Here is a 125,837-nt window from a genome sequence, read left to right as displayed (position 1 = left end):
TCTGGTTACAGAAGAAGTGTAGAGTTAAAACATGCAGTAAGATTTACGAAGATTACCAAAAAAAATGGCAAACTCTAATTCGGAAAAAAGAACAATTAATTTGCACAAAATGTTTAAAATCAGAACTGTGTTTGTTAAAAAGGATTAAAGGAGAAAAGATCTTTCTTCGGGACACATCAACGCTGGCCGGATCTCTTAAGAAGCTTCTCCAAGAACGTATCCAACAGCGGCTTCCGTTCGTGTTCCAGTCGGGAATTAAAATGTACATTTTTGTGCGCAGGCACTAAAGATCCCCCCCCCGGTTTTAAAGGGTAAACTCCAAAAATTTCCTCCGCCGGACAGGATTTGGGTCGCGTCCTGCCTGACATCCTCTGCGGGTTTGGGGAGTGTTGATGGTCACTTGAGATTGAACTCGTTGAGCGGAGTGGGAGCCGCGTCTCTGCCCAACATGCTGAAGCTGATCCGGCCGTCGCGGTGGAAAGAAACCAAGAGTTCGGTGGAATACGGTGGGTGGCGAAGGAATGAAAAGTTTGGGAATTCCGGAATGTCAAAGAATTCAGGGAGGTCAGAAGAGACAATCGGAGGGTCCAGAGATACATAAATAAATAAAGGTTCGATGTCAGTGTTAAGTGGGAATTCCTTTTTTTTTTTTAATTGGGTTTTTTAATATTTAAAACAAAACAACTTAATAGATTTGAAGTAAATATTGGCAAAAATATCTAAGTTAACAAAAAAGTCGAGAACCGTCCCAAATGGCAGCTTCTATGTACGCACAGAAAATATTTAAGTAATAACAAATGTTGCAATTTTGGGGAAGTTTGTACTTAAAATGTAACAATTCTCAAGCCACACCCACAGTTAGTCATTTTTTATTTTAGAAATAACAGATAATTTTCAATAATTAGGATTTTTATATTTTTTTTTATTTATTTTTTTGCACGTGGATCTATACATTTCTGAATCTATACATTTTCATCAGGGCCAGGAAAGTCAGGCAGCTGCCCAGACCGCAGGGGGGGGGGTTACTTTACTGAGAGGGTGGTAGATAAGTAGAACAGTCTCCCAGCAGAAGTGGCAGCGTTTTATACAGCGCGGTTTTCCCAGTTAAAGCAAAAATTATTTTTGCCCTAAATTCAGAGGAATAGATCTCTGTCTGTCGGGGGAAGGGTTAATGAAAGGGTGATTCGTAACCAAGGCAGCAGCGGCCGCTTCCATCCATGAGATATTTATTTAGCTGGCGCTGCTCTCTCTCCCACAGGAAGTGACACAGGAAGTACATACTGCCGTTTCCATGACCGGGTCGGGCCTTATCGGTTGCCTTGGCAACAGCGAATATTGGCATATGTGAGAGCGGGTTAGGAACTGACACTCGTTTAGTTACAGTATCAATAAACGGAACGTTTGGTAACATTCAGCAGGCTCCATGCCCCCCGGGGACGACACCTATAGGAATATATACTGTCCGGCCGAATCAATTGGTCGTTCGTTATTTAGATGGAACCAATAAATCTCTATATAAACACAATTAGAATCCTGGCGAGCCAATGAGAGATGAGCCGGGCAGAGATTGCGTCTCCCATTGGCCGCGCTTTCCAACATGTTTTTTTAAAGCTACAACTGATCATACAGCGAGAACGCTAATTAACATGATATACCTAGAACCCTACCTGGGGACTCTCAGGGTTTTGCCCCAATCTCAGGATGAAGGGGCAGATTCTCCAGGTCGCACAGTCTGACTCCTTCCAATTCCCCCTGCTGGGATCATATATAAGACTCCCATTTGGCACTTTTGACTCCCAGTATGTTATGGTTGATATCCCTGCTTGAATGCAGGTGACTCAATTAAGTGTATATTTAAATAATGACAAGTCAGGGTTTCCATGACGACTGGTATTAGAGCCATTTGGGTAACACATTTGGCGAGTCACTGCAAAGAATCTTCACAATGGGCTATTAAAGGGTTAATATTTAAAGAGCCTCGGGGTCGGCTCGTTATACCTCGTATATCCTTTTCTAGAACCCACATTTTTAATGACTTTGTTACATTTTTAATTACTATTTGGAGTCGCTCCAGAATATAGATAAAAAAAATATTGATTTCAACAAAATAAGATTTCCCAAAACTCTCGTCCGAATCCTCCGATGCTGGGAGTTGGGTGAGATCTGCTTCATTAACGCAGGAGGCAATTAATCAGTCATTAAACGTGCGCCGCCTCGCGCCCCGCCATATCGATCTTTATTAACGGGGCTCGGACCCAATGGCCGCGTCTTATTGAGTTACTTCACGTTACCTCTGGTTAAGGCCAGCTGAGCGGCCTGATAATATATTTAATATTTTGTGCTCTCTAGATGGAGCACAGACTGGATCCAGTATCAAGCAACATTATGCTATCGGTTAGGGTGCCCCCTGTGGTCATTTGTAGTACTGCAAGCAAAATGTTTGGGGTATTAGTAGATTAGGAGCATTAAAGGCTGATTCCTTTTTATGTTTTATTGCTATGGTTCCAGCTCTCCGCTCCGTCGGGTACAACAGCTGGAACCTCCTGACTCTCGGTATAGAATATGGAAGTCCTTGGTCCAAATCAATCAAAGAGTATCAGCCAGGGTCCATGGAAGAACCTGAGCAGGTGGACTGGGTAGAAGATGGACCTTCCAACGGCAACGATCACCAGACTTTATACCATGATGTTCGCCAGCTGTGGGACGAGAAGCTAATTGAGATGGAGCCCATAAAGGAGGACTCGTGCAGATTAGTTTCCTTCCACAAGAAGTGCCGATCGCCTCCAGGAGACAACTGTGAGGACAGGTAAACCCCACGCTCGATGGGTGATAGGATGAGGAACCTGGGAAAAGGATGTGGGGTATCAAGACCACCCCGTTCCCTCATCTCATAATAACATGGAGTCTGGATAGTTGTAGGGAAGCCTCTCAACTCCCCCGGATTCTAAGAGCCATGTCGAGTCATTAAGACCAAGCTGTCACTTTGTGGACAGGAGGAGATGGGTGGTGTCTGCTGTAAAATCCCTGGTTCACTTGTTGTATAACTGAGGGACATTATGAGAAAATGTTTCTTACAGAAAGGGTAGTAGATACGTGGACTAGACTTCCAGTACAGACAAACACAGACAAATTCAAGAAAGCCCATAATGTGCACAAAACTCACCTAAGGAATTAATTAAACAAAAAGTTAAACAGAACCTGCTTGCAGATTGGCCCCCGGCGGCCCCCGTCTATTCGCCTGTTTCTCCTGCTGTAACGACTCAAACCTTAATCAGTCGTTGGTCTCGTCTTAGATTCAGGAGCCGTATGTCTATCCCATGCATGTTTAATCCCCTCACTGTATTACCCTCTACCACTTCTGCTGGGAGGCTGTTACAAATACCTACCAGCCTCTCAGTAAAGGAAAACTTCCTTCCATTCCATCCCAGACACACAATAGCTGTTGACACATTTATAAAACAAGCTCGTGACTGGAGGGTTGGCAGAAGATGTAATGAGCACAAGAAGAGTCTATTTCACTCCCATCTTGCACTCAGAGGGTTAAGTCTTCTGCGGATTGAGGTCCCCGGAGAGTATTTTGGAGTCAGTTCTTTAGATCAGCGAAGGAGGAGAGAAGAGATTTTACAAACAATAAGAAAATAACAAGCCTGTAATATTATGGGCATTAAACCTTTTTCCTGCTGTAAAGACTCAAACCTTAATCAGTCGTTGGTCTCGTCTTAGATTCAGGAGCCGTATGTCTATCCCATGCATGTATAATACCCTCACTGTATTACCTTCTACCACTTCTGCTGGGAGGCTGTTCCACTGTTCTACCTCCTGCTTAGTAAAGAAAAATAAATATCCCCTCTCTCTTACATTTGCACTTTATAAATCGCTAAGCCATGTCGAAGATGGGTTATTAAATCACCCCGGCGTCTTACTTACAAGTTATGAAACGATTAGCTGATTTTGGAACTGGAAATTGTGAATTATTTGTGGCATGCGCCATGGTTATCTTGGTGGACAATTGGTGGACAATGTTGTGGCCAAAGTAGAGTCAGGGCATGAGGGTGATGGCGTCAGAATGTTGTGGGCCAGAAACCACGTGCATCAGGCCCATCAGGCCCATCTAGCGGCTGCAGTCGTCCATTAAATCTGCCAGGTGTCAAAAGGCAAAATGCTAACCGAATGGTTTGAAGAGTAGAGGTCACTAAATGTGGTTTTCTGTGGTCTTTTCCCACCACAGTGAATGGTTAACTCTGGATTCCTGTTTAAAAGCCCCTCCGCCTCTCGGGGGCCCTGCTCCCCAGGAAATTCTGCCCCAGTTTCTCTACCGTGCCTTGAAGGCTCTGCAGCTGCTGCTGATGCTGTTCTGAACTTCATAAATCAAGGAAAATGGCCACGTCAGCAACAAACTCCCCAGGGTCCTCGTGGCATCACGTTCTGTAGAGAGGGAGCGTCGTTCATTTTAGTTTTTATTTTGTGTCCTCCGTTTTTCCTCTTTGCTACGAGACTCTAAAGCCACCGATCTCCAGAGCAGCAGATGCAGATACCCCGTTCCGCTTACCCAGAATTAGTTCTCAGAACAGTAACTTGGTTGTTTATCCAAAAGCACCTAGAGGAGGCTGAAAACAATTCATTTTAATACATCCGAGTCATTCTTGTGCTAGATTTGTATTGCCCCAAACTCTTTCTTCCATGCCTTTACTGGTGATAAGGAGGGCAACTGGAAGGAAGTATACATGTTCGGTGGTCAGTGGTACCGGGGTCTCTTCTTCTGCTTAGGTTTGTGGCTCTTCTAGTGCAGTGATTGATGGCACTGGGATATGACATCATACAAAGAACTTTTACTTTACTGAAAGGGTAGTAGAATAAGTGGAACAGCCTCCCAGTAGAAGTGGTAGAGGGTAATACAGTGAGGGTATTAAACATGCATGGGATAGACATACGGCTCCTGAATCTAAGACGGGACCAACGACTGATTAAGGTTTGAGTCTTTAAAGCAGGAGAAACGGGCGACTAGACGGGGGCCGAATGGATCTGTTTGGCTAATGGGACCCCCAGGAAGCAATTTTATAAAAAAAGAGTTAAAGAAGCACCTAAGAGGTCACTGAATCAGATCCATTCAGGCTGCGTCAGGATAACTCCCAGATGCTGTTTCCTTATCTCCTATCTATGAAATCTGTAATGAACGTTTTTTATCTCAAAAGAATACTTAAAATTCCTGTTTTAGCAGTGAAATATTTTGGCTTGATTTGGCACCTTTAATAAAATGTATCCCAACAATGAGGTCAGAATAGGCTATATATTGTTTAAATTTAATAGGGATCATAAAACAATGTGATTTACACATATAAAAGATTTTACACATAGACATAAGAGTTGTCCGACCCCTACATGTTGGGGTAATTGCTTTAAATCTTGCTCTCCACCTCCACTCCGCTGGGTTCATTATAAACATTGGCCACCATCACAGTGGAAAGGGTTAACAGCGTCACCAGCTCAGAGTGGCGGTATCCGAGGGCCGGTATGGGTAACTCGTATTAATTGGCTCATCTGTGACCATTAACCGGTAAATATAGGATTATGATCCTGTAGGCCTGTGATGGGAAATGGCATTTAGATTGTAAATTCCTGTGAGCAAGGCTCTCCTTACTTCTTGTATCTATAAATCCAAATTATGTTATGTCACACGCATACTGTGTAACAGTGTTACCTATTGCACAGCTCTACAGATTATGATAAATACAATAACAATAATTTTATATTGTTATCTATTAGGTATTTTTATCCATTGGCACTATTAAGAGAGACTTTCCAAATATTAGTAGAATTATTTTGTTAAATATTTGAATTTTAATGTTAATCTTAATTTGAACCCAAACCTTATTCCAAGAGGGGCTCCATATAAGGCATCAGACCCCTAGCAAGGGTTTTAGGGGTAAATATGCACTAAGGTGGGAGAAGTCTCTCCTGGTCTAGAAATGTCTCAGTGTAGCGAATGGACTGAAAATAACATTCTAATGGCAGAGATTTCCCAAATTTAGGGTATTAGCCCTGAATTGGATACTCTGCCTTCAAATAATATAAGGGCCCCAAGAATTGTGCTGTTCTGATTTTAACCCATAAACCCCCAGGGCAGGGCTGTTTTCATTTGTGGAGGAAGGGCAAGTTGAATTTTTAACTCTGTAAGTGCCATGAGAGCTGCATTATGGGTTGCACATGAAATCACAGGAGACTTTTATAGCTCAGATTTGGATTCTTGATGATGTGTAAATAAAAGCACCCGAATCCCTTTATCTGCACCCTCTGTGAGCGATTTTACACTCTATTCTTAACCCCTTGTTGCCTATGGACCAGAGATTACAGGCTGACATCTTAACAGTATAACATATACAGTATACATATAAAGTATATTATATGCTTTTAATATTCATTATATGCTTTTTGGCTTTTTCATTGTGCACTCATGTAGCAGCCAAATTCACACCCAGCCATCTCCTCACCCCTTAATTCTGATTTGTCACAACAGATCCGCAAACTATTAAGTGCAGCCTATGAGATCCTGTGTTAATTGCCCATTCCGCCTGGTTTAGAGCTTATTACCCACCCCAGGAGCTGTCCTAGGAGATGACACTGAGGGGTGAGGAGCACTTAGTGTTTCAGGAGCATTGAGCAGCTGGACAGCTCCCAGAGGGTCCTGGCCCCGCCCCCCGCCTGGGGTTCTACAAGCAGATACAATGTATCCACCGCTGGAGCCTCCGCTGGTGGCACTCGGGTCCTAATGCTCACCAAGGACAAGGGGTACATGGGGGTCCCTTATTGGCCACCAACATTTTCAGTGAATTAGCTTCCTCCATGACCAGGCAGAGCTAATGACTGAGATTTCTGTGTCTACAGGCAAAAAAAGGAGGGGGGGGAGGTGCAGATATTAACCCTTTGCACAACCTGTTCCTCTGCAGTAATTCACCAGCAGGACCACTTGACATCCTGCTGGCAGTGAGTTGGGGAGGTTTGTTGCTCTGTAAGAGGTATCTGAATTCCCCCTTGATTTTGGCAGAGAGGAGGAGGAGGAGGGGGTGGGGAGGGTTGCAGTGGATGCCTAGGGAAGAAATCTTTTGCTTATTCTAAGGGTTGTTGGGCAAGGTGGAGTCCTTAGCTCATTGGCTGCTGGGTGTCACATGCCTTGATTCTTATAGGGGGCTGAGGTTCTGAAACTGGTTACTGTCTTCATACGGTAACTAAGTGTCTATAAAGGTACCAGCTACTGGAGCTTGGAGAACATCCCAATCAGATCCAGGAACATCAGGCAGGAGGCTGGAGTATATATCCTCTACATGCTGCTGCTTCTCTCTTACTCCTACCACTGTCTCCTCCTTATTTCACACACATTTCTGCTGTCTTATTAAGCTCTTCCCTATTGTAAGGCTCAGAGGGAGAAGATCCACCTTTTGATCCAGGATTTCAAGTTGACAATTCTGCATGTTCTTGTGGAGCCTGCGCTGCACAGCAGATCTTCCTGGTGGTGGAGACTCTACATGAAAGGCATCACATTGTGAGGACTGCTGTGCATGGGGATGTGTGTGCACCCCCCAACCTTGCATCCTGGCATTTTGGATATTAACCCTTGGTTCTGTCAATTTGTAGAATGGCACGCTTTGGAGATGATTTGCCCACCCGTTATGGAACTGGAGTGCCTGGGGGTACTGGAAGGGGCAGCAGTAGACAAGGTGGTCCTCAGTCTGGCCAAAGGATGTACAAGCAATCTATGGCTCAAAGGGCCAGGACTATGGCTCTGTATAACCCCATCCCAGTCAAACAGAACTGCTTCACAGTCAACAGATCTCTGTTCATCTTCAGTGAAGACAATGTCATCAGAAAATATGCCAAAAGGATCACAGAGTGGCCATATCCTTCTGTTCAGTCTGTTGGAGTGGTTGTATGATGATATGGGCAAGTATGGCTGATGTGGTTGTAGGGCTACCTGTCTATGACACCCCCATCCCTGCGCATGTGGTCCCTTTAATTCACAGAATGTTTCCTGTTACTTAATGTTCTATGTGTGTGTGTAGGGGGGGGGGCTACCCATCCCCATTTAATGGAATATTGTTGAATGGTTAACCCTTCCATATTCGAGGAGTGGGGGAGGGGATCTAGTGGATATCACTACAGCCCTTTCTGGTTAATGGTTAGACATAGTGCATTCAGGTCTCTTTTTTTCTTATCATGTATAACCAACCTTGGTGAACAGCAGGACACCATAACCACCCCTGTGCCTCTCAGTATTATCACAGGTGCAAATGTTCTGCAAACCATATCTTGGATCATTTTAATTCAGATGCAGTCTTATTTTTTTTTTTGCCAGCCATGTAGAGGGGTTCATTGGGGCATCATAGTATGCATCAGAGCCCCACCGTAGATTGTGGAAGGTCAGGAACCTAGATGCCCCCATAGCCCCCCATGTCTTTGGGTGTGTGTTGGATGCCTGTGTGCCAGTGATGCTGCTGTGGGTAGCTATGAGGAGCTGTATGTTTTTCTCTTATGAAATCACACACCTATTGATTCTTTAGTGAGAGCCCTGAGGCCTTCCTCGCAGAAGCCTAGCAACCCCTGTTTCCATTAACATGATCAGGAAGGAGCTGATTATTACACCCCCTCCAATGGATTTCATCCAACAGAGGGGTATCTTCCGCCTAGTCCTACTTATTCCCTGTGGCCTTTTTGGAAATGCCAAAAAAATATAGTATCCCCCCCTTTCCCCCGGTGTACGCCTAATGGGTTTTGGTTCAGTTTGGTTTTTCCAAATATATCCACACAAAAAAAGGCAACCCAATATTAACCATTTGAGTTCCAGAGGGGTGATTAAAGCATCGCTCCATTTAAAAAAATAAATTTTGGTGGGAAAAAAAACAGAAAAATGGAAGAAAAATTATAATAAAAAAGAGATTATGCGATTAGTGATAAGAGTTATGAGAAGAAGGAGGTTCACCTACCAGGGCAAGGTCAGCAGGGAATTAAAAAAAAAAAAAAAAAAAAGTGGGGTGTTATCTATTAATAACACTGGAAATCGGGGCCTATAACGGGATTTTTCATGCATATCAGGCATTGATATAATAAGCTATGTATAATATAGTATCTTCTCCCTTAACGTGGCTACATTGTATCACACAGCAGGGTATATGTAGAGCGTGTATCAGTATGGGGGTGGGGTCCTTGCTGGCTTAGGGTGTGTAAAGATCCATGTATATGGATCCTCGTATTGACTCTCTCCATGGTGCCGAATCGTGGGCCATGTGTCATGAGTATAACGAGAAGCCCCAACTAACTGGGACCCGTGGGTGATAACTCACTTTTCCTTGGGATAGGTCGTGCACCCCATTTAGAATTTTACAGAAGACCGAATGATCACCGAAGGATTCCAAAACACATTTAAAAAAGTGTTGTTAAATTTAGTATTAAATAAAGACATTAAAATGGACAAATTTGACGTTCTAACTCATCGCTTAGAAATCCCAGCCCCCGAACGCTCCCTGTTTTAAAAGGCTAAATGGGTATTTTATTAATATTTCATTGCCGTTAAATAACATGGACTCCTGCTAATTCCCCTGGAGTTGTGAACAGCATCTCACGTTGTGAACGTTGTGAACGAGAGTTTCATTTCATGAACTTGAAAACCCCACATCCGCTAATTGTTTTAATGGTTTTATGTCATTTAACCCACTGCAAAGTATCTCTGTCAACCAGAGCATAGGGGGTTAACCACAAGGAACAATTTGGCCCCTGGCAAGGTGTCATGAAGCAAGCGTTACACTGTCATGCATGGTCACTGATGCCCCCAAACATTGTGAATGATGTCCATAGGGTGCGGACTGTATAGGTGCCCTTACTTGGTTCCGTATCTAAGACCCGATGGCATCTTAATTTAGGCCAAGCTAATGCCCACCATATTGGGTGGGACCGGCAAAGAACCTGTTACCAACATCAATATTCTAAGCTTTGCATCTCCTAGGCATTAGCAGAAGTCTTTATGCGAAAAGATTGCTTGGTGTAAAAATGTATCTGGTTATAATGATGTCCGTTGATTTCCTTGACTGTTCGCACTCCGTTTGAATATATGATTTTAGCCACCATCATTGCCAACTGCATCGTTCTTGCCCTGGAACAGCATCTGCCCGAACATGACAAGACGGATATGTCCGAGCGATTGGTGAGTACCCTGTGGCAGGTCACTGAGGTCCCCCGGTGACATAGATCATGATTTTACTTTCCAGGGCATCCCACCGACACAGCCAACCACATTTAAAACCCATTTCTTCTGAGACCACAAAATATAGTTTATTTGTTTATAAGACGTTTGTTTATTTTCTTTTACAATATTCTAGAATTCCATGGTGATTTTTCTCATATTATTCAATTTCACAGATTTGAAAAAAGACAATTTTGTAAGCAATATGTCTTTCCTTCTCCGTAGAACCCTATAGGATCACCGTGCCCAAATTTCCAGGAGAGGGCATGCGTCCCCCTTCTTACGCCCATCAACCCCCTTATCATATATTGACTTTTTTAATTCCGATACGTGGAGTCCAGTTCACCATCCTTACAGCCTTTTAGATGACGGCAGAGTTGTAACATTAATAATTCAATGCTATTCTCTTTATGTAGCTGTGGTAACTCATGTGATTTTTAATGCACGTTTCATGAGGACTTTCTTGTGCCCTTGTTATTTTTTTATGTGTTGTAAAATGTTTTTTTTTTTATGTTTTTTTTTTAAGGCATGGCAGTAAAATGTTATAACTATTAGAATTTCCTAGAAGATGTATCAAAGAGAAAGTAAGAAATATGTGCCTAATATGTAGAATTAGATCCATAGCTTCTGTTAGGGACTTTCCTCCTGCTATATAACCAACCATGCATGATGAGGTTTCATCTTCCGTAGGTAGACCACCATATAATTGTACCTATGTAACGGTGAGATATTGTGATAAAATGTTGTTGTTTGTGGTTCAAATAATTTTGTGAAATGTTTTGAGGAGCTTTTCGGTGAAGGAGACCCAATATGTTGTTGCTTTGTCCATGATGGACCACCAAGCTTTCAGTGAAGGAGACGCAATTTGTTGTTGCTTTGTCCATGATGGACCACCAGACATTCAGTGATGAAGACCCCATATGTTGTTGCTTTTTCCATGATGGACCACCAAGCTTTCAGTGAAGGAGACGCAATTTGTTGTTGCTTTGTCCATGATGGACCACCAGACATTCAGTGATGAAGACCCCATATGTTGTTGCTTTGTCCATGATGGACCACCAAGCATTCGGTGAAGGAGACACAATATGTTGCTTTGTCCATGATGGACCACCATGGTGTCCACCCTTGTTTTCATTTGTGAAAGGTCTGAGCTTCATCGGAAACTTTTCTTTGAAATTCTTAGACACCAATTTGAGATCGATTTGTAATTTTGCCCAGACAAGACCTTAAGAAGACACCGAGTCTTGTTGAAGTCATCATATAAATTTTATTTCCAGACACACCATTAACATTCATCTGTCCAAGCCACCCAGAGTATGACGTTCCTCTGCATTTTACGATGATTAAACACATCACCCCTGCTCGGAGTCTGTCAGAGTCATTAAGTTTGCGTTGATGGGCAATGAATTGAAACAATTTACCTATAGACCGGTTCATTCCGCGTTTCATTAAATAACCGGTACGGTTCAGATGTAGTAACAGGGAATTAATTACATAGTTGACGAAGAGATTTTAACTCCTATGTGTGTTTCGATGTCATGTAATTAACCTGTAGGATCTGAGTTGTCTTTGTGCTTCAGATGTTGCCACAAATTCCTTGTCTTCATTCTTGATTATTTGTCTTGAGCTGTTGGACAACTTTGCCAAAAAACATCTCCTTGCCTATCTAGCTGTCTAGGTGTTGAGTATCTTCTATATCTCCCTTCATAGTTTAGGAGGATACAAAGTAATTCCCGAGGTATAATTGCGAAGTGATACCCGCTATTTGTTCGAACACACATTACAATTATATCGCAACACCCAACGCTTATTAAAAGCGGACACTGGAGCATAGATTTAATCAAAGGGAGCTCAGATTAAGTATTGCTTCTCTCTCTCTCACTTGAATGAATTGGAGATAAGGGATCGCATGTATCCGAGGACGGCATTCGGCTAATGCCAGATAAATAAACTTTGATTTTAATATTGTTTTCTGACCTATACTGCTTTGGTGCCGAGACATTTTAAGATGAACACTGAAGCTTAAATGTATCCGTCACGGAGATAACCGGGACCAGGTTCTGAATCTGGAAGCCGTGTAGCGTTTGTAGCAGATTCCAGGGTGAAAGGGCAAATCTGTATTAAGAAAATGCATTTAAATCCAGAAAAAAGGGGGGGATATTAACGGCAAAGTGTTTGCAAAGCAAGCACCCCTGGTGTTTAAATGGTTAAATTACACAGCTGGGAGGTGATCCATCCCCTTCAGTCCTCTCCCAATACCCCTTTTTCCTCCCCTGATGCCCCTCTTTTCTCGGAGGTCAGAATGTTTGCTGGGTATGAGAGTATCGCAGGGTTCTACAGCCCTAAAAGCCCCGATAATGTGTATAGAAACAGCAGGGAACGGCTTTATAAATTAAACGGGGTAAATAAACCCCATTATTTTTCTAAACACCCCACCCAGTTACCCAAATAGCACCAGCCACACCTTTTACCACACCCCCAAAACAAAAAACTGCCCCCCATTTGTAAATTACAAATGTTTGGGGGGTCTGACTGGAGGATTCGGAAAATAATTCTCTCTCCTTTAGGAATTTTAGATTAATAACAGATAATAACTTTTTATCTCAAAAATCACAAAATAGTAAAATTAAACCTCTACTCAACAACTAGGAATCGTGTAAATGGGATTAGGATGTATTCTGTTTAGCAGATCAGACCCAGCCCCAGAGCTTTCAGTATAAAATTTGTTCTTGTTTTCCGACGTTCTATAGAACGCAGAATTTCACATTTTCGCTGGAAACGTTTCTGTGTGGCCGTCCGTTTCATCCTGAGATATTTAACTCCCAGAATGCACAGCGAGGGGCTTGGCGTGTTTGTGGTTTAAACTTAATGTTGTTACCGGAACGGCATCAATCCTTTTGAGGAATTACTCTCCAGAGTGGTGGCCGTCGCTATTAAGAAGCTCAAGCCGATGAGCTCAAGACTGTTTTGCCAGATTGGTTTCTTCTCTGAATAGAAGAAGTGGGGTGTGAGGGGGGTCTTCATGAGGGCCCAGCCATGGAATATGGAATAAAAATATCAGACCTTTGGCAAAGGTTCTTAAAATCTAGAGCCACCTCTGCTACCAGGGGCTTTTATTTTGGGGACATCTTATCTGGCCAAAGAGTCAAAGGTGGACACATTGGGGGATTAACCACAGATATGGATATGTTTGCCACATTGTTTCTTTATCCTCTAGATAGTTATAATCTTGTTGGGTGGGATCTCCTGTAACTGGAGTTCCTTGGACCCCCAACTGTTAGCAGCTGGTTCCTGATTCCCACCCAAGGTTGAACTTGATTACTAAATTACCACTTTACGATGTTACTGTGACCCCGGGGGCTTTAATACTTTGTAACAGCCAGTTAGGAGAATTCCCGACCTGGTGGTCTAGGTAAAAGCTCAAATGATCCCGTTCGGGAAGAAAGAGTTAAGCAGTCGTGACGATCTTAGGAATTTAAATGTCTGGAAAAGAGACAAGATCTTCTCTGGATTTTGATTAGTATTGTCGTGTCTCCTGTTCCCAAGAACAGTCTGTGCTTCAAGCTCACATCTAAAAAGGCACAGAGGAGACCCCCAAAGCTGCTGCTTGTTACGGGGAGAGTGGTTCACCATTAATTGGATTAGCACTCGAGCTCCTGCTGTGGGATTCTCGGCGGATGGCACGGAGATGGTAGGAGACGAAGCGCTGATGAGAGGCTGTCATCTCCCGAGCTCCTGACTCATGTTTTGGAGTGGAAAATCTTTTTTTTTCCTGCAAAACCAACAAGAGTGTTGTGTTTGTAGGCCTTCCTCGCAAGGGAAAAGTTAAACAGACCTAAATACATCTGCTTTCTGAAGCTGCGCATGGACCTCGTCTTTTCTTATTGGTCTCGTCTATTCAGTAGATTCAGACGCCATGACTTAGAAACATTGGGTTCCTCCCTCTCCTTGGGGGTCAAGATGTTGGTCGTACGCGTGGACCATTATGAGACTTGTCCATCCCAAGTTGCATAACCCCCAACGTTTAGACGCTGACGGCAAAATATAATTTTTTCCACTGAAAAATAGGCAATGAGGAATCCTAAAATTATTTTTTCCCCCCAACAAAAACATTAATAAAAAATACAAAAAAATACGAATCATTCTTTAGAACACCCTTACTTGCTGGTTTAATTTTTTGTAATAATACTTTTTGTTAATATTTTGTTGTTCATTAGTTATTTACAGTATATTTACTATAAAACCATTCTACCAAATAGATATTATTTATTCAGATTTAAAAGCTCATTTGCAAATGATTTGAAAAAAAAGTTGCATCATTAACCAATTAAAAAATCTTTAAAAAATGATTTCAATTAAATTGTTATTATTTGTATTTAATCTATACCATTTTCATACAATTCTACTGAAGGTCTTTGGTTTCCTTGTATGCGTGTGATGTGCCTTTATATAATTAGTGAAAAAATTCCAGCTATTAGACAATTTTAAGGACAACGTGGATTTTTTTTTTAAAACCAATCCTTCGAATATTTTTATATGTGTATATATATATATATAATTATAAGTGGTGAGTTCCCGTTGCCGTTCGGAGGTTTCCACAGCCTTGAATCACTTGTAGTTAAACTTGTGGACACGTGAGGTCTCGTTCGGAACATAAAAGCTCTCTTTTTTTTCCTTTGGCTAATAGCTTGTGGGCTTCATCTTCTCCGCAGCCACTTAAATCACTCGCAAATTACCTTCTCATATAAAGTTCCTTTAGAACAAAGAAGCCTTTCCCCATCACGCCGGAGACTTCTTACAGAAGCTTTCATTTCAACGAAACTACAGACTGCATTAACCCTTTCTCTTTATGGCAGCCAAGGGACATTGCCTTCCAGAAATGAACATTACAATCAAAGAGTAACAAATGCGTAATCCTAATCATTTACTTAAAGAGAAACCCAGAACCTGCCGGCGGATCGGCCCCATTCGGCCCGTCTAGTCTGCCTGTTTTCCGCCCATAAAGGACCTTAATCAGTCGTTGGTCTCGTCTTAGATTCAAGAGCCGTATGTCTATCCCATGCATGTTCAATACCCTCACTGTATTACCCTCTACCACTTCTGCTGGGAGGCTGTTCCTCTTATCTAGCAGCCAATCTGTAAAGTAAAACATCCTTCCATTCCATCTAACCCTCTAGTTTTCTATTATGGCCACGTGTTCTAACATTTTTCCGCCTTTGAAATAAAGTAACAAAATAAAGTATCCATTTCTCATTTGGACATGCGACAAAAAATTGTCAGTTTAAGGATTTATCGTTACATATGAAGTAGCCGGCGTCTGGCGTTGGATCTTTCACTTTCTGTAAGGCGTCATCGCTCAAAGCCAACTTCTATTCCACATTCAGATTTTTGTTGTCTCTTTACCTCTGATGTCAGATTTTTAGCGTTTTTTTTAATTTATAATTTTTGCCCTATTTTCGGAACACAAGATTATCAGACGTGCTAAATGTGTAAAAGCAAAAAACAAAACCCAAATAATTGGAAAGATTCTTCTAATAATTTAAATGGTTTTTGTTCCCAGTAAAAAGTACTGATTGCAGGGTTAGGGGTTAGAGGGTTGGGGGTTGATTTGGTGTGTAGAATGACTTTATAATAAAGATAACATTATTCAGTAGCTGTAACCAAACGTGTATCCAGTCTCTGGCCAACCAACGATTGCCGTGGTCTTCGATTTTAAGAAGAAATGAGACTTGCGACCTATAAATACCCTCGAGAAATTAGGGGCAATTAATGTTTAAACGCTGTGAGTCGATAGCACTAATTTAGCTTCGTGGCCAAAGTCCAAACGGGTTGGCTAATCGCTCCTGACGTTGGGACCCTGTAATTATGGCCCAGCTGAAATACTCCGAAAATGGTTAAAAAAATATGGCTGCGCACATCAGATGTGTATTAGAGAGAGATAAACGGCGAAATGCGTTTGATAAACATTTTGTACTCATGTTTTTGGAGGAAGCAAAGCGAAATGATTTGCATAACCCTGTGGTGCTCGCGCGCGTGCATTGAGCAAAGCGCGTTGGATAAGCCTTTAGTACTCGCGTGTTTGAAGTGAAATGCGTTGGATAAACTTTTAGTACGTGTGTTTGGAGGCCGCAAAGCAAAATGTGTTGGATAATCCTCTAGTACTCATGTTTGATGTAAGCAAAGTGAGATGCGTTGGGTAAATCTGTAATAAGCATATATTAAGTGTGAGAAAAGTAAAGGGATTTCTATAATCCTCTAGTGCTCATTTGTTTGCATGGAGCAAAGCAAAATGTGTTGGATAACCCTCTGGTGTTTATGGGTTTGACATAAAAAAATCAAAATGCGTCGGGCAAACGTTTAGTACCGATCTGTTAGAAGGCAGCAAAGTGAAACGCGTTGGTATAAACCCCTAATACTGATATGTTTGGAACGAGCAAGGTGAAATGCGTTGGGTAACCCTCTAATACTCAGTTCTAAGAGTCCTTTTATCTGTTGCAGGATGACACCGAGCCGTACTTCATCGGGATTTTCTGCTTCGAAGCTGGAATCAAAATCATCGCTTTGGGTTTTGTTTTCCATAAAGGCTCCTACCTCCGCAACGGCTGGAACGTCATGGATTTTGTGGTGGTTCTCACAGGGTAAGAAAATACCATTTCCTTCACATGGGACTCCTGACTGCTACGGGGACCGCCTGAAATAATCATTAAACCCGCCGGCAGGTTCCGGGCAAGCAGTGAGCGTTGGAGCCCCGCTTGTGTTGTGGTCGCTGATCTATACATGGTGCTGGGTTCTGTGTCCTTAATAAAGTGCTTCTAACATTCGCTTATTATTTGAAGTCTCAGGGCTTTGTGAATAAATGCAGCGTCTGCATGCGCATTAAAGCTTCACCTCCACGTAGACGAAACATCCGGATATCTCTATCTTATGAAGATAATTAAGCTGACCTTTCATTCTTCAATATTTTTTGTGTATATCTGGCCAGGAATGTGTAGAAGGTCTATTTTTTGTGCTGCTTTAGCAAAAAGAAAAGTGTTTTAGCCTTTGGGTATTCGGGAGCACTACGGTGATTTAAGTATACTGTATACAGTAATATAACCCCCCCCAGCGCTGTATACAGTAATATAACCCCCCAGCGCTGTATACAGTAATATAACCCCCCCAGCGCTGTATACAGTAATATAACCCCCCAGCGCTGTATACAGTAATATAACCCCCCCAGCGCTGTATACAGTAATTTAACCCCCCAGCGCTGTATACAGTAATATAACCCCTAGCGCTGTATACAGTAATATAACCCCCAGCACTGTATACAGTAATATAACCCCCAGCACTGTATACAGTAATATAACCCCCAGCGCTGTATACAGTAATATAACCCCCAGCACTGTATACAGTAATATAACCCCCAGTGCTGTATACAGTAATATCACCCCCAGCACTGTATACAGTAATATAACCCCCCCAGCGCTGTATACAGTAATATCACCCCCAGCGCTGTATACAGTAATAACCCCCCAGCACTGTATACAGTAATATAACCCCCCAGCGCTGTATACAGTAATATAACCCCCAGCGCTGTATACAGTAATATAACCCCCCAGCGCTGTATACAGTAATATAACCCCCAGCGCTGTATACAGTAATATAACCCCCAGCGCTGTATACAGTAATATAACCTCCAGCGCTGTATACAGTAATGACCCCCAGCGCTGTATACAGTAATATAACCCCCCAGCGCTGTATACAGTAATATAACCCCCCAGCGCTGTATACAGTAATGACCCCCAGCACTGTATACAGTAATATAACCCCAGCGCTGTATACAGTAATATAACCCCCAGTGCTGTCTACAGTAATATAACCCCAGCACTGTATACAGTAATATAACCCCCAGCGCTGTATACAGTAATATAACCCCCCAGTACTGTATACAGTAATATAACCCCCAGCACTGTATACAGTAATCTAACCCCCAGCGCTGTATACAGTAATATAACCCCCAGCACTGTATACAGTAATGTCGATCGGTGACAAAAACCTGGTTTTATCTCATTTTGCTCCAATAAACCCCCTTTATCTGCAGACCTGGAGCCGCCGTTGCTGTCAGTCATGTGATATTTTGGGTGATTTTCCCAGCTCCAACACTACACTGAGCAGATGCTTTATGGCGATGCTAATGAAGTCCGTTCTCCATAGACTTTCATTAGTCAGAGAGTCAGACTGGGTGATTAAGACTCCATACACACTGCAGAGTGAAGATGTTTACATATTGAGACTTCTACCTGTCATGTCGTTATTATCTGTACTGTTTTGCAGGATTCTCTATAATGTTTTTTATTGCATTCTTTGAGTTAATTTAATACCCGCGGATAAAATGGTGACTCAACGTACCGGATACATTTCCATTCTTATTTTTAAACTTGCTGTAGAACCCAGCGGGACCTTCCTTGTGTCCTGAACCCCGAACCAGCCAGAACGCAAAGATTTTTAAAGACGCGCTTTTATTAGCCAATCAGGCGCGTTCTGGACATTTTATATTCGTAAAAACGTTGAAATGTTTCTATTTAAAATAATTGAAGGAATTCATGAAATGGTAACGCAGCATCCAGGCTGTTTGTTCGCTGCGGAGATGAGCGTAACATTTTGTTCAGCGGATAAGTCGTCTTGAAATAGAATGACTGACAGCCGTGTTGTCTGAGAGATGACTCTTGCGGAGTCTGTTGGTCACGTGACCACCTATAATAACCATAATCATTAAAATCTTACCCGTCGGAGGCAATTTCCTTCCCACTCCCTACGCCTGCCCTCCCCTAACATTTATTGAGCGGTGCAAAGTTTTTAACATATCCAAAGAAAAAGAAACCTTCCCCTGCGATCCGCTGGGCGTCCGCGTGGATTCCTTTATTTCATCAACGCCAGCAACGCGCGGCCAGATGATATTCTGCAAATAGCCGCGCGTCTTCATCTCACCCGGCCGGGGGAGCGCGTTTGGAAACATTATTTTTGAGTTTGATTTTCAAGAGACCTTTTTTTTTTCCATGTCTTCTTTCCTCTGTAGATCCTTAAACTGGCTGTCTGGGAGAGAGAGGGCAGGAAGGGGGGAGTTTATTTCAAAGGAGGAGAAATGTTAGAACCAGAATCTAAAAGTAGAAGTTTAGCTAGAATGGATGGAAGTTTTACTCTACTGAGAGGGTGGTGGATGAGTGGAACCGCCTCCCAGCAGAAGTAGTAGAGGGTAATACAGTGAGGGTATTAAACATGCATGGGATAGATATACGGCTCCTTAATTTAAGACGAGACCGATGACTGATTAAGGTTTGAGTCTTTACAGCAGCCGTAAATGAAAATAAGTCGAAAACCACCAAGAAGAAAAAAAGAAATGTTATCTATTTTGTGATTAAAATATCATGTCTGAGGCTAGTGTATCGCGTGGCTTAAATGTCCTTGCATGGTCTGGACAGGGGTCTACTCCACGCCTGACCAACACCGTCTTCCTCGTACTCGTGTCTCGAACTAAGAAGAATTATCATACAGGGAAGACGCTTCGAGTGCACCGGGAATCAAACTGCATGCTCGATACCAAAAAATGGCTTTTTAATGAAGGCTGAGAACGGAACTTCTTTGAGTGAATACCGAAATTACGGCATTATTGAGAGAAAGTGGGGAGAACAAGTAACATTGATGAGAACGAATAGAATTATCCCTCCCCGCCGATCTACAGAAAGATCATGACAGCTGCTTTGGCGTCGGCGAGGCATTTTTCTTTCTAATTCTTCAGCTTGTATGCTTTATTATTTTATAATTCAACCCCGTGTCTTCCAGGAACCCTACTGTGAGAAAATAATCTGTGTGCAAAACCGAGCTTCGGGGGATAGAAGGGGGGGGGTTTGGGGGGTTAAATAAGATGGAACAAACAGAGAAAAAAAATTAGAAGTATTTAATTTCTGTCCCGGCTTCTAGAAAATCTCGCCACTGCTTAAAGCCAAGATATTTTTAGCTTTGTTTTATTGGCGGCCGTGTTAGGTTATTTTTATAAGTCGGCGGCTCTACGGAATCTTCCGGACAATTTAGCGACATATTTCTCGATCACTGTTGAATACCTCATTTGTAGAGCGTCTGCAAAAGTGATGCTGATGACACCTTCAAAAAACTAGAACGTATTGATACATTCTATCCATGCTCGAGAGTCTAGTAATAATAATGTAACAATGTAAGTAACAAGCGCCCTCTTGGACTAAGACGCAGGCATCGCCCATCCCTCTCGCTCAAGTAGTTAAAGCTCTGTCCTTCAAGATCCTCGTGTTCCATTGGAAGAATTTTTGAGTTGGTGTCTACATACTTTCCATCCCAGAAGACCCGATTCATAAAGGATTCTGGAGCTCCTTCTGAAAATAAATCAATGACGAGGGGCTCCTGGAGGTCCAAGGGTAGGAAGCTTGGACATCTTGGTTGAAGTAAGTAGAATATGGTTGAGTTGAGTCATCTACAGACAGAAGCTGGTGGAGCTGCCCCAAAGATACTTTAGCAGCCTTCTGAATTAGTGTCGCTCTAGGAAAGGAGGCTGATGTGTCTTATGGAGAGGCTGTGATAGAAAGGAGATAAAAAAGCTGCCAACCAAATGGATCTTTGAACAAAGTCATGGGCAGGCAGCGTGATAAGGTGGTTGAGAAGCAGTTGAGGTCAGGGCTGGCAGAAGGATTGTCGGTCCAAATCTACTCCAGACCTGTAGCGTTTAGAGAGGTCCGACAGAGTGAATCAGAGACAAGGGCCACAAACCACAACGATGCCATCGGCGACCACGTTCCTTTAGTAGAGTTGGGAAGAGCGCGTCTCGCCTCAGAAGGAACACACATTTCCTACAAATGCAGTTTGTTACTAACGAAGAAGTGATGATAATTTCACCAGATACGAGATAGAATCATGTAGATTTCACTCTGATTGGTTGCCTGATGAGCTTCTGACAATTAAAGAGAAATAACGACATTTTTGTTTCTGGTTTAATGCCTTTAATGTAAGGATCCGCTGGCCGCGTTCACGCACTCGCACGGCGCTATGTTTTATTTATTTATTTCCGTTTCGATTGTTCAGCAGTTTTATTTCACCCGCCTCGCTCACAGAACACGAAAGGATTTGCAGATATATAAATAAAAGGGAAATGGGAAAAATGCACGATCAGCTAAAAAGTGTATCTATTTCTTTTAATAAGATCTGCGTAACCCCTTCCTGGTGAATAAAGCCGCTGATATCCAGCTGCCTTTTCAATAACAAACGGACAACACGCAAACATGGATTAATGCAGACCCTGCAACATTTCATGTGGCCAGAGAAGTATTTTCAGTTTCTATGGCAACAGCCTATGACCGTCTACCTAGGTGTCACATGAAAATTAAACATTCCCTTAAAAAAAAGAATAAAATAAGATTAAAGTATATTTTCCGTAAAGAATTTGGATTTTTAGCAATATTCAAAATACTGTTTCTAGTAATGGGGGGGGTATATTTCATGGCTCAATCCGATAATGTTTTCTTATTATCCATGTTTGCTGGAATTCTACTACCTCTTTTCCACCCCATGCTGTTGGGAGGCAGAGTGATTACCTGCGCTCTGCGGGTAGCCGGAAGCATGCATGGCACAAGCTGACGAGCATTTCAAAGCCTTGTGCGTCTTAACCCGTTTTAGTACTGCATTGGCCAATAGAAACATATCATGGCCGTGCGTTGCTTACCCCTCCGGCACTCGAAGGGTGAAGGTCGGTGGGCTGAGGGGCATATCACAGCACAAATCCACCAGATACATTTTGACAGTAACCCCCGCCACGGTCAGAGTCAAATTCCGCCTCGGTCAGGAGAGTTCTTTTCTGGATTCATTGAAATGGTGAACAGAATGTAGCAGAATTTTTCATTTTTATTTTTTATGCTCCCGTCAGACGAGTCTCTTTTGTTCCGTATCACTCACCGTTCTTGGCAGTGGATTCCTGTTATCATTCTCTGCGTTTATAATTTATCCAGAACATTTCGGAAAGGCTCAATAAATTCCGCAGCTCCTGTCTCGAAGTGCTTTCCGTAGGGTAAGAGCCCCGAGCTCCACAATGATATAAATGCAAATCCCAAGCAGCTAATCCTGGCCAGAGCGCATTGGAAATAAGAGGACACCTCAAGGTTCATTGCTGGTGCCACCATAACACCCTTAATATGTGGCATTGGCAGTAATTCCTGATTTAAGTATCCTGGCTATCCTACTAATGAAAGTCATTTAGAGAAAATATTCATGCCATAGGGTTATATTCTGGAATAGAACCCCGCAGCCTGCATATATCACAAACTCCATTCATTGAAGGAGAGGTCAAGGTAGTCCCTTTACAACAAAATGTTCAGCCTAAGAACAAAGGATGCCGACGCAAAAGCTTTCCTTATCAAACATTTTTGATCAGAAAGCGAGGTTTTGCCTTTGATCCCATAATTATTATTATTATAATTATTATTATTATTAAACTAATTTTACCTGCAGACCTGGAGCTCACCATTGTAGGTGACCATGTGATATTTGGGCACCGCCCACTGCTCTCAGTGCTCACTGGGCTGAATGCTTTATGGCTGAGTGTGGTAAATATATACAGAATCTTTGGTTTGCATTTACTTTATCTTTAGCCAAACAGTTTTCTAGGGAGATAGATGGAACCTGAAAGAGATCACTGCTTTAATCAATGTTAGTGGGAGGACCAAAAAGAGAATCAGTAAAAGCCAATAAATATAGTGGAAATTCCCCTTTAAGGCTTGTAATTAAGCACAAAAAATATACAGAAGAAACTTCCATCCCGGGGAACACCTTGTAAATTGTGTCGGTGCTCGCTCATCCCTTCCCATCTGCTGCGTGGTGTGTCTGTTTTCGGGACTGCACATTCAGTACTTAAACAAGGATCGTCCAACTCAAGGAGGGGGTTCCTCCTGTAGACTCAACAGATCTTGTTTGGGGTAAAACACCTGCAGGATTTATCACTCCTTCTGTGAATCGACATGATGCAATACCAACAAGTCAATAACAACAAACAATGATACAGAATGATAAATAAACCTGGTTAACAATGGAGTGCAGGGCTCTAGAGGAGCTAAGCGGGATGGACAATTGTGAGGACATCATCAGTTCGGACCCCTGCCCCAACGAAATGTTTTTTTGAGTTACAAATATTGTCAACTCAAAGCCAACCTATGGAGTAATCCATCTATTCACAAAAAGTTGAGCCTAATGTCAAGTCTCTTGGCGGAGATGATTACGGGAATCTTTGCGAGGTGAAAGTCGTGGTGCTCATCATGTTGGACAGCCCTCTTGAGTTTTGGGCCAACGCGGATTGTCTTGAGTTGTAGCTCTTTTTTTTACTTCGGTTGACAGCCCAACTCAAGTCGATATTTTTTGTTCAGTTGCCGATCAACAGGGACTGGAGGAGAGTGAACCTTCTCTGTAGTCTCCTCGACGCTTGTTGCAAGAGGCCAGAGCAACTTGATTTCAATGTTAAACCTTTTTGGAATACACCCCAGAACCATGATAACACATAAACTAAGTGCATACGTAACACAGATATTTTGTAAAGCTTGATCCAGATCTACATGGGCAAAGAAACCAATTCAAGTCGACGGGCTAAATTTAGCTCAATCAGCAAAAACACTCAGTCTGTGATGGGCATTAGCAAGAAAGATTATCTGCAACAATCTACTCAGGACAAAGACAAGAGTTCTAAAAAGAGACCTCAAAGTTACTTTTTTTATTTTAAGTGATTTTCAGCGTTTGTGTTGCCGATTGGCTCGGTGATCGTGCTGCAGCACACGGTGTCGTGATTTCATCGCGATGCTCTGAGAGAGTTTGTGGCAGGAACGTCTATTAGAACAATTTTGGATAATTTATGACATATTAGAGTGGGTGCCGGCGAGAGTCTCTTAATCATTTCTGCTCTGATTTAAAAAAAACCCAAAATGTTACTATCAATATTCTCTGTGATCCGAATGGCCTTTTTATGTTTTTGTAATTTGATTCTAAGGTGAAAAAGAAAATTCATGTAACATTTATCCCCCCAGCTGTTCCTGCCCTTCACTGCTTGTTAATGCCCCTCCGGAGGTAACCCTACTCCTAAAGTGCCATGCGCCGAGCGGTCGCTCTAATCCGGCTTCCATTCACCTCTCATGACTTCAGTGTTTGAGGCAGCCAGCATCCACAGGCGCAGGGAGAAGGTAATCCTGCGTGGCAGGTCAGTGTGTTCCTTTCAGGAGGAAGCGCAGCACCCGCGCAGGATCGGGGGATAACAGGCCAGTTAGGAACCGCATTTCTCTGGATATGGATCCGGAGCCTAGCCTTTGTGTCTGTCACTTCTGATTTGGATCAGACTCCGGTCTACTCGATGGAGCGCATTCCTCTAGAAATACTGGCTTTACCGTCGTACAGCGCTACGGAATATGACGGTGCTATATAAATACCTCTAGATACTTTTTTTTATTCTAGAGGGAGGAACCAGGACCCTTCAGAATGTCTTTATGTATAAACCTCAAAATCACATTTTATAAGCCATCCTACATATTTGTTGAAAATAACTAGTTATTAAAATTATTCTTACAATTTATGATGGAACCCGCATTGTTCCAGCTTCTGTGAACTACAACTCCCATCGTGTTCACATAGAGGCTTATCTAGCTAGGAGCCCTTTGGCTGGCTGAGAGTTATGGTAGTGGGCTTTTGCTTTTACACATATTAATGTCTGTATTGTTACATTTTTATCATTTCATGTCATGGTATTAGGAGCAGAGCTGCTCGCGTTCATGTAAGGCTCATCAGTTCATGTTGGGGGGGGTTGGCTCATCCTGTTAATTGCCCTTAATTATCGCTGAACACAGCACCTTGTTTTTCCTTGACTTCTAATACATTATTTGTACATCAATGATCCATGCACATCCAGAGTAACAATGTTTCTCTGCAGGGTATTTTTAGGGATCAAACGCTCTCTCTGTGTGCGCGGTATGTTTGCCCCGGATTATAACATTAAATGTATTTTCTGTAATACAGTCGTGGGGTAATACAGTGGTGGGGTAATACAGTGGTGGGGTATTATAGTGATGGGGTAATACAGTGGTGGGGTAATATAGTGATGGGGTAGTGATGGGGTAGGGCTGGGGACAAACACCTGGGCAGAGCAGGACTTGTATAAAGTTACCCCTTGGCCCCTCGTATATTAATGAGAAAGATTAAAAAGTAATGATTTTTGAAACTCAGTTGGCAGGAGGGATAAACGGCCACCGCATGGCGAGCCGTGGAGCTCAATTAGGTTGAGTGGAGGAGCTCAATTAGATGTGAGTAGAGCCGCTCTATTAGGTGTGAGTAGAGGAGCTCTATTAGATGTGAATAGAGGAGCTCTATTAGGTGTGAGTAGAGGAGCTCTATTAGGTTGAGTGGAGGAGCTCTATTAGGTTGAGTATAGGAGCTCTATTAGATGTGAGTAGAGGAGCTCTATTAGATGTGAGTAGAGGAGCTCTATTAGGTGTGAGTAGAGGAGCTCTATTAGGTTGAGTGGAGGAGCTCTATTAGGTGTGAGTAGAGGAGCTCTATTAGGTGTGAGTAGAGGAGCTCTATTAGATGTGAGTAGAGGAGCTCTATTAGATGTGAGTAGAGGAGCTCTATTAGGTGTGAGTAGAGGAGCTCTATTAGATGTGAGTAGAGGAGCTCTATTAGGTGTGAGTAGAGGAGCTCTATTAGGTGTGAGTAGATGAGCTCTATTAGGTGTGAGTAGAGGAGCTCTGTTAGGTGTGAGTAGAGGAGCTCTGTTAGGTGTGAGTAGATGAGCTCTGTTAGGTGTGAGTAGAGGAGCTCTGTTAGGTGTGAGTAGATGAGCTCTATTAGATGTGAGTTTATTGTATATTGAAGGGTTTTGCCGTCATGTTTCTCCCATACTGGGTCCACCATAAACCCGGCTTCACCTCCAGTAACCCGCCAGCCTCCCCGCTCCCTGCCCGTCACAATCCGTCTCGCGCTCCAGGCCGTTTTCTCTGTAATATTTTGCGTTACTCTTGAGACAGATGCATAAATTAGGCGGCTGCCCTTTAACGAGCTTCCTGTCATCACTTCCTTTGAAAGCAAATTGCAGTTGATTAAGTTCAGGCTAAAAACCACACACATTTTCAAGCAGCAATCCGAAACTATGAATCATGGGGCGGACATTCTATTTGTTGAAACAGTTTCACAGAAAACAAATCACAGAGAGGGTAATTCTTCGAGTCACCCATAGACGGGGGGGGGTTGGTTGTTGGAGACCGATGATCCCGTCAGATCGAGTCACTCCCAGCCATCACATGGACTCTGAATCCAGAAAAGGGTGTGGTTCTGGATAACCGACCATGCGCAAGCATCTCCCTCTGTTAGCAAATCGTCAAATAACGTCTAAAAGCAGACCTGCCACCTCAAAAAAAACAGATTAAAAATCTGTATTTTTTTTACATGCACCTGGCACATCCGTGATTGGCTGTTCATTCTAGCATTCATTTCATAAGTGGCACAGGACTCAAGATGGAGAAGGGGGGTAGTTAGCATGTTCCATAGTAGGCCAAAATGTACTTTTAAAATTGAATTAACCGTGCGTGTTTTTAAAAAATAAATAAATAAATAACCAGTTTTTTTTTATGTTATTAATGTAAAATGTTTTGCTTTTCATTTTTTTTTTAAACCTACAGGGAAATTCTGTAAGAACATATTGGTATAAATGCAAATAGCACACAGCCCTTAGGTGCGTTAAACGCGTTGGGGGTTCAAGGCATTATTTTGTGGGGGGGGTTTTAAGATATTTTTAGATTTTTAGGCAAATAAACCCTGGCAGTGAAAGAGTTTCTGTTCTTTTATTTATTTATTTGATGCTGGTAAAGATGTTAATATCAGCCTGCCTCGCTTCTCTGTCTCCACTTCATTTCCTTTGTTTTCTCTGTCTTTCGTTGCGTCTGCCGTCCCCGCTGCAATTTTAATCTGCCAAAATGGTAAATGTCATCATTTCTCTTACGCTGCCGAGTCGACGGCTTTGGTTCGAATGAATAGTAGGCGGAAATGAAAAAAAAGGGTTACCCTGTGAATTCAGAAGTCTTGTCTCAATCTGCTGATACCTCGGCATTTATCTGTGCGGTGAATTTCCGATACGGCGCGCCAGCCTTTGTGGGAGAACCACGGAGGATACAGTAATAACTCGGCTCTGAAGATTTAAGCTTCTATCCAAAGTGTGGAATAGACTTGATTACATTTAGGAAATTGAGAAAGATTTTCATGTAACCCAGCGCTGCCCCGTGTGTCATAGAAACATAGACCCTGTCAACAGATCGGCCCCTGACGGCCCTTATCTAGTCACCCGTTTCTCCTGCTGTAAAGACTTAAACCTTAATCAGTCGTTGGTTTCGTCTTAAATTCAAAAAGAGACCCAACCCCAAAGAGACCCAACCCCAAAAAAGAAACCCTACCCCAAAAGGATATCCTCCTCCAAAAGGAGACCCTACCCCAAAAAGAGACCCTACCCCAAAAAAGAGACCATAGGGATACAAGGAGGCTAGAAGTAACCATTTATCACAGGGCAGCTGAGATGTATGATTATTATTATTATTATACCGTTTAAAATAATATGGTTGCCAATAGATACATTGTATAAATAAAGACATCGGCGTTCGTCATTACAGAATACCCTATACACCCCTGGCTGAATACAGCACGTAGTTCTCTCTGGCACCTAACGGGTTAAGGACGGGCCCCGTTCAGTCATATTTTGATGAGCCGAGCAGAGGCAAGGTGCTTTGGTTGGTTACTATGGTGACCTTGGTATCTTCTCCTTTATTTCCCTGTAGATGTGACTGCCTTTAACATCGCAAACGCATCTTCCCTGCTTTATACTGTCAGAACGGGGCCCCGTCTGGCAAATAATAGGACATTGCTTGATTTAACCCCCGCATTGCAAGCCATCGTAGTGTCTGGATGTTCCTATTAGTAACTATATATATATATATCTATATATATATATATACTTTTATCTATATGTACATTTACATTTTTAGGGCCCCGCGTTACTTCCTGTCAATACAGGACATATGTATCCCAGGGGCTGTAAGCCAGCGGCTGCCATGAATGATGTATCCGCGTTGTATGAGTAGTAGAATCACCCCGAGGTGAGCGGTGGCAGGGCTGTGTCATGTGACCTTCTGACATCGCGTATTATCTTCAGAACTCAGGATACTCTTTAGTCCGATACCGAACCCAGAAAAGATGAGACCTTGGCCCTAAAAGAAATTTCTAACATAAAAGGTGTAGTGTGACCGCAGTGTTTCCTTAAACTGGTTACGGGTGTGAAGGTTATTAACCGGCCGGCTAATAATAAACGGGGTTAATAATAAATATTTACCTGCAGTGACACTGGAATTATATTTATTTTTTATCATTATTTATCATTTTTTTCTTTATTATTTTTATGATTTAATTTTGTTTAAATTATTTATTTATTTATTCTGAGATGCCTCCAGCCCAGTTTTCCCAAATACACCCATCGTGGTGCGTAGCGTGAGGTTAAAAAGGGCAGACCCCCTATCCAGAGGTATAAATAATAATTATCATTATTATTTATTAGTATTATTCATGTAATCTTTTAATAGTTTTTTTTTTATTAACAAACACACCCATTGTGGTGGGCACTGTGAGGTTTAACAGGACAGACCCCCTATCCGGAGATTTAAATTGAATATAAGCAGATAACGGGGATTTTATTTCCAATCCTGCAGAGAGCCCCCAATTCCAGTGTGCGGGGGGTTACGAGATTATAACACGCGCTGGGCTATTAGGTAGATATATCTCGGAAAAGAACAGAGCCGGCTGATGATAAAGGAAATGAAAAAAGGGACATGGAGAGAAGTGAAAGGTGCGCTCACGGGAAAAAGATGAAAGGACGGCGAGGATCTGCTGGAATTAAAAACAGAAACCCATCGGCTCGCTCCGTGATTTGGGGGAGCGTTGGATTCTGGGTAACAATATGCAAATGAGGGTTTCTATTATTATAATTTGTTGTCATATTATGACAGCGCCGTCATATTCCCCAGCACTGTACAATGTAGAGTAAATTGCAGCGCATGTTCTGCATGGCGTCAATTATATTTAAGCTGGAATCAATATGAAAGGGGAGGAGTATAACAATAGCCACACCCATTACAGACCATGCCACACCCACTCCTGGACACGCTTTACCCAGTTCAATTCCCGTCTGCCCCGCTATGCCTTTTTAACGTATTGGGGTGGGTGCACCAGACGTTTCTGCACCCTGGGGGGGGGGTGGAATGTAAATTGTCTGCTGTTTGCACGCATGCGTTCGGATCGGTGCCCGTGACATGCGGCATTAATGAGCGTTTAATGCGAAGCGCGATAAAAGAAATGCGCCGGGTCGGATCGAAGTCACCTGCAGATGCACTCCTTGTGTTCTGTTTGTTTTTAAGGGGTTACAATCAGAGAAGCAGGTGCACAATTACCACGAGAAGCAATCAGAGGAATTTGGGAGGAACTCATCTCCATGACACCTCCACCGTTTGATTGAAAATGTTATTATAATCAGGTCGATCAGCATTTGCATCCGTAAAATATATCTTTCTTTTTTTTTGCTTTTTTGACGGTTATCAGCAGAACTTAAAGGAAAAGTTCCCAATGTATTAGAAACGCGGGTTCTTTGTCGCATTCCGATATACTGCGCAAGAAGAGATGCGTTGAGTCTTTTTTCTAGGGAGTAAAGCTGACAGTGAAATCCCATTGGCTGTGAAATCCATCAATAAATTGGCGCTTTGAGCCGTCCCCTTACCCAAACCCTAGTTCCTCCGGTTCTGAAATGTATGCGCAATGTATGTATTAGAAACCCGGTTAATGTGCATACGAAGAAAGCAGCCAACCTCATTAACTGCTCTCAGGTTCTCATGCCTATTCCTCCCCATTAAGTTATCTCTCCCCTATTGCTAAGTTGCTGGTTGTTGTTGATTGGCTCAGGAAGCTGTGGGGGAGGGAGAGAACGTCAGAACAGGAGATTGATCGGATAATGCTGGCTTTGCCACAGACTGCCCCCGATCTCAGGTTAATATTTAAACTGAATTTTTCCAGAACTCTTCGTGCATTTTGTTATTCTCACTTCGGCACTTATGGAGTCGACAGTGCGGGAGGTGTTCCACCAAATGCCCCCCACCCCCCGTGTCCTATTATATTCAGAGTATTTTGGGATTGTGTGACATTGACAAATATAGATAATACATTCTGTCATGACGTCAAGACGGGAACTATTGTACTGGCAAAGAGGCAATCACAGCGGGGGAGGGAAAGACAGAGACATAAGAGGAGAGAAGCAGAGAGAGAAGAGAGCGAGGAGAGAGAAGAGAGGGAGAAGCGAGTGGGGATGGAGCGGAGAGAGAGCTGTGTTAGTGTCACGGAGTGCAAAGTGAAGCCATGAGGCCAGATGTAATAGGGAGGGGAGAGGAGGGGAAAAGGAAGATGGAGGGGGGGTAATTAAAAACGTATAGTAAGTGCTGGAATGAGTGGGGGAGGGGAGACAGGCTGGAATTAAGTATGATGTATGTACGTGAAATGTCTGTATGTTTGGAGATGTATATCCGTATATATATGTGTTGGAGCTTTTCTCCCATTTTTAGTTCAGAAATGAATATTCTTGCTTCGGATCTGTTCCTGGTCCGGTCATTTAGCTCCGTTTTTTTTTAATCATTATATTTTTGTGCCTTCCATCTTCTTTATTGGAGAAGACATCTGTTGTATTGTATACGGAGTGAATTCCGTAGCTTTACTGCCCACACTTTTATTTTGCCTAAACTCCTCGTTTCCCACAGAATCACCAAGACCCCTGTAGATCCTCTGCTTCTAGAAGAGGGGGTCCCTTTTTGCATTTTGTTGCCTTTCAGGGGTTTGTAAAAGATTAACTTTGCCGTTTATGGGACCTGTGATTAGCATACCTGAGAAGTCTCTGGGTTTCGCCCGGAGGCTCCGTGTAAAATGCAGCTTCTCTGGGTTTCGGGGTCCTGGGAGTGGCGTTGAGGCACGCCCCACTCCCCGCCCACCTCCTCATTGAAAATAGTGTGTCCTGCGATGTCATCGGGACCGACCACCTCCTACCCGCATCCCGCAAAGGGGGGGCTCCGGGTAGCCGTACGGTGATAAGTGGTGTTTTGGAAGCTCAGTGTAAGGGGCCCAGCTGAAAATAAACGACCCCACGGCTCTGCGTTTGGCTTCGGACTTGTTCTAGCACTGCTGTGGATCACCATTCACAGGATCCCCAGCGGCTGGCGGGTCAGAAGCCGGGTCTGGTCGCACCGCCCTGTACCTCTGTTTATGACTCTAAACCGCTAAGGGATTGCGCAAGTCGCTTGGTGTAATAACAGACTGCGAACGGCACGAACTGCTGTTTTGAGGCTCTGTGTTTGTTGAGTCGTAAACCGCGCTCGCCATTCCTGATTACTGTCTCCTCCGCGAGTCGGCGAGGACCGGGGGATGTCACCGGGGACGGTTTCTGTGTACTGTCGTGTGCCCTGGCTTGCTTCTCTTTATCAGCCGGCGCACCTTGACTTCATGTCAATCCAATTCGCCATGTCACTGAGCACCTGGTCATCCGAGACGTTTTTACAACTCAAACCTAGAATTACCCGGCTTCGAAAATCAAACAGGGCTGCAAAAAAAGATGGGATTCATTACACGGGCAACTCACGGAAGCTGGAATAACGTATTGCACTCACATGAGCTGCAAATCCATTTCACGTTGTTCCTCGCAGAGAACGAGCGACAGATCTGAGACTCAAAGCCCTTAATTGTAGATAGAACATAAGAGGCCCTTATTAAAGGAAGATGCAGGCACTTTAAAGGACCTCTCCAGTCCCCCATTTAAGTAAAATGCATTGTGAACTTCATTTTTCACGGACTGCATACAAATCGGTGCAGGAATTCTAGAGTTAAGAACTGAGGCTTCTGACTCACTTTCCCCTCTCCCTGCCTGCTTCTTATGAAGCAGGAAGTGTACTTAAGTACACTTCCTGTGCGTGGACTGCAGCGCATGCCAGCCCAACTCCCGTTCCCCTCTATATGAGACAAAAATACGGTTATCAGATTGTTCCTTCAATAAACAATATTTTCAGCCTAGATTGCAGGTTTTATGTGGCTGTAGGGTAAATTTTTGGGGTACCGGACATGCGTGACCCCCAAATATTTTTCTGTGGTGTAATACAAAAGCAAAATCAAAGTGCTAATTGTTTTATTTGACTCTAATTTAACCCCCCCCACCTTGGTTTTCACCTTCACAGTTTTTTTTTCCATTATAAGGTAGAGCGAGAAAAGATCTATCTCTCCCTTATCTCTCTCTCGCAGTATGGGGTTATGATGCCCTGATTTCGGTCAGGATGAAAGGGAAACCAAATTAGATGAAGACGCCACCACGACCCACCCGCCATCAAAGGCCCCCTGCCAACTTCTGAAAGTCCCTTCTCTGTGAGCCCTCGACCGGCGATGATGCGTTTTATTACCGTCACAGATCTGATCTGGGGTTACATTGTAACATTATTATCCGAAAATTATTTTGAACGGCCCTGAAATACGTCACGATGCGAGATTGCCTGATTATCCGCTGCAGGCACTGCCTTTCTAATCAAATATCCAAGCTGCCCAAAATGAAATTAACCCTTGTGCTGTAAGTCGTGTAGAACAAGGATTCTCCTACATGCCTCCGGGGCAAAAAAAGTACATCGAAATAGCAAATATATGCTTGTGGATGCAGCGAGCGCCATTTCAGTCCTTTAGAGGACATTTTCTAACCTATCATCCCTGGTAACCCCTGTGGAGGTAAATTCTCCTCTCTCTTTGCCGCTGTTCTGTTCCATTTATATTTTCCACCCAAATTCCGCTATTTCTGAAGAACCATAAATCTTCCGTTCTGCATCAGATGTAAGAAGCCATTCATTACGGACGGACAAATTGTTTGTTTTATCCGAGACGGATTATGCCGGATTCACCCATCCATGCTTGTTTTGCCTCTTGTGCGATAGATACATTCTGGGCTAATTCTACCCAGCCCTGTTAGGTTAAGGGGCTCGCTCTCCGGAGAGATAACATTACGGTTCTACACATTCATTAACCAATGTAATGATATTTACAGATTAGAATTTTACTTTTACTTTACAGAGCGGGTGGTAGATAAGTGGAACAGCCTCCCAGCAGAAGTGGTAGAGGGTAATCCAATGCATGGGGTAGACATACGGCTCCTGAATCTAAGACGAGACCAACGACTGATTAAGGTTTGGGTCTTTACAGCATCCCATGGGAGCAGCCGTTTTAAATCCTCTGGATCCGCAGGATTATTTCTCCCCATTAAGTTATCTCTCCACTAGTGTTAAGTTGCTGATTGCTGTTTATTGGTTCAAACAGCCTTTGTAAGGGTGAAAGGAGGCGAGAACTTCAGGAAAGGACATTGATTTGGTAACGCTGGCCCTTGACAATCAAAAACAATGAACTATAGGTGGTTCAATCAAATAAATGTATTAAAAGCTGGGATTGTGACAATCCCCCTATAAATGTGATTCCTCCCCGTATGTTAAATCGCTGTTGATAAACTGTAAGCTCTGTGGGTCAGGCTCTGCAGGTTGTTCGAACTCTTTCTTGGACCTAGTGTTACCGTATTTGCTCGATTATAAGACGACCCCCCAAAATCTGAATATTAACTTAGGAAAAAAAAGAAAAAGCCTGAATATAAGACGACCCTAAAGGAAAAAAGTTTTACCAGTAAATGTTAATTCATGTAAACTATTTTTTTTTTTTTAAACTATGATTGAGAAAAATATTTTTTTTGTTTTTATTTCCTTGTATTTTCCAACCTGTCCCCCAGTTACGCACATCTGCCCCCAGGCTTGCCACACCAATATGGCACTGTGGCCCATGATATGCCTTTTAACCCTCTATATGCCACTGTGCCCCATGGTATGCCTTTTGACCCCCTATGTGCCACTCTGCCTCCAGAAATGCCTTATACCCTTATATCCCATTCTGGCATTTAGGGGGTTAAAATGCATATTATGGGGCAGAGTGGCATATAGGGAGGTATAAGGCATTCCAGGAGGCAGAGTGGCATTAAGGGAGTTAAAAGGCATTGTATAGAGAACTCTGCCTCCAGAAATGCCTTATACCCCTATATGCCACTCTGGCATTTAGGGGGTTAAAAGGCATATTATGGGGCAGAGTGGCATATAGGGAGGTATAAGGCATTTCAGGAGGCAGAGTGCTCTATTAAATTCCCCCTTAACGCCACTCTGCCTCCTGAAATGCCTTATACCTCCCTATATGCCACTCTGCCCCATAATATGCATTTTAACCCCCTAAGTGCCAGAGTGGCATATAGGGGTATAAGGCATTCCAGAAATGCCCTATGCCCCCATTTAACACACACACGCACACACACACACTTACCGGTGCTTCCAATTTCCTGCTGTATTGCCGGGGCAGCGGGTTGACGTCTCCTTCCGCTGCAGCCGGAAGGAGGTGGAGTTGGCAGCGGGGGTTTGTCTGCGTCCGTCGCGCATACCTTCCCCGGCTGTCAGAGATCAGAGTTCCCCGCACCGGTGTGTGTGGGGGTGTTAAATGGGGGGGGGAGACAGGAGGATCCAGGTCCCCTGTAGCGGTGCGGGGGATCTGGATCTTAGTCTCATAATCAGACCTCTATTTGAGGTCTGATTATAAGACGACCCCGATTAGAAGACGAGGGGCATTTGCTCTGAAAAAAACCTCGTCTTATAATCGAGCAAATACGGTATTTTAATATAATTTTGCGGTGCAGCAACAAGATTTTAGGGTTAGATCTTTATTCCATATCCTAGTAAAAATAACCAAAACTAATAAAACTGGGATTTTCTGTGTGCCGTAGTTATCGTAATTATGTCTGCTCTTCAGTCTGGTTATAAGGCTATTTAATAGCTCCGATTCAAGACCCGACCGTGCAGAATGTCTGATTATCTGATGGTTTCTGAAGTTCAGATCCGAGGACGCGGCTCATGTGAGTTCCCATTGGTCTGCGGCTATAATTATTATTAGTACTTTTTTTTTACTTTCCAATTAGCAGCGGAGGCTCTGAATGTTCCTTAAAGAAACTCCACTAATTACAGCTCCGCCGACAACTATTATCAGAAGCAACTCCCAATGACTGGCAAGTACCTTCATCCAGCCCTAAAGCCAAAGGGCTAGATACGTTCTTCAAAACGTTGCCCGTGGCCCAGTTACTCCACGTGTTGATCCATCCCTTCGTCTTTTGCACAAATCATTCCTAGTGGCCTCCAGGTCAAATAACTTGGGACAAGATTTCCTTCTGACCAGCCAGGGATAGGCAAAGTGTCCATGGCAAGGTTTTTGAAGGTCAATAGGACATCATTAAATTGTCCACCACAGTCCACCATGAGCAATGTTGGAGCCGACCCCTGCTTCTGATCATCCGTCAATATGTCATGTATCTTCCCATTCTTAAACAGGTCAGGCAGGCTTTTCCCAGCGTAGGTCTGTCCTTCTATGTGCAGATATTGCTTCAAAACAACAGAAGTCGACTCCAAGACGAGGCCAAGGTCCAACTACGGCTTGAGATCTAGAAACAGGCAGACTAGGTTGGCCAAAATGCTGTTATCCCACGTCAAATGAGAGTGTTATTTTTGTGGGCTTTTATGTAATGTTCTGTTGTTTTAAAACCATATATTTCTACAGATTTACTATGGCCCTTTTATACACCTCTCCCACCGTGTCAGCATCCTAACCTTCCCGTAAGCAGCTATTTGTGATGCGAGCTCGAGTCTCCGGAGAGACATGGCTTCATGCTGTCTTAATAAACAAGAGTCTTGGCACCCCAACCCCCAAACACGTCTCAGGGAGCCCTTTTTTTAAATTCTCATCTATTGTTGCCTGTCTCTTCGGTGTCTCTGCCTCTCCGTGTTTTTATGTCGTGTGCGTCTCGCTCCCTCCATCACAGCGAGCACGCAGTTCCGACACTTGAAGAATGCCATACAAGATAGATTCTCATATTAACGGCATGCACTGGGAGACAGCCTGTTATAGATACCGGGCTATTTATCATTTTCCTGGATTTTATAGCGGAAGCCAAAACACATTAACTCTATGAGTGCCAACAGCATGACCTTAAATCCTCGTCCAGAGATGGAAGTAGATCACAGATGAACGTAGACACAAAAGGCCGGCTCTGGACCTCCATTCACACCCTTGGAAGATAAGAACATTGTGTTGCTGGTTCTTAGGATTGGGTGCCTATAGAGATAGCATTTACCAAGACCCATTTGCCTCTAACAAAGCATGTGCCATGTCTAATCGGGTCCTGTCCACATCCCTTCAGCATGTAAAGGATAAAAACCAACGGAGAAGATGCAAACCTGACCCGTGACGTGTGCGTCTGCGTGGTTCTTGGCTTTATATATGCGGGGGGGGGGCAAATGTTCCCTAATTTTATACCCACAGGTTAGCTCTTCATTCCTCCCAGCCAAGCAATTTACGGTCAACGCCGTGTCCATAATAAGATGCAAAATTACATGACGGTGTTGTGTACAAACGATCAAAATTGCAGACGGTATCCCTTTTAAAATTAGACAGCTCAGAACATTTTAACACCAGCCTGCGATTTGTAAAGTGTCAGAAAGCGGATACAGAGAGGATTTACGTTGGGCCTCATCTCAGAGCAAAATGTACTGAATTCTGAATTATTTAGTTGGATTTTTTCATTTTTTCCCCCTGTTGTCAGGAGTAAACTTCAGCGTCTAACACCGAAGAGGTGGATCGTTATTCTTACATGTTAATGAGATGCGGAAAGATTCATTTTCTTTTAACAACTTTGATGTAGCAGAACCACCGTCGTAAATATTGGTACAAATTATGTTAGATTTTATTATATATATATATTGTATATATTTTTTTTTATTATATATTTTAAAAATATATATTCAAAAATATTTACAAACAACAAGAAACAAAATAAATTCACCATAGATAGCTTAAATATAAACTCGTTATGCTGTTCCGTGGCACAGGAAAAGGCATCTTGATACAGTGTATGACAGTAGTGTATCTCTGTATTACGTGCTTGCACCATTAGTCGCCGACCAGGTCTATCCCTAAAATGGATGACAGCAGGGGCATCTGTAAACCTGAATTATACAATATCCTGAGGTGTTTAGCTGAACTTTCTTGGACCTTGGGTCTATGTCTGGGGTACCGTAAGGCTATCTCTGCCTTCATGGATACATTGATGTATTTCAAATATTTCACAACCACTTTCTATAGTGAGGTCTTGGGTCCTTCTTCATGGACCTACATGACATCCCTGGATCTGATTTACTTGCTTACAGTTTATGTTGGAGAACTCGTGCCGTGATTTTATATTAGACTCACGTCATGGATCAGCTGTTGCCCATAGGCACCCCTCGGTTGCCCTGTGAATGGTTGGTAATTAAAATGGTGAAATTAGGATGTGAGGTCATGGAGGAGGTGAGCTCCACCGGGGAAGCATGCATGTTTTTCTATATCTGGTCTACTACTAAATATTTAATGTTTAAATGATTTTTGGCACCGTGTCTCCCACTGGATAGATCATATGTTTTTGGCGCTGATTTTTGTACTGATTCTCATTGTGCCCGGTACATTTTTTGGCAGTCCTTTTTGTGCCAATTCTAATTGTGTGGCAGTTTGTAACAACGTTACTCTTATAACCCCCCAGATTGTGAACAATTCTCTCTGTAACGTGCTGTAACGTTACTGGGTAGATCCGTTAGGTGTTTCTGCACCACCAATCCCCGACAGCCGGATGGAAACACATCTCCTGGCACCAATTTCATGACACACAGTCTGTGCCCACAATACAGAACGGCTTTCTCCTCGGAGATCGAGCGGTGACCAAGTGCCGGCTCCTTCTGCTTGGGATAAATTGGATTGAATCCTCTGAAGACTTATCAGCCATTTTACAGTTTCTGAAGGACTTTGCTCAGGACATTTTATCTCTTGGGAGCTTGCGCTCTTATTTTGGTTTTTTACACTCGTCGACCTAATTCTATTTTTTCTTACATCCCTCTGTAAAAAAATTAAGCAGAAAAGGATTTCGTGTGAACCCAGTGATACTATTTATAATTAAGTCTCAATCCTTTTTTTTAGCCCAGAGGATTGTGGGTAATATAGTTCTGCATGATGCGGATCAGGAGGTACAAGCTGGAATAAAACTCCCGAAATTCCCCTTTGACACATGACAATCAGCAGCCAATCAGGATGCTTGAATCTGACACACCCACGAGGTTCCATTTAATTTCAGGATTCTTCATGCAACATGAGCCTTAGATTTAAAACCTTTAAGCAGTTCTAGTATTCAGATAATAATTGGGGACGGTCTGACTTTTACCCACAGAGTTTAAGTTTTTATATTCATTGGACACAAACAGGGAACATGCAACATGTGGTGGAGACACTTAGTGGGTTATACTGTGGTGACATCACTATGATGTCATATCCAACTCTGCCCACATAGTGGATATCATTATCATGTTGTTCAGATGTGCACATGTACAATTAGAACAATATTTGTAACAATGCTGATGAAATTCTGAACGTTGGATGAGACAGATGGCCAAAGAGGCAAAAGCCCCTCTATCGGGACAGTCCCAACCATCTATGTGAATTGGGCATCTAAAGTCTATGTCGGAAAAACATGTGAAACTGCATGCATGCGCGTGGTAAGGGTATTCGCTAAAACCACAGTGCCAGACGATGCTGACAAGCTGTAAATAGGAGGATAATTATTACATTCGGGAAATGGCACTATTTTTAATTTATTTTTTTACAGTAACCGTACACAATTGTGTTAACAACACTTTTATCCAGATCTGCTCTCCAGCGTGAAATAATTAAACTAAAACTCAACTTTTTTTCCAGACTTGAAACATAAAATTAAAATTCACTTTGAGGTTTTTTTTTCAACCCAAAGGTGTCAGCCGGAGACTCATGTATTTTTTCTGCTATTATTATCCGGAAAGCTCTTGAAGATCTGCTTTCTAACATTATGGCCTGGCTGGGGTGATGGGAGTTGTAAATATTTTGTATTCCAGATGTTATTATACAATTTGCATATGAATTAGTCGGCGGCTTAGCGAAAGTGACTGTAAAAGCCGAGCTCTGAGTCTGTTGGAGGTTCTGTTACCGAGAGATTGTGTGTGATGCAACCAAGGCTGCCAAATTCCCTGGGGGAAGTGTGGGTTTGTGTATGTATGCGCGACTGTGTGCATATGTGTGCAGCTCCAGCTGAGACCCATCATGCGCAACTCCCCGGAGGGAGAAGTTCTCTGGGAATCCCCATGCTTCGCATGTCTAGCTGGACAGATAATCAGTTTAACACATTAGTACAGTACATCCTGATTATACTGCTCTTTCCCCATCTTACTCTGCTGAAGGATACACAGGTAAGGGCTGGCAAATATTGGCCCAGGGGCCAAGCCTAGGCCAGGGGCTTAATGCTATGAGAAGCAGTCAATCTTCTGAAACACACATTGACCAAAAGAGAAAGCCCATCAGATGAGCACAAAAGGATCCAGTCAGGGTATATGAGATATCCCTTAAGATAATGTTGTTCCCTCTGGTGGCTTTATGTGGAATTTCCCCCTTAATTGCCCCTATTGATTCAATGGTTGGACCAAGATTCTATTATCTTGCATTAATGTCGATTTCTTCTGTACCCAGCAAACAATAACACAAGTATCTTTTCTTTAGGATTCTGGCAACTGCTGGGGCAAACTTTGACTTGAGGACCTTGAGAGCGGTGAGGGTGCTGAGGCCACTGAAACTCGTATCTGGAATACCAAGTGAGTAACGTTGGGGATACTCAAAAAAGGGATGGACCTGGTCCAATGCCATTATCTCCCACTCACCAGCTACTCTTCGGCTATTTCTGCACATTCCATATACGCTCTCCAATTCCAACTCATCCTGCCCACCAGTCGTGGGATCTGTCCCCATCTGCATGTGATAGTTTAATCACCAGAGAAAGGACGATGAGGACAACCAGAATCAATGGTCCACCAGTGTTCCCACCTCTGTGTAATCTGCTTTTGGAAATACCCCCTTTAATTGAGGTATGCTGTATGTGTTCTATGTTCATTGAATTTAAGTCTAATGCGGTTATTTATGTATTATTGTCTCCTAGGCCTGCAGGTGGTTTTGAAGTCCATCATGAAGGCCATGGTACCACTCCTGCAGATCGGTCTTCTTCTGTTCTTCGCTATAGTCATGTTTGCAATAATCGGGCTGGAGTTTTACATGGGCAAGTTCCACAAAGCCTGCTTTACTAAAGACGGAGGTAAGAACCGTGTTGACAATGTCTCTGGTTCCTCCATAAACCCAAGCTATTAGTCAATGGAAGTGAAGTTCCTCTCTCCACTACGCTTGGATGGACCGTACTGAGTTCCATATACATTCCATGGAACCAAAGATTTGGTAGAAACCAAAATACCTACCTACCAATATTTAAATAGTTAAAATGCACATTTGTCATGTTTACTGCAAACCAATTGGATGTTCCTTTGAAAGGCACAGCGTTGGTCTTTAATTCTTCATTCCTTTTAGCACACGGACAAATCTGGGTGAACTGCCAGAGAGGCTCTTTCTGTAAGAAGCTCAAAGTCTGCTATCTAGATGGGGGTTTGTAGATCAATGGAGCTGGAGATTCTGGTGTCAGGGAGTGTTAATAAGTTTTTACAGTATCGCATAGCCAGGCTCCCTTAAGTTTTACCTCTAGACATTAGAATAAATTGACATAATCCATTGATGCGTCTTTGCCTCTGATTTTACTAATGTGCAGGGCAGTGCGTGTGCCAGGGCTTAAAATGATTAACCTGAAGCCGGACAATGCTTTATTCTCGCTTCTCAAACCCACTCTAGAAGCACTACTTAATTATGTCTTAAAGACGGGGAATATTCTGTGTTTTTTCATATTTTAATCTTTTTTAAATGTAAATGGAGGTTCAGTACATTAGAAAACCCCATAAAATTAGGGGGGGGATAGGGTACACCAACCATGTGGCCCCATTATTATCTAGATGGACTCTAGCACGTACCTCTTATACAAGGATCATGAGGGCCTTTAAAACAGAACACGTGGGATATTGCACAACTAAATTTAGCCACAATTTGCTAAAAATAGAAATCTTTTCAAATTTTCAAAGAGGTACACGTTGGCAATTCACATTATATTATCATTAAAGAAATAAGGATTTTTAAGCCATTTTCGCCATCCTTCACCACTTAGTACTCTTGCAGACGCCTATTAGACATACAAGGTGTTGGGTTTAGACAGTGGGGCCCAGCTGGATTCGGTATTTTTGACGGTACTCTTTACCATAGAAAGAAGGCAGATGGTGGTTTATAAAAGTGTAATATTTGTTAATATGAATATGTCAAGAGCGGAGTCAGTGGGGACTTCCAATTAATCAGCCAATACAATGTTTATAGAATCAGGCGTGAAACTAGTCTCTAAACGGTGCATTTATTACAAATCTGCTCTGTTATGAAGAAGAAAAAGAGAAAGCCTTCAAGGAAATATCACAACATATCAGACATGGAAGATTATCACAATACGTCAGGATATCGCATTACCGAGGAGGCTCACAATAAAACATGAAAACTTATATTATTACAGAACTTGGTTTCTACAGCGCTAACCATGCCAACAGCGCTGTTCATGTTATTTTTTATTTAAAAGATTTAACATATTAAAAATTCTTTTTTTTAAATGTTATTTTATTTGCTCTTATAATTGTGTCTATGATGGTTTAGCAGATAAAGCCTGTTGTGTGCTTCTACCTCCTAAGCCTTGGAGAACTGGAGGTCTTGCTGACTCAAGCAGGCAAAACACACTATGGTAACGTATCATAGAGTTGAGTCTTGATATTGTACCATCAGAGCCGGCAAGACCTCCAGCTTCTCTTGTGGCAGGGAGTAGCGGTTTGTTCTTCAGGTCTCTGCGAAGGAACGCATTGAATGCGGTGGATTATCGCATCTGGAGTGATAAAGATGTTACATTGTTGCTTCTCTTTCTAAACAGATGAGCCAGTTGGAGATTTCCCCTGTGGGGAAGAACCTCCGGCCCGACTTTGTGACAACGGCACCGAATGTCGCCATTACTGGAAGGGCCCCAACTTTGGTATCACTAATTTTGACAACATCTTGTTTGCGGTCCTTACGGTATTCCAGTGCATAACCATGGAGGGTTGGACGGACATTCTCTACAATGTGAGTTCCGAGCTGCTTTGTGGTTGTAAATAAAGAATTACAAATCGTACAACCCTACTTTGGGAAAAAAATTGTTCTTTTTATTTTATATTTTTTAAAATGCAATTTATTATTTTTGTAATTTAGCAAAAATCTGTGTTTTGGGCACTAAGAAACGATAACAAACTAACTTCCTTATGTCCAACCTTTTGCTCATTGTGAATTTATACACATCTGCATTTGACCCCTGATTTACTTTTTAAATTTTTTTTTATTTTTAGGAAATGTATGTATTAAGTTTTTTTTCATTTTTATTCCTTTATTGTTTTTTTTTTTGTTTATGGTTGCTTTTATTATCCTCCAGCATAATTTTCTCCAATCTATTAAAAATAAAAAAAGTGCATGTAACGTGTTAATATCCATTTCCCGATAAATGTTGGTTCCTGGTTTCCAGTCAAGAGACATTTTTTTAATTAATAGCTTTCTCTTCCTATGTGACATATGCGGATGTTGTGAACTTGCTTGAGTAAGATCTGTTGCTTTTGGTTGGGCTGCATCCTCCCGTTCAGTCTGGTAAACAGATTGATGAATCCCGTGGACTTTCTGTCTCTTCCTGACGGTAGAATATGCTTTGTAGGGCTCATTTTTCAAGGCATTGATTCCCGTTTGCCGCTACAGCGACAGCAAACAAAAGCGAGAGGGAAAAAAAGCGCCCATCGCCCAACGCTTTAGGCCAGTCGGGCCGATTTCATTCAGCCTTTCTCCTAATTCAACGATATGCAAGCCAAGGTTTGCCAAACCCAAAGAACCAGAAAGAAATCTCTCTTTTAATGTTCCTGGAGGGTCAGGACCTTTTTGTGCATTTTATGTAGCATTCTACTACATTCTACGTAAAGGATAGACGAGAAGCCGCTCGTCTGCTTAACAAAATCAGGTTAGTTGGTAAATATATATCCATGCTTGGAATGCAGCCTCCGTGCTTAAAAGCGAAGTCTTTAAAATAACAGGAGCGAACAACATCACATAATGATAAATATTTTGCCTCGCTTGTTCTAAACAGCAATAAAAAGAGAGGGGTCACAGAGAACGCTGGGTTTGCGTAGCTTCTCGTATCTTTGTTTACTGAAGGATAATTTACGAATGCCGGCTGGGAGTCTGCAGAAGTCTCCTGTGTAGGCGTTAGTTCGGCTGATGTAAAAGTTTTAAAGGCATCTTGTTGAAATATGTGTCTTGCTGGTTAGTGGCTCCTTCGTCGGGAAAAGCCAACGAGAGCTGTCCAGCTGCTGATTCCCACGATTGTGACGTGACATTTGGCTGGATTCTCATCTCTTAGGTGAATGTTGGCTACAGAGGTTAACAATGGGGAATATTGGAGGGGGTCCCGTGTAACTCCAGAGCCCCATCTGACTTTGATCCACCCCATGTTGGCTACTACTTATATGGTTTAAGGGGGGTTCCAACCTAATAGAGATTTCTGGTTAGCAGTTACCTCTGTCTGTCCATGTGTGTCCACATAGGATGTTCGCCTCTTTGTTGTGTGTCTTAGCCTGTCTGCCTTTCGTCTTTAACAATGTGTAATTTGTGAGTCTGTCTGGCATGAGTGGCATCATGACACTATATAGTATATGGCTATATGTGGCCAACGATGGGCAGCATAGGCTTGAACCTACTGGGTCTAAACGTTGGCATGATTCAATTTGCTGTAATGCAGTGCACCTTTTGTACTATTATACATATTCACAAGGCCCTGAAGGGACAACTCAGTGTGGGAATAAAATACAATTTGCCAGGAAAACGTGGATGGTAGGAGCAGCAGAATGAAGAGGGTGTGGGAGCCAAGCACGGAGGGGCATAGTAATTTAGTGCTGTGTTGCACAGCAGATGATAAAGGTTCTGTGTGCCTGTGCTGCCAGCTACATCATTAAAAAACCCAGTTAGTTAACACCATGCCCAGGAGTAAGGTACGAGGGCCACAATTCTCCAATGGGTTACATTAACAGATAAGAGTCAGTCTGCTTACCAAATAAGCGTTAGTATCTCCGAAGTGCCTGATTTTAGTAGGACAAACATCATTTAAGACTCAAGTCTCCTGCCCTTCCAGTTTAGGATTCGAGTTCTATCTTCTGACCTCTAGAATCACCTTTTTTTGGGTCATCAGAGGATAACAGCTAAAGAAGTGGTAAAAAGCAGCCCTTGTGTAGCAGCTCAGTGTCAGATATCATCAATATGACGTTACGAAGCTGTAGCATCGCATGGTAGTAACAACGCGCTCCTGCAATGTTGTTACAAAGTTTCCCCATAAACAGATTTGAAAAGCCTTGATTAATGTTTAAAGAATGTCATGCTATTTAAGGTTAGTTTCAATCAAAATCCTAAGAAGCTCTTGGGTTATTTTCAAGACAAAATCTATCATTTGACTCAACAGGAGATTTCAGCCAAAAATAGTCTAAATGGCCACTCCGAAATTTATTGAATAAAATCCCGAGTGCTCTGCTGTGTCATACAATGGAATATTTATGAATGTAATTCCGACTGATTTCGTCAGTAATGGATTAAATTGCAATTACTAGGATTTCGAGGCCTTTGAACTGATTACAGAGGTGGATAAAATTATACACAATTTAGAAAATTCCCAGAATCTGACCTAGATCTATAAACTAACCTAATGAATAAGTTGTTGAGGCTGTCGCCATACTCCTTTCCTGAGGGCCAAGAACCCCATCCCCTAATTCCATGATGCAAAAGCCCATCTTCATGACCCACGATGTATTACAGGCTTTAAGGATGTCCTCAGATCGTGAATAAGTGTCTCGTGTTTGAACCACGTGTGCTCCAGTGTGTAGTGACAGGAAACCTGAGCTGTTTCAGGGACAACCCAGGTCAAGTGTAAATGAAAATGGAGCCTCCGATCACATAGAAATCACATCCCTTGCTTTGCTCTTATGTATCGTTTGTGGGTCTTGGGTCTTGAGTGTATTGGGTTATGACATCATATATCAGCTGAATAATGAGAGACAGCTGAGAATAGTTATCATCAGAGACCCAGATATCACCATTTTTTCTATATAGCCCACCAGAGGGTACGGGTCATCAGTCATATGTTGGGAAGATGTGGGCTTCAGAAAACAATTGGTTGGGTGCCAAAAATGGTCAAGCCCATGTTTTCGCTTGGTGGTTCAACTATAGCTCAATAGACTCTTATGTAATGAAAACATACTCTGGCAAGGTCTTCATGTTACTGAGACTCCCCTGAAAATCAGCTGACGTTCACATGTTCCAATTGATTACCCAAGAGGATGGCATTATCTTGTCAAGGGCTAGCCATTGGGCTTTAAAATGGGATTAAAGATCGATTAGTAACAGGAACGAAGGCCAAGGGATGATAACGTTTCTAGGCATGGCTGAACGAGGGGGAGTAGCATTCGTTTTAACCATTTGCTGGTGACCATAAAGACCAGATGAATTGAAACGAGATTTATAGGTGCTCTTAGAAGAACTACAATCTCCTCCACCTTTCATTAGGTGCTTGACAATGCGTTACTCACCCCTTTGTCTTTTAGAGCATAGACAATAGGCCGTTAATTGACCCATGGTTCTCGGCAGGACCCTTGGCAATGTGGGAGACCCATATGGCCTCGGAACTGTGGGATAATGCCGTGTACATTCACACCAAACCACCATTCTTTGTTATCAAGAGTAGGTGTGTAGGGTTCTGCGGTAGGTCTTATTTCATGGTGCACCTGTGGACCAATAGAGTCCTAATCCAGATGTTTTTTAAAGGATAAAACTGGATCTCCTCTGCTCCTCTACCCATTAGATTTACACAGCGACGGGTATTGTTGGCTCCGGGAAAAGAAGTCAGCCAAGCAAAAGCATCTATTATACATACTGCTGTACTCTAGGCTGCAGGCACCGCACTCGTGCACGCATATTATATTCACGCACACTCGTTTGGCTGCACTGAACCCATTGCTCCGAGAAATCCATTCTCCCGCACTGGCGTCAGCATGATAAAAGGGGAACAGGAACCGGAGTCCCTCACATCAGTGCTAACCGAATGCCACTACACATTATTTTGGTCTCTTTGTAGGAAGCCAGAGACCAGAAAACATAATTTGCTTTCAAGCTTAAACAAATCATTCTTCTTTGTATACACTGATACTGCGGAAGACACACATACATATTTATTTCTACAAAGAAACCTAGAAAGATAGATTATGATAGATGAGTACATTTACATAGTATTTGGTTCTCTGGAGCAGCCTACCAACAGAAGTGGTAGAGGGTAATACAGTGAGGGAATTAAAACATGCATGGGATAGACATACGGCTCCTGAATCTAAGACGAGACCAACGACTCATTAAGGTTTGAGTCTTTACAGCAGGAAAATCAGGCAGACTAGATGGGCCGACGGGGGCCGATGAGTCTCCGTTTCTTTGCGTGGATACATAAATCCCCCTGAGTGATGGAGCCGTCAGACCAGTGTCGTAACACAATCATTTTCTGAGCTCTCCAGACTGGTTTTGTCACCATCCCCACTGTCTGTGTATTTTCACAGCTCCGGAAAGTAATTTTTTCACACGTCTGTGCGTTAGATGAGTTTTTCCTTTAATGTTGTGCCACAACGGACTGAATTTTGTGGCTAGAGCTGCTACCAGACTGGACAATTGGGTGAGTTGGATAATTTATTGGACAAAGAGAAAATGAGCCCAACAGGTTTTTGGAGAAAGCCTCCGCCGATATACCCCCCACTCCTACTGATGTAGGTCCTTCTCACTGATTTAGCCTCAATTTCCTTGCACTTTTGCCCCAAAGTTACCTAATCTTACAATATTCAAACTCCATTCCATCATTCAGTGAGTCACCACCATGTTTCCGATGGACGTTTTCGCTCAGCTATAGTCTGGTGAATACCAAATGGCGATTACCCCCAAATAATTATTTTGGGGGTGTACATAGGCTCACCATCTTTTTTCAAACAAGAATTCATTGGCGCCTATGGAACATTTAGCAAATTGTTCACCACAAAGCCTAAGACCAAATCACTGGTTTATATCCATTGAAATCCAAATGTTTTGCACACCGAACACATTCTATTTCCTTATTGCTAATCATGAGATACCAAATACAGAGAAGACTCGGCTGGCCCCCAACTTCTTGACGTTGGGGAGGTTACCATGTGTTAAATCCCTTGAATTTCATGCATCTGCTTGTTTTATGACTCAGATTCCATAATAGCTAATCAATACGCTTAAAACCTCTCGAGAGACGTTGAGCCTTCTTTTACCGTTCATCCCTTTTGAACGGGGGAGGAACGCCAGTTGGGCATTTATATAAAAAAGGGGTTTACGTGAAATTTCTAGGAAAGGACGTCGGAGTCTGAGCCTGGCTCTTTCCTATAGAAATGTCTATATATTCCGTCTATAGCAGCCGCAAGCTGTGCCTACCAATTTCGCTGAACACATCGCTTCTCAGCAGGTCTCTGTGACGGGGAAAGGGTTAATTATTAATGCTTTTGGTTGGCTAGGCGAACGTTAAATCACATTAGCGATGAGTGGGGAAGGGAGACGCAGGCAGTCTGCCGGGAGCGCAACCAGTCTCTAACTTACGGCTCTGCCTTATTTCGACCTGATTTAAAGCTGGTATTTATTTGCGAATTTATATAGAGTGCAGAGAGCTGGAGAGGGGGGTGGATAATGAGGTTGCCAAAGGGGGAGAAACCCTGGATGGGCGTATTCGCAACCTATTTACATAAGCAATGTTGGGTTTTCTTGGGCAAAAATGTCTGTGCTGTGCTTTGTACGTGACCAAAATGTCCACGGGGCACAATCAGCACCCACTTCTGGATCCGTGGCCAGCGCTCCCTAGGCACCAAACACTCACTTTCTTCCCAGAGACAGACCAGCAATCTGTAGGAAATATTTGGAGGCGCTTATTAAATATGAATACATTCTGGGAAAAGAGAGTGAGTCTGTCCCGTTAGGATTAGTCCTTCCCCTTGTGCTTGGTGGGTGGCAGTGAGGCAACATGACCGGAGATATTTAAACTGTGTGCCGTTCGGGGTTTCAGATGCCGCTGTGAGATGCCTTTTCTATGTATACTGATAAGCCGTAGGTTACACACAGCAACAACACAAGTCGTGGTAGAGCCACGGTAGAATGGTAGCAAGATCTATGAAAATATATGAAAAACCTCTTCGGGCTTACATTCAGGAAAGACTTTGGTTCTGGCCGATCTGACCAACCCTGAGGGTCAGGCTATTCCGTGTTTTAGTTGGAGTGGCAGCATGTGATTGGTGGTGAGAGGGGGTTCTGGAGCAGTAGGGGTATGAGAGAGAAGATAAAAAAAAACTGAAATGATGTAAGCCATGTCATTTTAATGGAGGCAGTATGTTACTTTGATAAGAAACATTGAGTATTGGAGCACTTGATTAAGGAACTCAGACACCAGGGGTATTAAGAAATACTGCCCTAACTCAAGGCACCCAAAAGCCCCATGTTGGGCATCTTCTTGTCTCTCTATACCATATTTGTAGGTGCTCTTGGAGCGTTTAGGTTTCACATGGAGACGTTTGTGCAAAATTAATTCCATCATTGTCATGGATTGTCAACAAAAAGCCATGGCTTTAATAAGCTGTTCCAATTAACGACTGGTATGTCACCTCTGTTTGATATCTGTTTAAGGCACGAAATTCTGTGATCTACGACAATGTAAGTCATATGGGTTTAGTCCAAAGCATCTGGAAGATGTTTAAGAGAAATAATCAAAGGAAGAGAGCAGGAATCTCACATTAACTCATGAAAATCTCTCTGTACCACAGACTAACGATGCCATTGGACCAATGTGGAACTGGCTCTACTTCATCCCTCTCATCATCGTTGGATCCTTCTTCATGCTGAATCTGGTGTTGGGTGTCCTCTCAGGGTAAGTGTTCAATCAGCATTAGACTCAATCAACGCAGCATAACATGGAGACACGAAGCAGCCACGGTCCATGCAGCCAAAAAAAAGGTTCTGCCATAAAAATAATGTTAAGTTATATTTCCAAACAAAACTTGTAATTATTCCCCGTCCCTGGGAGAAGCAGCAGTTGGAAGGTCCAAAAAGGTCATTTTCATCTACTTTAACCTTTTTCTTTTGGTCACGAGGTCTTCATGGCTTCACAAAATCGGATATACAAATGAATTGATGGGTTTTAGACATTACAAAACATGTCTTAACATTGCGTTAGTTTCCATGGTGACTACCCTGCCTTTCGAATTTGTATAATTGCACCACTGTGCAAAATTTCCTAATTTTCCTAAAACATGTTGCATATCACCCTTAAATGCATCTGTGGATTATTTACATATCCATCTACTGATAATTGTTTACATAAGTTGTCTCCGTATGCCCCTCACACACCTCAACACACACTACATTTCGTAAGACTATTTTGCGTCATTCTATCTTTTTTCCTGTGTTCCTTTGCTAAAGCTTCTTCCGTATCACTTTTTCTTTTAGTTGTATTTATTATTTTACTGTTTTTATCTGTTGGGCAATCATCTAAGCTTTTCATGTTCTCCATGAAATCATGCCTTCACCCACCTTGAAGCCCCCTGTAAGGCGAAGCAAAGGTATAGTCTTTGTTGTCTGAAGCCTCCCCAGGATCAGGTCTTGTTTCTATTCAACCCCCGGATTGACCTATCACAAGGCCCATCAGGGGGTAAAAAGCAAATCACAAAACCCAGTCTCCTTTCATAAATTCCCAGGACTAAATTATTCATCAGAGACTGATGGGAATCCAAGGGTTTTGCCACGGCGTTTTATATTCCACACGCTCTCGCACCTCACTCCTCATCTCAGATTTTCCCTTTTCATCTTTTTCCTTTTTTTTCTTTATTTCCTTTTTTTTCTTTTTTTTTTCTATCCATTTTTTTTTTTTTTAGAACAACTAATCTGTTTGAAGAAGAAATAGCTCAAAGATTTTCCCCTCGTTTTTTTTTCTGTGTGCCCTGGCTGTTGTTGGCTTGTGTTACCAGAAAATTCACTCCATGCTCACTTTTTTGTTGTATCATTCTATGTCCCAACGAGACACCATCCTTTTCTCTGTATCCTTCCCAAGGGTGTCGCATTGAGGTCCCTCCTGTTTCAAAAATAATTAAACACCTCGAATGAAATTGCTCGCACCCAATGTCTCCTCCGGGCAGCTCGTATTTAAATAGTTTTGGTCCGATTTCTTTTGAGTGAAAAGCTCTGTAGTTGTAATAGTTAAGGAAATGTATTCTAATCCGTAACATTGTATCTGTTGCTTGCAGGGAATTTGCCAAAGAACGTGAGAGAGTAGAGAACAGGAGAGCGTTTCTCAAACTCAGGAGACAACAGCAAATTGAACGCGAACTCAACGGCTACCTGGAGTGGATCTTCAAAGCTGGTGAGAAACCAGAACAGTTGAATGTTTGCCCTTTAAATTGGCGATCGGTTCTAGTACATTGGTACATTGATACATACAACCAATCGGCCCGTCTCATTCGCCCATTTTAAATAACTTTTTACTTATTCAGTCATTACGGTAGCTTTACACACACACCCCAAGCTATCTTGAATTAATTTGCTGTGTTTACCTGTACTGCTTCCACTGGAAGTCTAATCCAGGTATCTACTGCCCTTTCCGTAACATAGACTTTTCTCACATTATAAATCTTACAATTATAAATCATGCTTATCTAGTTGTAGATTCTATTAAAATGCTTTATTGATCCTTTTAAATGTTTCTTTCATGTCTGACTTCATTCTTTCATATTAAGGGTTTTTCTTCTTCAATATTTCCCCTTATTGCTCATAAAACTGCCCTACCGGTGGCTTGTTGGGCCGTAAATGTCAGGTTCTGATGATTATACATTGTTGTCTTCTATGGTGAGAATCAAAGATGAGATCAGATGTTACTTTATAGGCTCAGGGATCTCAGTCCTTTTGCGTTTTTTCTTTTTACAGAGGAAGTGATGCTGGCAGAAGAAGATAAAAATGCTGAAGAAAAATCTCCATTGGATGGTGAGTTGGGTTAAAGAAGTCATTTTCGTGGGGCTTTTACTAACCCTAGGAATTATCCCCTTAGTTGTATTGCTCCTCTGACTCCATATGTGTAAAGATGGGTTTTATTCCTGAGAATAGCCTCTTAGCAAATCCCTATCAGGCTTAGCCAGTTACCTCGACAGTCTGGGGAGAAACATAACCAACAACCAAATCAACCATAATGGGATAAACATCTCAAGGATTACAAGGTGTAGATTCAGCTTCAGAAAAGAAGAGGACTTTCAATGAACTCATGGAAGGTTTATGGATGCAAATCAAGGAGGATGATGGCTAGACATGGCTACACGTCAATATGGTTCTCCACCATGTTGATATTTCTATTCGATCCTCAAGGGAATCATCCTGGGATATATTTTGTATGATAAATACTATAAATTCTTTATGTTTTTGTTCAGTGCTGAAGCGGGCTACCATCAAGAAGAGCAAGAATGACCTTATTCATGCGGAGGAGGGTGAGGACCACTTCACTGATATCTGTTCTGTGGGTGAGTTGAAGAAATACTTTACTATCTTTCAGAGATGTGGCCACCAAAGTGGCATCTTGGCCAAACAGTTATTCTCAAGTCCACCTTGGTAGGACTCACTAGACTGAACTCTGCAGCTCTATAATCTTGGGCAAGATCTGACCACAGAAAGTCACATACTAGCCCAGAAAAAAAATATATTCTATAGAAAAAATTTATTTTCTCCAAAAAAATAGATATTCATTAAAATGTTGATTATTTGCTCTTTATTAAAAAGTTGATGTCATGTAAAACTATCTTTTCTTCAGCCGAAACATAATATTTCTGCTGCGCAGGCAGCAACAAAGCCGTCTTTCTAAAATCTAATATCTCGGCTCACACAATGCAGTAGAGGGAATTAGAAAGGAACATATGTTTCTCTAGAAGGACTGGAGTCAGACGCAACCCTCAGGAAAACACTGAATGAAGAGGAATGTGCAAATACTGTGAACACAACAACACTCCAGCCGCTGCAGGATACAATGGAATACAATTCCCAGCAAGTTTAGTCTGCCTTTGGGGGTTGTATTCCACAACAACCCCAGCGGTCCCAACTGCTCATGTACAGACGAAAGGTCGGGAGTGAATGGTGTATATAGACCATATATTAATATAGCTCTTTTCTAGAGGAGATATTTGCAATAATGTAGCCAGAGTTACGGTGTTTGCCCACAAAAAGGCTGAAGTCTAACAACTGAACATCTTGTTTGTATTGGTCCAGAGACGGATGCAATACGGGCTTTGCTAAAGTTATGAGTTACTGATATTTTATCTTCTGAAGGGACAGGAGAACAGGAGAACCGTCTCACAGTCCCCGGTACAAAATGTAAGCATTCGCATTTTGTTTTCCCCCATACAGATTTAAAAATAAAATTTCTGTCTCATCTTTCCTTTTTATCCTGTTATTTCAGACCTTATTTTATTACATTTTCTATATGTTTTTTTATTTTTTTATTTTACCAGTTTTTTAAAAAAAGTCTCACCTATTAAATAGGCTGCCCATAACCCAGCTAGCAAAGAGTTAAATCCTCAGCTCTAGAAAAGCTTTTGGATTCCAGGAGAAGAAAGCTTAGCACCTAACCAAAATGACCTAGCTAGATTTGTTAAATCGCATAAATAGAAGCCCTGATTTTTGGATAGATAATTTTTTTTTGGGTAAATGTAAACTTTTTTTGGGAGAATAAACATGAGTGCAGTTTATGACATTGGCAAATTCAGGACATCGTCCAGATGACTCCAAAGGACGAAGAACTCCAAACTCCTCTTTCATTCTTGTTGTTGTTCTATGTACGTGACTTTCCGCTCCACAGAACAGGCTTATGAATAATAAATTCCGGGAAAGCAATGTATAATTAAGGTTGCAAGTGTCGCCTCGGGTCCTGAGGACATCCCAAAACACCTTCGATCGGATTTGTGGTTAACAATGTTACCAAAAATCCTTGGAGCCAATTATTGGTTGATTGCAGATCATATACCTGCATCTAACGTTATAAGTAAAGACGTTCCATTTTTACGGGAACATCTTGCCAGCGGTAACTGATCCTTCTCCTATGGCGTTAGTCTTAATTGTCTATTAAGACATCAGGGTTGTTAGAAAAAGGAACCTGACCTCCAGAATACAATGTCCACGCTAATATAGTTTTATGTTTCATGAAACTCTGAAATACCACACTGGCTGTAAAAAATCCAGATGTCCTCTAAAATAACGAAACCCAATTAATTAAAAAAATCCACTTTTTCCAGTTTTCACACAAATTGTCCATCAAGATTTCCCTTTCCATGATCATAAATGACCAACAGCAAGGAAATCACCTGTTTAATGTGGTTTCATGGTATTTATAGGATAGAAAATGAGGAAGAGGATTACTGAAGCTTTAGATCAACAAACTGCATGCAGCCAATGGGAGTTGGTTTCTGTGCCCTGCTTATCTCCCATTGGTTATTCCATGTTCTACTTCCGAACAGTGATTTCGCTCATACATGTATTGAAGCTCACCCCATAAACTGGTTATCACATAGCTAATCTTTACCGAACCCACTAGTTCCTCCTCAATACTTCCAAATATGTATGGGTTGCCCCTCCATAGCAGAGCATTTTAGTTCATTACAAAACTCTTAATATTCCTTTAGGAGTTTTGAAGTTAACCAGTTTTGAAATGCTCGGAATACACCTTTGTCTCATTGATCCTGTTCCAGTTTTCCTGAGTGAATCTTGTACTCTTCCAGGTTCACCATTTGCCAGATCAAGTTTGAAGGGCGGGAAGAATGAAAGCTCTTCCTACCTCCGACGCAAGGAAAAGATGTTCAGGTTCTTCATCCGCCGCATGGTGAAAGCGCAGAGTTTTTATTGGTTTGTCCTCTGCGTGGTTGCGTTAAACACACTTTGCGTGGCTATCGTACACTACAGTCAGCCCGCGTGGCTCACCAGAGCTCTGTGTAAGTATCCTCCGTCTTTGATGTCCCACTAGAATTGTCTGCTTCATAAGGTTCGTAACTAGAATTGTATTTTTTATACTTTATAACCATAATGTGGTTTCTCATTGTAGACTTTGCAGAGTTTGTGTTCCTGGGGCTCTTCCTGACGGAGATGTCTATGAAGATGTATGGCCTGGGTCCTCGTAACTACTTCCACTCCTCCTTCAACTGCTTTGATTTTGGGGTACGCTTTTCATGTGTTAGGAGCCGCTGTGGCTTAAAAAGATCAACAATGACCCCTCCATTAGCAATGAAATGAAGCATGGGTACAATATACAATGTCTGATGTTTTTGTCTTTAAGTTGGGATGTAACCTTAATGATGGTGGGGTCTGTGGGTTCTCGCGTGTAGACCCGGCAGATAACACGGATTTCTTTCTATCCCAGGTGATAGTGGGAAGTATTTTCGAGGTGATTTGGGCAGCCGTCAAGCCAGGCACCTCCTTTGGGATCAGCGTACTCAGAGCCCTGAGGTTGCTCCGTATATTTAAGGTCACAAAGTAAGTTTATCTACATCATAGTTAGCAGCAGGATCTTTGATCTTGATATATCTGACGGCGAAAATGTTAACCATGTTATGTGAGAAACAGGGCATATGCCTCAGGATTGTTAAGCCCTATGTTCCCATTCATCGTATCACATGTTCTTTCTTTCTAGGTACTGGAACTCCTTGCGAAATCTGGTTGTGTCTTTGCTGAACTCAATGAAGTCCATCGTCAGTCTCTTATTCCTCCTCTTTTTGTTCATCGTGGTGTTTGCCTTGCTCGGCATGCAGCTCTTTGGAGGACAGTGAGTCTCTTTTTTTATACTCTTAGTATTCCATGCATTAATACCAAAATAATCAATTTTCAACAATGTTTGGTTCCATGTACTATCCATGGAGACTGAGAGTTTCAGAAACTTCAGACTAGCCAACTATAATTCACCAATGGGAGAAGGAATCTCTCTGCCTTGCTTATCTTCCATTGGCTGTGCTGCGTAACGATTACCTACCTAAAGTAGTTTAGGCACGTTGTCTAAGACCCACTCCATTCTCCAATTATCTCTCTCCTTCTCTAACCAAATACATTAATTTGATTATTTTTTTCATATTCCCTTGTTTTGATCTGTTTTATCCCTTCTTTTATCACGTTGTGTCCTGTGCAGGGTTATGATTATCATGGATATGCTGTTGATTTTGGGAATCCGGATATAAAGACCCTGTGTCGACATATCTGTCTTTCTACTTCCTAGCCGTCTAAGGATATTGTTGCATGTTTGTATTTTGTTGAATAAAAGGAAGCCTCGTCAGACCTATAGAAATCATTGCAATAAATCTTCTATTTCTGAATTAATATTACACTGTGAGTTTGGATATCTTATGATCATTTTCACTTGCAGGTTTTACTTTGAAGAAGAAACTCGGAACACCAACTTTGACACCTTCCCAACGGCCATCCTTACCGTCTTTCAGGTCCAAAAATACCCTGACTCTGTGTATTACCCCTGTGTGAGACACTTGATTGACAAACCATTCCTCTTAAAATGCCCCTGTAGCATCCATGGCTTTTGTTTTTGCATTTCATATGGTATTCCATCTGCCTCATTAATAGTTCTTCAGGGGTTCCTACGCTTGTAACAACAAGATAGAAATTTTTAAATATTCTGTATAGCAGGATTAGAACAAAAACCCATTGAAAGTGGAAATGGTTGTAGTAAAAATAAGGCTGGTGAGAACAAGATGGCATGAAGTTCAGTTGGGCAGAGGGAAGAGAAAATAAATGGTCTAAAATAACAAGTGCCTTGAATAGTCTTACAGCTAACGACTAACAGTAACTTAATTCCAGAATACTCTTAATGTAAAGAAAGATGTCCTAGAAATTAAACATAACTTTAAGATTTGGACTAACTGGTACTTGTCCGTAACGTCCTAAGCTTCTTCTACCAAATGCCATGTGCATTGTCCTTGTAATATTCTCTTGTGCTGTTTGCAACATTGTTACATTTTGGTGGGTTGTTTTTTTTACGATTTAGTTAGATTGGGGGCTGTTACAACGAGGCAGGACGTTCTTACTTCTGTTGCAGTAAATGCCTTGGATTGTCCAATAACGCTGTTTCCCATTCACCACAGATACTGACAGGAGAAGACTGGAATAACGTGATGTATTTTGGAATTGAATCCCAAGGGGGTGTCAGCAAGGGCATGTACTCCTGCATCTACTTCATCATCCTTACACTGTTTGGAAACTGTATCCTTTACATTAACGATAGACACCGAAGGAGCAACATCAAAGTGCTGGAGACTGTGGGCCATCGTAGGAAAGTGCCAGTAGATCAGGCCGACCTTGTTTTGCTCTGATAAGGACTAATGATTCCACATCAGGATAGATTTGAGATGTTAGGGCAGTTATACATAAAATGGGGGGTTTATTTCCAAAAACAAAGTGCAGAAGATTTTAAAGCCCTCCATACTGTTTTGAGCAATGAATGGCTTTTAATATGTTGTAAGCGTTTCATATTATATAACAAGGAGGAGGCTACGATGCTAAGGGTGGCATTTTGCTATTAGGCTACTATTTCCATGATTTAAAAATGTCAGTCCTTTTACAGAAAATGATGTCACAGTAACTTTGTAACACAGTGGAGAGAGGCCTCGTGACCTGATGGATATTCCAAGAATTATAAGGTTTTCTTCCTTATCTTAAGTTTAATCAGATACCCTTCTTAATGTATTTTTAGCCATTGCTGTGGACAATCTGGCAAATGCCCAGGAGCTGACAAAGGTAAGATAGTTACACACACATAAATATATATATATATATATATATTACATGGACTGGCCATTGGGCAAACCAGGCTTATGCCTCCAATGTACGTAATTCCAAGAGTAGCCTAGCGTCTGGCTTTCTGGACACCATTTGTCGCCCACTGGCCATTGAAATCTCCAGTCTGACTGATTTTAATCCTCAGTCCTGCCGCGTATATATATTGTGAAATATGTCCTAAGGCGCTCCTGAAAACTCAAACTTGGCTACTAATTAAATTCGAAAATTAGCTGTAATGTACTTTTCGGTCCAGAGGCACGCATTTTAAGGCTGTAGGTCTCCCGAAATAAGTACATCATTTAGCTGAAGAATCGCCTAGTGCAGGCTAAGCGGAAAATAACTATATTATCCCAAATCAATCATGTTTCAAGCACAGTGAATTTGATTACAAGTGCACAGACATCCAAAAAAACACAAATTTATGGCCAAAAGCAGCAATACATAACCTTAAATGGCACTACATCACTAACGCGGCATTTAAACATAAATATGGCGGTGCATTGGGTATGACTTTTGGGTACTTTTCAATATTATGTTACCATTAAACATTTAAACAGATGACATTTAATGGTTTACCACATTTAAGGCTTGATTTTTTTTTATAAACCCTGTGCTAAAAATTGGATTTCCATCAAACAATGGCACAACATAATTTATCTGAAAAGAGATTTTAATGATTTTGATAGTATCTACAAGGCAGTTTGGGTTGGAGGACAAATGGGGCCACATAACTGTATGTGGCCCTAGCAATGTCACGTCGGCACCTGGTCAGGGACATCCATTGGCTTTTTACCTCCTTAGGTGAATTATGTGGCCGCTGCACCTACCCCCAAACATGGGGTAGAACTTGCTGATGCCCAAATACACCCCAGCTCAGCCCTTATAGGCAGCCGCCACTGTGGCAAATCTTAGAGGTGGGTGAAACCTGATCGGCAGAAGGGGCTACTTTCTATCCATTTTCAGAGACTGCAAATTAGCATCTTGCCCAACTTGTTTGGTGTAAATATCCAATTTGCCACCCCTAAATGCAATTTGTTTCCCTTCTTCGAATAATAATAATAAACCCGGAAAAATTTTTCTTGGTTGAGTTGGTTTATGAAGATAATTTACAAGGGAAATAAAAAAGGCTCTTGATCTTGAGTCTTTCACTTTCCAAGACTTTATATCCCAATTATATGTACTTTAAGTAGAGGTTGTAATAAGAGTTCAAAGGGAACACGGCTAATTGGCAGTATCTCTTTTATCCACCGTGTATAAACGTGTCTTAATTGCGCATATCTAAAAGAACCGGGACATTTCTTTATTTTAATATTATTTTGGCAGCGTCTCAAAGAAAAAGAGTGTGCCGTTTTAGCGTCAGTTCCAATAATTTTAGACAGAATTCTATACTTGCTGCGCCAAACGGCTCTTCGAAGCTAAAGGGCGATGTGGTCGTTATTGACGAGAGTGATTTAAAGGTTTTAAATGTTGATTTCCGTTATGGTGATACGAATCAGAGAAGGCCGAAGAAAGATTAGAATGTTAAGGCTGTTATAGTTCACACAAGGACATCGGTGGATTGGGACTGATGACCTGTGCCACAGACCCTTTTGGGTGGACTGTTGTAGTTTTTTAAAATCTTTACATATTTTTACTACCAAAAATGTGTATTTTCTAGGATGAAGAAGAAATGGAAGAGGCAACAAATCAGAAACTCGCCCTTCAGAAGGCCAAGGAGGTGGCCGAAGTCAGCCCCATGTCCGCTGCGAACCTCTCAATCACAGCGTAAGGAAGCTAACTCGTAATGTTACCCATGATCCCCTTTAAATTCCATGAATGGCTAAAAATTCCTTATCCTTATTCCAACCTACAAAATAGTTATTGGATTTTCCTCTTACCTTTCCTTGTAAACTACAGTCCCCTTTTTGATGATTCTACTGTCGGGAATTTTAACCCATGAAACCTCTCCCAGTCTTCAAAAACGTTATTTGCCTATTTCACCAATCCCCGTACAGGTTTTCTCAATAATCCATAAATCCATAACTGTGTTTCTTTTTTAGCAAATTCATTCACTTCATTCACCTCTTAGGTGTTGACGTGGCCTGTAAAGTCTCGGGAACTTACACACGAGTACCAAACGGCATGTTTCAGCTCCTCTCGCACATTTAAAGAGCAGATGTTAAAGTCATCTGGCCACCTCTTGTAGAGCAGATGGAAGTTTATTTTATGCATAAAGTTATCATTCGTTGATTCTACCTGATTTGGCTTAATATTTTAGCTCGATTAATGCAAAATTATGGTTCGGAAGTGTATATATATATATATATATAGACACGTTCTACCAGAGAGATTACGTAATTTATTCTTCGCTGATAATAGTATCTCTTTCTTAATTAGTTTAACTCCTGTAGTTGAAGATTTCATTCTTAAAGTGAAAACGTAAAACTCCAAAATCCTTAATTTCTAAATTTAGTATTTAAAAAAAAAACATGGTTTATGGATTGGATTAATCTATATTTACTGGGATATAATATAAAACCAATTTATTTGCATGCCGTTGTGGGCTCATTTGCACATGATACTACATGGTGGTGACACGAAATAGTGGAGCCTAATGGCCTCTTAAAGGTTTTAAGTTCCCCTAATAATTTAATATGTCAGATGACGTGTTTGTGCATGAAGGGCTAATGATCAGACATGGGGAATTCTTGTTTTTCTTATTGTATTCCAGAATAGCAATATTGTATCACTATTTGCATTGTAAATTAAAGGCAGAGACAGAAGTGAAGCACATTAGCAAAACTCTAGATGGATTTAGAGGCACTCAATAGGATGTGTCTGCCAAATATTTTTTGTATTTAGGGGTGGGTTTAACACACATTACTCACGAAAAACTGAATAAAAGTGAATTCCTCCCCTTCCTCTGAACCCTATTTTCCTTCCCTTGGTCCTCAAAACCCCTGTGTGAGACTTGCAAAGAGGCAAGTTTCATCTGTCTTGGTCAGCATGTCCTAGTCTACACCTTCTTCATAACCCAAATGTCCTCTTCCATTGTTTTCCTCCTGTCAGCGTCTTTTTGCATACTTTCTCCTCTCCATTTCAGCCCTCCTCTCCTTTTTATCCTTTTCTTCCCTCTTTATCTCCCCTCCTTGTTTCTTTTGCCTTCCCTCCCCGTTTCTTGCCGTGTTGGGGGGAAGAAGAATCAAAGCTTTACCCTGGTGTTTTTCTTGAATCCAAAACCAATTAATACGTATGAAATCTCCACTGCCCCGGGATAGGGTAAAGTGTTGATCTCAGCCCCCGCCGGTCACATGTCTTTTATAGTTTGATATATTTTGTTTCTCGCTTTTCTTTCTTGCATGTGCAGTTTTGTAAAGCAAACTCAAGGTGCAATATCTCGGAGCTCGTCCGTATCCAACGTAAATTCACCGTGAGTTGCCCTATGTTATGATATTCACTGTGCGGATTTCTGATTTATCAGTACCTACCTATGCATAAACTATATATATATACTCAGAGCATATATATATATAAAACCGTAATCCCCTCTGCCACATGGCCAAACATCCATTCTCCCTGCGTGTGGCACTGTGTGCACGAGGCCGAGCACTGAGAAGGTGCCTCATTGCTTCTAAATGTAGTATCTTCCCATGGCACTGCTAACTCACTCCGTTTCATCTTCATCATCCCCACTCCTTTTCCTCTCTTCTAGCTTCTAAATGTAGTATCTTCCTATGGCACTGCTGACTTACTCCGCTTCATCCTCATCCTCAGTTCCACTCCTCTTCCTCGCTCCTAGCATTTAATTGTAGTATTTTTCTTTGGTATTGATGGCTCACTCCTCTTCCTCATCTTCACTCCTTTACCTCGCTCCTAGATTGTAAATGTAGTATCTTCTTGGTGCTGCTGGCTTACTCCTCTTCTTCATCCTCACCTCCATTCCTTTCTTAGTTGGTGCTTGTTCACTCCTTCTCCTCATCTTCATCCTCACTCCTTTTCCTCGCCCCTAGCTTCTAATCATAGCATCTACTACTGGTACTGCTGGTTTATCCCTCCTCTTCCTCATCTTCACTCCTCTTCCTCACCCCTAGTTTTTGCGTACTCCTTTGGTACTGCTGGTCTACTCCTCTCCCTAATTCTCATCTTCACTTCTCTTCCTTGTTCTCTCCTTCATATGGCCATACTCTTCTTCACCAGTTTATGCTGCCTCTCCCAAATTGATTCTCTTTTTTTTCCTTACCATTTCATGTTGAAATTAAATGCTTATATTACAAACATGTGCCCATCTCATCGTAGTTTATTCTTTCATCATTGACCAATGATTTTTTATATTTTTGTGTTTATTTGGTGTTTTTTGTGTTAATCTGTAAATGTGTGTCTCTTATGTGGTGGAAATATGTGTATTTCCTGTTGAGTGGACAATGGGGTAACTTCTACAAGATCATATATCTGTAAGGGGAAGTAATTTGCATAGTTTATCAAACACATGTATTATATACTTTGAGATGTTCCTCGCCCAAACTACATTTAACCACATTTCAAATTATTAAAAGGTCTCTGTCCCCATAACAGGGCTTAGGGTGGAAGCGCCTGTACATTAAGGAAGCAGGTTCACAAGCACATGTGTGGATCAAAAGCCAGAAATGTCATTGCCTTGCCATGCAGCCCTTGATGCAAATGTTAGGTACAAACGTGTCGGCCGAGGAGCACGTAGCGCTTTCTGCTCGTTGGCAGGAGATTTCTGCATCTCCACCTTGGGGTCATAGTACAAAGCTTGGGATATTTCTGTCTATCAGTAATGGTCTGTGCGTCTGTCCAACGTGGCATCAGTGCCCTCCTTTTCAGCAACTGTCAATCTCGTTGTACTATATGTCAGACTCCTGTCTTGTCAGTGACCAGGTTTGAGCGGCTGTCACTATCTTTTCATGTTTCGCACAAAGTAAATCTTTTTCTCTGTCACCTTCGGGGCAGGTAACGCAACAAAAATCTTTCACCTTAATCCTCAATTACGTCAGAAAGTGCCAGGGGCCGCTACGCAGATATAATCACCAATGACGCTCACGTTCTAGAGCAGGGGGCAACTTTCAGCCGTATATATATATATATATATATATATATACACACATATATATAAATAAATAAATATAAATATATGTTATGGACTGACCACTGTGATTCTGGTGCAAAGTCGAAAAATAAGTGATCTTAGCAACCACTGAAATGTTACTGCTGTTTGAACCTTCTATTGGTTGTTGGTGATAAGACCACTTTAGGTTGGAAAACACTGATATACTGCCTTTTGCGGCATTACGATAAATGTAAAATAAATAAAAGAAAAGAAAATTTATATCACGGCTTCTGAATTAACCATCGATGGTACACTATGTTTTTATTTTTAATAAATATCTCATCCATCGAAGAATATCCGTTTTATTTTTTTTATCCAGAGGGAGGCAGCATCTGGCAACCCAACTGCTTTTGATTGCAACTCTCATGATGCTTAGATAGGCAAGAACTACAGATTGCCAGAGGCTTCTCCCCTACACCCCCCCAGCACAGGTGAAGATGTTATCAGGGGTTTTGTATCCAGATATACCTTTTATTTTTCAGGAAGGTGTCCCCATAGACCATGGCTTCTGTGCATGGAGTGCCCCGGAGGTGCCTCTGAGCGAGTAATTGCACTGTCCTTGTTAAAGAAGCCAGTATCTTAAAAATAGTCCTCATTAGTATGTAAATTACCCCGGCCTTATCCAGACTCCTACTGCGCCAAAATTCCTTGTATTCTCTTTTCTGTGCGAACGCTCTGCTTCCATGCAGTCGCTCGTCACCCAGCAGGGTACCAGACGTGGAAAACGGATGGGTCTCTTTTAAAGGTCCACTAAACTAATGGTCTCTATCACTCATTAAAAGGACTCCGTCACCTGTATATTCAGCGTAAATGTCCTCATAAAACGTACATGCTTTGTTAGGAATCTTCCCTATAGGACATAATAAAAAGAAGGTTCAGATTTAATTGGTTCTGTGCCATTTTGTTATATTAGCGTATGAGACCATATGCAGATTAATAGTAAATCATTTGCATATCATTTGCATATGGTGCAGTGAGGTGCTGTCACAGAGGCCATGGAACCAGCAAATCTTTTATTTCCATAGTGTAGATATTTACTTTACCGCAAAAATGTATAGATAGGGCACTATGCAGTTTTTTAACATGGTAAATAAAGTAGTTTATATGTGGTAAAATACAAATCTCTGCAGTTGGGAATAAACATTGTTTTTGTTACATAAAAGACAAAAGAACATTTTTAAAAATGCATAAAATGTCACATAAAAAGAAAGATTGGAAATCTCTTGGCTCCCAGCTGTTTCCATATGCAGAATTGGCTGAAAGTCATATAAAATATAACTTAAAAAAATAACACATTGGGGGGGGGTTTACATTATACCTACATAATAGAATGGAGACTAATTTATGTCTTTAATGACTACTAGTATGGGCTAGTGAGCAAATAGACACTCAAGGGTCTGGAAGGGAGTTTGCAAAAACTGTCTAATTTTTTCCTTCTGCGTGTTTTCCAACAATGAGCGTGTTTTTCGATTCACATTAATCATGCTTTTCCCCCCTTCTTCTTTTTCATTCTTGAAGGATTTAGTCCCAATTCTCTAAAACCGAGTCATTTGTTCAGAAATAATTCATTTGGGGAATGTGTCTTAAAGAGCATGAAAGCTACTGAATAGTATTTCAATAATATATCCCCTACCAGGAATAGCAAAGCTCTTTTCTACTTTGGAACAATCCCTCATCAAACACAGTGAGGAATGGGTATTAAATGTGACAGGGGATTATATCATACACTAATTATTGCAACTAATATCATATTCTGGGACTATAGCTTCTCTCTCCATGCCATGAAATCTCAGGTGACAGAAACCGCAACAATTATTAAAAAAAGGACATTTCATGCAAATGAAAAGAGTGTTGAAAAACATCACATTTAGTAGGTCGATATTTTAAGGATAAAATGCAAGGTTTTCTTCCGTAAACATTCTTTTGGTACCAATGGCAGGCTGGGGGAGATTATGTAGAGTGTTGTCGACATGTAGAATGTTTTACAGAAGAGGTAGCCGACAGGTTGGTCTGATGATTGAGAAGTCTTGGAGTCTTCATTTTATAAAGCCAGAGAGCTATGTGATGGAGGCACATATCTTATGTCCTTCCAGCTTTATAAACTGAAACATTTAGGGCCCTCAAGCTTCATGGAATGTTCCAGATTTGATACGTTTATCACTCTACTTCTACTATAGAATGATGATATCTTTCTGCTTTAGAAATACAAGTACCCAAGCTAGGAAATGTTGGGGCGATCAGTCTTTATGTAAATTTACCTTTGGGGATATTATGTATCTGGATATGTATCATTTATTAACACTAATAATAAATATTAGTGTATCTGCTAAAAGAATAGGGATATATTCACTAACTTCCAATGTGAAGACTTCACATTGAGCTCTGTTGGATCCAAGCTCTCATGTATTTTGTTAGGACTTGTTCAGCCCATTGAGTTTAATGTTTTCTGAATACACCCCAGCTACACTCCAACATTATCTTCCTGCTTGTAGTATATGTCCGTCCTATGTCCATTTGGCTGGTCATTTTGTTTATCCAAGTACATAGCTTGATTTTGACTGTTGAAGAAATTGAGAAGTGTTCTTGGAGACCACAAAGTCTCTCAAGTGTGTCCCCCACACCCTATTGCCATTTTCAAACTTCACCTACATCTCAGGACCTGAAACACTTGGGTCTAACCAACCTTAGTCTCTTTTTTTTTGTTATATTCTTTTTCTCATAGCTGCATAGTCAACTTCACTTTCCATGAATAATGTTCACCTTGCAGTTACTGCTAAATTGTCTTGTTTGTTCTTTCATGTCCACTGTATTTCCACTCTTCTACTGTTGTTCTGTACACTTCATATGGATTCCTTTGTCTTCTTGTTCTTTAACTTTTTGGCTTCCCTCCTCATTTTAGCAAACAGCAAAACTCCACTAAATGTCGCTCAGTATGGGAGCAGCGAACCACACAGATACGCATGCATAATTTCCGTGCCAGCTGCGAAGCACTTTACAGTGAGCTGGAACCAGAGGACCGACTGCGATATGCCACCACGCTGCATCTACGACCAGATATGAAGAGCCACATGGATCGTCCTTTGTTGGTGGAGCCACAGGAATCTCTTGAAACTAAGGACGGCAGTCCTGACGCACCACCTACAAATGAAATAGAACCTGTGCCTGGAGTGACTACGGAACAGCCTCCACGAAGACACCACCGACACCGGGAGAGAGGTGGCGGAGAGACAAACGGCGGTCGGGAAAATGGTAATGGTGATTCGGGCAGTAATGACAGGGAGGAACATCATCGTCAACACAGGAGTCATAGTAAAGAAGGGGAAGGAGGGAAAGAATCAGGGAGAGGAGAAGGTAACAGAAGCCAAGAAAGGGCCAAGAGACACCACAGAAGAGCTTCCCCTGAAGACGGGGTAGAAAGGGAGCATCGACGACACCGCACCCATCGTCACTCAGCCGAAAGGCAGGGGAAAGAAGGCAATGGGCAGCCATCTTCTGGGACCAAAGGTGAAAGGAAATCCCGGCACAGAGGAGGAGGCTCCAGGTCGGGCAACAGAGAGGGTGATGGAAGTAATCGTGGAACAGGAGAAAACGGAGAAGAGCCTCATCGATCACGGCACAGAGGCCGACACAAAGCGCTTTCAACATACGATACAGAAGACAGACGTGATAACAGGGAAGGAGACACGGGAGAGAGAGAACATCACAACCACAGGACAAGGTGATTCTATGAAATCTTAAAACACCAAACCAGCATTTAGTTTTCACTTGGTGGCATAGGGTGATTTTAGGTATATCAGGTCCCTTTTTCAGTAATCTTTTTAGTGCTATTTTATATGCTGAAAGGGTTAGTATAGTTTTTTTTATATGTCCCCTTGAATCGTATAGTGGTATAGCCTTTTATTACTCGAGGGGTGTTGAAATGTTTGTTCCTACCCTGCTGGCACATGAATGGTTAGTCTATCATGTGACCGCATGTAACTTCTCTTGACTGCTCACATTAACATGCCCATGTACCTGTTTGGAAGCTGTCTATTTTCAATCCATTTACTTACAGGGAGAGCCGCAATGAGCCTGAGGGTCCTGTCGGAGGACTACAGCAGCTGCCAGAGCAGCCGGAAGATGCCGACAACCAGAGGAATGTGAACCGAATGTCACAGCCTCATCCAGACAGGGCTAGTACTGTGGCCATTCCAGTCACCATCACTGCCCCACCGGTGGAGAGTGCTGTCATACCAAGTGAGACCACTCGCTAAGCATACACTCACAATCTAAGAACACATAACCAGTAGAGAAAGCACTCTGTCCGCTACTCATTATTCCAGTAAAATATCATAGTATATCACCACAAGCAGCGTGTATAGTCACTCTACCAGTAGATCACACTGTTGTTAACTGGTGTTTCGGGGAGTCTCGGTTTGGAGAACCCAGAGCTTCATCAATAGTCACCAAAACTAAAGCACATCAGTAGATTGACCAATGCTTGCATCAAGTGTCCAACCTGTAACTCTAATACCGACATCATTATTCTTGGTCTCTTTCAGTTAACAGTGTGGATTTTGATGTAAAGTCAGAAGAGAAAAAGGAGATGGAGGCGGATGATCTTACTAGAAATGGACCAAAGCAGATCCTGCCTTACAGCTCCATGTTCGTATTCAGTTCCACCAACCCGTGAGTATCATGTTGTCATAAAACTCCCCTCTCCCTAATCATCCAGTTTTCAGCCCAAAGAGACAGACGGCCTATGCCAACTGAGCCATTTTGTTAGTGGATCTGTAGATGTGGCTACATAATAATAATACACTGCCTACCCAGTCCAAAATGTCTAGCTATTCTTTTTTCTTTATTTTGGAGGCGGTGTGAAGCTCCCCTTGCTTACCCTTCACAGATAGACAGTCAATGATTCACTCATTCTTGTGGCTCTTAAACTAAGGGGTATCGGGATAGGTGTCCATAGGCAGTTGTTTGGGGAATGACTTCCCTGCATTAAAAATCGAGACAGATTTCCCCCAAAGCCCATCTAATTACCCCCAAGTCTTTATACTCACCCATGGCCAAAGACGTGCAATTTTTTTGAGTTTTTTTTCTATTTTGACTTCGCAGAGTCCGACGTCTCTGCCATTACATTGTCAACATGCGCTACTTTGAGATGGTCATCCTTATCGTCATCGCCCTGAGTAGTATTGCTCTGGCAGCGGAGGACCCGGTACAGGCCGACTCTCCACGCAATGACGTGAGTAACAAGGACGCATGAGCATGGTTTCAGCCACGCATAGCAGGGAACGGTGCCTTATAACTTATCCCCCTCTTTGTTTAGTACATATAATGTAATTTGGAAAAGAGAAGCATATCACGTGTAACTGGCGTGAAAGACAGACAGCAAGAGGCATAGAATTATAGGAGAAGAAAGAGTGTAAAGATGGATGTGAGCGCCAATTCAGATAGACAGCCGGATTAGTTCAGACAGACAGACGGGTTACCGGACAAACGGGGAGGAATAATTAAACAGACAGATAAGTTGGATCCTTTCACAAACAAACAAATGGACAGTCGTACAACTCAACGGACAGTCTGAGACATGCCTTTGCTGAGACAGGAGACATGTAGCAGTAAAATGGTTGGGATGTTCATGGTTTTATTTTTGGTTGAATAAGTAGTGCAAGAATATTTCTTTGGATTCCATGGTGACTGAATCCATTTAAATCAGATACATATGTGTATTTACTATTTAAATGAAGGTCTGGCACACGGGACCTTAATGATCCAGCAGACTATACTGTATATATTAATACTGGATATACACCTATTTAATGTATATTCCTAGAAAAACACACATAGCCCTGAGAAATATGTCTATATTAGAAAAGCGCAAAAACACATTTTATATTGTAAATAAATGAACTTTTCCTTTCCATTGCTTTGCACACCCGTGGAGCACATGTTCGCTCCACATTCGCACACACTTGCCCTTCATTCACTCGTAAACCCGTTAGGGGATCAGATTTCCAGATGTTTGCACCCCACGTGATAAATGACACAGCTGCCGGATGATTGATTTATGCTTTCACCTCCTCTGAACTGAAATAACTCTGCGTTTTAGGTGCTGAAATATATGGATTACATATTTACTGGTGTCTTCACGTTTGAGATGGTGATAAAGGTAAAGCTGTCACTATCTGGGGAGATAAAGTCCATTATTCTGCAAATTACAGACCTTTCTATCCTGACAAATCGATCTGCTGCTGAGGAGAGCATCCATTAACTGAGCAGAAGCTCTACACCATGAGTGCTCCCTCTGAGGCGATCCGCCTGCATTGAAACTGTTAACAGGCAATAAATAAAGGCACATATTAACTGCTTCAGGGATGGAAAATTCACTTTAGAGAGCGTACTGCAGTCTGATCCATAGACTGACAATGACAATTTCCCTTTTCTTTTTTTTTCCTTTTTTTTCTGTGTCTTTCCTACTCTTTTCTTTTTATTTATTTTTCATTCCATTCACTCATTTTCTTTATCTCATTTTCTCTTTTCCGTCCCCTTTCCCTCTCTTATTACCCTTTGTTTAATTTTTCTTCTTCCTTCCTTTTCTGTTCTCTTCCTTTTTTCTTTTATTTATTTTTCATTTATCTTTTTTCCTTTCCTTCTTTTTCTTTCTTTCTCTTTCCTTCCTTCTTCCTTCCCTCTCCCTTTCTTTTCAGCCTCCATCCTTTCCTTCCCCCTCCCTCCCTTACTTACCCTGCTCTTACTTTTCTTTTTGTTTTCTTTCCTTTTTTTCTTTTTCATCCTTTTTTTTCTTTGTCTAATAGTGTGTAGTTTTTGAGAAATCTGCTTTTAAGCCGGGGGGGGGGGTTGTTCTTATTGCCTTATGCTCTATACGAACTCACTGTTGTATTTTAATTTTTGTCTTTGCAGATGATCGACCTCGGGCTGCTTCTTCATTCAGGCTCCTATTTCCGTGACCTGTGGAACATTTTGGATTTCATTGTGGTCAGCGGTGCACTTGTCGCATTTGCATTCTCGTAAGGAAATTGTACTAATTCCATGGAGGAAATCTTTGCTTTGTTAAAGTTACCCTCTCTTGTAGAAGCAACTTAGATAGACTTCGGATCACTCTATTTTGTAAACGTAGCAAACATGTAAAGGTCAAAACATTCTTTTTTTGGTAAAAAAAAATGCCATTAATAAGTCAGTAGTTGGTTGAAAAAGAAGACACATGATCATTAGAAATTAGAGATTAAGATACCCAAACAATAACATGTGTCCTAAAAGCAATAAGGATATGGATATTACCATAGTAGTCCAAGAGAAGTCTTGATTTGAGGTTGATACATTTCATTTGGGCCAAGGAACAGGGTTGGAACAGACTTCAGGACCTCAGAGGTCTCTTTTTCAGCTGATACTAGATGTCTCCTGAACACAATGTAACCAGACAAGGTTACATATGTGCAACAGAGATTGAGTTCTGTTCTGTACGTCATTCCTCGCTGTCTGATTTAATTGTACAAGAAGTTGCTGCTCAAGCTCAGCGTCAGCAAGTCATGAAACCACAACGTTCCTTTCCAACACGTGCACGTTTGTATGCCATAGTTAACAGAACCCTCAGAAAGTACTCCAGTGTTCGTCCTGTGGATGAGAGTGATGGTTGTGTAGACATTGTGGTCAGTAAGTCTTTTATGGAAGGTCTGACGACCCTTACTCAATGGCTCAGGGGATCTTGCACGCTTCACCTATCTGGGTGTTTTGGCTTCTAGAATCCTCGCCCAACGAACAGCCAACTACACTTCTTGAAACCCAAGGTTTTAAGCCATAATAATGTGATCTATTGTCTGAAATTCATGTATTTTGCAGGCTCCCAATGAATTATGAATATGTTGTGTTTACCGCTTTTGATATCTCGTATATTTGTCACTGATTCGAAACTCTCTCTTTGTCTCCCTTTTGCCGGATTCTCTTTCTTTCTGTCTCTTTCTCTCTCTAGGAGTTTTGTTGGGTAAATGCACTCTCTTTTCCTGCACATACAGTCCTGCTCTGTATGTGCCCACACCTTTCTGTCCTTATGCCCCCATAATTTAGATGCCATTGTAACACTTTCATCAGACCCTTCCATATTCACCCTACGTAGAATGATACCAGTAAAACATTTCAGACTCCAACAATGAGTGATGGGTCATTTGAGATGCAGAGTCTTGAGTATTGGTTACATGAGTTCCAAGAGGCCATCCAGAGTCATCTTAAATGCAGAAAGGCCTTGGGAAATATTATCGTCTGCCCCTATAAGTAACAGTTTCTCCTTACTGTGTGAGCCTTATCTGGGACCAGGGCAGATCCTTCTAATTCTGGGACCAGAAATTTTGGGAGGTTTTTGCTTGTACTTAATATTTCAACTCATAAACTGTTTCTTATTGCCTCAGGGATAAAACATTATTACAATTAATATTTTATTCTATTGTTAACTGTCAAGGTCAATGTGGGAACACTTAACGTTATATTGTTATTGCTAATAATGGAATTCCGAATGCCAGTGACTGCATGTCCCATAATGCTTTGCTGTGGCATTGTGGGAGTTGTAGTCCCACCACGATAAAAAGGTCATCTCTTCTCTAACCCCCTGCCATTTATCACTCATGAACCCAGATACCTGTGTTGTATTGGTTATGATATACGCAAACAGCAAAGACTTATATTGTGGGTTTTGTACAGAGTCTTACATAGATCGTTTCAGAATGACCTCTCCTAATCCACCACAGCGATTAAAATGTCATTATACTTGAGGCTTGTTCAACATAAAATCATGAATCTCCAAGGCCTGTGGAATTATATACATCAGCCAGTTGTCTTGGTTGGTTAACAAGCTCCATATGTTTGAAAGACTCTGTAGATACCTTACAATCCAACACAGGCATTGCAATAGACTGGCCTGCATGTGTAGAAGATGCATGGTAGATGCATGATTTGCATTAGACATGGATGGATGAAATGGAATCTCTCCTTCACAAGGACCGGTAACAATTTTGGGAACGGGATAAGAGATAGCAGCTTTCTAGTATGTATGGTTAGGGTCCTCCATATTCAATTAACACTTATAATACAGAGAATGTCATTTTCCAAAAAAGAAAGCATGTTAATAAAGAAAAGGCCATATTCGCCATTTTGTAATTATTACGGCCATGTTCTATTGCCAAGTTCTAAATGCTGCAGTCCCCGTGGAAACAACAGAATGCCCAATCAGCAGAATTTGCTAATTAGAAATAAGGCGGATTTAAGTTCAATGCCAGATTAGAGAAGATACCCTTGTAGTGGCAACTGGATATAGGCAACTGCTGCCATTAATTCATATGCTGGTGAAATACAGTTCCTGTTATCCAGACTGACAGAGGATGACAGGGTTTGTAGTTCATCAAGAACAAACGGCAGGATGTCTTTGCCTGGCGTAGAACAATGCTACATTAAAGTTACAATATCAGTTATAGTATCTACAGAAAGGAACGAATCCTCAGCCACCTTTAACCGTTTCTCTGTTTTATAAGCAAATATTTGGGACAGAGAAATATTTAGAGAAACTTGGCAATAAAGCATAGTTGGTTTTCGTAAAATAAGGCAATGGGCATTGGACATTTTGGGATTATCTGGCCAGTGTCAGTTGTGGTGACCCTTTGTTCCTTTGTGTATTTTTTTTTTAGAGGAAATAAAGGAAAAGATTTGAACACCATCAAGTCCCTTCGAGTCCTCCGTGTCCTAAGACCTTTGAAAACCATCAAACGGCTTCCTAAATTGAAGGTTGGCTGCCTATTCATGTATCATTTGGTTTCTTCTCTGATTTTAGTTCCAGAATACTTCGGTCTTTTCGCCTCTGATATTTGATAATTTTTATGAACCTTCAGTGTTTCCTCTTGGTCACAAAACAACGTGCAGCCTTAGTTGTTCTGGAACCTGTCCAGATCCAACTTTGTAAAATTATGTTTCACAGCTGCCGAGACCTTCCACAACAGCCACAGGATTGACCTTTAGTTGACTTTAAGGTCATATTCAACCTAGGAGTTGATAACCCAGCATGACATGCCTGACTCCTGTTCCCTTGTCTTCTGTCTACCAGGCGGTGTTTGACTGCGTAGTAAACTCTCTCAAAAACGTCTTGAACATCCTGATAGTTTACATGCTGTTCATGTTTATCTTCGCTGTGGTGGCCGTCCAGCTGTTCAAGGGCAAATTCTTCTACTGCACAGATGAGTCAAAAGATCTGGAGAAAGATTGCAAGTAGGTAACAGAAAGTGGAAAATTGTGCATAGACGGGTGGCAGAATGATCACTTTCCCTCTTCCTGCACAAGATGTTTCACTGATTTTACATCTTAGTGGTAGATTTTAACAAAATGGTTCATTAAGTATTAAAAAAGCTCACAGTAGGACAGCATGTGCTTTAAATTGGACCTGATTTCTGCATTGCTGATGTACTTTAAAACACGTCCTTAAATATCTAAATTATTATTAAGTATGTTGAATGAGAAAATGTTAAGATATAAAGCATTAGTTGAGTATCTTGTTATGTTTGCAACTAATCCTTCTGCTGGACAGCTAATCCGTGCATTTTCCAGAAACAAGATATTATTTGTTAACATCGCGTTATGTCGGATGCTCCCTGTCCCTTATATTTTGTTACTTTGCGCAGGGGTGAATACTTGAATTATGAAAATGATGATGTCCGTGCACAGGCCAGAGAATGGAAGAAGTATGAATTTCACTACGACAATGTTTTGTGGGCCTTGCTGACTTTATTCACTGTGTCCACGGGAGAAGGTTGGCCCAAGTAAGTGGCCTTATAGGCATGGTCCGCACACTTCCATCTGCTGATATAGTCCTTCTATACTTTGTAGTGGGAGATTTTAGTAACATTAGCTCATGACGGAAGGGGGTAAACTATCTATGGTAAATCAATCTTATTATTTGCACGGTTGTGATTGCAAGCTGGCGTTCTATATTTCAGCGTACTCAAACATTCCGTAGACGCGACTTACGAGGATCAGGGCCCAACTCCCGGCTTCCGAATGGAGATGTCTATCTTCTATGTGGTCTACTTTGTAGTGTTCCCCTTCTTCTTTGTCAACATATTCGTGGCTCTTATTATCATCACTTTCCAAGAACAGGGGGACAAGGTCATGTCGGAGTGTAGCTTGGAAAAGAATGAGGTGAGGTCAACATACTACAACCGCTCCCATGATACCTAGGACAGATACACCAAACTATCACAATAACCTGTGACCTTAAATGTATGATTGGCAGATAATTAGCAGATGGTCCGTCCCATCTTCCCACTTAATTCTGCGTCATATCCTTGGCATTATACATGAAAGCATCTATCACAATTTCTTCATCTAGCCATTTTTTGCAAAACCTAAAAGGTTTTGCCCAGGATTAGTGTCCCGATGCTCAAGATGATGTGTGAATTACAACCACCATCATTCATGATCTAATAGAACTGGGATGTCTACCCCTTGTTCCCAAAGGTCACAAGAATGTGAACGATGGGCCAGTCATTGACTTATATCTAATTACAATCATACCAGCTTCTCTGCATTCCAAAATAATATATCTGGCTTGGTGCTGTCACATGCAGTGAATAGGAAATTAAAGTCTCACAGCCGCATACAGAGTGAGCATTTTACGCATAATTTAGGCTGGTGACCCCTATTAACCATCCTTTAAATTTGTCTTTCTTGGCTTGCTTTACAAACTTTTTTCTTCTTCTCCTTGTGTTAAGAGGATAATCAGAATTAAGACTGAATATGCTGGGCGAATTCAGCCATTAACCGCCACTGATATTCTTTTTTTTCTTCTGTTTGGGTCACCTTGCACTTGGTAATAACTTGCTACAAATTTGAAACTTGAATCCTGTGAATGTGGGTACCTTGGAACAAAAATATTAACCCTAAAACCATGGTTGTGAGACACCAGTCCATAAGGGCTCTCAGGCTTTATTGATAATATTTAGCACATAGCTTTTCAACTCTAGAATCTGTCCATTTGCCCCAGCGGAGGATTGGCACATGCCAAATGACCCCTGAGCTCTGGGGGACACAGCAATGGATAGTCTTGCAGAGCACTGTACCGGCTACCGTCATGGTCCATAATCTATGTCCAACCATCTTGCATTTCCAGAGAGCCTGCATTGACTTTGTCATTAGCGCCAAGCCACTGACACGATACATGCCGCAGAACCGACAATCCTTCCAATACAAGATGTGGAAATTTGTGGTGTCTCCACCATTTGAGTATTTCATTATGGTGATGATCGCTCTGAATACAATTGTGCTTATGATGAAGGTAAGATGAGAACTCTTTAGTCTGCTTTTGTATTAAATAGTTATTAATTCCTAAACAAACAAGAATGGTTACACATTGACTCAATAAATGTCAAAGCTGAGAATTTTTAAAGCCCTCAGACCCTCGGAGTGCAGTTTTTTATACCGCTGATTATCAGACTGTTATAGGAAAAGTTACGAGGTTCTTCGATAATTCTTCAATTTAGGTAGAGGTCTAATGAAAATCAAACTATTCTTGTCTTACTAACCATGCTGAACCACCGTGTATCCAGCGGTTTAAGTTTGCTTGGCAGCTCAGACCCTGTGGAGTTGAAACTATGGGGCATGCAAGGTTCAGATAAACCCAGGTCATCGTAACTCTGGCATTCCAACTGTGTTTATATGAAAACAAGTTCCAGTTGAAGTCATTGGGGACTTGGATCAACTCAACAGGACTTCTGTTACCTGCCTCAGAATGTATAATTAAGACGTATTCAACAGAACTTAGAGTTCTGTTGTTCATCTGCAATTTGGTAAATATTCTTCATTCATCTGCAATTTGGTAAATTTCACCCCAATAATTGTTCTCTTGTGCGTGTTTTAGTTTCACGGTGCCTCGCCGACATATGAAGAGATGCTGAAATGTTTAAACATTATCTTCACCTCCATGTTCTCCTTGGAATGTATCCTGAAAATCATCGCGTTTGGTGTCTTGGTAAGCAGCTCCAGGCCCGCAACTCCTAAACTGGTTTCAGGTCCATAGACAAGCGCGCTGCGGTAGTCTGACGGGTTGTGGCTTACATTTTCGTCATGCTTTTTTTAGGAGGCTGTACTTTTCCATTTGCAGACTCAAACCTATCAAAAAGGGCACCTCTTCAAAACAGATTGCTTATCCTTAAAAATAGCAAATATTCTATATACGTATTTGCTATTTTTGAGTGATTTGGTAACTGACAAACAAACTCGAACAGATACCCTAAGTCTTATATACGGCATCCAGATCCCAAGCATGCAGAGGTAGAGTCATCTTCCACATATAATAAATATCGATCTGACATGATCTCCTTATCTTCCGCAGAATTATTTCAGAGATGCCTGGAATGTCTTTGATTTTGTCACTGTTTTGGGAAGTATAACTGATATTTTAGTAACAGAGATTGCGGTAAGTATCATTTCACCTATTAAAGTAATTTGCAGGTTAATGGTTCTCAGGCATTCTTTTGTGATTAGGGTATCACTGCAATGGCTGTTAGAAAACCCATTGTTTTTTAGGTGTAGAAACTGCCTTTTCTTCAAACTTTACAATGCCTTGTACTGGGAAAAAACATGCTTGCCAGCTGTCCTTCAACATAAGAAGTGCACCACCATACCTGGGAACTTTGTGGTTGTGGCTACCTGGAGCTCTCCCCTTGAGTGATGCAGGTGGGTGGTCCCACTGATTGAAGTGGGCGGTTCCACTTATTGAAGTGGGTGGTCCCACTGATGTAGCGCAGGAATAAACTGATTGTGCAGGGGATATGGGCGGGGAGTGGGATGTGCCGCAACAACAAGACCCGGAGTCTCCCCTTGGTGACTCCTAGACATGGTGCTTCACCAGGAGTCTTCAGGTGAAACCCAGAGAGTTCCCAGATATGCGCACCACAACTTTTAATCTTCTTGTGGCACACAGACTGTTAGGACCTGCTACGATTTCAGGAGCAAATTCAGAGAATTCCTTCCTGCCCCAACGTCCCAGCTAGTATAGACCTTCGATAAAAGACACTGATGACAGCCTTAGTTGAAGACGGTTAAGTCAATCATATACCTGATTACTCCAAGTATTCAGCTGTAGGCAGTAAGCGATTTACTGTTGAGACTTTTGATGTAACCCACATGATGTAACCAATTAGGGATTTGGAGGACGAAATACATGGGATCAGGGTGGTTGTTCTACTGGGAGATCTAAAGGAGGATTAAAAGGTGTTGATGTATTAAAATGTTTTATATTTGGCACCACTTTAGTAGAGATTTCCTTGTGTCTAAGAATCTCATTGTACAGGAAAAGGTGGGAAACGTGTTTCACTATTTCAGGCTTTTAAAACATGACAGTTAAAATCTTTTGAGATCGTGACCATTTTTCTTGCCTCTGTCACATAACGTAGACTTGGAAAAAGTCATGTGAAAGTAGTAAAAAATGAAGGGAAAAAAGCATATAACGTGGAAGAAATTTGTGTGTTTGGATCTTAAAGCTTAAGTAGGATTTAAAGCTTAAATTCTCAGGTGCGTAGGTCTAAAACGTCAACAATTCCCGAGCAGGGGAATAATGATGGGTTTCTGATGGAAATGTTCAACAAATGCGCTAATTATCAAAATGAATATGGATGATAGCAGAAAGTTCTGTAAATGTTGCAGCCAACAAGGCATGTATTCTGCTAAGGAACTGTACAGGGACCCCCAAAGTACCTCGAGCCCCGCTTCCGGTCTCAGCTTACCGCTGAAGACTCATAGAGGATAGTTCCCACCAAAGACGACCAGCCCAGCTCTGAAACTGTGAAAAGACCCACTGTTTTGGGTTCTCATCCGCTAGCCTTAGAAGGTCATGATTTAGGGTAAAAAAACTGATATTAGAGAATGACCTTCTTTAGTCATGGTAAGTCTTGTAAAACCGAAAATACTGGAAATGACTATAAACGATATCCATACTAATGTTGCTTTTTTCTGTATTTTATACTAATTAGCTTGTAATTTGCATTGTGGAAATCTATGCAAATGAAAAGGTGCTCCCACCATACATTTTCATGAAAAGTACCATGTACTCCAGGAATCTTTATCAGCTCATGGAAACCTCAAAACATCCAGCTCTGGGAATGATGGACTGTAACCAGCCTAAAACTATCCAGAACTTTCCATGGGGTCTTAAAATTAGAACGGGGAACCAAATGTATTTTTAAACCTGGAACTTTTTAGGGAAAGTGTCCCTGAAAAAAAACCCCCATACAAACCTTTGTAATGGTATTCATGGGGAGGGGGGTTATTTCTTGGTACCCCAACAAAGGTCAAGACTGAAACCCACTGAGCTGGATTTTTTGAGAATTGAAATCATGGAGCGATATAATTTTCCAATGTGGACACATGTAGAACCATTCACATTTTGTTTTTAATCCTCACTGACCATTCGTTCTTCTAAATGAACCAATTGGTAACTGATGATCTAATTGGTAACTGGAGTTGGTAACCAAACCAATTGTGTTTTGCAATTTTGAGATAAAGCAAAGTCCAGATTGAGCCAACTGAGCTCATGGGAGTCTTAAATACCCCAAAATACATTGAGTATTAACCCCTTAAGGTTCAGGGATAACTTTACACAAATTCTAAAGAAGCCACGTGTCATTGTAACATGGCTTTCTAAACAAGGGACCAATAAATATATCAAAATAACATGCCAAAAGAGGTCCCTTTAAATTAAAAACAAATCCCCGTATGAGAGCAACACAACCTCTTTTTGAAACGTTGTTTTCACATTTTTTTTCTGAAAAGATTTTGGTTATAAACATCAAAAAGAGAAATGGAGGCGAAGAAAATCTCCACCTTTTTAAACTCAGATTTTTTGGGGAATTTAATTTATTTTTAAGAGTGATGAATGATGATAATAACAATTTGCAGGTCTATTTTAAGTTTAATTTAAAAAAAAATCATATTTCTGTGTGTGTCTGTGTTTATCTGGTCTTTGTGGTTTTCTTTTCATATTCCTTTTGTTTTTATATATTTCACGGCCTGCTGATCCATGCTATCCAATCAACATACAATGCGGGGGGAAAAAATCCAAAAAACCCCAAACCCTCTTTTTCTGTATGTTGTATTCACCTGCAAAACCCGTGTACTGTGTACCACCAAATTTCACCCATGGCAACATCACATCTAGAACACGGTTGGTTCCGCAATAATTTCTTGAACTATTTAAACTTTTTTCCTTTGCTTGTTTTTTTTTTAATTTATTGATAAAGTTTGATGGGGAAGGTGATTTACTGGACACTAAGGGAAGGTGGGGGTTTAAGGGTCCCTTGGGGGGGGGGTTGAAGGGCCCAGGGGGGTATCAGTTGGGGTTAAGGTTCTCAATTAGTTCTACCTTTCCAGCACTTTCCAGAATTAACTGCTGGTTCTATCTATCAATCTTTCAACAGCAAAAACAACAACAACAAAGGGTTAAACACTTTAAAGCTAAATTAATAAAACATAATTAATATAAAACAAAACAAAAATCAGTTTATTGCGGATATTACGTCCCACCCCATCTGAGGCAATCAGTGTAAAACAGGCGCTACGTTGTGACATTGGACAGGACTGTTTCATTCACATTAGGACACTTGGCCAAAAAATATAATGTGAGGAATAACATTAATATTACGTATAACATGCAGCACCTGGGTGGAAAAAATAGGCACTTACAGTGAGGTCCTTTGAACTGACCTAGAGCTGCTGTCAGCCATTGCACTTCGGGACACTTATTTGCGGTCTGGGGGCCGCTGGCCTCTCCTCAGCAGCCTGTGACTGGACACAAAATGGAGGGAAAGGTAATGGAGGGAAGTTAAGCAAGAAGGAGGCTGAGCAGCCAATCAGAGTGCACACTCTGTTACCTTAAGCCCTCCCACTCTTCCTGCCTCCGGGCAGATGACCTCTGTGAGGAGCCGCTCTGACTGGATTTATCCGGTTATATCTGTACCTGCTGTACAGCGGCTCCTCTCTGCTGGGGTCTGACGGCAACTCACATTACTCACAGCCAGCACAGGGTGCGGCAGCAGTGGGACAGAATTAAGTCATTTTAGAACAGTATGGGGTCTCAGGGCCCCCTATACCATATCCGACTACCCCAAACCCCCCCACCCCTTGCGGAATGAGGGTAACAGGTGCCGCTGACATCGCGGAACACGCACCATTGTTGGAGTGGGAGTGGGTGGTGAGTGGGAGCAGAAGAAACAGGCTACTAGACGGGGTTGACGGGGGCCGATTCAAAGTCGCACCTCTGACATCACTATAAACAATGGAGGGGGGTAAAGAATCTATAGGATCTTAGAAAGAAATCTCCCTCCACTTTCCTCACAAACACACCAGGGCCCTCCTGTCCTCAACTATCTTTTGCTGCTGGAAGACTGATGTCATTTTACGCAAATTGTCCACGGGAACTTTTTTTATATATTTTTTTAAAATTTAGGTGTTTAAAGGCTCGCTCAGTACACACCTTCCCCGCGAACCGTGCCAATCCTGAATGTTTGTTTCACGCAAGGGGTTGAGGAACAGACCTCACTGTTATTTCGTTTCAATAGTCATCAGTTAACCCTTTTGCCACATGTTCCGCAGCACGTGGCCCCTGAAATGACAATAAATAATAAAAACGTGTAGAACGTCTTTATATCTTAAACGTCTCGGCTGGTGGCTTCTGTTCCTCAGCATGCAACCTCATCCAGCTGCATGAAGCATCGAGAATGGGGGCAATTAGGGCAAAAGCAAGGGCAGGAAAAACTTAAAAAGGGAACGCAAGCAGACCACGTGGAACGAAGCTTCTTTGGCCATGAAGATGAGCAAAATGCCCTACGTTGATTTTTGACCCGGTCATTTCAACCAATGCAGTTAAAAAAAATATATATTCTCTAAGGAGTTCAGCACTAGAAAGACTCGTCTCTGCAATTAACCTTATAATGCGGTCCTAAATGAGTCCATATCACAATGTAAAGGGCCACGTCATTTCTGGCGAGGTCAAAGCCAAGAAGTCTCATCGTAGACCAGCTGGATTCAAATATTTTCTCTTAAAAATTCCTTTTAAAGCCACCCAACAGTTAGCATTCTCTACTTGACAACACTATACAAATAAATGTATTGCCTTTGTGGTTATTTCCCAAAGTTCTTTATTCTCTATCCCTATTTTCTATGTAAAAAGGGTCCTTTGAGGATTGAAGATAGACAGTTCCTTTCCCATCAATCCACAAAGCCCTTTTTTTTTCATATAGTTCTTCTTGGTTCGGGAAGACATTCCAGTGGAAAAAAAAATACGTGCTTAATAGCAGTGCTGAATATTTTATAAGCTGAGATTATATTTAATTAAGTCTGGAGCCGAAGAGAACAATTTCATCTCTCTCATCCTGGAGTTCTCATTAATAAAGCTCCCCCCGTATCACTAAATCACTAATAATCCTCCATTATTCATTCCCCTCTTTCCAATTCTAATGCTCTGTTTTAGTCTGTTCCATATGATATGCTCGGAACTTTCATCCATAGTCCTCCATTGCTCTTGGCCCATTTGATGGGGCGTTTATGCCTGTTTGTCTATTCTGCTTGTGCCTCCGAAAGATCATTTGAGAGATGTCAAGAGAACGGGGGAAGGGAGGTGAATTGGATTCACCGGCGGATTAAATGCATGCCTTTATAGATCTTCGATGCTATGAAGCACGTACAACAAGCATAAGACCAGGACTGATGGACACCCGTCCTCAAAAAACAATACTTTTTTTTCTCCTATTTTTTAGATCAAGGACAAAAACCTCAAGCTCTGTTCCTCAAAGTTTCTTGTTGGTAGTTAGGTGGAAACCGTTAGCCGTCAGCGGGGTTCGGGTTAGCGGGTTGTGCATGTGATCGGTCTATACTAACCCCTTTCAGTTTTTGAAATGGCAGCAACTGCAAGTTTCGTGCTTGGGAATGGAATGGGTTGAGCTTGGTTTATTTTGCAAGGAGGAACTCGGGGGGAGGGAAACGCTTAATGGAAGTTAGAGACTCTTCGCTTAGTAATTGAATTGTTTTTTTATTTGCCACAGGAAAATTTCATCAACTTGAGCTTCCTGAGACTCTTTCGAGCCGCCAGATTGATCAAACTCCTGAGACAGGGCTACACCATCCGCATCTTGCTCTGGACCTTTGTGCAATCTTTTAAGGTTAGCCAAGCTCGCTTAATGTAAGACTCGGTTTAAATTAGGAAATGGACCCTTAAGTCCCTTTAGGAAAAGCAAAGTCCTGTCTTCGAAGGAGACTCTAGAAAGCTTGTCAAGATAGCTTATCATCCCACTAGCCAAGAAATAAACAAAATGGACCTGGTGAAAATGAAAAGCGTATACAGAACAGTTATATGCATTCTCTTTACTTTCTGTCCATAGTCTACATGCTCCAAAGACGCAAACTCTATTTGTCCATCTAAAGACCGTCAAAAGTCTTACTGATAACTTGGCCAACAGTTGAGTGCCATTAGTCTTTAAGGCCAACCCTCGCTAGACTTTCAGGTCACCAGAAGACCTCTCACTAAGCCAAGCACAACCCAAGTTTTGAAACTGGTTAGAAGTTATGGAAGATATATATAACGTTAGCACACGTGTAGCCATCATAAATTAGAAGTCCATATTGCCCTGGAAAAAATGAATGCTCGAGTAACGATCTTCCAGCTTCCTCCCTATATACACGGCACATGTACTTAAAAAATGAATGCGGGTGATGCGTGCCTTTTCTGCATTCCCGGGATGGAAATTCCAGGAAATTGACAACTAACAGTTATGTTTTCTGTATACATCTGACCTCTGCCATCTAGTGAGGCGCTCAGCTGGTATCTTGCCGTGAAAAATGGGATTATGGATGATTGGTGGGTGGCTGTCTGAAACAAACATGTGTTCGATGCAGACACGGTCTAACTGAATATTATTTTATATTATTTTTTCTGGCTGCAGGCCCTGCCATATGTCTGCCTTCTTATAGCCATGCTGTTCTTTATTTACGCCATCATCGGCATGCAGGTAAGAGAGAAAAAATATTTTAGCATGCTTTCTTTTAGTTAATTAAACACAAAAAGGTGTTTAGTAAGATTTTATAAAGTAAAGTATCAAAGTCTATATAAAATGCATAACAAAAATATAAAACACTTTGCATGTAGGCATCCATTTTGGTTGAGAATGTCTCCGCCCACTGGAGAACAAGGCAGTTGTTTGCCAAACTGGGCAAGATATAATTATTTATGCATTACGGGGAAAGTGCACCGTCTTGGGTTTACCCCACTTGGCCACAATGTCCTCTTTTTCTTTTGACAGGTGTTTGGTAACATTGGGTTAGCAGATGACAGCGCCATTAACCGCCACAACAATTTCCGTACCTTCTTGCAGGCCCTCATGCTCCTCTTCAGGTATGGCTTCTTGTCCTTCTTGAGCGATGGACATTGGAACACAGGAACCGCAGAGTTGCAATGTATCTGTAGTAATGGCTCACAAAGCAATTTGCCGGATTTCTCAGTCATTTTGTTTCCTATTTTGTTCTTAATCCATATTTAACAAACGGCCATCCAACCACCATTTTAGGACCTGTTCTTGGTGGCAGTAGTCTTTAGATCTAGAGACATGAGGAATGTAAATCCTGCTCTGGAGTAATCCTGAGTTACGAGAGGCCACACCATCCCAGACGTACTTTATCCTCTTTCTAGAGACAATTTGAGAAGCCATTTTGAACTTTTACATGTCATGTCTCAGTCTTGATATATAACTACATGTCGTTCTTTGTTCAGGAGCGCCACTGGAGAGGGTTGGCATGAGATTATGCTTTCCTGCCTTAGTAACCGTCCCTGTGACCCTCGATCAGGCAACACGAAAAATGAATGCGGCAGTGATTTCGCTTATTTCTACTTTGTCTCCTTCATTTTCTTGTGCTCTTTCCTGGTGAGTTTGCAAATATATCTGGTGTCCCAAAAACACAACTGGCATATCCTGGACACCCAAACATTCTGAAAAAGCCATTTTTTTAATGCTTCTTATAATATAATTTCCTGAGGGAGTCCATTTTCCATAGCACCTTACACTGATTTGTCTTCCATGCACTCTCTAGCTCTAGAGAGTGAGGTGCAACATTAAATTAATCCCCCCCCCAGCAGAACCAAAGCTATCAGTGTCTTCAAATATTCATTCATATATAAATGTTTGCAGGTATATTTTCTAATGCCTAATGTTACTTAATACTCTGCAATACATGATTAATTAAATTACTTTTTACAATTAATGAACCAGTGGTGGTGGAGTAACATGAAGCCAGTAACCGTCCCCTTTCAAAGGGCTGATGATCTGAAAAAAATAAATTAGTCCCCATGCTGCGCCAAGGGAAAATTTGTTATGATTCATGATGTGAATTTCGAAACTGAGGTATCGGGGAAGGAATAATGGCTTTAGACATGGCACGGCATAGTAGCCGGGGTCCATAACAGTAGCATTTGTCCCAAATACCCACAAAAACCCCAGAGACACAGGGTGAAAATAATTGGTCCCTACTCAAGTCATTATCAGTAAATGTTAATATTTTTTGTCTGTATATTTATCATCTCATACCATGTACTATATCTGTGGATCTGGATCTTTATGGTACTCTAAAGCTCTGTTAGAACCATAAAATCCCCAAAGGCTCTGCACCTGTTTCCAGATTCACACGTCCTCCATATAGACACATATGTGTGTATGCGCTGCCACATAGGGTACCGAGTATTCACCAACATGGAAATGGAAAGACGAGATTCTTAGTTCCTTGTCTTTTTACCAACTCCGAAGTTAGACTTGTAGATGTAAGTAGTACCGTAGTAGATGTGAAGTAGATTGATCTTCATGTCTTCCATCTGTCTTTACTTGTAGATGCTGAATCTCTTTGTGGCTGTAATTATGGATAATTTTGAGTACCTAACACGAGACTCTTCCATTCTGGGACCTCATCACTTAGATGAGTTTATCCGAGTTTGGGCTGAATATGATCCAGCTGCTTGGTACGTAATTCACTTGCTATTGATAAGTGTCTTCTGTCTGCTAATGTATATTTTAGTAGCTGGGACTATTTCTTCTTAAACAAGTCGTCAATTATATTATCTTTACTCGCATTTCTTTTACATATGAGGGATTTTATCTACCCCCTTCCAAGCACCTTGGACCCTAGGCAGGTGTCTGGGTTGCCTTGCGCATGATCCAAAAGAGGTGGCTGAATTTCAGCTTCTGTTGGACAATCTCCAGTGATGGCCAGTAGGATAATATATTCCAAATCTGGGTAATGTGGGAAAATGGAGATGTGTTCATAACACAACATATAGACCAGGTGTAGCCAACCTGTAGCTCTCTGGCTAGTTCAGAACAGCTGGAGACATGCCTGAGACCCACTTCTCCTATAGACAGTGCTATATGCTGTATGGGTTATTGTAATGTTTGTTTTAATTGACAATTTGCCTTTAATTGATACTGAATTTAACCCCATTGTCATATAACCATCGATTGTATTCCAGTGGAGACATAGGTAAAACCCTGAAGGGCGTTCAATGCAGAGGATTTTGGTTTCAATGTTCTGCTGGATTAACTGGATATTTGTTCCGTGAAATGTTTTCATGGATGTTCCTTTGAAATGTTATTTCTCTTGCAAATTGCCTCCAGGGTCACCGGGGGGGTTCAGTGTATCAATTTGGCAGTCAAAGGGTTGAAATATAACAACATATGAAATTGCATTTACACCCCCCGTGATGAGAAGTAGATCCGGTTTATGAGAAGAAAAACTGTTTGATTTCAGTAGAATCTTTAAAATATTTGAAATCCCATCTCTATGAGCGATAACATCGCTACATAAGGTAGCATTAAGAAGTCCAATAAGAGCAAGCGCCTTTTTTTCTAATACGTGAATCTTCCGTGTCCAAGTTACTTTGGGAAAGGAATTAGCCAAGATGAAGATTTTTACGATGCCTTTGAGGACCAAATTTGTTCAGATATAATCCCTGTTACAATCTGCACCATTTATCTGTGAAGTTAACTAACAGTGAATGTTGTCTTTGCCTGAAGGGTTCTGTCAAGTCTAAGAGTCAGACGCATAATTTTGCCAAAGTCACCTATAAAATGGTGGTGAACATGACTACCAACCTCCAGGGGTTTCTCCTGCCATGTCAGGTCGTGTAGAGTTATTATACCGGACACAACTTAGGTTGAATGTTTTTTTGTGCTTTACTATTTACTGTTTTATCACTGATTTTAGGACCTTTACATGCATAGATATCATAGATCCATGACCTCTTCTAGTTAGACCATCAGGGAAAATGCCGCTGGACGATAGACAGAATGTGGTCAAACGGTGGAAGGTATCCATCCAGATACGGAGGGCTTAGATATGTTCATTTGGAGATCACGTCACTGCCTTGTTACTTTGTAGAGGGAACAGTTGTGTTGATTTTTCACGAAATTATAAGAAAACAAGGGTTTAACCATCTTAGCATTTTCATTCGGGTCAAACAATGTGTTTCCACCTTCTGAGTAAACCCAAGTATCTTGTCTAGACTGGGTTCGTAGACTTTCCTGATTCAATGTACTGTTCTTTTTCCAGCTACAGAATTCACTATAAGGATATGTACAATTTATTGCGTGTTATTGCCCCTCCTCTTGGGCTGGGAAAACGCTGCCCGTCAAGGGTGGCTTACAAGGTTTGCAACCTAAAGCAAGTTTGCATCCATGCCAAACGGGGGCTTGGGGCAGTATGGGGGTCTGAGAACATCTGAAGGGGGGCTGTGCCTGCATGGGTAGGTAAGGCCCGCCCTCTTCCATCTCATCATGCTTTATATCCCCACCCCCGAGGGTCTCAGGTAGCTTCACTGGAGCGTTCCATGACACCAATAATCTGGGGGGTGCGGGGGTTCTGCAGGTTTTGTGAATTATGGTGCATACAGTACTGCGTTTTCTCCAAGAGTGAAGCTGCCTGGACTCCTTTTGAGCATGATGAGCAGAATGCTGTTTATCCCCTTCAATGGTACCAAGAAGGGTAACGCATCTCGCATTGAAGGGTTTAAACGGGTGTCCCTTCTGGCAAGCACGAGGGATACTGAGATGCCCCCCTGTGCTCTTCCGTGCCAGACCCCGATGGGCCACCCTCTCTGCTTAAGGCCAACTGCACAGAAACCAAGCACCAGTCGCATCCTTCCTACCCCTGAAACCTTCACCCACCTTAACAATACAAAAAACATACCTGTGGATCGGTTACAGGACTGTACAATTTCAGGCTAATCAGATATGTTTTTTTTGTCTGTTTTTTTCCCATAATCAATCCCTTTTGCCTGGCCCCCATGTCTGCTTCCCTCTGCTTCCCTTTTCATTTCCCTTCTTCATCCCTCATTTACCTGCTTCTTTTTTGTTTGGATTATTTTGTTGGTTTTATTTCTATTTACATTTCTCCTACCGCCCGCTGCTTGTCTCTTTCATGTCTCCCCTACCGCCATATGGTCCAATTCTTTCTGGCTACTTCATTTAAATATCCATGCCTTGCCCATGGTCATCTTCCTTTTTTTAACCTCCCCCTTGTCTCGGCTTGTATCTCCAATCCCTGTCGTTCATTGTCGTATCTCAACCTTCTTATCCTCATCCCCTTCTTCCATTGCCATTGGCTGAACTGGTTGTCCATTTGCCGTTTCCTCCTGTCTCCGCCAATATGCCCCCCCTTATCCTTTCTGACGCACCCATGCCTTCCTACCCCTTTCCGTCGCTGCAGTGGGCGCATTGGTTACACTGACATGTACGAGATGTTGAGACACATGCCCCCTCCCCTTGGCCTTGGAAAGAAATGCCCTGCACGTGTGGCGTATAAGGTAGCTCAGCCGTGACCACCAGTAACCTTCACTGGTCCTTAGCCCTTTTCCTGTCTCTGTCCTGTGCCGGTACCGTGGTGTGTGCTTCTCCCGGTGACTCCCGACCTTCTCTCCTCATGCTTTCTTTACACTTCGTTCCAAGCACAGAAACGGGTGAAGCCATCTCTGCAGAACTTGCGCGATGTAAGATCTGCAAAGCGTGAGCCCACCATCCTACTTTCCCCTGAACATGTCACTGCCGTGACCGGAGAGATCTCAAAACTCTGACGCCAGTCTTTAATAGTGATCTTACCGAGCGAATCCTCGGCTCCCTAGCACCAGTCCCTACTTTTAGACGAACTTCTTCTCCAAGCTCTCCTGTATACACAGACCAATTACATAGCATGTCATTCTGGTTTGGGATGTTCTTTGTCGCATGTCATGTTGCATGTTTTCTTAAAAGCATGTTATGAACTTGCCGTGTGCAATGAAACCTCTCTGTCTCTTTCTCTATCTTCTTGATTGACTGTCAAGAGTAAATTACAGTCATTGATATCCTCTCTCTCTATATAAATCACTCTCTTTCCTATTCCCCAAAGTAATCAGCCATTACGGCACGCAGGATATTGGCTCGAACATTAGCCATATCTTAGCCCATAGCATATACGCTGACTATAGTATATCTTAAAGGCACAGTGTAACCGTTTCATCTTCCTATAGTATTCCTATAGTATTCTATTTAACTTTAATTAGGAATTATTGTAAAATATTTTTTATTAGTATTTTTAAACTAATCCTTGAAGCAACGCCAGAAGTTGAGATCATAGCCATAGCATTAAGTGGAAATGGACGCACATCTCATGATTATTTAATTTAACATTATTTAACATGATCATTATTTTTTCATGATAGCGTCCCTTTAATAAGTGGATTTTTTTGAGGCACATGTATTATTAAGAGCTCGCGACGATGTGAAGTTTACATCGTCGCGAGCTCTAATTTCCTCTGCAGTCCTGCTTTTTTAAAATGCAAAAATAAACCCACAAAAAAAACATAAAATAGTCAAAATCTTTTGCAACCTCTTAAATTTAAAATTACATATTCTTGTTCCGTTCCAAAATCAATTGGTTCAAATTTAGCTCTGGTTTCTCTAGTTTAGATTGAATTTGCTATTTTAGGGATTTCTTTCTCTTTGCATGACCTTTCCTCTCTGTGACCAGGGAAGTCAAGCGAGGGCCGTGTTTCTCAACCTTTTCATCGTGGGGGTAGCCAATGGATCGACAAAAGATAGTTTGAGTATATGTATCCAGAAGCAACCAGAAGGGTCAAAGCACCTACCCCGTTTTCCTATTTGCTAGCTTTCTTTGATATAGCGCCATCATATTCAGTAGTGCTGTAATATGGTCCAACACACCATGATCCATAATTGTGCTTCACGCAGCACAAACTAGAGCCGTGACCACAAGCACATTATTAATCATCGATAGAGCATTAAAAGCTGTCTGTATGTTAATATTTTAGGATCTGCGTACCATGGAAAGGATTTTTCTAGGGACGCTTTTAAATCCGTCGCTTCCTGAGCCCTGGATCAGCTACACGAAAAGTTACAAAGACTTAAGACACTAAAATAGGCAAGTTGTCAAGTTAAAAGAAGCCCGGTACATGCGGAGATATAAATTACATTCTAAACACTTGAAACATGTAACTTTGTTACAAAAATAATATCTTTTCGGTAACAGTTTGAAAATAAATGTTGAAACATCAGACACTTTTTAAGCTCTAATGAGCAGAAAATGTAAAAATGCAAAAAAAATATTTACGCAGATTAAAAGAAAATAAAAATGGTTGAGAATCACTGCCCTGGCCGAACGTCGAGGTCACAGGAGTTTCCTTATTTGCATGTTATCGGAAGGAATATACTGGAGATTGTTTTACGGGTAACCTCTTGTCTCCTTTCATCTCCTTCCCTCCTTCTCTCCCTCTGTGTTTCCAGCGCTTGGTCAGGATGAACATGCCAATTTCTGACACAGACCTCACTGTCCACTTCACCTCTACTTTGATGGCTTTAATCAGGACTGCGCTGGACATTAAATTGGCATCAGGTTGGTTCTTTTTTTAAATAAATATAATCGTGTATTCCCTAAAAGTTAACCCCCATAAACTGCTCTTTTGAGATGGTACTTTAACGAAGGTTTGGCTTGGTGCGTAGCAATTATGTCCACGACAACATGTGTTTTGTAGACACTGGTAGAGGAAGCTATAAATTCCTATGACGACGGATAAAATGGAAATCCTTAATGCTCTTGCGGTGCCTCGACGGGCCTCCCTGAAATGACCTGAGAGGTAGCATCGTCTGCCAGATAAGCACTTGGACTGAAGTTGCGGTCACTGGACAGAGCAACAAAAATACTTTATTACGGCTGATTTGCGCAGACACCCTCCTGATATAAGATAAAAGCGTGGCCGTGCCAGGAGACGAAGAGACGACCATCAGCTAGAACAGACAGTCAAACGTTCTTAGGGTTCTTTAGTAAGAGTGTAGAAGGTCTTTATCTTTTCCTACTCTCTTCTTCTCGAAACTAGGGAAGATCTAGTAAACCAGTAGGAAATAAAAATTCACCTTCGAAACCTAAAATTTTCCCAAAAATTGTGGTCTATCGCCCTGTAATGTTGAATTTATCGATCTTCGAAGGGGGAATAAAGCAACATGAATCTGACGCTGATTTGCGGAAGGAGATCACGTCGGTGTGGCCTAACCTGTCTCAGAAAACGCTGGATCTACTAGTACCACCTCATAAGCGTAAGAACATTCCCATTCCTGGCGCCATTATTTTGTCCTCCTTTGGATCAGACCTAAACCGTACATAGTTTTCACAGGAAGGCAGCCATGTCCATTTTTCTTAAGCCACAATTCTCTGTTCCCTCAACGTCTTCCTTCACAGCTGAGGAAATGACCGTCGGAAAGGTTTACGCGGCTCTTATGATCTTTGACTTCTACAAGCAGAATAAGAACAACCGTGACCAATCTCACCAGCAACCAGGGGTCCTCTCTCAGGTACGAGATCGAAGGTCTTTCCAAAATTTCCTTTAACCTAAGGCTTAATTTTTGTTGGGTTTACTTAAAACATTAACATTGCTTCTCATCATGCTTATATGTGGTTCTTAAACCGTGATATTCATCGATCTGGAATTTTTGGAAGAGAAGAGACCGTTTTTGTATAGTAGGGGTTCAGCCTGTTAATACAGGAAGGTCACGTTGACATCTTAGAGGTCATCTGTGGTATTACGCGCATTGAGAAATACACAAAGTAGTTTAACCACGAGAAATGTAATGGGTTGGAAACAGTAGACTGATTTGTTTCCCAAAATGCACTAATTGATTGATCTTGGTTTGTTTATATATGTTTGTATATATATGTTGCAGACAGGGACAGTCTCCTTGTTCCAGCCCTTGAAAGCAACGTTGGAGCAGAACCTTCCTTTTGGTAATTCCAAGGTGTTCCTGAGACAAAAGAGCTCCGCTTCTCTGAACAATGGGGGTGTCGTGTGAGTACCTCGAACTCCAGAAACATTCTCTCTCTCTCCATTAGGACTTTGGCAGGTATCAAGTAATTTATCTCCCTTCCAGACCCAATCAAGACTCTGCGATACGAGAGTCGAGCTCTTGGGGAAATCAACCGGCTGCAGACCCGTTTTCGACACCTAGAAGTACTGCGTTCCAGAGAGGTCACTCGGAAGAGATCCACGCACTACCAAACGGCAAACAGGCAAGCCTCGTTCCAATCTTTTATCTTGTTTTCACCGCTTTCTCTTATCTTTAAAATAACTACTGTATCACCAAATTGATGTTATTTGATTACTCTGGAGCTTGAACCCCCTTTCCTTACCCCTGTCTCCAGTCTGTAGAGATGAAAGAAATTGCCCAGAACCTCTCGAACGGTGGAGAACATCCAACCGGTTTGGAGATCCAAGGCCGTGCTGTCTCAATGCCCCGTCTGGCTGCTGAGGCTCATGTGAGTATACCCTCTATAGCATTTATCCTGTTGTTACTGGACTGCAAGTCCCATCATCAGCATGTATAAAGATAGCGAGACCTGTAGTCCAACAACAAGAGACCAATGCTCTATTTGTGGCGATGCATGTGAGTAGATATGTTTCTTTTATTTTTTGAAAGTAGGGAATATTATATAAATTGTCAAGAATAGTTGTTTTTTTTTTCAAGCTGTATGCATGTATGTGCGGTATGTTAAAGCTGGGGCTTTATACATGGACAGGCACTAACCAGCAGGCACCTGAGCAGCCTCATTACCTATAGAAGGATATGTCCTCCCACAATGAGGTTAAAACGCGTCGGGCTAACGCAGCCTCCACTGTTGCAGGTGTTGGAACACACGTGTAGCTTGATTTCATGTAATATGTATCTTTCTTCTAACTGACGTGTATTTTTCCCTTTCTTGTGCCACCTCCTTCCCCACTCCTAAAACTTCATCCTCATCACATTCTTCATCTGCTATGTCTGTCCACGTTTCCGTTCTGATTTCCACTCATCTTCGTTGCTATCATTGCTTTGTCTTCCTTTTCCTTTCTCCTCTTCTCCTCCTCCTTCCCTCTTCTTATTTTGATTTCAATCTCCTTCCCCCCTTCTCGACTCTCCCTGGTCCTCTCCCTCCCGTCATGCTGTCTGCCGCTGGTCTACGTGATGCCGTTCGAACCGCTTCACCTGTCTGTCTTCCATCAGCCGAGGAGCCGCGCTCCATCCCCCGGAAACGGTTACCTGCCCGTATGTAGACTCCTTAACTCTTACATGACTTACGTGTTAAGCTTTCCAACAGCTCTGCTTCATACAAATTATCTCATGTCCATTATTGACCAATCAAGGTGTCCTCTCCACAAACTCATATGGTTGGTAGATGCCTTCCACGCCCAATCTAGAACTCTAGGATGTCCTAGAACGTTCCAGCATGGTGGTGATGCTCACTATGGTGATACCCAGATGGTTAACCGCTTAGCAAGGACCCCGGATTTGATATTTGGGTTTCTTCTGTCCTGTTTGGAGAACCCATTTGGATCTTATCTTGGATCTTATGTTGAGAAAACAAGAATCAACACATACGACCTCTATGTAAAAGCTCTGCCATGAAATGAGTTGTAGTAATAATTTATGAGAATATTCGGTGACCGAGGGGCTGCATTTGCCCCTCCGCTTCTTGCAATGCCCCTTTAACATACCTAATTCTGACCCCGAGCCCTGTTCCTCTACATGGCATTTGGCCCTCGGCAGCACAATCATTCTATACACTGCTTTGGATCTAGAAGCTGTTTTATCGAGAATAGCGTTACTGTCCCTTTAAATCTAAACACGCTGCCAAATGCCCCCTATTTTTTTTTTACCCTGCGCCATTAAAGGTCCGTTGTCACTTTAATTTGTATTAAACCCGTCGTGCTTTGAAAACCACACATTTTAATGCATGATATTAAATATTCCCGTCGTATTATAAATGTTCTCATTGACAGAAAGTTCTTTTAGCACTAAGTTCTACGCCAGACTAAACTTGGCAGGGATCACCAGTTCACATTAGTGTATTAAACCCGCACACAATGCCAATCCTATCAATGTCAGCTGGCGGAAATTATCATTTTACAATAAAAAAAATAATAATAATAATCAAGGTTAAAAGAACACAAGAACTTCAACGTATATATTTTATAGAAGCATATATTGCAGAATATAAATTGGAATAAAGACTTTCAAGAGAATAACAAGGAAAGCGATTGGCTAATGATGGAGCTGTTTTACTGCGCTGCCTTTTGATAGGTTCATATTTGACCATTCAGCAAGCAGGCGAGGGACCCTGCCCATGTTACTTTTGTGGGGTTGTGAATGTCATAACTGCCAACAGTCCTGATACAGTGGGGACATGTCCCTTGGACGGCTCTCAGGAGGAGCAGCGACCCTATTTCCAGAGACAGCGGAAAACGTAGCATTTGAGTTGGTGGAAAGTTGCTTTACTGAGAGAGTGGGGGATAAGTGGAACAGACTCCCAGCAGAAGTAGTAGAGGGTAATACAGTGAGGGTATTATACATGCATGGGATAGACATACGGCTCCTGAATCTAAGACGAGACCAACGACTGATTAAGGTTTGAGTATTTATATCAGGAGAAACGGGCAACTAGACGGGGGCCGAATGGGGCCGATCTGCTGGTTTAACTTATGGGTTTGGCATTACTATTAAAATTTAATATTTTCCAGTGTGAATGTTCCTTTAAACCCGTCTGGCACTTATAGGGTTAAAACCAGTTGACTCAAGACAAAAATCCATAGAATATCATTCAGACAAAGCAGACATTCCGTTATTGAAACTCTTAATACGCGCGGCTTAGTGTCTGCTGAGTGATGGCTATTATTCCTCCCCTCCGCCACGACCTCCAGCATCGGAGGATTGAACGGGCGTCACCGCGGGTTTCCCCCGATCTGCGCGCTTTCACCCTTCCCGATTACGACCCGTTCTGTTATTTTTGGAATTCACTTGTTTTAGAACAAAAAATGGCTTTTACAATAAACCAAAAAAACAAACACTAGATTAGTAAGGAATCCAAACTCAGCGACATCACAGAGGAATCGCTGAGACGCAAATATTATTAAAGGGACTAAAGACAAAAAAAAACCTCTCTATTATGTCATCACAAGAGACATTTTTATTGCGTTGTCTGTCAAAACCCCCCAGATCCAGATCCACCAAAGCAAACACTGACTGTATGTCCGTACATGTCAAAGATAAACAAAATATAAAGAAATAAATAACAAAATAATAAAATAATACAATTGGAACCCAGCAGTGATGGGAGTGATAAAGGGCCATTGGAACACAGGAGTGATGGGAGTGATAAAGGGCCATTGGAACACAGGAGTGATGGGAGTGATAAAGGGCCATTGGAACACAGGCGTGATGGGAGTGATAAAGGGCTATTGGGACACGGGAGCGATGGGAGTGATAAAGGGCCATTGGAACACGGGAGCGATGGGAGTGATAAAGGGCCATTGGAACACAGGAGCGATGGGAGTGATAAAGGGCCATTGGAACACAGGAGTGATGGGAGTGATAAAGGGCCATTGGAACACAGGAGTGATGGGAGTGATAAAGGGCCATTGGAACACAGGAGTGATGGGAGTGATAAACGGCCATTGGAACACAGGAGTGATGGGAGTGATAAACGGCCTCTGTACGCCTATGAAGAGATTCCATAAAAAATCAGCTGTTTCCAGCTACAATAGGCATTTGCAGCTTTAACCCATTCTGTGCTGGATTTTTCATCAATTTCATGTTATTTTAATGGGGAAAATGTGCTTTTTCCTTCAAAAACAAGAAATTTTTTTAGCTGACCCCAAACTTTTAATTGGTGGAGTATATGTAAGTAATTATCCTGGAGCAACATGCTTGCTCAAGATGGCTCCTCTTTACCCAGCTCCCCTACCACCTTATTCTTATGTGCAGCTGTGGGCAATAAACAAACATAGAACCTGCCAGCAAATCGGCCCCAATCCGGCCCCCGTCTAGTCGCCCATTTCTCCTGCTGTAAAGACTCAAACCTTAATCCCCTCTACTACTTCTGATGGGAGGCTGTTCCGTTTATCTACCCCTCTCAGTAAAGTAAAACCTCCTTCCATTCCATCAAAGCCTCTGGCCCTCTAGTTTTAGTCTATAAATATGAGTTGATAACATTTTGTTAGCTGTAGATGCCTGGGGGTTACATACCCGGCGCCGTTCAGCGCATTATTATTCAGTAAAAACTCCATGACTCATTAAAAGCGAAGTAAAATCCATAACTTTACTGGCAGGGATAGAAGCTCATTACCGCGCATGTACTGATTCAGCAGTCTGCCTCCTCAGCTCCAGGAGCGTCTTCCATTAACCCGAGCTGAGAATATACTCAGTTGAAAAGACATTATGGAAATTGATGGATCTGTCCCCAAATTACTGTTACAGTCTTCTATCCGCAGGGACCTCTAGGACACGTCTTGTACTTGGTGGCTCTGAGATTTCAGGAGAATCCTGTATCAGAGAATAAAATAGTAAAAAAATTTACATGCCGCCCCAGAGGAGCTCTGGGGGCTCCTAGGACTACGAGCCTCTCTTGCATATCCACCAGTACTCGCTCCTTCTAGTGCTTTGTTCTTTGTTAATGAATCAAATTTTAGTTACCGACCTGGAGCCCACCATTATAGATGATCACGTGATCCATGGGCAACGCCCCCCTTGCCGCAAGTTATTAAAAAGATAATAAAATTGTACGCATTTTTAAGGAGCAGTTGCAAAGTGGATTTGTTTAAATAAAAATTTATTTTTTTAGTGTTTCTAAGGTTTTTCGATCCCTTTTCACAGCCGATTCCCGACACCAGCCCCATGAAGCGATCCATCTCCACCCTGACTCCACCGCAACGACCCCAGCTGTACGAGTATTCCCTGGAGAAGGTACCGCACGAGCGCAGCCATCAGCATCACCACCGCTGCCACCGCCGCAAGGAGAGGAAGCAGAAATCCACAGAGAGGTCGCCCCAGAACGACGACACAGGTACAGGCTGTTTGGGGAGGGCGAAAATAGGTACAAGGTCACATGGTCTTCTTGGTCATCTCTCAGTGCTGCGTAAGTTTAGGCTCCCTGCTTGCGCACTGGTGTCCCATGCATTCGAGCTGGGTTATAGAGAAAGTCTGTGATGTCCTTCAAACCCACCCAGAAGATTTCTAGAAGATGTTAAAACCATCAAAGATCCATCAAAGATCAAAGCGAGAAGTAGTTGAGTTCCACAATTTCATGACCTCCTTTTTCCCCCCATACCCTCCCATCTTTTAAGTTCCTTAATTCGTTCTTCCATTTTGACCGTCAAATTTCTTGAAATCCCCCAAATTCTCTCCGATTGCTTCCCCGGCGTTTCCATATATGGACATAAAGTCCCACAAAGTGAGATACATTGTTACATTGTTAATATCTCAAGTATAAAACGCCGACATTCCATATATTCCCCAGCTTTGAAGACGGCAAATGTTTTATTTATGCCTCATTTTCTTGATTTCAACGACGTATGATAATAAAATATTGTGTAATTATACGTTAAATTATTTTAACTTGCTACTTATTACAATAAAGCAGCGTTTGCACCCGGAAATATGTTTAGAATGTCCTCATACACTCTGTGCCTTCGAGCGACTGGTGAAGACGCACGTTGGTTGGAATTATTCTAGAAAATATCTCATGTGTTAATATTTAGGGTAAAAGGTTTACATATAATGTATTCCATTAAATAAAATATAGGTGAATAACGGTAGGAGGTTCCATATGGATCCTGAGTAGTTATTTTACACTGGCCGCCATTCCGTTGACATGCGTTATGAGTGAGTTGATGGCTGATAGGTTGACATCATTGTGCATATCAGGTTGTAAATATTGTCCCACGTCTCCTGTTGGTCCCTCTCGGCAGAGGTCATTCGAGAGAAGAGGCAGGAGAGAGGCAGATCCCAAGAGAGGAAGCAGCAGCCCCCGTCATCAAATGAGAAGCAACGATTCTACTCCTGTGACCGATACGGAAGCCGAGAGTCTGGTCACCCGCGTCACTCAGATCACAGCCGCGCCACGTCTCCAAGTAGTGGCATCGACCATGGGACCAACAGACAGGTGAGAAGTTAGAGAGGGGAGGCAGGTGTGAACGGTGACCAGTAGAGGGCGCTGCACACCACGCTATAAGCCATTTGTACAGTGTGTATACATCATATATTATACAACGAAGAGTGTATAGACTGTATGAGCAGCTCTAAGGCAATAATAATCATAAATTATAAGCCCTCTTAGTTAAAATAAGAGCAACTGATGAGTATGTATAGAGGCTGTATTCGGGTGCCATATAGAATGTCTGGTATACAGGCTGGAATTATTTCATACTTTACGTATAAATATTTCTTTTCTACCCCCGTTTGCATGTAGATTTTTCTGTGTATAAAGTGATATATCTTGCGGTGTTCGTACAGTTTGAATGCTGTGTTGACACACGTACATTCTGATTGTATTAGAGTGTGCGTGCAGCAGCTTTTTTATATGTGTTGGTATATGAGAGGAGCTGGTTTGTGTGAATTCAACGAACACGAACCCGTTCCCTGTAGCAGAACCCGACTTTCTGTTTGTGTGCGTGTATCAGCGTGTGAGATAAGCATGCGCAGCATGTATGAGCGTGACGTCAGGGTAATCGGTTGTGCCGTTAGGACGCTGGGTGTAGGATCATAGTAACAGGAACTCGTTGCTTGCTTTGTACGGCTGCCCGTTTGCTTATGTTTCTTCTTTTCTTTCTCTTTCCTGTGCCTGTCTGCCTCCACTCTCTCTGATACGCTGTCTGCGTCATGCCCCGTGCGTGCTCCATATCCAACCTGTGCCGTGCCCTTGCTTATTGGCATTGTGTGTTTCCTTGTCGTCCGATCATGTGTCGTCCTCTCGCCTGTTATGTGTGTATGTCACGTGTCTGCCTGTGTCATGTTCCCATCACATGTTCCTGTGCTTCTTCCCCCTTTCAATGTAGGGCAGTGGCTCGGCCAGCGGAAGTCCACGTCTGACCAGCTCCGGTGCTAGCACTCCATGCCGGGGAATGCGGAGACAGCTCCCCCAGACTCCTCTTACCCCTCGGCCAAGCGTTACCTACCGGACGGCTCACTCGTCCCCTGTGCACTTCGGTGGGCTTGCTTACTCTCCCGGCCGCTTGAGCCGGGGCTTATCGGAGCACAACACCCTGATGTACAGCGACTCTCCTAGCCATTCTGCCTGCACAGTTACCCGCATTGGTTCTGACCCTTACCTAGGGCCACGCCAAGAGTCTGAAAGCTACAGTCCTGTGCCTGAGGATACTTTAACCTTTGAGGAGGCGCTGGCCAGCAACTCTGGACGTTCCTCACGGACTTCCTACGTGTCCTCTCTCACTTCCCATTCCCACCAGCTCTGCAGGGTACCCAATGGATACCATTACACCTTGGGGCTTAGCACGGGACCTGGGACAGCCCCAAGAGGCCGAAGTTACTACCACGAGGCAGACGAAGACGACTGGTGCTAGCACAGCGACCCAAAACACATTCTCACTCCCACCCCCGCTTCACTGGAAGCTTGTCGGGATCTGAGAGGGGCCCAGTTGCTTGAGTCACTACTGATGAGTTTTATCATCGGCCGGCAGATCGCCGGGATAACAGAGCATGTTACGAGAAAGCAGAGGTGGCCACCTTGGAAGAACTCCAATATAATAATTACGGGAGGGATTAGTGAAAGTATCCAGGAAGGTTTTCAGCGCACGTCTGAATAACTAGGAAGTGTCTGGGCCATCGTCCTTTTGGGGGTTTTATTGGGGATAGGGAGCGGAAGCGCCCATTTGGATAAGGGATTGAAGCGTTGGAGAAATAGGATACAAAGGACATGTTGAGGTTCACCGAGTATACAATTTGATATTTCTTGTTTTCTATATAAATATTATTTAAACGTATCGGAAGGACAGCAAGAAGAGACACGTATACACCGACTTTACAAAAACACCGCGTTCACACACTGCCCCGACGCGTAAACCCGTACACTCGTATTCCACGGTATAATCCCAATAAACGCCTTGTTTACATTAACAGACACTAGTCGCTTCAGGCCTGGGCTTATCCTTGCCGTCCCTTTTTTTTTTTACCTGGTCCTCTTTGATACGGTGGTTTGTGGTGACCATGCGGTGGTTTGAGGACTGGTACACTGGACACTTAACCGTTTATAATGATATTACACTGTAGCATGAGACAGTCGGCGATACAGTGCAGCGCTCTGTTGTTTTTCATGTTAACGCCATATTGCGATACGTGGACGGCCTCTCTGTTAGAGGTCACCTTGGGGAGTTGACTTTTGAGAATGAGGTGGTCCGTATGAGACCATTTGTATGTCCCTTCACTGTCCTGAAACGTACCGGCGTACCGAGGCCACACGAGTCTTGTCTTTTCTTAGCGTGGCCTGGAGTTCGGTATGGAACACGCGTGAAAATGTTCAGTCTGATTATGAACTGCGGACAAGGATGGCGTCTGTTCTGTGTCTTGGTCTCTGCATCTGAGATAACCGCCTTCACATGCAAACATATCTCAAGTTGAGTAGTCACGAGGGTCGTTTGGACTTTCTAAATGCAAGCGGTAGGCCATATTGTACTTTTTTGTGTGTTTTTTTCGGCACTGGCGATTGTCTGGCTCTTGGGCTGTAGATTTGAGTGATTCATGTGACATTCTGATCATTTTTTTGTGCCATTCAATCTTAGAGGCAAGAAAAGCTATCTGCCCCAGTGCCAAATTACCTGAGTCTTCTAGACCAACAGGTGACAGATTGTGCCAATCCCTGCACACCCATCGTACTCCAACCATTCCTTAACTTTGGCCAAGCTTGACGTAACTGTACGTCCGCCTATGGCAGGAACGCCTTCCGTGATTCCGATTAAGAGCTATCGTGGCCTTGACGTTCACATGTAGCATATAGAATTCATACCAAGCACAATGTCATAGAGATTTATGGAAAGAATGTATATTATTCTGCATAGTGCATATAACATAACAAAGAAAATATATCTATAAATATATACAGTATATATTATAAGGGCAAAAAAAAAGCTGATTTTCCAAAGATCTTTAAGACACCATTTTGGCAGTTATTATTTCATGCGCGGTAGGACTTTCACGACACGGCCAACCCAATACCGGCAGATTTTGTCGTATTTGTATTCTCTTGGTGTCACCGCTAGGTCTCTTCCATTAATTAGAATTGCAATACATTTCATAGCATTTATCTGCTCGTAGGTCCTATTATCAATAACCTGTCATATTCTTACCTATAATACGACGAAGCGGAATCCTGAGTGCAGGGATAAGGTTCCAAGCGAACAGCGCTTTACGTCGTACGCTCTTTACGCTCTAGCGGACGTTAATGAAGTGGTACTCGATGTTTTTCCTGTGATCCGACTGTTGTGAGTGTATCGGAAGGTATTCTAATCCCAGTTTTCAGTGATGCATGGTTTCGATTTGGTGTAAATTTAAACTCCGAAGGGGTAGGACCCGAATTAGTCGTGGGTAAAGGAGGTGCCAGTTTACCCATGAGATACAATCATTTATGGTTAACATGTCTGGTCCACACAATGTGTATATTATGTGTGTGTGGCGTGGAATGCGTTTCATTTGACTGTTAAGTGCCTCAATTTAGGGTCGATGGAGAGAGACTAATAAAAAAAAATATATAGTCCCATCCTTTTGTCTTCGTCAAGATGGCGGAAACTTTCATTCCCACCGTCCATTGGTGGCATTGGTTGCCACCACTCAAGATCTCACATTATTCCTTCTCGCAAATCTTCTCATCGGTGTCTAGATGTTTTCGGCTTGTGTATTTAATGATGTTACGGACTGGCTTGCAATAGATTTAGACCTTCAAACTCATCTCAGCCTCGGTTGACTCTTAAGGTGCCCCCAATTCCCAACGAGCTCAAGAGTCTGCGTTGCCCCAAAATGTTTACGAAGCATGAATCTTTAGGGTCAACCTAAATTGGGTAGCGGTAGGTTGAGTGCCAAAACAATCCTTCGGGCGACAGCCCTGTTGGCCACATGAATCCGTCGATAATCGTTGCAGCCAAACAAGGTCAGCCATTTTTGTTATCGATATCCCTTTGGAATCACCTCTGGTTTCTCGGCTGTGTTTTTGGCCCTATTTCAATTTTTGTACGGAACGTAATTTTGTACTTTTTTCTCCACTGCCTGGTGTATTTTTAATGAGAAAAAAAAATTATTTACACAGAATATTCTATGCTTTTGGACAAGAAGTGGAATGTTTTTTCGTTTTTTTTTTAATCACGCTTTGAAATGGATTAATGTAGTTGACCTGTCACCGTCTGCCTACTCATCCATCAACGTCCAATCACCTTCTAGAGAGGTTTTTAGTGGTTGCACGGCAAACGCTTCACACATTCAAACTAGAATGTTTGTGTTAAAACGCACTTTCGTGGTGAAGATGCCACACATTTCACTTTGTAGGACTACCGGAGTGTGACGATTACAATATCCTTGGGGTTTTTTTGTAAGTTCTTAACGGTTCTACTTGGGGTATTTGATGAGGATTCCACCCGTTTTAAATGTTTCTTAGACCGTCGCCATTCCACGGAGTCTCATTGAATTTGTAAGTTATCGTTACTGTTGCTTGATCTTTCAAAATATGTATTTTTGTCAAGTTTCAGAGCATGCCAGCTGCATCGAAGTGAAACTCTGTCTTGACCATTATGAGACCCCACACGATGCGGGATCTTTTATTCTTTAATGTTAGACTTGGGGTGTCCTTTCTCCGTTTCTGTGCTCGAGGGGGGTGCGCATCCAAGATGCACGGTCAGGCCGTCGTCAGGCGGTGGTATCGAGTCGCGTGCCGCGTCGAGCGCTCTACGAAGCTCGGCCAGTTCCCTCGACGTATCACACTATAGCATGAACAAAATAATCCTCTCGTTGTGTCCACCCTTCCCTCGGTGGAGACAGCCAACGAGTAACAGACAGGAGACGTTTCTCACCCTGGGAACATTTTGCATGTTTTTTTTATTTTATTACTTACACGACATCGCAAAAGGGCTCTAACCTCTATTCCGTGCACGTAGGCTCTCAACAATACTGAATTCCTCCGTTAAAAAATGGTGTTTTCTGGATGAAATACAGGATCCTTCCTGCCTATCCAGAAACCCTTACATACAGGTTGGTGGGGTAACCGGGCTATCATGCCAAGACCAAGCTAAACTAGAACGGTTTGATACATTGTAACTGTAGCTACAATACCGAGTTGAAACATTCGATGGGGTCATCCTCATATTAGCTCATAAGAAATAGTATTTTGCTTTAGAACACAAATTAGCGGGGATTTTCGAGACAGAGGTTCAGAAAAGATAATTTCGTAAAGGTTCGGGTGGAGGAAAAACCACGGGCTTCTCAAAGCGACCCCCCCCCCCTCCGCATGGGATTCTGCCCGCCAGGGCTATGCAAACAGTAGACAAAAGACCCACTGATGACATCACTTCTCACGTTCGCTACGAGCTTTACCTGCTGGACTCTCCCATTCTAAGGCTTCAGGATAAACGCGACCAAATGTTTTTTCTATGGCTATTCCCTCCAAAAAAAAAAAAAATAAAGGCACAATTTTATTTCACCTTTTTTTCCAAAAAAAAAAAATATCCCAAAAAAAAACAATATGCAAGAAAAAATCTTGGGAAAATAAAAACTAAAAAAAATTAACAAAAATAAACATTTGTGCTGAAAGCATGGAATTCTCAATCACCCTGCATAACATCTGGACTTTTTTGCTGTTTTCTACGCTAAATTGTGTCGGCCTTTGCCTTATCCCACACACTCTCACACACACACGCTCACACACACACACGTGCACACCTGGTTCCATCTCCCTGTTGGGCTGTAAAAAGAGATTGTTGTTTGTTGGTGTTGGAATGGAGGCATTTATCACGATGGGGGTTAATACAGCCCTTGTTTACGATGGGTAGACTCATCCCGCCCCATGGCTTGTTGTTTTGATACGGGGCATTTAGGAAAGCATCCAGACCCTGCCAATGACACATGAAGTAGGTGGTCGGAACATAGAATGTGCACGCTAGACATCCGACGCTCAACTCACATACAGCGCCACGTATGTCTGATGCTATGTAAAAGAATATTTTTTGTTTTATCGGCATACGGCACCTGCCGGCCCCCTCTTTGCATCCATTTTTGTCAACCACAATTCTACAGCTTGAGGCTACGTTTTGCGAGTTGAGGGCCACTAACGGCACAGTGAGCGACGGGGAGGCAGCTGCCGGAGGCTCTACCGGCGGAGGGGGTTAAACGTGGACACTTTCTATTAAAATTATAACCATAGCAGTCCGCCACAGCTGCACTGCCACAGGCAGGGGGTATATCGGGGTATTACTGCTTCCTGGGTTTAACGCAACCTCAGGGTTAGCGGGATCTCCTTTAAAGGTGCTGTTCCACCTACCAAATTTACCACTTTTATCCCTAAATGGAGCATTAGAAACATAATTCCTAATACCATGGAACGCCCCAAAAATTTGTCACATTCATAATTTTGTTTTTCCGGGAACACACACATTTTCATGTGACGCAGAAAGCGCGGCGTTGCCATAGAAACCGCACACACTTCAAAATGCCTCCATGCAGTTTCTTATATGATGAAACGTTCCGAGGAAAGAATAAAATGACAGATCTGCTTAAAGCTGATTTGCTCAAAATTCTAGAGGGCGAAATTTTTAATTTGTGTAAGTGGAACAGCATTTTTTTTAACCCAAAATGAACTGTGGTTCTCCTGCCGCTGATAAGAGGAGGAAGGAGATCACAGTCTCCAGATATTTTAAGATTATTGTTGCCGGCCAAGCCACCTAAATAAAATGTTTCTAGATCATAGCCTGATGGTCAAACTGGGTAAAATATGATGTCATTTTTACTTTATTTCCCCCGTGGAAGACGTAGCATTAAGGATTGCGTGCCGCGACGCCTTGTGTTTGCCGTTCAGCGGTAGAAAGGTCGAGGCGGCCATTTTGAAAACGCTCCTCCACCCATCGTTCAAATTCTGTTACCTGTCGCCCCCTTAAAAAAAACAAAATCCACTTTAATTGTTTGCATCCCAAACCAGGTTGAACTGGCCGCATTTCGCATAATTAATGTTTGCATGTAAAATATATAAAATATTAAATTATGTATAAAAAAAAAAGCAACTAAAAAAAAAATCACACAAAAAAATAACAAAACATTACTTGCATGGAAAATGCTAAACCATTTCTTCGTACTCTTTTTGATACAATATATTCTTTAGTCGGTTATTTTTTATTTATATTTGATAAAAATTGGGGGTTTGTTGCAAAACTTTCTATGAAAAAAACAGAAGGGAAAAAAAATTCTAACCAACAGTGTTGAAAAATTGGACGCACTTTTTTCTTCCCCCCCTTCAACACAATTAGAAATGTTATTTATGGTCTGCGGCCTGAAGCGTCAGCGCAGGCAGCGGGTCACATGATTTCATTCTACAATTACCAGTTTTGTAAGCAGCGAAAAGGTTCTTGAATTCAATAAAACTTGGCAAATGAGAGCGGTTTGTGTGATCTCTGGGGGACTCGGGGGTCTCTGGGGGATTCAGGAGTCCCTGGGGATTTGGGGGTCTCTAGGGCATTAGGGGGTCTTTGGGGGATTCAGGGGACTGTGAGTGATTTCTGGGGTAGGGTGACCACATGTCCCGGATTGCCTGGTACTTTAAGTCCCGGATCACGGGTAGCTTCAATCCGGAAAATGCATTGTCCCGGAATGAGAAGTCTAAGTGAAGGAGGTCTGAGCCAATCAGGAGAGACTTCTCAACTCCCCGATTGCCTGAGATTTCAGAAGCCTCTCCTGATAGGCTGAGTCCCTCCTTCACACCAAGCTCAGTGTCAGCTGCAGCCAGCATCAGGTATGTGTGTTTGTGTGTATGTGACTGTGTTTGTTTGTCACTGTGTGTGTCTGATAATATAGGAGTAAATACTCTGGATCTGCACATGCCTGGTAATAGAGGGGTTAACACCCTGAATCCACTTGTGTCTGTAATGAGTGTATGTGTATTATTAAATCTGAATTCAACATGGTTTCCAAGGTTTCCTAATAATTAATATATAATAGTATATGTGAATCAGTGTGTGTGTGAGATATATATATATATATAATATAAAATGTATGTTATGTGTATGTGACGGTCTGTATATGTGAATCAGTGTGTATATAATATATATATACATATAATATATACCTGTGCGTGTGATCTCATCTGCTTCATAGTGTGTCCCTGAATGGCAGAAATAAAATGTGGTCACACAATTGGGGGGTCAATTTGTAACAATTTCGGTTTCAAAGTCGGACACCAAGTGACTGAAATTCTATAATTCTCTCACACACACACAACACTCTCACACATACTGCACACTCTCTCACACACACTGCACAGTCTCTCTCTCTCTCTCTCTCACACACACACAATGCGCAGTCTCTCTCTCCCACACACACTGCACGCTCTCACACACACACTCTCTCTCTCACACACACTGCACACTATGTCGCTCTCACACACACACTGCACTCTCTCACACACACAGCACACTCTCTCTCTCACACACACACTGCACACACTCTCTCACACACACTGCACACTCTCTCTCTCTCACACACACACACACACACTGCACTCTCACACACACCGCACACTCTCTCTCTCACACACACTGCACACTCTCTCTCACACACACACACACACTGCACTCTCTCACACACACTGCACACTCTCTCTCACACACCCTGCACTCTCTCACACACACACACACTGCACACTCTCACACACACACTGCACACTATGTCTCTCACACACACACACACTGCACACTCTCTCACACACACACACACACACTGCACACTCTCACACACACACTGCACACTATGTCTCTCACACACACACACACACACACACTGCACACTCTCTCACACACACCCTGCACTCTCTCACGCACAGGTGCAGCGTTCTGGGGAACTGGGGGGGAGTCTTTAGTTCTGTGAGCGCGCTGATTGGTCCGCCCGCCTGGCTAGGCGGGGCTGCGGGAGCTGGCTGCTCAGTGAGCGGTTCGCTGTGCAGTCAGCGCTGGAGCTGGGGCTCTGAGCTGGGGCAGGAGGGGCAGCAGAGACAGGAGGGGCAGGAAGGGCAGGAGAGACAGGAGGGGCAGGAGGACTGCGCCCAGGCTACATCTTGACATCTTCTAGACCCTGAGGATGCTGCAGGGGTAACTCTCAGTGTCTGGGGCATTTCTGCATCTGGATGCCCTCCTAATGTGAGGCAGGAAAGGACCCATAACCACCTGTCTGAGCATCTGCCCCAGGACTGGGTTTGGGGGGCATTCATTGTTTTGGGGAATCTGCCTGAAGCAACAGTTAGGGGGGAGACTGGATGTATCTGCTCATCAGACATGAGGACAGCCAAGAAGCAGGGTGCCTTCTCCTGGGGAGCTGTCCAGCTGTGGCCCCTGCTCCTGGCCCTGCTGCTGCACTCTGGAGGAGCCCTGGAACCAGATGACACCTGGGAGCTTGGATCTGGCCTGATGGCAGGTAAGGACTGGGCTCCATGGGGTCCCAACATGACCCCGCTCTGTAAATACCCCTACACACTGTGACCAACATCATCAATAACACCTAGGGGGCTTTTTCACTTTTATTCTTCATCTCATCAAGGGTTAACATTTAAAACCACATCACTGCCCTGTACGTTCCTTTATGTTTAAGATGTATCATAAAACTTTATGTAAGGACCCGCCGGGTATTTTACCCGTAAAACATGTGATTTCGGTTTTTTGGGGAATCCCTGAAATATTTTTTTCCCGGATCAGGTGATACTTTTAGGAATTTATTCCACGTCGCAACCAATAGGAGCGCAGGACCCCCCAAAAAATGTTACATTGTGTCGAAAACAAGCCAAAAATTAGAGACTCTGGGACATCGCAGCCAAGGACCCTGCTACCGAAAACTCTCTCTCTCCCATATAGCTTAGATCCACCATCCAAACTGCATGTTTGGATGACAGGGGTACAATATTTGCACCTCCAAAGTTTTTTTTGGGGGGGGGTTCTTGCCCCATCCCCCTGCTTTGGGGTAGTTAGTTACAGACCTTGTCAAGCTTTGAAAAATGTGAAAGTTCTTAGAAATCTACAGAAAAATCTTAAGAGACGGCAAGTGGGACCCCTGAGACCTGCCCCGGGGGAAAGGGTAACATAACTCATTGGTTTAATGCAACGCTGCGGTATATGGTGGCGATATATCCATCAATAACTCTTGGGGGATTTTCAATTACATTTTTTGGACTATTGTATTGGAGGGAAAGGATTTGTGTGAAAACTGCAAAACCACCAGAATGCATGTTTTTTAAATTACATTTATCTCAGAAAGCCTTAAAACATAAAATAATATATTTCATTCCCTTAACCCTTCAGAAACCAAAAAAAATATATAACTTCCCCATTATCTATGATGAAAATTATGTGTTTTGTCCTTTTTTTGACGGTTTAAAACCTGTCTAGAGTTCAGCGTTGTCTCCGATAACAATACACAGTTTTTCTTAAAAAAATCTATATAAAACCGCATATTTAACCTTTTCACTGCCAAACAGGTGACAAAAGTATTTGTCCTGGTATTCTGTCTAGCATGCAGACAGTTAAGGGCTTTTTGTGTGACCCCTTTCATCGTGGAGTGAATGGAAGGGTTAATTGGCCGTAATGCCCGCTGTAGAATTGTGAAGTTTTCAGGTTTCTGAGCGTTTGTCAGAGTTAAGCCGGTCGAGCTCCGCTCTTGCACTCGATGGGTTAATACTCAATGACGGTAACCCTGTTTTGGGAAGAGAACACGGAGTTGCTGTTCACTCTGGCAGTCAGTGGGTTAATGGGGCACTTTGTATCCTGGGTCATCATCATCATCATCTAAAGTCACTGTTTATAATGCATGAAATTGGCCGATTAAAGCCTTTCTGCGGATAATTGCATTTGTTTATTATTTAAGCTGAAAATGAGCGGAAATCGTCAAAACGAAATCAGTGCTAATTCCGCAATTAATGTGATTAGAGTAAAAAAAAAAGTAGAATTAAAGATAGTTCAGAAAATTGGTCTGAAAGCAGATTTACTGTACGGAGGGTAACACCGTTACGCACACTCGCCTCTGGCTGCTGAGTGCACATGCGCACTCTCTCTACAGTAAGAGACAGAGGAGAGAGTCTTGGAATCTTTGGAAAGGCAGAAATCTGAGCCATGAACATCCTCCGGCTTGTAGACGTAGAAAACTAGAACCTGCCGGCAGATCGGCCCCCATCGGCCCCCGTTTAGTCGCCCTTTTTCCTGCTGTACAGACTCCCACCTTAATCAGTCGTTGGTCTCGTCTTAGATTCAGGAGCCGTATGTCTATCCCATGCATGTTTAATACCCTCACTGTATTACCCTCTACCACTTCTGCTGGGAGGGTGTTCCACTTATCCACCACCCTCTCTGTAATGTAAAACTTTCTTACATCCGTAACACAGACGAGACCCTTAAAGCCCCAAACATCTTCCTCGAATGGGCTTTCCAAGCAGATCCATTGCAAGTTTTGTGGTGTGAATCGCACCAAATGAGGCACTGAGTTTTTATGCCAGTGGAATTACCCAGAATCCCCGGCGGCAGCTAAATTCACAGCACTGATATTGGGAATTAGATATTGTTTTAAAATTTTTTTGCCTCAACTCTGAAAATGTTTACCTTTTAAAGAAGAAAGTATAATGTATTTGGTGGCATGGAGCCAGGGGAAGAATATTATTCATGGCGCGGGGCACGTATCCAAAGTCACTTTACAAAAATATTTGGGGGGGGGTTGGTTGTTTTTTAACTTTAACGATTTTTAAAGTAAAAAGCGCATTAACAATGTAAGAGATTTTTAACAAGCGCGCACCAGCTGTCGCGTTTCTTATGCTAGAGGCTAGAGTCTCGTCCCCTGAGTCCTGCACCAGTTACAACACAAAGCAGTTTCTACAGTTCCATTATTAGACATTGTGAGGAAACATCGGCGTTCGTTCCGTGGAACGCGGCTAGCGCTAGTTTATCGGCACAAATAACCAGTCCTGTTTCCGGTAATAAACAGGCAGCCGCGTGATGACGATCCCAAACATTCTAACCACAGAATGGAAGATTTCAGTTCATCCGGAATCTCTGCAAATTATATTCCTTTTTTTAAAAAAAAAATTGTAATAACTTTACAATGAGTCATTTTCCAGCTGTGGGAATGTCGTTTTCTCTTAACAAGCCATGTTTAATTTCCCTCACTGATATACCTATTAACCCATGATTGGCCATTTAAATAGATATACACATATGTACTGTATATACTGTATATATATATATATCACATACGTACTGTATATACTGTATAAATATATCACATATGTACTGCATATACTGTATATATATATATATATATATATATCACAAACATGCTGTTTATACTATATATATATATATATATATATCACATATGTACTGTATATATATATATATATATATATATATATATCACATACATATTGTATATACTGTATAAATATATCACATACGTACTGTATATATTATATATACAGTATATATAATATATATATATATATATATTATATATACAGTATATATAATATATATATATATTATATATACTGTATATATATATATATATATCATACCCTCACTGTATTACCCTCCACCACTTCTGCAGGGAGGCTGTTCCACTTATCTACCACCCTCTCAGTAAAGTAATAATTCCTTCCATTCCATCTCAGTCTCTGACTCTCTAGTGTTAGATTCCGGTCTCTTGTTGTAACTTTTCTCCTCCTTTGAAATAAATTCCCTCCTGTCCTTTTTTAAATCCTTTTATTTATTTAAATGTCTCTCCCCCTCCTCTCTCTTCTCTCCTCCGTCTCTCTTCTCTCTCGGACATGTTGGGATCTCTTATTCTTCCCCCTTTTTATTAATCATGTTTATAAGCATCCTGGTAACTTTGTTACACTTTGCTTTGTTTGTTTTTCTCGCTGATCCGTTACTTTGTTGCTCTTTGTTTATAAACAAAGAATTTAGGAATGAAGAATAAAGGAAAGAAATCGCTTGTAGTTTTTTTAAACGCTTTAACTTGTGCTGATTGGACATGGCGGAGCCTAAAACACTAAACATTGGTGTCTTTATTCCTCCCCTTCCAGTAGTGTCCCGAAATGAGTTTCTGGGGACCCGGCCTGATATCCGAGACCCGCTGACGTAGTTCTGGAGTCGGGAAATAGTTTAGGCGAATGTTACATCGTTGCTATGGAAACTCTGGCGCTCCAACGTTTAAGTCCAGACGCTCGGAGTAAGGTAGAAATCCCCCGGGCGCGTGAGCTTACATGTCATTTGTTTTCATTCGATTGGAAACCAGAAGATTTCGTGCTTACCTAAGTGAGCAGCGCTGGGCACCGGCCCAAAGTCCTGGAAACTGTTACTAAAAATAAAAGTCTGGCGCGGAATACCGTTAACTCCTTTATGACAATGGCAATGGACACAAAAAAAGGCACTGGCTGCATGCGACAAGCCCCCCCCCGCACTCCTTTATGATGGCTGAGAGTGATTAGAGAGACATAAACCCAGAACCCGCCGGCAGATCGGCCCCCATCAGCCCCCCGTCTACTCGCCCTGTAAAGACTCAAACCTTAATCAGTCGTTGGTCTCGTCTTAGATTCAGGAGCCGTATGTCTATCCCACGCATGTTTAATCCCCTCACTGTATTACCCTCTACCACTTCTGCTGGGAGGCTGTTCCATTAATCTACCACCCTCTTAATAGAGTAAAAGTTCTTTATATTACAGGGAAGTTTTGCCTATGATGTATGGAGTTACATATTATTATTATTATTGATTGTATGAGCCATCATGGTGCGGGTATCGCCGCGGCACATTTATTAATCACCTTAATGCTATTAATTTTCATTTTCATTTTCATTTTCTGCTCCTTTTGGTCGTCCTGCAGCGGGGATTTGGGAACAAAAGTCTTTTGTTTCGCTTCGTAACCAGACAGTGCAGGAATGTATAATCCTGATAAAAAAAATCCTGTACATATTTGTAATAACCCTGTACACAGAGAAAAGTGGTGGAATTTACCCCAAATTTCTGGGGGGCAGAAACAAAAATCATTTTGTCAGTCGTTGGTCTCGTCTTAGATTCAGGAACCATATGTCTCAAACAGTATGAAAAGATGAAAAGGGAGATGGATATTGGTCCAAGACAAGAAGCTTTTGGGATCTCTGAAGAAGAGACCTCTGAGACCTCAAACATTTATATGTCTATTTCTATATCGGCTCAATAACAGGACAGACCTTCAAAAAATCTAGGAGCCAGAGTTTTTTTCTTAAATATTATTATTATCTTTATGGGGACAGCAGGAGGTACAAGCTTAGCAGTCGATACCAAAAAGTGAAAATAATCCAATTTTAGGCGTCCCGACTGCAGGTCTTTCGAGACTTTGTAGGGGTTTCTGGGGAACTCGCTGAACGAGGGACACTCTTTTCTCCTCTCTCTTGGCTCTCCCCAAACTCCGTCCAAACATCAGGATAAAATCAGCCTGTAACGGGATATCGAGGATTCATCTGAACAGAAATTGTTTATTTTTTTTTCTCCAACGTTTTCCGGCCAAAATGTATCTTTATTAATAATTACATGTCAGAGGATTCTTTGTATTTTTTAGGTTAAATCTGTGGATTTAGTTATCAGACCGTTTGTATCATTTCATTTACCGACGGCCGACACTCTCTTTTGTTCCAGATCATTGTAATGTTCTACTGCGGATGGTTCTGGAGCTCTAGAAATCTAGAACCTGCCGGCAGATCGGCCCCCGGCGGCCCCCGTCTAGTCGCCCGTTTCTCCTGCTGTAAAGACTCAAACCTTAATCAGTCGTTGGTCTCATCTTAGATTCAGGAGCCGTATGTCTATCCCATGTATGTTTAATACCCCTCACTGTATTACCTTCTTCCACTTCTGCTGGGAGGCTGTTCCACTTATCTACCACTCTTCCATACATTACATCTAAAGCTCTGACCTCGTAGTTTTAGTTTCTGAGCACACAAGGAGCTATGTTGGCTCAAGTTCAGAAAAAAGTGATGTTGCATACAGCGGCCATGTAAAAAAATAACCCAGTATATTCCAGTTTTGTCCAATGAAACAAATAAAGCCCTAAACAACGATTTCATTCAGGGCTAAAAATGACATAAAGTTTCATTTAATACCCAAATACCCCCCTTTTCCCCCAAACTAAAATCAAGAGGTGCCTCAGCTTATCCACAAACCCTGACATCACTGCCGTTCCCAAACATTAAATCCATTAGTAAAGCTTTATACAAATCACTTAATGCCCCCCCCCCCCCGTGAATTTACCCCGAACGCTCAGACTTGATGAGTTTCAGACGCTCTGGAAAAAGCTGATGGATTATTTTTTTTTACAGTCAATTGACTTTAAACGCGTAATGAAGGACGAGCCCCTCTTAATAAGCGGCCGTCGGGGTCGTTTTGCTTTCTTTTCCTCCCCAACGTCAACAAGTCGGAGGAAATTGTTTTATTACGGAACGGGTAACATTAGGCAAGAGGGTAATTGGTCCCGCTGGCAGAGTCTGAAGAGCGGCAATCATCATCTCTTTAAAAAAAACCACATTTCGCGAATGCGGAATTTAATGCGATCTATTCAGGGCAATTAGGACGTGACAAAATATCGCAGGAGAGCCAAGTTTAAGTCCTGTGGATTCGAGGCTCTCGGCGTGCCCTCGTTTTCCTCTAATTAGAGCTGAGACTCCATATTATAGTTATTTTTTTTTCGGCTGGTATCTTCTACAATCTTATGATAATTGCGGCCAGGTAGGACAACCCCGTGACTTGCCCAGTAATTGCCTCCAAAGGTTCTAGGAAGATACCACCTGAATTTGTTAAATATGGCCAGAAGGCCCCGGCCTATTAAGTTGGCGGCCACCTGATGACGTCAGTCCGGCTCATGTAGCCAGTGGCCGGGCTGATCCTGACGTTGGCCAAACGCTGAAGCACCCGATCTGCTGCTGGAGGCGCGGGTGACCCCGTGGTGATGTTGGGCAGCAGACCACCAGGCGTTTGCCCCGTGTGCCAGATGGCCAGTCCAGATGGCTGAAAGACCAAAAAAAATCCTTGTGTGCCTTACATGGAAATCCAACCCTCGATGTGTCACCTGGAAGAATTCTGTCTGTTTATTAAAAGTAATCTGGATACAAAGTAACATCTTTCTGGAATCGCATTTATTCTCCCCATGATAGATCTATTCTAGGTCATACATTGGATAGAAATGGGGTCTCTTGTAGAGACGTCAGATACACGGAGTAGAGTAAATCGACCCCCCCCCCTTCACCCGGTTATATGCCGGCGGATTAATATTATTAAACATGACGTCACACGCAGGCGCTACGGAAGGGTCGGGCCGGGATTTATTGGCACCGCTTACACGCAGAGGATGCCAAACCAAGATGGATGTTGTGTTTCGCTGATTAATATGGAGCGGGATGAGTCAGTAGGGGGAGAGGTGTTGGTGGACCCCTGAAAGTGTCGGAGGACAGGGAAGTGATGGGGCGAGAGGCGTAAGATGCGGTCAGAAAACACCCGATCCGCCTCCCGTGTTAATGAGGTCTGATGGAGTGATGGAGTGATGGAACGGGGTTTATGGAAAGGTATGGAAAGCGAGTCAGGGAGGAGGGCGAGTGTTATGACAGCTGAAGAGGGGAAAGAGTACAAGTATAAGAACTCTTTGGGGAAACGCGTTTTATCTCCTAATAATATAGGGATAAATCCACCAGAGGGGATGGGATTGACATCAGATGACCTCACAGCGCATCATCTAATAAAACAAGGCAGTGGTGGACGCAGATGGTCCCAATTGGAGCTGGGGGTCCGGAAATGAGCAGTCAGAAAATCCAAAACGGGGTTTATTTTGGATAAATAGAGATTTCCTTAGACGTTGGCTTGGTATGAATTCTAATGAAGTAATAATTAAGGTGTAGCCAACCGAGCTAAAATACTCAATACAAAATTATCTTTTTAATGTCATAAATCCAGAATTCAACCCAAGAACGATGACCTAACATAAGGATCTATATAAACGTTACATCATCCCAGATCAATGAGTGACATTAACAAAGTTTTTTTAGATGGAATGGAAGGGATTTTTCTTTACTGAGAGGGTGGTAAATAAGTGGAACAGCCTCCCAGCAGAAGTGGTAGGGGGTAATACAGTGAGGGTATTAAACATGCATGGGATAGACATACGGCTCCTGAATCTAAGACGAGACCAACGACTGATTAAGGTTTGAGTCTTTACAGCAGGAGAAACGGGTGACCAGATGGGGGCCGGATGGGTTTTAAATTTAGATTGCATGCTTGGTGCTCACATTTTGTAAACGCATCTGGCTGCGATCCCGACCCGCAGGCGGCTGAGGGTTAAAGAGTCACACTCCCTTCGCAGACGTGTTTAATTTCCCAGAGAGCTCCGTGCTCCCCGCTCCAGATGTCGGGATCTGGAGGATTCGCAGCTCATTGAACAATTTCTGCTGCAGCGTTAAAGGCTTCTGCTTGGATGACATTGTTGGGGGGGGCATTCACGTGCGGCTCCATAAATCAGTACCGAGTCACACAATTTTACCAGGGGACATTACTGTAGAGTCCATTTAAAGGCGTGTGCGTGCACATACATGTTAGACATGTCGTGCTTTAGTATGTTTTGATAGTCAACCAAAGTCATGAAAGTTAACCCCTTAATGACAAAGCCTGTACATTTATGGGCTCAAAATACATTGTTTTCAATGGGTTTATGGACTGCCCATTGTCCTTAAGGGGTTAAAGGGACCAAAAAGATGGTGGATTAAGGTGCTTTCTGAGAAATTGAAAATGCATTCTTTAAAAACTACCTTCGGGAGAAGCTGCAACTACAGAGCTGAAGCTGCCCTCCTCCTCTGTGGTCTGATGATTCTTGATGCTGATTGGCTGCTTGGATTGGATGGCTTTCCACGCTTACAGACAGGGATTCATTAGATCCCCCGGATGTCACTAAAGGAAGGTCCTGAACGAACGTGACGGCTCTGGAAAGACTCATTTTTGGAGAAAGGTGTTTCTTTTTCTCAAAGGGCATAAATATTATTGTGAGGAAAAGTAAATAGATTGCTAGCTCAGTTGTCAATATGAGTCTGGCTGATACCCCAAGTTCCAGTGATTTGGTCTAAAGCCCTTTGAGAGCTAAAGTTGAACCATCCAAAAGCCCACCACAATGCCACGAAAGAAGTGCATTGAAAGCCCCCAAAGCCCACCCGCCACCCTCCATGCAAAAATAATAATCAATTTCCCAGATTTATGTAGAAATGGGGGGGCGGATGGAGGCATGGGAACTCCGTCTGAGATCGTCCGTTCAGCATGAGGTTTTTCAGCCAAGAGAAACATGGAATCCCCGAGGGGGGAGCCGTTGGAGCGGCGCAGGCATGTCCGCAGACGCAGCCTCTCGCCAGAAACGTTCTCTTTTTGTTGGTTTTTAGAAACAGAATCGGAATTAAACATAACGACTGGACTGCGATCTGCGGCAGATGTCCCGAGACGGGTTTTCCAGAGGAGATAAGCTATATATATATATATAAATTTTTTTGGTACCATCTGGCTGGTGAAGAGGTTTATTAACCCTTTAAATCTTGTGAAGTAACCGTGTAAGTTTCGTAGCTCTATCCTTTACTAGAACTCTGTGATTCTGGATGAAGATAATATAGGACATTTAGCATAGTCTAGATTTTGGGTTAAGTTCTGTCCATCATGATAATTATTTCTTTTAGTCGATAGGAGACTGAAGGGTTAACGTTGAGGTTGTTATCCATGAAAAACTTCAAAAACAAGCAATTGTAAAAAAAAAAAAAAAAAAAACTGCGAATGATTTACCACCGAAAGGGGTCATACCGATACAAGCTTCTGTAACTAAGGCAATAACTCATCGGACACCCTGCTGACAGTGGCAGTGGCTCGGGGTGGGTTATGATGCCTGTATGGATGAGACTCACCTGAAGGCATGCAGGACGTGACATGCTTGAGATGATGAGGGCCTGTCCCCAGCGGAGATTGATGTAGCCGTACGATGACATCATCGCCTTTTTATAACCAGCTAATTGAGGGCATGTTAAGTGTCACCAAAAAAAACACAAAGTTATAGAGTCGCTGTGTTTTGTGTTAACTTTGTTACAATCTCAGCCAATAGTAAGACATCAAATATCACATAACATTCTAAACTTATATCCGCCGCCGTTGAAAAGTTTGGGGTCACTTAGAAATGCCCCTGTTTTTGAAAGAAAAGCACATTTTCCCCATTAAAAGCCCTTTTAAGCATACAAAAGCCCTTTATCACTGCCATCACTCCTGTGTTCCAATGGCCCTTTATCACTCCCATCACTCCTGTTTTCCAATGGCCCTTTATCACTCCCATCACTCCTGTGTTCCAATGGCCCTTTATCACTCCCATCACTCCTGTGTTCCAATGACCCTTTATCACTCCCATCACTCCTGTGTTCCAATGGCCCTTTATCACTCCCATCACTCCTGTGTTCCAATGGCACTTTATCACTCCCATCACTCCTGTGTTCCAATGGCCCTTTATCACTCCCATCACTCCTGTGTTCTAATGGCCCTTTATCACTCCCATCACTCCTGTGTTCTAATGGCCCTTTATCACTCCCATCACTCCAGTGTTCCAATGGCCCTTTATCACTCCCATCACACCCGTGTTCCAACGCACGTTGTGTTCGCTTATCCAAGTTTACGTTGAAAAAGTATAATTGATGGTTAGAAAACCATTTTGTAATAATGTTTCTTTTTCCCCATGAAAAGAGCTCAGTGACCCCAAACTTTTGAACGTTAGTGATATAACATATTCCAGGTTCTTTGTAACAGTTTGGTAACCAGTCCACGAATGATAATGTTTGAATGGGAATGATAATGTTTGACCTGCCAGCTAATTCTCTTCTTTCATCAGATCCTCCGCTCTCTTAATATTAATTAAATTTCGGGCAAAAAAAAGTACTTTTGGTGAATAAGCCTAGACGTTCTCAGAAAGCCCAACCATTGAGCCCTTCCACGGCCGCCAGACGTGAGATTCTCCGATGTAGCAGGTGATGAAGGGAAGCAAATATTTTATCCTGGCTCCCAACCAAAGGAGTCCAGAAAAGATAATGGATAAACCTGGACCCAGAATAACTTTTAAGGAGGTTTTGCTGGATTTTTAATATTTTACTTGGATTTGGAGATTAGAGGACCTTCTAATGTGGAAAGTACTTCCTCGGTCCAACGCCAATTAAAAAAACGTAGCCGGCGCACTTTTATAGACGTGGATTAACCCTTTCTTTGAAGCAGGAAGTTTGCACGTTATCTCCCTTTAGTGCAATGTTTCTCTTTTTTTCCAGAAGCCCGGGGGTTAAGCTTTTTTAAAGTCAGTATTACTAATGAATTGGGTTCAACACATCAGGGGAGAAAAAACAGGAATCCCGACCATAAAAAACCGAGTGCAGACCACAAGCACATTACCTGCTCGGTAAAATATGTCTGTCTCCAGTGGGGGGGCTCCAATTATTCCCAGAAAGTTTCCCCTTCAAAGCGGAAATTATTACTTTGGGCCAAACAGTGCGAAATGAACACACTAGGGGGCAACCTAGAAGCGGGGTATGTAGTCTGGGGTCCCAGATTAGTTTAAGGATTATTAAAGGAGTACCAAATACTTACACAGAGTATTAATACAGGAGTATCAGGTGCTTACACAGAGTATTAATACTCTGTACGGTACCCCTATATTAATACTTAATGTAATTACATGGAGTAGTAATATAGGGGTACTTGGTAATTACATGGATTAGTAATATAGGGGTACTTGGTAATTACATGGAGTAGTAATATAGGGGTACCGAGTAATTACATGGAGTAGTAATATAGGGGTACTGGGTAATTACATGGAGTAGTAATATAGGGGTACTGGGTAATTACATGGAGTAGTAATATAGGGGTACTGGGTAATTACATGGAGTAGTAATATAGGGGTACTGGGTAATTACATGGAGTAGTAATATAGGGGTACCGAGTATTTACATGAAGTAGTAATATATGGGTACTGGGTAATTAAACAGATTATTGACACGGCGTTGTTATGTGTATAGTCACAGGAATGTTGACGGAGGGGGTATTTATTTCGCCCTGCATTAGGGCAGTTTGCCCAGTCCCATGCGGTGTCTGGACGCCCCGTCCCATGCGGTGTCTGGATGCCCGTCCCATGCGGTGTCTGGATGCCCGTCCCATTCGGTGTCTGGATACCCCGTCCCATTCGGTGTCTGGACGCCCCGTCCCATGCGGTGTCTGGACGCCCCGTCCCATGCGGTGTCTGGACGCCCCGTCCCATGCGGTGTCTGGACGCCCCGTCCCATGCGGTGTCTGGATGCCCGTCCCATTCGGTGTCTGGATACCCCGTCCCATGCGGTGTCTGGACGCCCCGTCCCATGCGGTGTCTGGACGCCCCGTCCCATGCGGTGTCTGGATGCCCGTCCCATTCGGTGTCTGGATACCCCGTCCCATGCGGTGTCTGGACGCCCCGTCCCATGCGGTGTCTGGATGCCCCGTATTGGAGACGCCGCAACTCTCGTCCTTTTACGGCGCAGTAAAGCGGATCGACCGGCAAATAATCCCGAAGCCGAGCTATTGGGGATAAGAGATCATCGTGTACCGGCCGGTAACCCCGCGGTAACCGCACACAGAACACGTCTGTTGAGATGGAAACACGTATTCCTCGTCCTGTTTCTGTGTCGCAACGTCTGGCATCTGTGGAGCGCGGCTCTGGCTCCGGGCGCAGCTGGTACTCGAACATCATCGCTGCCAGGAATGGAATTTCCCCATCTGGTGAGTAACAGCTTCTTGGCAGAGCCCAAAATTTATTGCCCCCCCCCCATAATTTGTGCTTCTCAAGGGCCCCGGGGGGCCGGCTGACTGCAGTTCTGGATGAGAAAGAGAGGAACCCTGGGCCAGATACCAGAGCGAGCGAGATGGGCGAACGTGGTCACCGAGCGCACCGGGACAGGATTGGTCTCCGCGGCTCACCGATAACGCGGTTTATGGCCGACCGCGTCCCGAGCCGCTCCGTGGATGAATTGCATGGATACTCAATGATGTCATTTAATGGAAGCCACCTGCCTGCGCGGCCGCTTCGAGTGTTTGGAAGGACTACTCCTCCCGTAAATCCTGTCTCGGGTCCTATCAATCACCCGACGGTTAGCCTGGCCAAATGAAACCGGCCGCCGAAAGCGACTTTTTCCTCTCAGTGCCCCAGCTGCCCGTTGCCGGTATCCGGATGTACTGTCTGTGATTAACGAGCGATTCATTAGAGTTCATTATAATTAACCCTCCTCTGCGTCTGAACTGGCTGCCAAAATCACACACACCCAACACCGACGCCACCCCCCCCAGCCAACCCCCCGGCTACCCCGGACCACCCCCAGTCCATGCCTGCTCCATGATAACCCAAACCTGTCATTCTATTTTTATGGAAATCCCTGATGCCCCTCTTTCCTCCCCTGATGCCCCTCTCTTCTAGGAGCCAGTCAGATTGCCGGGGTCCCTGGAGCAAAAAGTGCAGGGCCCCTCAGAACGCCGGCGACCTGGAGCAATTCCTCTGCCGCTCACCCCCGATTAAATTCTTCCTGTTAACATTCCTGCAGCATTGTATCTGCAAGAATCCTTTTATTTATTTGGTTACAATTATGTGTGGCTTTTTTTGGCATAATAATAATAATAATAATAATAAAACATATAATAATCTTTCTAAAGCTACCATAGTAAATGATAGATTGACTGCCAAAATATTTGCTGCGTCCTCTTCGCTGGCATGAAGGAGTTAAACTCTGTCCGCAGCGCGTTTCGCCGGGAGGTAATCGCAGACCTCGTTATCCCCTCGTTAGCGGAATGGAAATTGAAAGTACACAAAATTAGTTTAAATTAGGAGACGGGGCGAGTCGGTGACCCCCACACCATGATTAGACAGCTTTCACCCTGTCTAATCATTGAGTCATCTCAGGCCAACAATCAGCGTTTCACGTGAAGTACAACTCCCATCATCCTCACCTGATTGCTTATAAGTGACACGTTTGGAGATATTTCCCAACATCCTGAAATCTCTCGATTTCTCGAAATCTGCTAATTAAACTTTAATTAAACAAATTACTATCTCTTATGATAAACTAAAAATAAAATTAACACTTTAAAAAATATATAAAAAGGTTATTAGTTTAGTCTTGGTGATTTATTCTATGATGCAATAACGCTGCTTCGACCCATATTTAGCCCCCCTTAATATTTGGGGCAATGATGTCTTCTTTAATTATAAAATGGCTTTTACTCCGGTACCTGGCATTCAGCAGTTAATGGTTGTGCTTTGTTACTCCTATTAAATTCCTTAAAGTAACTCGGCCCCCTTTGGCTCCGGGTCTTGGCTCCAGAGACGCCCCAAGTGAGTTGGGGGAAATAAAGGTTATTACGGCTCTGATCGTTTCTCCATATCCAGCGCCGGGGAGACGAATCGGCCGAGCCGGATACATTCTGCGCACGCTCGCTCTCCCGGTGTCACCAAACCAGGTGGTTAAGGCTTTATGGCGCAGACAATGCCGCGATGGCCCTTGTAAGGTCATTTTGCTGAGACTAGTTTAGACCCGGTATTGGATTTGCTTCCATTAAGACAGATTTAATTAATAAACGTTAACTGAAAATAGATGAGAATAAAGTTAATATAAGCGGTGGGGGGGCCACGGAGCAGGGACCACCGGATTGTAGTCGGGTGCTACTTTTTGTCGTATCTTAGACGATCGCTTTACCTGGAATTTGTAGCCGAGACGGAGCGATTGTATCACGAGGACATAGCAGACGGTCACTGAGCCAGAACTGCGCCGAAAACAGGGGTATTTGGGATTAACCATTGCAAAGCCAGCCTGCTTAGATCAGCAATGGAGCCTTTTGGCCCCCAACCTCCACAATCCAGGGATGTTAGTGAGGGTGATTTTAACATAGAACGCGTCCGGGGTATTCGGAGGGGCTTTGGAGATCTGAGACATACGGCTGCTGAATCTAAGACGAGACCAACGACTGATTAAGGTTTGAGTCTTTACAGCAGGAGAAACGGGCGACTAGACGGGGGCCGAATGGGGCCGATCTGCCGGCAGGTTCTAGGTTTCTCTCACCCACCAGTAACCAGCAGCTGTTTCTCTGTCACTGTGATAAAGAGATTCCCTTGTAATCTGTCAGCTAATTACTGCTTGTACGGCTAATATGATCTCAGCCCTGTGATCGTGAAGATGGATTTTGATAAATTGCTCCCTCCGTGTGTAGTTTAAGTCTGGCTTCGTTGCGATGTTCCCAAAAACCCTAAATATTTTCATCACATGTCCTCTGCTGATGAAACGAGTGATTCCACGGGGCAGCTGATGCCAGAGACCACTTAATCATTTAACGAAATGTATTGTCTTGTAAATCTGTACGTGACACTGTTTACATGATGTCATCGTCTTAACATTTCTTCCTCGGGGAACAAGTCAAAGAATTTCCCAAGATTCTAAAATTGTTACATTAAAAGTCGCAAAATTATCCAGCTAGTTGAATCTTTGTATGGTGTCACCCAGCAGGGCCTTGTTTTGCCCCTGGTAAGCAAGTCGTGGGATATTTTTCTCACCTTTCAGGCATTTTAGGTCAATAACAATTTCTAATAACCTTCTGGACCGAAGATCAGTTGGGTTTTATTTCCAGAAAAAGGGATGCAAAGAACTAGACAAAGAGTCTAGAGAGGTCAGTTTGGGCGCCTTAAGATGGGACCTTCATAACCTAAGCAGAGGAGCTCATTGAATTCCCTTGTACTACGGTATTAAAGACCATAGAATGTCCATAAGTCGGGCATTGGGTGACTTTAGATCTGTTTCTTTGCAGTTGGGCCATATCTGGTGGTGGCTTTGATGTTGAGTAGTAACTAGAGCCATAAATCACGTTCTTCTTGCTGAGAAGACCTTATCTAAACCCCTGCTGGAGTCATCCCATGGATCGCTGGTTCCTTGAATCTTTGATGACCCTGGTTCTCATACATTTATTGAGGGGTGGACCATTTGCCCCACACTTTGGGCTTTTCCCAAATGTATTGGTAGGTGGAGGCAACACCATTTGTCCACAATAGCCCCCTACTGTGGGCCAGAAGCTCCTTTACTTTAATGACTGAACCGACAGGCTTGTGGTTGGATGCTTTGTATCAACGCTTTTAATCTCTGCTCTGAAGAGCTTGCAATCAGATAAATGGGATATTGTCCATTAGATTTTTTCTGTGGACGCCTGACACCTAACAATGTATATTTTTTATGAATTTTGGGACCTGTAGTTTGCCTGGAGTTCTTCTCTCTTTTATCATGTTAGTGAACCTCGGGAGAGTTGTCACCAGTTGGGACGTGTTGTCTCCGACACGGATCGTGAGCCAGAATAGCCCTGCTTCTAATTGCATCCACATTTCTTTTTATAAATATTCTTAACATGTGGGAAGCCGGCTGAGACCCTCATCCTCAGATAGCCTCAATAAGCCGTTCTCTGCGTGTTCCCAGCCTGTTCTATTAAAGTCTTTAACCCTAAAACCTGCTGTTATATAATATACCAGCTTCACAACTAAATATATCAGTAAATACAAGCCCTGCACAGAAATAACTCTTTACTAGCATGCAATTTACCCAAATAACATGTTCTTGTGGGTGGTAGATAAATGGAGCAGCCTCTCAGCAGAAGTGGTAGAGGGTAATACAGTGAGGGAATTGAAACATGCATGGGATAGGCGTACGGCTCCTGAGACCAACGAATGATTAAGGTTTGAGTCTTTAAAGCAAGAGAAACGGGCGACTAGACGGGGGTTCTGCCGGCAGGTTCTAGGTTTCTATGTTCTTAAGTTCTGGAGTTCTGCTTTATCTCTTAGTTCTGAAGTCTTTGATTCGGGGGGGGGGGGGGGCATCATAAATTCTGTAAACATGGTGTCTCCTCTCCCGTAACATGTTCAGAGCTGACGGAGTTTTATCCGCCGATCGCTTTCTGTCAAATAAACTCCAGTAATCACATACCATTTCCATCACTCCGGCTCCTCTAATAGCTTCTCTCCTGTCATTCCTCCTCCCTGAGGTCCATTCCCTTAGGTTTGGAGACCACATTTATACCTCATTTCAAGGTTGATCAAACATCTCCGCCTGACAGCTGGCTGGTGTCTTCATAAAATAAATCACAATGTTGCAAAAAGAAGAGACACGAAGAACATCAGGTCTCTTATCAGAGGTTTTTATCTTGTATTAGAACACGGAGAAACAATGTTACCATCCATCTACCGAGTCCACTGTGTGATGAGTGCTGTCTGGTAGCCGGTTTGGTTGCACAAATGTATAGTTCAAAAAAAATTTGGGGGCGATGAGACAATTTCTAGCGTTATCCTCTCCTCTGTCTACCTTCAAGGAGAAGTTAAGATGTTAAAGGGGGAAAGAGCGCAGATCGGATGTTCCCGGGGCTTTTAGGGGCTCCACAAAGACGTTGGACATATACAAGCCCAACTTGTACGGTAGGAGAAGTCCCCTCGTGGAGTCCATTTAAACCTGGCACTAGGATGAAGGTTACCCGACTCCCGCGGTGCCGTCTTTGAATTTGTGACCCCGGACAAGCTCTCAAGGTTTCGCCAAAAGCCTGGAAATGTCACATCGGATTAGGAAGTCGTCGGTTGGTGACTAGAGGGCCCCTTGTCTACAGAGCCAGAATCCAGATGCCTCTCGGAATTAACCGTTGCATCTGAGGTGGATTCCATTAATCTTGTGCCCTTTACATTTAGAAATCGGGAACTAATACCTCATTTAAAGGACCTCCACTCAAACTCAGACTCAGACTCACTAGACTGAGTTTCAGCATTTTGTCCATGGATCTTGGTTAACATGCACACATGCTAATGACATACACTCACACATGCTAACACCACGTACTTGGGTGCCATGCACCTCATCAGTCGTTGGCCTCGTCTTAGATTCAGAAGCCATACACCTATCTCATGCATGTTCAAATACCCTTGCTGTACTACCCTCTACCACCTCTGCTGGGAGGCTATAATAGTACACATTCTACAAGGAATAGGAATTAAATGTCTCATTTATCTTTGTGAGGTCTCGGTGAAGAATCAGGAAATTTCATTTGTGAGGCTTAGTTGACTCTGTTCTCTCTGTTCAATGAACGCCCTCGCGCTGCAGCCCTGCGTAATATTTCCTGAGCTCGGACCAGTCCCTGCAGAAACATTGACCGGCAGATCAGAGAGGAGGGTATTTCAAGCTGCCATCTGCCGAGCGGCTGTGTTTGGTTAAGCCTTCAGTAGAGGGTTGACATGTCGTGGAGGTAAATCGAGACCTCTGGACCGTAACATGAAGAATCCCAAAATCAGTTCTGAAATTTCCATCCGGCTCTTTGAAGCTCCGCGCTGTGATCTCTGCAGAGCTGTATATAAAAGGATAAAAGCTTTTGACAAGCAGTTTATATCCTGCCAGCCCGGAATACCAAAGAAACGGCATAGAACCTGTCGGCAGATCGGCCCCCGTTGGCCACCATCTACTGTAGTCGCCTGTCTCTACTGCTGTAAAGACTCAAACCTTAATCAGTCATTGGTCTCGTCTTAATGTTTAATACCCTCACTGTATTACCCTCTACCACTTCTGCTGGGAGGCTATTCCACTTATCTACCACCCTCTCAGTACAGTAACAAAACGTTATAGATAAAAATGAGTGATTAGCTGTTTCTAATTCTAGATCATGAGTTTCCCGCTGAGAATCCATCCTAGTGTTATAGGAAAATATAGGAAGGATGATTACACATTGTGGAGCGCTACTGAACATGATGGCGCTATATCAGTTAATAAATAATAATAATTTGACTGAAAGAGCTTGGAGGAAAAAGAAGGGTTAAAAAATCTTTGCACATATATTGTATGGTGAGCCTGGCACCCAAAGGGTGCACGCATTCTGCCCAAGTCCCCATTCATATGCCCCAGCTCTGGCTCTTCATGCAGAGAGGAGGAGGCCGCTGGGATCATCCAGCTGTCCATCCGTCATTAATCTTTATGGTTTTGGAAGCAGGGGGATTCCAGATGTAGCCACGGGTTCTAGATGTAAACACTCAGACACAGAGGGGCATTCTGCACGTAACGTGGATTTGCTGTCTTCTCTCTGGGAGACCCCCCGGCTCCATGGACGACACACCGTGCGCTGTATGAATAGTAGACCCTGTCTTCATTTACCATGCGAACATCTGTACACACAGTGATGGAAGCCAAGGGGTGGATTGAGCTCTTCCTTAACCAGAGTCTTGAATCTCGACACATTCAGATCAAAATGTAGCAAATTGTTTAGAGGGAAATCCAAAATTCTATCTATAGCTGAGATATCACCCCAAGGACCTGGCCACTGGACGTGACCCATCGTCCATACCCAACGTATGAAAAAGGACTCATGTCATCAAGCGATTGGGGGCCAGAAACTGTGATCCCCAGCCGGAATAGTCCACATTGTGTGGTTACATTAAAGCCGGCTTCCAGAATATCAGAGAATGAAGCTTCTAGTGGAAACCTTTAATGCCCCCCCCCCTTTTTGAGTTTGGAAAGAATCAGGAGAATAAAAGGACCGAAAGCTTGATTTACCTACAAAAAAAATCCGAGTTAGGAAAATGACTCCACATGTGGCTGTGTCAGATGTCACTTTCCGGAACTCTGATTGAGTTGTTGGGAAACAGTTGGACTCAAAGTACTTTTGCTTTGAACCGCAGCTGAT

At 42.6% G+C, this 125,837-nt stretch overlaps 1 protein-coding gene across 1 annotated transcript; it reads left to right on the top strand.

Moving 5' to 3' along the window:
- Positions 1-7,630: 7,630 nt before the first annotated feature.
- Positions 7,631-98,418, top strand: LOC149277438 (voltage-dependent N-type calcium channel subunit alpha-1B-like). The gene is made up of 47 exons (XM_089502888.1): positions 7,631-7,890; positions 10,084-10,189; positions 16,727-16,866; positions 40,028-40,119; positions 40,461-40,622; positions 42,366-42,544; positions 49,345-49,448; positions 50,821-50,936; positions 51,497-51,557; positions 51,929-52,080; positions 54,325-54,534; positions 54,645-54,757; positions 54,960-55,072; positions 55,230-55,361; positions 55,953-56,025; positions 56,683-56,800; positions 57,267-57,334; positions 59,034-59,140; positions 60,723-60,785; positions 65,383-66,201; positions 66,538-66,719; positions 67,025-67,151; positions 67,584-67,713; positions 68,581-68,640; positions 69,393-69,499; positions 72,161-72,257; positions 72,574-72,734; positions 73,145-73,282; positions 73,460-73,661; positions 74,632-74,796; positions 75,379-75,489; positions 75,853-75,936; positions 81,557-81,673; positions 82,454-82,519; positions 82,811-82,902; positions 83,278-83,428; positions 84,386-84,513; positions 87,255-87,351; positions 89,324-89,432; positions 90,023-90,130; positions 90,273-90,385; positions 90,755-90,876; positions 90,959-91,097; positions 91,230-91,343; positions 95,714-95,933; positions 96,820-97,001; positions 97,894-98,418. The coding sequence occupies exons 1-47, from the start codon at positions 7,631-7,633 to the stop codon at positions 98,416-98,418; spliced, it is 7,035 nt and encodes a 2,344-aa protein (XP_089359014.1).
- Positions 98,419-125,837: the final 27,419 nt, after the last annotated feature.

This window comes from Sceloporus occidentalis, unplaced genomic scaffold (genome assembly GCF_023333645.1).
Source record: "Sceloporus occidentalis isolate IW3139 unplaced genomic scaffold, rSceOcc1.0.p SCAF_214, whole genome shotgun sequence".
NCBI classification, from domain to species: Eukaryota; Metazoa; Chordata; class Lepidosauria; order Squamata; family Phrynosomatidae; genus Sceloporus; species Sceloporus occidentalis.
Note: the sequence above shows the minus strand (reverse complement) of the source record. Positions and strands in the feature narration are given on the sequence as shown.

What these genes read in the sequence shown, in the direction of transcription:
- LOC149277438 (XM_089502888.1), top strand. Translation starts at nt 7,631, where the DNA reads ATGGCACGCTTTGGAGATGATTTGCCCACCCGTTATGGAACTGGAGTG. An exon ending in CCTTTGTGCAATCTTTTAAG is followed by an intron (nt 81,674 to 82,453) that starts GTTAGCCAAGCT and finishes TTCTGGCTGCAG; the next exon opens with GCCCTGCCATATGTCTGCCT. An exon ending in AACCAGGGGTCCTCTCTCAG is followed by an intron (nt 90,386 to 90,754) that starts GTACGAGATCGA and finishes TATATGTTGCAG; the next exon opens with ACAGGGACAGTCTCCTTGTT.